This window comes from Caloenas nicobarica, chromosome 1 (genome assembly GCF_036013445.1).
Source record: "Caloenas nicobarica isolate bCalNic1 chromosome 1, bCalNic1.hap1, whole genome shotgun sequence".
Classification (NCBI taxonomy): Eukaryota; Metazoa; Chordata; class Aves; order Columbiformes; family Columbidae; genus Caloenas; species Caloenas nicobarica.
This window is the reverse complement of record NC_088245.1, coordinates 63,881,513-63,994,422: the sequence shown is the minus strand read 5'-3', so window position 1 is coordinate 63,994,422 and position 112,910 is coordinate 63,881,513. Positions and strand designations below refer to the sequence as shown.

The window sequence follows — 112,910 nt, the reverse complement described above, 5'->3', positions numbered from 1 at the left end:
TTGCCTATAGAAGCAGATCTAAGCAGCCAGAAATAAATTTCTTGGTAGTCTGTATTTTCTGCGCATAGACATAAATGTCCCCACAACTTCAAGGGGACAATTTTTGTTACTGCTCACCCACAATGCCTTTTTGTATGCCCTGTATAAACTCAGTATAACTAAGGGCTTCTCCCCCACATCCCCAGCTATTTTCCCACCTGGAAACCAGCAGGAAGAAGCGGGCGTTCTCACTTTCTCCGCAGACATATGAATAGCACATGCAGAAAGCCCTCGCTCCTGCCAGCAGCGTTAGCTGGTTTCTCTGAGATCGCGCCAAGCCTGCACAAGCATCTTCTCAATCAAACCAGCCAAGTTTAGTTATTAAAGCACTAATGAGTCCCGGAGGACTCCTCGAGGCTCAGATGGGTCACATCAGCCTCTTCTGGTCCCGCAGAGCCGCTTCTCGGAGTCCCAGAACCTCACAGGGCTGCTGGAGATGGAGGCTCTGGAGGAGCAGGGAAAAACCCCAGGAGCTTCCCAAGCCATCAGCTGCAGCTCCCTCAGACGCTAATTAATTAGCTCATGTGAATTACCAATATCATCTGGGATTCCTCAGCTGAAAGGGGAACTGCAGAGCATTCATTTGCAATGGTGAAACACAGAGGGCTCACCAAATCGAAACCGAACTGGAGAGAGATGTTTTGTGCACAGATATGTCTAAAATGCTATTGCAAGATAATTAAAAGGGCACTTATCTGTTTGGCTGGGTTTTAAACAAAGCACGTGCATTTATAATCCGTCAGACTTCCATTTCTTGCTGAGATCTTGAAGCAGCAAACGACAGTGTCTCTTCGCAGCCTCTGAAATTACACAAAGATTGGGGGAGGAACAAAAAAAGGAGAGATCAAATCAAATTTACAGACAAGGTTAACGGTCCAAAGTAAATACCAAACTCCACACTCCTGTCCACATGCGCTTTTTCTTTTTTTTTTATACTACTGCCATGCAAAAGTATTTTGAGATAAAACAGTCCAGTCCAGCAAATTTCAGAAACATGAAATCTATCAGGATCTGTTCCAGAAGCTGTTGGGGGGGAGGGGGGGGGAGAAGTGGGAGGGAAAGATAAGAAAGAGTAACAGAGAACTATTGAATAGCACTTCAAAGAGACACCTAGCAGAGCCCACCGCCTGGAGAGACCATTCCTGCCTGCTCCACTTTCCAGCTGCATTCCAGCACCAGGCACATTAAAATGCAAAGATGTTAATCCTTGTGGCAATGCTTAAGAATATTCACAATGTGCTTAGCACAAAGGAAACACACAAAGCTGCTTTTTGTTCACCCTTTTGACTTAAAGGACAGGCTCAAATCCTTTTCTATTCCAAAACGTGGTACCTTTGCACAAGATCATCAGCCAGCAGGACTGGAGCAAAACAAACCCATTTCACAACTTTTCACACCTGCTGGATCTTTACTCCCTCATTCTGCACCTTTACTGTTTCTTTTTTATTTATATTTTTAGCTGTAAATCTTACCTCACAGGCACTGGAGGATGGAGATGGAGATGAAGGAGTCAAGCGTAAAAAGAAAAATCATATTTGCTATTCACAGTGGTGTTTTAGAGGCCCCGGCTGAGAGCAGGACCCATCGCGATCAGCACACAGGCAGAGTAGCTGTCACTCTGCTGCAAAACCAGCAATAGGAACAAGCAAGTTGGGAAGAGCAGAGGAGGGAGAAAGCATCATTCTCAGCTGGGGAGCTGAGACCTCAAGCGGCCAGTGACCTTCCTCCTGCTATCACACAGGACACAGGTGGCATGCCTGAGAAACAGATCATACCTCCTGAGTCCCAGTTCAATGATTTACCACCTCCCCCCAAATAAAAAAGAGCTACTAGGGAGTACTCCTAACTATTTACAGATGTATTTTCTCTTTTCCTGGGCCTCAGTCAACGCCATACAGCCAAGAACAGGTTAATCCCTTCCTTTTCATGCTGCAAAAGACGTAGGCATCAAACGGTTTTCTGCAGTCCCACTATTATTTTGGGGGTTTTGATGCCAAAAAATGTCACTCTGCTTCAGTGTCCACCACAAGGCACAGGATCTCAATAAAATCAGCAGTGAATGGGAGCTTTTTTATTCATGCATGAAAGTAGCATAAATAAGCTTTAATGAGACTGGTGGTGGTCTGTTCTGGGAACTCAATCAGAAAAATCTATTTAGGAGACATGAGAGATGTTTGTTTATAGACCAAAATGAACACAAGAAACAGGCTGAAAAGACAAGACATGCAGCTCAACTTCTTTTCAGTTTTCTACAGCTGGTTTCCCACCCTGGATAAGAAACTGAAAGGGACAGTAGTTACTAAATCAGACTCGGGCTTGCAGCCTGAGATGTGGTAACAAATCTAGGGTGATTGCCTTAGGTGTAAATGTAAGAACAATTTCCATCAAGTCTTCTTTCTACAGGTTTTACAAATTCAGTCTCATGAGTTGTCTGTCAAAAGACTGCCATTTTCTAACATTTCTTTCTTAATTAAGATCTATTTTTTAAGCCTTGACAGCAAGATGGGGTTTGGCTCATGTCACACCACTTTTATCATCTCATTTAGGCATTTCCAGTTGTCCTTTGGAAAAGAGTGACTTTCTCTGGAAAATATACTAATGATGTGGTAAGTCTGGACCTCTTGAGTATGTGATGATAACCTTTTAATTGAGAACTTAGAGATTGGACTAAACTGAATCTGATTTTCAAGCAGCAAAATGCCAGTTGCTTTTAGAGTTCCTGCCTACCAGGATTTATATCCTCCACCAAGCTTGAAATGCTTTATTACAACCAGTCTGCCAAAGCAGTCATTACAAGTGGAGATGTTTTAATAATAGTAACATTGATTCATTTCACAAGATGTACAGATCATATGATGTCATCTCGTTTTTCTAAGCATCTGAATGTAACTCCATCCAGCTGCCACAAGAAACTCACACTTCTGTGCATCCAGAACTGATTTTGCATGAATATTGTGCAGGAACATTGGCTCTTTCATGAGTGTTTCTTCCTTTCACGTTCCATGTGACACGCAAAGCACAAATATGGGAGAGATGCACACCTGATTAAAGTAGACTCAACTCTTCTTCTGCAGCACCAGCTATTACAGACTATCAGAAAGGTGCACCAGCACCCCTGTGAAATGAACTGACATGATTCCCCTTAACTTACAAGCAGGAGAAGGGAATACCCCAGGCATTTGCCTCGCTGCCCATTGAACCCCAAGGAGCAGCACCCAGAGGATCAGGCACCGGGACACATTAATCTAGGAAAAAATGCCATTTAAAAAGGAGACTGTCTAACACAGCAGTACTTCCCAAGGCCAGCATCTTGGCTCTATAATATCTCTCGTGGGGCACAGTGTAGGGAGCCGTCCTCAGAGCTTTGTTCTTTTGTGGACGGCTCTCCAAGTAGCAAGCTGTTTTCACTCTCCTGATCAAATCTCCTCCCTGGAACAAGACAATTTGTCCTATTTGAAACTGTTTTCTTAGCTGCGTAAGACGGAACACAAACAAAAATAAATCTAAACATTTCTAGCAGAAGAGACCCAACAGAGAAGCCTAACGCTGTAGCAAAGTACAGCCAAAATTTCCCCAAATAAAATTTTCCCAAAAAACCCAAAAAAGTAATAATAATCCTGTAACAGAGCAACATCTTCCCTCCTCCCAGCTATTTGCCACGCTGCCTCAGTGCTGTGGTCGGAGGGTTCACCTGCCTTTGACGTGGAGCTGGGCAGCAGCAACGCCCGACAGCCCTTGCTCTTCGGAGAAGAAATTCCTCCGTGAACCAAGTCTTTGTTTTACCTCTCGCCCTGGCTGAGAGCTATAAAAATACTGCTTCTTAGCTGCTGCTTCCAGATTTATCAGAAACGAGTCCCACAGCTGCGAGCTGCTCCCTGGGGAACACGGGCGTCCATCATGGTGCAGCAGATGCTAAACTGCTACCCAACCCTGGGGCTGTTGGTCTGTGGAGCTGCTCTGATGAAGGGCTTTATCAAGGCCAGTATGCCCATCAGTGTTAGGCCAACAGCACCATCATCCAGAACCACCTGGTGCATTTGCTTTTGAGCAGCAGACGAATCCCAAAGCCTTCCCAGAAACGTTCTGCAAGAACAAAACGCGTTTTCCAAATAGAGGGAAATGCCAAAATGGGCATGGCTATCACCAGCTCTCCTCACAAAGAAGAAATTCCCTGCAAATGTAAGCTATTTTATCCTGCTATGGAGACAAGTCCCTCCAGGCGCAACCCTTTCTCAGCACAGAGGAAACCCCCTTCTGCTTCTGCTATTGTCAGATGGTGGGCACCATCTGATGGAGGTTCCCAATCTGGCCCCACTTTAACTACCTGGAACTGAACCCTTTCAGAGCTGACTATAGTAATAAAACTCTTCTTTCTATGTTACCTCATATACTACACTACTTTTCCCATTAATCTCACTGCAATGCTGCTGATTTATCACTCCAGGCCTCCACCTCCCCTAAGGCTCAACCACAGTGCCTGGCTTTGTTCCATCCCTTCCTGCCTTCAGGGAATTAAAAAGAAAATTTCAACATTAGAAAACAAAAACAAACTTATTCACACCTGCATTAGCCACTCACTCAGATTCCTACTCACCATCTACATAGCTGTGTAATTCTTAGTTAATCCTCAGTGTTTTGGGCTAAATACCCACTCCAGTAGCTGACTCACACACAGCTCAAACTCTGCCTTGAATGTACCTCAGGGTGGGGGGACTATCTCCTTTCGGCCTCTCTGCTCAGCTGTTACTCATTTATCAAAATATAAGCCAAATATACAATTATTCTGGAGGGAACATGCTTCCTTGTTAACCCTTTCTGGCTCTTTTCCAGAACTTCTCAGGCTCTAGGGATTTATGTTTCACCACGCAGACTTTCAGATTAATTGCTCACTATTCCCCACGCCTCTGACGGAGGGAAGGGACACAAGGAAGGCTTTCTCTGACCAGAACCGCTACCTCATCCCCTGTGAGACAATACAGGAATGCATGCCCAGAATTTCTGATGGCCCATCCCAGGCAGCGGGGAACAGTGCCTTGTAAAAAGACAGCAAACCCTCTGTCCAGAAGGAAAACGGGACTTATGCTCATCCCCGCCAGCACTTACGGGGCCGCTCCAGCCCAGCTGTAGGTATGGGGTGTGCTGGCAGCTACCAGACAAGGCTCTTGGTGGGGCACGGGAATGGGAGAATGTTTGGTTAAGGGGAAGGGAGCATGCTCCATGCTGGGAGCAGCTTGGGCAGAGCTTTAACCCCTGGTCTGCAAGGGGTATGTCCAGTCATGCACACAGATCCCTCAAAGGTCCTGTTTTGTGCCTGCAGTGAAGCAGAAACACATTATTACCTCTCGTGGTTTAGAAGAGGTGAGGGAAGGAACATCTGGCACTGGACTCCCCAAGCCCTCGCGAGCTGCAGCTCGTTTTACCTGCAGCAGAACCCGAAGTGCAAAGACATAGCAGAAATACACCCTGAAGGGCCATTAGGCTCCTGATCACGAGGAGCAGTTTTATCCCAGGAACTGCATCTGTAGAGCTTGCTACGGGGTGACTTTTGACACCATGTAATCACAGGGACGAGCGTACAGCCACTGCCAGCTTTCCCAGAGCCTGAAGGATGAAACTCACCAAAACCACAACTTGCATGTCTTTTCAGGCAACATACAGGTCAACCCGCATTTTCACTTGTATTTAGTGAGAATCCAATTCCAGGAACGAGCATGTCAACAAAACCAGGTCAACACTCTCACTGGGAAGGTTAAGTCAACACAAGGGCATGTTTATTCAATTTTAATGTAAGTACAGTCATAGAAGTATCTACTGGGCAGGACTTCTGAGTCCCTCTGGTCCCACCTCCCATAAGAAGCAGAACTGTTGCCAACACTAGCTCAGACCAGCCACGGCTTTTCTTGCTGAGTCTTAAAACCCCTCAAGGTCAGAGAGTCCCTGACCTCTCTGGGCAAACCTGTTCCAGAACTGCACCACCCTTCTGGGGAGAAGGAGGAATGTCCCAAGCCACCACTCTGAGAGACTGCAAATAATAAGATGTAGACATTAACACCTCATGAATACATTTAACTTTCCATTTAGCTATAACTTTATTCAGCATGATTGTAGATAAGGGTAGCAGCAAACAGTCATTGGAGCTTAAAGAACATTTTTAAAATAAGTACCAAGGCCTCATATTTGTTCTGAAACTATTTGTTTTATTTTCAGGGAATACTGTTTAATTTAATCGTCTTGTCCCTGAATGTCCCAAGCCACTACTTACGGCTGCCATCCACAGCCATATCATCTACCACTCCTGAGACCTGCAGGACCTCAGCCTCATGTCTCCCTGCACTGACAAGCTTGTACGTGCCTTTGGTGATGGTCCTTGCCACCTCCCCCTCTCCTGCAACCAGTGCTCCACCAGCCCCCAGACAGTCACTTCAGATTTCCCTGAAGTCAGCGGACTCAACAGAGCTGCGGGTTGTGATGGCTTGAGCACAGATAGCTACAGGCAAGCGAAAAGCAATGCAGATATTCTCCTCCAACCTGGAGTCTCCAGCATGTCTCTGATGTCCCTTGAGCCCCACACCTAAATGACCTCCAGCCTTGGAAAGTCTAGTTTGGGCTTTTCCCCTTCCCTCCTTCCTCCTTTTTGTTTTTCTTTTTCTCTCTCCTTTTTCCATCCTGGACTTTGAAGCACCCTATGATCTCTTTTTGTCCGCATGATTGCATCATTCATGGCAGGTAAGGTTAGCATGAATAGAAGGAAATACAAACAGCTCTTCACACAGCATGCCGGCAGCTGGGAGAACCTGCAGCCAGCAGAGGTTACAGACCCCAGTCAGGTCTAATAAAGACCTGCATCACTGGAGGGGCAGGAACTACAATTGCGATTATTCACGTTGAAATAGAGGTCACTGCGTCTTCTGCTTCAGAGGCAAATCGGAGCGCTGCAGGGCGTCTCAGAAGGATGTTTCCTTTGTGCACCGGGCCAGGGCAGCCCAGCAAGGCTCTACTGCTGGCTGCTCAAAGGAAGGAACACCACGTGCTTTTTTTCCTTCTTGTCGTGGCTCAGCAGTGACCCAGCATACGCATGGAGAGAGGAAGGGAGGACCTTCTGTTGCAGAATGAGGCCGTAGCCACGTGAGATGCTGGGATTTAGGGTTGCTATGGCCAACACTCAGGAGCTGCCAACCTGGACATGGAAGTCCTGAATTCAGCTCCTCTACTGGGTGCCTTAAAACAACACTGGCCATAATATCCCTGGCCCCATCCTCTCCACACAGCTCCATCTTGGGAGTACTTGCTGTGCAGGCAGTGGCAATTCAAACCTCTGCTTGTTTCTGTCACCAGCAGACTTGCCACGTAAGACAAGGTGAACAGGAGGACTGCGCAGGGCAACAGCTGCTCCCCTGGCAGAGGTGGGATGAGGAGGCTGCTTACCTGAGGAAGCTTGCAGCTGTGGCGGGTGCTGCAGCGCTGTCAGCAACGCTGGCTGGCTTGCAGGTTCCTCTCTGTTGAGCGAGTGGTTCGTGAGATGTGCCCCGTGCGAGTGAGAACATTGCAAAATTCAGGACATCTGTACAAATTCCAAACTGATGCAGCTGCTCAAATGTAATTATGAAAAATATTAGCAATTGAATTGGGAAGGTATTGCAAAACAGCTAAGTAGAGAGAAAATAAACTGGCATGCTGTGATTGATGTAAGCATGTAACAGCCTCCACATGTCAGCGGGAGCAGCATGATCCGCATCAGCTGAGGCGCTGCTTCCAGAGACAGAAAAACACTTCCAAGGGAAGGGACTGAGCAGCCAGGGCCAAGCCCTCATTCCCTATCATAGTGCTGGTGAAACCCGTGGGCCCCCCCTGCCATGTAGAGATAGGTTTTCAGGGACACAAGGCCTCCAGCCACAATTTGGGCCTCTGCGCTTGTCAAAGCTTAGGACTGAAGCATGGTCAGCTGGGATGAGTTAACTAAGTGTCAGGAATACCCCTCAGCCCTGTCCAGAATGGTACCTCTGGGCCACCAAGAGTGCTCACTTCCAACCAACCATGATGCTGAGCATCCCTGGACCTCACCGCACCCAGCACGAGCTGTGGGTCCCTGCCAGCCACCCTCCACCCAGACACGGCCCCTGCTTACAGCTGACCTGGCCCATTGGTGCTGAGCCCCGGAGAGGCACAGGGACAAAAGAAGAGGGAGGTGATGGTCGGTGTTGTTCGCTGGACTCACCTGCCACAGGCCAAGGTTGTCAAACAGTCATCCTCTCCTTTCCTGGTGTTGCTTTGGTCACCACCTGTCAGGCAACCTAACACAGGTTTGGTGCAAAAAGCTGGGAAGAAGTTTCCATTCCAGACCAAATGGTGTGTTTCATTCAGCCCCAGACCAATGTCCCATACACTGTGTGAGCACACGGACACGCAAAACGCACCTAGCCTCTTGCTGAGCTTCCATAAAGCACTTCTAGAAAGAAGACGCAACATATCCTGCATATAAAAAAAGATAAGACAGTAGGAACAGTACTAAGAGATATGCCAGAGGTCCTACTTAAGATGCTTTTGTGGCTACTCAGTGCAGGTACAGAGGATACCAAGCCACTGTGTTCAAGCAATCCCTGTAACCATCTCATCCCTCCCCAGCCAACTACTGCTGTTTTAGATGAAGGAAAAGGTTTATTGTGTTCTTTTTCCACTCCTCCCCCATATTATTTTTGTTTCATCCTAAGAAATCTAATTTTAAGAGGCACTAGCAGAACGCTACCGATGTGCGGCTGACAGAGAAGCGAGCATCGACTTCAGTCCTAAGACAGAGGAAAGACAACACGAGTCTTTCCACCGGTTTCAGTGGGCTTCCGATTACACCTTCAGGACAAAGAGAAGAAGGAAAGAGCAATACAAACCCCTGTGCTTTGTTCATGCCCTCAAGCAGCAAGGACCCCAGGATGCTTCGAGGTGAAGCCTTTGGGGTCTGCCCAGTCCCCAGGGGAGCCGCACACCGCACGGCAGACGGGGCGAGCTGGCAGGCACGTCCCGCACTGCATGTTCCCACCCAAGCAGGATGCCTGCAGATGTTTTTTCCAGGAGGGCTTGGAGGGATTTTGCTGCTGAATCAGGCATTCTGCGGCGCGGGCAGAGACCTCGCCGCTGGAGCCGAGCCTGGCAGCTGCACAGCGCCTGGCGCACGCCGCCAGGGCCGCCGAGCCAACGCAGACAAGCTTGGGGCGACGCGGGCTCGCCGCGGCCGCTCGCTTCCAGCCGATGGCATCACTGAAGGCTTGTGTCCCCTCGGCAGGAAAAGCTGAAAAATAGGCACCGGAGGACATACCACAGGAAACGCGTCCCAATCTAGGAGAGAAAGGACTTGTTGCACAGCACACGCCGAAGGCATCGGAGCGCAGAGGAGGGGTGTAGGTTTGGCACTCGAGTGCAAACAGCGTGTCCCTGCTTCACCACGTCGCTGGCCTTCTTAGGCGTAGCTATTTAGGTTATTGGTATAAGGGTACATGTCCCAAAATATGTAATTGTCAGGTTTTTCTGGGAGTTTTTTTTAAATGCAGTATGTCTCAGTCATTTCCCAGACTGCTTCTACCTGCAGGGAAGGATGGCCTTGTCACCAAAGGCTTCGTTTTCAGTGGTCACCAACTATTCATCTCTGCAAAGCAAGCAGCCAGGGCCATTTTTCTTCCTACTTTGCTGCAGGTTCTTCAGAGCAAGAACTTCTTGAGCACCAAGGTAGCACGGACCTTGGCCCAGCTCTGTCCGCACCACGGCAACGCAAATATGTACATTCTCTTTCCTTGTTTCGCTTTGGTGCGAGTTGTCTTACACAGACCTCAGGGCAAGCACAGGTATAACAGCCCCCAGAAGGTTATGATGTCTCCTGAAAACCCCAGGACCTGTGCCTGGCAGCTTGTGTTTTTAGCGCCCTGGCCACAGGAGCGCTGTGGAAAGGGCAGGACCTGTGCAGCCTTGTGGCAATATTTTCGTTTTTACAGGGCATCTCCTCTCTTTCGGCAGCCGGCAGTGGTGGGCAGTTCAAGGCACTTCTGCGTGCATCGCCGTGCCAGTGTCTCACTGCAGCTGGCAAGGGCAGGAGAGGCATAAGAGCAGCAGCTCTGGAAAGGGAAATGAGAGGGGCAACGACGGGGGAATGGGAGATTAAAACATCAGATTGAAAAGGAACAGTAAATCCCTGGTGAGGAACGTAACTGGCCGGACAGAGAAGGAACAGATTGCAGCTCACTAATGAGGCAGACGGCATTTTCCTTCTGATCTGCAAATTCGGTTGGGTTTTCTGACAGAAAAAAATACCCCGTACTACCCAGAAACCTGCTTGACACATGACCCGCCTCCCTCGGCCTTCAGCGGCAGGAGCTGCTGGAGCAGGCAGGTCCGGCAGAGCCCGCCCGGCCCGGCGCGCAGGCCGGGGTCAGCCCGCTCCCCCGCCGCAGCCTGGGCAGGAGGCAGGAGACACAGGCAGGGCCGTTCCTTCCCTGACTCCTGCTGAAGTGCAGTGCGCTGAGCTCCACGGGCCCGTCGAAACGGGCAGGGTGCTCTGCTTGGGCCACAAAGCCGAGGTGACAACCAGGCTCAGTGTCACAGGCACGAGATGCTGCCCAGGACCATTAGTGAACGGCTGAGGGCGTCTGGCAAAAACTTGCTGGAAAGGTCCTTGGAGTATTAAGACCGTGTCTCCTCTGTGCAGGCAGGAAGGCTCCAGCCGTGTGGTTTCAATCTGTAAGGGCCGCAGAGAGCAACGCGGAGCATTTCAGGATGGGACACCATCGGAGCGGGGACGTTGCTACCAGCCATCGGCACGAGTGTTCTGGCAAAACTCGTGCAGGGAAAGAGAGGGAGGAAAGACAGCAAGCCGCAGGTCCTCACATGTAGCTCCCAGCCCTCAGTTCACTGTATTTCATTAGGCAAACAAAAATCCCAGGGTCAATAGCACCAGCCTGCTTCCTAGAAATGAAATAACCACAAACAACGACCAGGTTGCCAAGCTGGGGACCCGGGGATGCAGGCAGAGGTCCCAGCTCTGCACTCAGCTGCTTTCGGTGTCTTCGGCACAGCATTACTTCGCTGACACTAGGCAATAGCATGTCTCTCCTTTGTTGTGGTTTGGGGAACATAAGTGTATGAAAGATGGGGCAAGAGCTCCCACGCACATGAGTGGTTTCCTCATTGGAGCCTTGGCAGAAGTACTCATGAATAAACGGGCAGAAGAGGCCCATTTGTTTTCTTTCCTATGGGATAAAGAGATTACTGTCATCAGAGTTATCAGACTGATACTTGCCTTTAGTATTAAAGTCTACAAAACAAAACAACAAAGAAATTCATCATAATCAATAGTTCCATGGGCACAGCGCACCTGATGGTCCACAGAGTTCAGCTCTTTGAAGATGCAAATCATCGCTAACGTTTGCTGGGAGAGGGGCGGAAGGGCACAGAGATGCAAAGTGCCCCTCACGATATTTGCTTACAACAAGGTACAGAGGCTTGGTTTGCTTGGACCAAGTGACATACCCACGTGCACCCCAGAAGCCGGGGATGCCGGGCCCCTGAGCCGTCTCTGCTTCACGCTAACGCATGCACTACCGCCCCTCGTGCCGTCGGCAGCAATCCCAGACCCGGGACCTCCACGAAGAAGACAAGCTGATGAGAGGACCCTGGCTAAGAAGGAATTAATCAAGTGATGGGTCAAGCCCTTCAAGACCCACCCTTCCCATCAGCTGACATGGGCTCTCCTCTACCTGTCCACAAACTTAGCTCAGCAGCAGAAACATCACCAGAGCTTACTTTTGCTCTGGAAACACAGAAAACAGGACAGTGCCAGCGCACAGACCAGATCACCCTGGCAGAGCAGCAGCTACCTGCAGGCAGATATCTGAAGACTAGGTACTCCAGCTCCTGTTTTATAAAATATACACTCTCTGATGTGGCACTACAATACACTGCTTTTTATTTGCACATCTGTTCCTTGAAATGTTCTCCTGCTATTGGAAGGACAAAGTTTCTGTAAAGAAGCTAACTAGGAAACATCCCTATTTTTGCCCCTCTTACTGTCTAATTACTCAAACGTGTCAAAATTGTCACTGTATCTTTTCCTACTTTACACAGAAAATCTCTGTAACCAGCTCCAGTTGCCTTTCCCTGTCTTAAGTATCTGTACTGGTAAGCACCTGTGCTTAGTCACAGCTACACAGACCCAGGCCTGTAGATCAAAACCCAACTCTTCACACCGGTGCCGAATCAGCAAGAGCAGTGGGCTGCCAGAAAGACAACCAACTGATATGGGACATCCTCAGCAGTAAACGACTTTGAATGAAGATGCCGCCTTAGGAGATGTGCTCTAGGCTCACATGATACATAGGAGGACGGTTATGGGGCCTATTTAACAGCATTTTACAGTGTGTTACTCAAAACACCAGGCTAGGCAGTTTTCTTTCTGACAAAAAAAAGTCAAGCTTTTGCCACGTGGAACAATTGCAGACTGGTTTTGTGTTACCACCATGCTTGCAAAAGGTAAGAATACACTTACATCCTTCTTGCTTGCATAGCCATTTAGGTATTATCACCAGCTTTTCAGGGACCATCATATTTAGTTGTTCTATTTTCCTCTGCTATGAAAGTTTTCATCATGCTTTGGACTGAAGTTCACTGACTCTTCACGAGCCACCTCTGACCTTTTATTTCAGGACATCTGCTCATAGAGAGCAATGTGTTTCTGGCTGGTGCTGGCATTGCACATATTGTTAAGAAAAGCCTGTCTGTAAGTCTGCAAGGTCAGGATATTTCTGAAGAGTAACAACAAAAAGGAAGACATTGTTCAAAGTTAATCTCAGATCATCAGTCACTAACATATTCTGCTTTATCAGTCTTGCATACAAAGGACCAAGTGTCAGCACTCATGCTTTGTTGAAGCAACGTTCCTGTCTTGTATGAAGAGACACTTCAAAAGGCATCTCTGTCCCTATTTACTTAAAAAACCACCAAAAACCCCAAAAATCCAACATCAAAAAAGAAAAAACAAAAAAACCCAACAAACAAACAAACAAAGTGATCCGCCTGTAGAAATGCCATGCAAATCCCCATGAGCTGATTTTCTCTGCCACTGCTGACAGAGTCAATATTTAACAGAATAGATGCCACAGAGATACACTTCTGTTTCTGGAAATAAACACGAAGGCCATATTGAACATTCCCACACATTCCCAACATGACGCAAACTTATTGCACAGCCCTGAGGGCAGCCGTGAGCTGGATCTCAGAAAGATGGCCAGATTTATCTGCAGACCACCGAGGAGAGATCAGGTAGAATAATGCAATTAGCTGCAGTTCTGAAAAGCTGTATTCATTTCAGATTCTACACAAACCTTCTCCCAAAAAGACACTGCAAACTCCCAGGGACAAGTGCAACATCAACTTCCTCGAATTACTCTCTGTTAGGAAAAGTTGGTTGTAGAGCAGAGGTTTTTCCTAATTTAAAGTAGGCAACAAAGTGCCTTCAGTGGTAACAATTCCTCAGCCAAGCTGAACAACACATGGCTTTCCAGAGCAGTCAAGGCATGATCTATGTGGATTTTGTTGGGATACATCTTTCTTCTTCTTTTCACTTTCCTTCAATCTCTTCATTTTAGTGGCAGACAGGTCACAAGATAGATCCCAATAAAAAGACATTTGAAGTTTTTCTTTGCTGTGACACTGAAGTAAAGCCTTCAACCAACAAGCACATAATCACACAAGATCACATTGGATTCTCACCTGTCCTCCCTGAATGAGTGAATGCCCAAAAACTGATGAACTGGCTTCTGAATGTTTTATTGCATGCACAAACACTTACGGAGACAAGCTTACTCTTAGCAGTTCGGCAACTTACGTGAAAGCAGGGATGATCGAAGCAACAAGAAATAATAAAAAGGTGACAAGATATTACACAAGGAAACCCAGCAGCAAGGTGCATTTGCTGCACTTTCCATCCCCATGATTTCTCATGAGGATCTTCAACCACTTATAGCAAGAGCCAGGACTACAATGTTGTGTTTCTGATGGACAGGACTACTAAAAATTTCCACGTCTACCATTGTGGCACAAAAACCCCACAAACCCAAACCACGAAAACTCACAAGTTGGTATTTCCACTTCCTTCCTCTCTCCTCCAACCTTCTCCCAAAAAAAGTTATTGAGTCAGTCAAAAACCCTTTTGGTTTTATTTTAAGGCATTGGCTGTTTTGCTATTTAGGTCCAAGATACTTTGAAATAACGACAGTATTGTTTGCATTTTTTCCCCTGAAGAAAATCAGTACTCAAGCCTAATCTCCTTTCACACAGAAGGTAGGTGCAACGAATCTGCATCTTCCCTGCAGAACAACACTCTGTGAAAGACATCCCATACACCTCTCCTGGATTCATGGGAACTGGAGGTAAACTCGAGGAACAGCTGAGAGACGCAATAAAAAGATTGGCTTTATTCTGTTGTAGGAATATCCCTTTGACTGTGACCCTGCCATTTTAGTCGTGGTTACTCTGGGGTACATCATGACTAACATCTCCCACTGTACATCCCTGACAGCAGAGGAAGTGCTGGCCTCCAAAGCGGTAACTGTGGTGAGTGCAGCCCTTTGTTTTTTGCCGGATATTTTCAGGGTAGCACAGAAAAAGCAATCACATCTGGGACCCTCTCAAGGGGGCATTGGCAAAAATCCAGAGGCTCCATAGAAGAAGCAGCAGATTGAGGATTTCGACGCCTTGGGCAGGATGTCTGTTTCCACAATGGCTGGGGAAGGAAGCAATATAAAGGGAGATGGTCTGATAAGAACATGGTGGTGATAAAAAGACTCTGTTCAGTATTAATTTATTTTAGCAAGAAGAAAGGTGCCCACAGTCGCTGGGTTACAGACGTTAGTCTCTTGCCTTGGTGAAATGGGAACTGGTTAGTCTTGAGGCAGTGTTAAATACTGGGTTTTAAAACAAGTACAAAAATAGTCAGAGAGCAGAACAGATGTCACAGACAGTTGGTTCTTCTCATTCATCCTGGAATTTTGCAGAAAGTTGTTAAAATCATTTCCTCAGCAATTTCAATGCTGGTGGCTCTGTCCTGCCTTGTCCTGGACAGAGGAAACTTAGCAGCTGCAGGGTGAGGATCTGTGCTTTCTGAAATCAAGCATCTCTCCCACAGTAAAAACTACAAGCTTTTTACTTACTAATTTGTTCTGCTGCTCTTGGATAGCTGGGAACACTCATATTAGCAGAGTTACTGACCCACCTATAAAGAGGTTTACTGAAACTTTAAAAAGCAGAGTATCATGTGAACACTCCCTCCTTCTGATTGCCAGCTGGTCTTTATGTCATCTCAGCTTTTTTACCAAGAGAAAAACAAGAGATTTCGGAAGCAAAAGGTTGAGGCTGGGATCCACTGCATGAACGAGGCTTTTTGCAGCACGATAGATCATCGTGTTCTCTGACCTCCCAGCATCTGCCCATGGCAAGTTATCCCACCTGTCCTCTGGTTTGGGTCACTTTTTCTTTTCCAGATGTAGTTCTATTTCGTGCATTCCTATGTCAAATGCCAGCACTGACAGCTTGAAGGGGATGGCTGCTCGCACTGTGCTTTGAGTTAAATTTCCTTTTTTGCTGAAATTCTGACAAGTTTAGGAGCAGGGAGCTAAGGCTGCAGGCTGTACCGTGAGCTCCTCCTTGTGGTCATCAGGATTGTATTAACGTCCCTTGTGTTGGAGCTCAAAAATAAAAACACAGCTTTTGGACATTTTTCTCTTCTTCTGTAGTCAAGAAACACATTTTAAAATACAAACAGAGGAAAAAAAAAAAAAAGAATTCTGAGAGTGATCTAAAGGCTTTCATTCCTCACCGTTTGCAGATGTGGCTAAAGGGAATGAACACAACCTTACCCCTCGCGTTGATTTTTTTTTCAATAAAAATCAAGAGCTTCCCATTTTCTTCCTAGCAGAAGAAATAACTTTGCTGCAGATTCTACTCTTTTGTATGAGAAACACATCCTTCCTAGCTATTTATGTCTGTTCAAGGCAGCCTTCTCCATGCTGAGTCTGCAGGGCAGGAAGAGGGAACGAGGAAGGAGAGTTACCCGTATCATTTTCTGAGATTGGAATGGAATGGATAGAATGGGAAATTCTATTCTACTTAAATAGCATGGTTAAAAATATTATAGAAAACTAAATTATAAATAATCCTGGCTCAAGGCATTAACCAAATTGGGTTTTAGGCACTGCACAAGCATCTAGCATCTGACAGCTTCAGTCCCAGAAAGGTTACATTACAAAGAACAAGCCGGAACCCCCAAGTGAAACTGAAGGTGGAAAACAGTGCAGCACTTTTTGCAAACGTTGTCACTAGCAATGGTCTGCACTCCCCTTTTATCTGACTGTTAGTATATGATACCATGGCATCCAGAGTATCTTCTGATCTCTTTGTAACTGAAAGTTATATAAATATATGAATAGGTGAATCAATTAATAAGTGAATTCATGCGAATCCTTTATACACAGTCTGCTAGCCAGGTAGCAGAAACAAAATCTTGGTACCAGATCTGCCTCTGCTCAGAGCCTTGTGTTAAAAAACTTGACTGACTTTGAAATTTTCAGAACAAGGCATCAGACACTTGCTTCAGGGTGGTCTAGAAGCCTTTGTTAATGCTGCCTGCTTTCAGCACATTGCGAAAATGCCTCATCAGAACTACTAGACCCAGCATTTTGCATTAGGAAGGCTGATTTTAGAAACGTTTTGTCCAGGATATCCTTCTGATGACTTGGATGGAATTGTGCAATTGTGCAATAGCTGATCTACATAACATCAGAGGATCAATTTTTCTCAGTATCTTCAGCATCCCTTCCTTTTATTCCTTTGCTGCTTCTACACAATCACTGTTTCTTATTACAGAATCACAGAATGGTTGGGGTTGGAAGGGACCTCTGGAGATCATCCAGTCCAACCCACCTGCCAAAGCAGGTTCACCCAGAGCAGATCACACAGGAATGTGTCCAGGTGGGTTTGAATGTCTCCAGAGAAGGAGACTCCACAACCTCTCTGGGCAGCCTGTTCCAGTGCTCTGGCACCCTCAGAGTAAAGAAGTTTCTCCTCATATTCAGATGGAACCTCCTGTGCTTCAGTCTGTGCCTGTTGCCCCTCATCCTTTCGTCAGGCACCACTGGAAGGAGTCTGGTCCCTTCCTCTTGACATCCACCCTTGAGATATTTATAAACATTGATGAGATCCTTGCTCACCCTTCTCTTCTCCAGGCTGAACAGACCCAGCTCTCTCAGTCTCTCTTCATAAAAAAGGTGCTCTAGTCCCCTAATCATCTTTGTAGCCTGCTGTTGGACTCCCTCCAGTAGTTCCTTGTCTTTCTTAAACTGGGGAGCCCAGAATTGGACACAGTACTCCAGATGTGGCCTCACCAGGGCAGAGTAGAGGGGTAGGAGAACCTCGTGCAGACCGTGGGCTTCCAAAATGTCGTTTGCCCAGGTACTGTCACAGAGAGAGAAGGGCATTACACCCGAGGTCAGAGGCACAGACCGGCCCTGTGTCAGGCTGCCTTCTTGTGTAGATGGGATTTGCCTCAGCAAGCCATCCTCAATCCCCACTTCTGGGAAAAGCACGGATGCGAAGAGCTGCATAGACATACACACAAACGTGTCTTTTCTTCTGCATGCCTCTAAGAAACCTTACGAACTAATAGCGATGCAGGTCCTATGTTCAAAAGTGACCTGCAAGTCCCTTGCCAAGAGAAAAAAAGCTTAGTTTTCTGAATTTTACTGTTACACCTTTTAAATTTCCCAGCTATTGATGTTATTAATGATGATCTTCATGGCATTGATTTGAAAGCCCTTTGTGGGCATGGTAACCTTTGGGCTTGCACTGCATCGTTAATTAGCACCTTAAGATATCAATACTGTTTGAGGAGACAAGAAAATCAGCTAGCAACAGTTGCACACAGAAATGCCCTCAAAGATTCAGAGAATTTGAAAAATGTAGAACTGGAAGGCCAGAGATGTCTTAGCTTACATATGAGAATCACATCACTGAAAAGGACTAAACACTTCAATGCAGAAATGCTGCAAAGCAGGGCCAAAAAATTAAGTGGATTAAAAAAAACCCCAATCAATATAGCTCCCTAAAATGCCCAATAAGATACTGTCATCTTCAACTATTAAAAAAAAAAAATCCACTTAAAATTTTTCAGACCTGTGATTTTTAACTTGCATCAAACTTGGTTGCAGCAGAATAGAAGTCTAAACATAAGAAAGTAGTGAAAGGTACAAAACAAACAAACAAAAAATTAAAAAGTCACTAAATATCCTCCAGTTCAGATCCTTTGCAAAACCACCCAGAACCTGGATCCATTGTAGTCAAATCTTCCTGGCAGCTGATAAAGAAATTCAAGCAGAGAAATCCAGACATCTTAAGTAATTCTCAAAGAGGTCACACTGTTCAGATGTTCAGTTTAGATATTTTTATAGAAAAGGAAATGTGTCTGTTCAACCTCTTTCCATCCTGCTGCTACAGCGACTGACACACTGATGATTCAGTGGTGCAATGATAACACGGCTTTCCAGGCTAAGCTGCTACATTGTTAGGTGACTAAAACATTGGACAAAACTACGTTCTGGTCAATTTCATTCAAACTAACAGCTGAGGAATGAAACATAGCAAAATGACAATGGTTTAGAAAAAGCTTTTCCAGAATTACAAAATTGAGAGGTTCACTTCATATTATGCCAGTAGTATAAGCGGAAGACTGATTTGGAAAAGATTTAAATAATACCTCAACAAACTCAAGCTGAACTCAGGGGTTGCATTGATAAGAAAGTTCACACGATGCCAGGTATCAGCTTTGATACCTCCATATTATTTTCAGTCCTGTTTATCACAGAAGTGTGCTTAACCTCTCCAAATCCAACATCCGTGCAAAGGACAAGGGGGCCACAAATCCAGGGAAGCACAGAAGAGCCCTTCCCCATCAGGAATCAGTCCCCAGTAGGCAGTGGCTGGAAATGGGAACCTTCCTCTAAGAAGACCCTAGTGAGACCGGTCAGATCTTAGCCTGGCTACAGGGGAAAGCAATGATGTCCACCTTCTGGGGTGCCGCCACTTCCATACTCTTCACCACACAGGCTGGCAGGGTTTGAATACATGAGGAAAGAGGTGAAAAGAACAGGCCCACAGGAGCTGGCATGGTGACCAGTCGAAATGGGAGAAATCCCTCCTGCCTTCTGCAGGTGCCTTGGTCATTGTCTGCAGACGGCTGCTCCAGTCTCCAAAAGGGCACACGTTCTGCTGCTGACTGGACAATTACTCTGACACTTTCCTCCCTTCCCTCATCAGTACACCCCAGAGGCTCTCACCACATTAGCAGAACAAAGGTTAAGATACAGTAGCACAATATCCAAAGCCTTCCTCTTAAATGAAATCCTACATGGAAGAAAGCACCTCCCAGGCAAGAGAGCATCACCTCCTTCCCACTGTAGGCTGGACTGGGAAGTACCCCAGACAACTGGTTCTTTTTCTAGCAGAGCACTGGGAGCTCTGAATCACCAGAAGTCTTGACCAGGGATACAAAAAAAGTGAACAGCAGCACCACACAAAAACCCTTAGAAGCACAGGTTGTCCAAAGAGGTGGTAGATGCCCCGTCCCTGGAGACACTCAAGGCTGGGCTGGACGGGGCTCTGGGCAACCTGATCTAGTTGAAGATGTCCCTGCTCATTGCAGGGGGTTGGACTGGATGACCTTTGAAGGTCCCTTCCAACCCAAACTATTGTATGATGAAAAGATATGTCACTTTGTGAGCTGAGGCACTTAGATCTCATTAAATCAGAATATGCAGGTTCAGTAGCTGAACTGGTTAGAAATTAAGGATAGGATTGTAGCCAAGGTATGAAAAGAAAACCTTGGTGCATCTAGCCAGAAATCAACCATATTTTGGCCCTATTACTTGCAGCTATTTCTATCACCTGATGGTCAAAGTATTTCAGGTACTAAGCCTATGCAGTGTAATTCCTCCATGCAAGTGAAAACAGCTACTGCAAGAGTGTTGACTGCTTAATGTATACCATGATAAAACTCTAGCATTCCTGCAGTTAATTAAGAAAAAATTACCTCATTTTATACATATGGTTTCCCTTCTATTTTCTACCACTAAGTATGTTTTGATCTGATTAGTCAACATAGTATCTTCAAGATCTCAAGTTCTACTATAACCTGTGCTTTAGTGCTTCAGATAATGACTGGAGGTACAAAGCTCTGCAGAACATTCAAAAGATCAGAGATTTCTTTTTGTGCTGTTCCAAGTCTTTTTGGGGTCTTTTTCAGTGAACCACAGTAGTCTGGCACAGAACGCTATTCAGTTTTTTCTTCAAGTTGTCAACTGTAAAATACAGTGAGAGTTAGCATCAGTGCAGAAAACAATTTAGAAATCTCTGAATGTCCCAACGAAGTGGAAAAGAATTTAAATGTAGTATTTGAAGAGTATTGACAGCACTATTGTGTTGTCAATTAAAACATGTAATCAAAGGATTAGCAAAGACATTCCTTTTTCACAGTTATGGTAAAAATGCTATTATTGGAGCTTGGTAGCTGACATTCTATATTGTTTAAAATTCCTTGAAATCAGAGGCAACAGAAAACATGGGACAGAAGAAATAAAGATACATATATATTTTTGTATGTGTGTCTCTCTATATATATACACACACAATATTGTAGCTGTCATGGCTGAAGATAGTTAAGAGTACAGTAAAAAAATAAATATATATCCTGTGGCTTGCTAAAGCATTTCTGACCCTCTCAGTTTTGTAATCTTGTGAATGGTCCTATTCTTGAAGTCATTGGGGTTTTTTACTTTACTGAACACACTAACCTCAGGAAATTCTGCCTTATACCTCTATCACCTCCTAGACTGTACATATATTATGCATTCAAGCCATCCAAATGACATCATTTTTCTCCTGAATTACTATAGTAAGTGGTATTTAAAACGTACTTCAAAATAAGAAAGCTACTAATGGCAATATGATTGAAAACAGTCTATAAGCTACCAGTTCACAGCAGTGGCCCCATATTGAGAGCACATAAGCAAGGCAAGGTTTGTGTGGAGAGAAAATGTCTTAAATCTGAACTATGAGCGTTAAACATTACATTAATTTCCCACTCTCCAAATATGTCAGTTGGTCTAATACATATCACTTCCCCTTACAAACCTCACTCACAGAGTAACTGTGGGATGTGAAACATGAAATATCTTTGCTTTCTGTACAAACTGCACTTCTCTAGTGAAATTCTCTTGATATTGAAGAAAATAAATTCCATGTAGCCACAGAAGAGGTATGTTATACAATGTTGGCATGTTCCCAAAGCATCTCGCACTAATACCTCTAAGCTGCTGGAAAAGCCCAAGGAAAAAAGAGATCACTCAGATGCCATGTCCCATTTAATGCTTGGTCTCCCTCCTAAGACTACAGCAATTCAGCATCACTTGCGGTGCTTACTTTCATGACAGGCACAGCTGTCTGCCAGTCTTTGGAACATCATCAACTCATTTTGCAGTAGCACATGGCACAGCTCACAGATCTTTTCTTCTCACCCCTCCCAGTGGACTTGGGCTGAATATAGACAGAAGCAAAAAGGGTTCCTCTCAATGATGACCTCATCTGAGCCACTCAATTCTGACATCACTTTTAGGAGAGCTGGCATAGTAAACACCCTCTCTGATTGCACTCCTTCCTCAATAGGTCTATAACGTGGTGGGAACATAGAGGTAGCTGCCTCTTGAGGAGAAGTACATCAACCACATGGGAAGAGGTCTGTTCAGGAACTGTCACATGGTGAAGTTCAAAACAATCTCTACGAGTGCTGGATGAGCGCAAGAAAATCCTTACTGGGCCAGACCTGTAATGGATCTATGCAAAGAGCTTTTGCAAAAAAGCAAAACATCTGTGATTAGAAACCAACACCTTAAGAATGAAGCACATAAGATTGAGTACGTTTTTCAAATTAATACTAGCCTGAAGAAGGTGCCAAGTTAAACCACTTTTCCACAGCCCAGATCCTGTTTTGGGAGACCACAGTAGCAGTTTCTAGAGTTTTGTTGGCTTTTAGTTTTACCACAACAAAAAGACAACTTGAATTTTCATGACAAACCACCAAGGTGTATGATTCAAGGGCAAATGTTTCTTCCAGATAAATACCACATTCTCCAAGTATGGGTAGAAACTTAGTACTCACACTCATTGCAGCAAATAAAACATTTCTTATGAGAAATAAACTTTGGGGCAAAACATCACAAACAAGAAGACTCTTTGTATACTGTTCTTTTAGTTGACTTATATGTTCCAAAGCAGAGTATTTTTTCCAAGACCAAAGCAAATACAGCAGGAACAGTACAGATAAATAGATCTATTAAGCCAAACACAATTCTTCAAAAATTTGCAGTACTTTAATTCTAAAGACTGGATATAATTGGCTTCAAGGAAGTCAGACCTTGGTCTGGACAAAACAAACTGTCCAATTAGTCAAATGTTAGGTGGAATACTATGAGCTCTGGCAATGACAGACTTTATTCACTGTCCTCATCACCAGCTATATCTTCTCCAGGTAAAAACTTCAGTCATTGACCACTGTAAAAACAAAGGCATTTACAATTCCTGGTTGCATCAGAATGAGTAACAATAACATCCTGGTTTTACACTTTCAGTCCTCGTTAACTTTTGGCTTGAGGCAGTTGACAATACTTACCAGCAGTTAAAGTGTAATTTCAAAGGCTCCCAAGGGAAATGCTTGCATACAAAGGAAAAAAAAGTTTCTATAGAAATCAACACTCAGCATGATTGACTTCACCATATTTGTTCTACTACTCGGGTTTCCTTCATCAATTCAAAGTTATATCTAAACAAAACAAAGAAGAAAAGGTTTGGCTGAATGTGTTAACTAATGAGCCACCACCACAACAGCTTCACAACTTAAGCTGGTCATGACCAACCCTCGAGAGAAAAGAGCTGAACTTCACTAAATGTACACAAAACCAAGCCTGTAGGCACTTTACAAGGGGGTACTCTACCTCAAATACAGTAGAATACTGTTGGTTAAAAAAAATAAACAAACATTTTAGTCTTCAGATACCAAGAACATAATCTTGACTATTCCCTGACTTCAGACAATCTTTTGACATATTTGGTAGACTTGAAATCTTTAAAATTCATCTGCCCTTTAGGAAAGAACAATCCAGGTAAGGATTCACCCATCCTCCCCAAAACAGAAAAGCAGAAAACCAGAAACTCTCACTTTTAATGGAACTACGGCTCCAGGTGCTGAAGGCTATCCAGCAGCATTAAAAGTAGCACTTTGAGATATTTCTCTTATTTTCCAGTGTATTATCCTACCTATTATCCACCAAACAGCAGTCACAGAGAAAAGCTCTGGAGTGTAGCTGGCAAAGACAAAAGGACAAATAGTAAAGGTGCTTATAGGGTTTTTATGTGGGTAAGAAACTTGTAATTTGGCCACTGAGGCTCTCTCTTAAGTCCACCACTTCAATACCAAAACATTAGTATGAGCAGCGAGTTCAAGTGTGACAAATCCAGATGAGTCTGTCAGATGGAAATGCACAGGTTGGACCATTGTTCTTCAGTGACAGTGATCAAGACTTTTCTAAAATATGTGGTTGCTCCGATACACAAATGGCTCTTTCAGATCTTTGGCAAAACTTTGGCTAACCAAATTTAAAATCAGTTTTAACACATTAATTCAAGAGAGGCATGTCAAAATACAGCAGGAGCTGATTTCTGGACATATAAGTATTTAATCTTCATCTCTTGTACTTAAATCACTATTGTTCCTCATTATTTCTTACTCCACTCAAATGAAATTTATTTTTGAAACAGCTCAGAAGTTTCTGCCCCCAAAATCTATACCACCACCAAATTTTAAACCTTAGGCCACAGAACTTACTAGTTTGGTGGGGTTTTTTTAACTATTTCCATCTTATACTTAAGCAGCACATGGTCTGATGAGGTCAGCATTCTTGTTCTTTGTAAAGCACCTGGCACAATGAAGTCCTTGGCCATGAACGGATCTCCTAGTCATTACAGCCAGTCGTAAATCCTCTGTAAACAAAAAGCCAGGCTAAGAGGCAAGCTTGAGCAGCTGCAAAGGATGCTCAAATCAAACACCTTTTGCCATCTGGTTCTTCCAGCGCCATTGCTGCATCATTTATCTAAGGCTCTCATAAAATGATCACCCCTGGAATCTGAGCATCTGCCCATCACAGCACTGAAGCAATTCAGTAGGACAGAGCACTATTTGCAGGAGAAAATGCACTATGTGAAGTCGGTGTGCAACGCAGTAAGGCTTCAATTACCCGCAGGTAGAGTACCCACATGCAAACACTGTATTGCCATATGGAATCAAAATAGGGAGCACTGACAACTGTAAAGCAGAAAATAGCACGTGGGAGAAATCAGCTGAGAAGTCATCCAGGATAAAAGCAAGTATGACAAAGGAAACGGAAGTGTGAAAGAGAAAGCTTTTCTCCCAGAAACTGCACACGCTTAAAGGAGGAGGGGAAAAAAAAAAAAAGAAATCAAGATGTGTCAATCATCAGTAGCATGAGGCAAACCTGAACACAAACCATGAGCAAGAACATGAAAATACCATTTGACACCCTTCTTACAGTCGTAGATCTGCTAATGTGACGGACCACAAACACTTCCACCTCCCTTTTATATTGGGATTCAAAAAGTATATACGTATCTTCACAAAATGCATTTAGTTGCCATATAATATCCTTAGATTGAAATGAGATTTGCACTTTGAAAACTAATAATGAAAAAAAAAATGTACGAGAATACTCCCTTTCACATTTCTCCACAAACTTTCTTCTTAAAAATGTGACAAGGGTACAGCGATTGGACCTAGAAAAGTATTTTTCTCCTCATGAAATTCTGTACAGTTTTCCGTATTTACACTGAAACAAGTGAACAGATGTCTGAAGAAATTAAACACTTTAGAGTGCTAAAATCAAAACATAAGCAATACAATTTTTTAATTTCAGTATTTTAAGGTACAGAAAGTGGAAACTATGAATATCAAATACAAATTTAAACAAAGCCACTTGTCCTCCCCTAGAATAATCAATGTGAACTACTTATAGAAACTTACAAATTTAAAGTAAAATTGAAACAAAATAAATACTGTACACACACTTTCCCTGCCTGCAGGCAAAAGAGGATGGGAAATACTGTTATGAATTGAAAAAAATGCTCTTAAAGCTGCAGCATCCCATTTCCCAGCCAAGTACTTAACACAGTAGTGCGTTTCTGTAAAAAGGAAGACACACATACACCGACCCCTACTGAGCAGACAAGCTAATATTTTCAGAGATATTAGAAGGAAAGATAGAAATTAGACTATGAGAGTAGAAAAAGGAGAGGAAAAGACACATGGGCCAGCAAAACATTACTACAAAACTAGCAAATATAGCCAAGAACTAGCCCCCCCCCCCTTTTTTTTTTTTTTCAAATTCCATGTGTTTTTTTTTTAAAAAAAGTCACCAAAGCATTGGCAGCAATAGACATTTCCCAGCAGATGTGACAATACATATCAATATAATCTCTTCAAACGATCCCTTTCATTCCCTTCCCACAGCATGAAACTCTTATGGCTTAATTTATATTAAAAGTAGAAAAAGGTTTTGTTTTGTTTTCCAAATAGAAATGCAGCTTATGAAGAGCGCGCATTTCCTTATCAGTGCTACTTATGTTTCCCATCCACTGCATGATTTATCACACATACGCTCCCACAAAGTGGGTAAACGAGGCTGTTTTATGTTGGTGGTTTGTTTTGGTTTTTTTTATTTTTGGGAAAAATGGATGTTGCAGCTTTTAATCTTGTTTAACCACAAATAGTAAGGCCCTTGGTTCCATTTATATTTCTTCTGTGAAAGAGTAGCTCTGGGCTCACTCAATCCCAGAGCTACAAACAGCTTTTAATGGTCTGGAAGTATTATGTGAATGAAACTCTGGAAAGACACTAGATTTGGGGGTCATAGTGGGAGTGTGAAGGGAAAGGTGGGAGTGTGGGGTCTGAACAGAGCACTAGTAGTTTCAGGCTTGTAGTACCAGTCATTCTAGCTTCGGTTCTGCTTAGTCTCCACAATTACCAGAAATGGGGTAGGCAAGTTTCACATCAGCTCTGACTCGAAAACCCTGCAAAAATTTTCAACATTTACAACTTCATGGCATTGTGAACAAAGGTAGCTCATGCCATATATTATAGCAAAGCCTAGGGAAAGTTGAAGTTTCTAAAATGTGATCATGACACTGTGCTCTCTTACGTCTCTACTAAAGGTAACACAAGCACTTCAACCACCAAAAAAACAAAAACCTCCCAAAATCCCCCATGTGATCAGAAAGCAATAATTTTAACTCTCAACATCTACCCCTTTCAAAATTGTCTTTAAGAATGGATTCATGTAGAGTATTATAGGTTGCATAGGTAATCTACCTTAGAGGTCGACAAAGGCTACCTTGTAGCCAGGGTTTATTAGCAAGTATAGTAGGAGAAGAAAAGGGAAAGTTGCTGGAAGAGTCTTTGATATGGTTTCTAGGTGGTCTTTCCATTTTCATGTTTGTTTCTTTTTTTTTTTTTTTTTTTTTTTCAGTTGCAGGAATGTGAGAACTTAGAGAATGGGAAATCCCCTATTGTTCTGTCTACAATTAAAAAAAGTCTTACGCCAAATCCAACTTATCTGACTTTTCAAAAAAGATCATCCTTGAAAACAAGTTAGCACAGTAGGCAAAAATTCTCTTTGCCGTCCAGTCAGCGTTCCCCCCTCCTTCCCCTCTTCTACCCCAAGTGAGACAGCAAGGAAAAAAATAGGGGTTTTTTTCTCCACTACAACAACACAAGGTTCAGTCCATCTACTGAAAGATTGGTGCAATAGTGTTTTCATCTAGAACACAATAAAAATATCCCTACATACAAGTACACAAAACAAGTGAGGTCACCACATCCTCTTCATGAGCTACCAGAAGACTTTTTTCCCTTTTTTTCTTTTTTCTTTTTTTTTTTTTGCTTTTGTTTTTAAATACTGCTTATTATGGTAACTTCTTTCAAATTACTTGTTCTGAGGTGGAACATCAGAATTAACTTCTGCTGGAAGCATGGATATCTGAAGAAAATGGGAACGAACCTCTGCCTGTTGACGGCCTATGAAGAGACTATTACATAAATTCATGACAGTGGAGAGCCACTTTGAAAATAAAGGTAGAAAGCAGAGTAAAGAAAGAATAAAACCAAGAAGAAATAATACATATATGGGTCCAGCCACATCTGTGTTCCAATAGTAAAATATGGATAAATAATATGGATGGTCAGAAAAGAGACATTGTACAAGCCAGTCACATGTACAAGAAAGCATTCTCCATCTTTTAAAATTCCTTACTCCAGATTCTATTCTGGCATACTTCTATTTTGGATAAGTGTTCTCAAAAATCTGCCTTCAAGGAGAGAGTTCATTCTTCATTCTGCTCTGAATCCAACTGCTGCCTTAAAACTGTAATTTTCTATTCTTAAAAATTATACAGCCAGCAAGAAGGAAACTGTTTGGTTCAATATGCTAAAGCTAAAATAGTTTCCAAAACCTGGGAGGCATTAATCCATTTGCTCAAGCTTAAGCACAGAGAGTATTCAAGTGGGTATATAATTTTAACTAATATTGACAACATAGTTTATTTCTTTGACTTACTTTGGTGAGAATATATTAAAAGATACTTAAAATATTCTCTTTTAACTATTTCCATCTGGAAAACATAACACCTGAGAACAGCAAGTACTTATAGTCACTTTCAGCACCTGTAGAGTACCTCTTAGCTTATCTTCTGCTTTTTAGAAATCCTTTGTTACCTCGATTCCCAATAGTCTGAATGAGGTTGATAGCTTACATTAAATTAAAAAAAATAAAATAAAAATACTGAAAAAATGCTTTTGTGAAACTGTAATTAGCAAACAAGAAAAGGTTAAAAATATTCTCCCATATACACACAAAACAATGAAGTCAATATAAAGTAAAAGTAGGGCTGCAAAAGCCACTCGTAAGTTATAATTTTCAAGCTCCAGAGGAAGCCATGAAAGCTACCTGACTGATCTGCAGTTGTACTATGTTTTGATGTTTCTCAATTTAGAAACAGGATAACAGTGCTAAATAGTTTTGACCCTGCAGCAATCAAAGACACCTGAAATTCAGAACTATTTCCATAAATTTGTAAAGGCATTGATAACCCAGCCTAGATAAAAATAAGTCTGCAAAAATATTCTGGAAAGTCCAACTGAATTTGTTTTTAAACCACAAGAAGATAAAACTATTCCAGTATAGAATATGGAGGAAGGAAAAACTGGTATGGAAAGTTAAATCAATTCAATGATTTGGATAGCTATGCCTGAGTATTTTTACTCTTAGCAACCAAAAAAAAAAAACCTAACAACCAACAATTGTTGTCACTAGCATATTAATGTTTTCATTTTGGCTGGACCCTTCAAAATGCCCTTTTTCCAGAATCAAGTAAAAGTATTCCCCTTTTTGCCTTCAACCTCATCCCCCAGAAGTTAAATATTTAGTTTTATATTACAGAAAAATACAAATTTTAAATCAAAATTATTTACAATAATTCAGAATCGGCATTTGCTATCAGCTCTGTATGAAGCCTGACACAAATGATCATTCTGATACCAGTAAGCTACTTAATGCTTATATACGCACCAGTTAAGACTTTTAATTGGCTCTCTCCCAGATTTGAAAGCAACACACATTCTCCTGCCTTCCTGACTCTTCGGTAAAACGTGTCTGAAGTACAATAATAATATTTCAATGCTTCTTCCATGCTACATTAAGTAATATGCCAAATCTTAAGATGGCAATGTGTATCTTATGACTTATTTCAGAGTAACTGTTCTGAAGAAACATTTATCTTAACTGATGACCCCATTCCTCCAAAATATATATTAGGTTTCCCTCCTTGGTGTACCAACTTTTAAATAACTTGTACATATACAATTTCAGGAAGCCTTTTTACACAAGAAAATCATCACAGAAAGATCACCAGGAGGAAAAGTATGCACTCCAATTTGGAGGAAAGGGGTGCAGTTTGTAACAAGTTAGCTACTGGACTGACAAAAGACAATTCTTCTGTTTTTAGGAGTCTCTTCCAGTCCATCAAATAAATAAATCTGTATAAAAGAGGACAGATCGAAAAATAATCAAGCTGGCAGAGAATATGCAACTTGCAAGTCAACAGAAGCCCAGCCAATAGCTTACAAAAAGCAGGAAAAAAAATAAGATTCCATATGCCTTAATTTAAAAAATAATTAATAATGCATCTCACCCCTATTTAAGACTATAACCTGAATATCAAATTTAGGAGTCCAGACTAATCACAATTAATGTGGCTCTCCACTGCACCAAACATACATTATCAAAACAATTAAAAACTTTCACATTCTTAAATCTAAATTAATAACCCCCGCAAAAAAAATCTTCCAAATAAATAGTTTTTTAAAATGAATTTAAAAGTTGTCAAAATCTATCAGAAATAAATTATTGATAAACCACCTTCATCATCTTCCCCTCATTAATTAGGTCAGAATCTACCAGCAACAAATGATATTCAAGCCCTGATGAGAGACTATTTCTCACAGTCCATGTCTCTCTGAAGATTTCCCTATTCCCATATGGTTATTGCTGAGCAGGTGTGGCACAGTGAAAATGCAGCATTGGGTTGGGTTTTTTTTTTGTAATTTTTTTTTCTTTTTTCTTTTTTTTTTTTCCTTTCTCGTTTTTGTTCATCAGGCAGTGTTTTATATGGTACATGCAAGTCTGCTTCAAGCAGAGGAACAACAGCAGCTCCAGGCTCTGTTGCCCTCAATACTGGTCTGTGTAGGAAAGACAGCAGTAGTAGAAGTAGCAGCTACGTTAAACAAAGAAGCGTGCATGGCCATTCCGGTTCAGCTTCAAGATCTTCCCGAGGCGCTGTTTAGCTGTTGCCATTCCTTTCTTTGGACGTTTGCCTGAAAAATGAAATCAAGTACTTCAATCAGGAATTTCAGAATACATTTTTATCATTGTAGAACTAAGATGAAACCCGGCTTTCAATATGAAGCAGGCAAGGGACATGGTTTAGTGCTAGAGGTAGGTTATGGTTGGACTTGATGATCCTGAGGGTCTCTTCCAACTGAAATGATTCTATGATTCTAAAATTTTCATCTGAATCTGTTTAAAACAAACAAACAAACAAAAAAACCACACAACAACCAAACAAAAAACCAAAACCACACCAAACACTCCTCATTTTTCTGTTTGGGAGCAAACAAACAGGGAATCAGAATTGTAAAAAAATCCAGGAATTGTTTTCCCTAAACTCTTGTTAGTATTATCAGAAATAAAGTGATTATATTATTTACAAACATTTCCAGTCCAGGGAAGACCAGTGGGTGTGGTGGGGAAGAACCTAACCAGAGCTTCCTGAATTTTGCTCAAGTAAGTTATTCCAGTGAGTAAAGTTTAGAAAACAAACTAGAAACTAAAAACTAAACAGTACGATCATCAGACTGTTTTTTGAAATGTTGCAGCTTTTCAACCTTCACTTCAATAACAAATATGATTCATGCTAGTGTTTCAGAGTAGCGTTGTGGTTCCGTTCCCTGTAACAAATGCACAACAACACGTGCAGAGGTGCAGTGTTAACTATGAAAGTTTAATCTGGCCATGGACCCAGTTAGATCTCTCTTAATTGTGCCTCCACACATTCTGTGCCATAATTGGAGTGTCCACAGGATGCCTATTTTGTATTTTTTCCTCAAGGTCTAAGTCTGCCCTTCTTTCAGTTTCTGCATTTGAAAGTGCTTTTTGATGCTTACAAGCTCCTTTTTCTAGGTTTTTTTTTTCCCCCACTCTGGCAAGAGGACCAGAGAGATAAACATTACCTTTTGTCGCCTGGTTGCTGATAGGAGGTGGATTTGATGCTGGCCTCTTTGTTGGATGAAGCGGTACAGACAAGGATGTTTCACCATACGGCGTGTCAGGGCTAAGGCTGCCATCACTCAGCCGACACTCTCCTTGAGTTAGACTGGAGTCCCGTGTATACTTGCTATGCTGAAAACTCAGGCCGTTGTTGTGGACTATACTTCTGTTCTCCTGAACCTTATGATTGGCTTCTGATGCAGCCTCTTTCTTGATATATTTGTGAGTTTTACTTGTATCCTAGAATGGAAATAAGAAAAAAAGTAGAAGTTAACACCTTCTAGCCACAAGTTCACTCCATTTTTTCACATTATACTACTGGATCTTTGAAAAAGATAGTTCCACCAGTGTCTGACCATTTCATGACACCATCACTTCTTTTAGTATAGATACCTCTTAAAAATAAGATAAAATATAGTATCCCTGTGCAAGCTTTTCCAAATGCACTTAAAGGCAGTGCTATACATTACACATACCAGTGTACTCAATTTCTCTACTTTTTGGTTTTAGTGTGCATTGATCAAAACAAATGCAATTGTTCTTGATTAAACTGGCCACTATCGCAAGCCATACCACAACTACTGCCTAGTTAAACAGGCAATTTGTTTTCAATATTCAGCTGATGACAGAAGAAATGCTAAACTGAGAATTACAAACTGTAAGGAGTATCACGTAGTTAAGATACTCTTACAAAAAAACCCCCACACACCTACAAAGCATGAAGTTAAAAAACAGCTATTAAATCACGCTGTTATTTTGTAACTTTAATTGTTCAATTTCATTGTTTAACTGTTTTAATACTTCTAACAGAGACAAGTTTAGAAAGACCAAAAAAGTTCAGAGTGTAAGAGACACAACCTTTCATTTATATATCGCTTGCTGGATTCCACCTGGGCATCAGAAAACAAAAATATTCCTACCTGCTGGCTTTTGAAAGGCTGTACCAGTTTGGCAGTACCAATTTCTTAAGCAAGTATCTTTACTATAAGTTCTACCACCAGGTTCCACTTATTCTGATGCTCTGAGAATAACGATGACTAAAAAATACAGTGCTTCTCCAGTTACGCTGAATGTAAAATCACACTTTTTAATGAAGTATTTTTTATTTTTAAAGGTACTGCCCTCAGCATTTTAATACTAGCCACTATGACAAAAGAGAGTTTGAAAGGAAAACAAACAAACAAGCAAACAACAGTGGGGAAAAAAATAATTACAAAAATATAATATTCAGTTACCAGCACCAGAAGTACCTATTATCAGATATGCAGTATGGAAAGACCTGTCCACCATGCTTTTTGTATTTACAACTTCATGATCTCTTTTTTTCATAAAAATGTTCTCAAAATGTTTTAAGTTTTGCTTCACCTGAGGGGTAATCCTGGAAGCTTCATTCAGGTGTCTAGCCCATGCTGAAGTCCCCAAGTCTCTTTCCTCTTCCTTCACTGACCTACCTAAAGAGAAGTTCAATAAGCTTCAATTTTAAAATCAATTACTAGGAATACAAAGTTAATTTTACATTTTAATGACTTTAAAATTAAAACAACAAAAAATGAAAATACAATGGAAAATATTTCCTACGAACAAAATTAAAAGTTGTCAGAGCTGCTTGGCACTACACTCTAAATTAGGAAAACAACCTCACAGTATAAATACACCTAATTAAAGATCCATATAAGGATGGGTCATATAAGGTCCATATAAGATCCATATAAGGAAGGTCAGAAAAATATTAATATAACCATTCAAATTTGAAGGTACTGATGTTGAAGACAGGTTACTCTCTTTGTTATGCTACAGTTTTCTACCATGGCTTTGTATCATGAGGAGTTCATACAAAGATGGCCATTTAATTTTCAAATATTATTAACTGTCTTGTTTCTAAGCACTGATGTGCTATTCAGGTACAACATATGGAAGATCTATGCTGATAGGCCTACAGAATAAGTGTCGTCATTGAAAACATACTTACAATACAGTTAACTTGTAAAATTGAGGGTATCCTAAGACACCAATTCAATTTGAATTTGGAGAGACTGAAAAATTTTGCAAAACCTGCTAGGTAAGAAGGACAGTTTCATCTTTACCCGTGGAGTCTGACAGGTATACTGGGTCTGTCTGGACCAGAATTTTTTCCTAACAGTCCATGTGGTGCTACACTTTAGATTTGTGGCTAAAACTGTTATAACTCAAAGTTCTGGCTGGTGCTGAGAAGTGCTTTCACAGTGTCACAGCCTTCTCCTTTCCCACTCTGCCCCCTGCAGTAAGTAGGCTAGGGGTAAGCAGAGAGCTGACCTGCATTGGCCAAAGGGATATTCCATGGCATATAACATCATGCTTGGCAATAAAAATGGGCATAGGGGAAGAGGCTGAGGGGAAAGGTGGTCTTCCAAGGCAGAGTCATTGCTCAGAGACTGGCTGAGCGTCAGTCTGCTTGCAGAAGGTGGTGATTGCCTTTGCACTACTTGTTTCTTTTCCTCTTTCCTTCACTTACTAAATCATCTTTTTGTCAACCCATGAATCTTCTCACTTTTGCTCTTTCTATTCTCTCTCCCTTCCTAAAGGGTGAGGGGAGAGAATAACTGGCTGTGGTGTAGGTGCTTATCTGTTGCCCTGAGTCAACCCACCACAATTTAGAAACCTGGGTATTATGTTTTTCATAAAGTTACAAAAACGGAAAGGCACTCTATGTGTCTGTGTGGTTTGCTGGTTAGGGTTTTTTGGTGGTGATGGTGGTGTTATTTATTTATTTGGTTGGTTGTTGGGTTTTAAGGACATACAGCTTCAATTACCAGAACACAGCCAATGACATATTAGGCTTTCCTGTTATCAATGTAAACAAAAATCAACATACTAGTAGTTCTTTGAATTAGCACCCTATTTGTTGGTGGGCTTCTATTTGTTTCACATCAGCAAAGCTATAATCCTCTTCCATTTCCATCTCAAGCAAAGAATTTTCAAACATAATGACTCTCTTTCTCTCTGTTCCAAGAAGCGATTTTGATTCCTTTGAGGGGATTAGTGTTAATGTTCTGCTGTCTGTCATTCCCAAAATGCATTTAACACATCTGTTTTCCACACACATCAAAATGTCACTGACAAAACAAATTATCTCTGAATTCTCCTCTTCAAGATTAGAATCTCCTTTAATGCACTGCATTCACAGCAGAATTTCAGGAGTAAAGCCAAATATGCCTTCTAAAGACACATGAAAAAATCACCAAGCAGATTCTATGGATATCTAAGTAACACACATGTCATGCATACTGCAACCATGAAGCTTCTGTTGATCTTTTCTGGAGGAGATTACACTCTCAATAAGGAGAATATACTTTCAATCTAGCCATGACTTCGCCAGTCCTGGAAAGATGACACAAAACTTTTAGATGGCAATATTTAGAAGACGTATTCTGATGACCTCTCAATCTAAGTTTGTCCTAGTTTTCAGAAGTAACATTTACTTTTTTACGGGTGAGGAAAAAAAAAAAAAAGGAAAAAACCCCCACACTTTTAAAAATGTCAGTCTGATTTACTTAAAAACTTGACTACAAATCTAAAAATGTAATTTATTCTGAGTTATTCTGAGTGTTTATTTGGAGCAGATTGTCCAGAAGCAGAGAGCAGCAGCGTCATGAGTTCAGATACCTACCTTCTATTGTTTTGTGGCTCTGAGATGGCTGTCTGTCTTTATGCCTACTCCTGGGGTAGCTTCTGTGTTCCTGAAGAGAGGTTCTTTTATCTGTGCAGTCTGTGCTTTGAGTATGACCTGGTAAACATGTAGTATAGTGCAATCCTGCCATAGAAAGCATGCCCTGAATAGCTTCTTCTTCTGTACTTGTCGAGGTAGGACATTCCCTAGAAAAATAAAAGAGTATTAAGCAGTTCGAAATAGAAACCTAAATTTCTCTGAAGGAATGATTTTTACATTGGTATGAAGCAGAACCATAAATACATGCAAAAATGTCTAACAGTTTATAAAAAAATGCCCACAATATGCTTACTTTTTACCGGGAGTTTCATTTCTGGATGGCTTCTGGGTATTTTGACAAAGGCCTCTCCTGACCTTAGATTCCTCCTTGAAATTTGATGTTACTTCCTGCTTCTCTTCATCACCTGAGCTTTCTGACTCCTCTGTGGAGGAATCCTTCTGCTGAAACAAGAGAAAAACAGTACACAGAAAGGTCACCTTGCCTCCTAAATAAGAGACACTGCCTTAATTTACTCTAAGTAAAAACATTCAAAGGCTTCCAGGTCCAACTTTTTAATATAAACCATGCACAAATTATCACACTGTATTTAAAGACAGCATTGATAATTCTTATCTTCAATACTCAAAGTAGAGGAAAAGATATGGAAGTATGGTTCCCAGCAGAAGTCAGAATTGATGCCTATTACATATAACAAAACATATCCTGCCCCGAGTAATTGTTTATGGTTCCTGCTCTCACAAAAGCTAACTTTCAGCAGCTGCATCTTTCTAATGAGTGACAGAAGTTTTCAGGTGGATCCAGAACACAGCAGGAACAGAAACACAGCAGCTGTTGCCTCTCTCACAGTGGCATGGCCTCATTTCTTGAATGAAAGGGCTTTTCAGCTCCTGCTGGGATTACAGCTTGTATGGGTAGGAGCTTCTCAAAGGTGAAGCAACCATATGTGAGTCAATATGCCTTTACATGAAGCAAGGGCTACAACAGGTATTTTCCATCGTGGTAATTCAGACTCATCTATTTTCAACAAGTACAGAGAATGTCACGATTTTTTTTTCAAGCCAAGGAATATACATGACATTCAACAGAAGTGTTGAAGTAGAAGATCAGAACATGGAGGAATCATAATACTTCAAGACTGACTCCACTATCACTATCATAAAAAATGGAACTGGAGTGAATGCAGTGCATTGTATCACCAAGGGATGTTTTCATACAATGGCTTAATTCACAAGAGCAGCTCATTAATCTTTGACACTTGTGACACAAATAGGCAGTTAAATTATAAATACAACTCAATGTTAGTAATAAAGCTATTATCTTGTTTTGTTAAGATCTTTGGTGCAATGCAAAAACAATTTACAGGAGCTACTGATACAATTCATTTTGGATATATCAGTACAAAAGACAAATTTAAACATGCAGAAAAATTATTCCATTAGACGCTATTAGAAATTAAGAAGCAGAAGAATACAGAAGGAACTAAGAGAGTAAATGGCAGCAATAGAAAACATTTCACTCAATGACAAAGTCATCCAAAACTGCCTACATTCTCCTGCAAAGAAGAAATACACCCCTTTTGAATAACCATTGATTCTACGTCTTAAAAAAGGAAACCTGCTGAGCCAAAGTTGTTGGCAGTGCAGTTGAAGAAACCAGAACAAGCCACATCATGAAGGTTCCTACCACTTATTCCAACATCTAGACCAAAACACTAGCTTTCCAGAAACACAAAACAAAAATGTGAGGTAATTACTCCACCATTTTACTGCTCTCCAATTAAAATTGAAATTAATAAGTCAGAATACAATTTTGCAAGGGCAAAAATCATAAAAATATTTGTATATACATACGCACACTTCTAAATACTAAAAGTTGTATTAAAATACATGCATGTAAATATACGTACCTGTACACATGTATGTGTGTGTACACTTTGTTTAGTTGTAAGGAAATCAATACAGTCTAGACCCTCAAATGGAGGATTCCCATTTATTTCAAATAGTCTATTTCCTCAACAGTCTATGTCCTCAATAGTCTATTTCCTCAACAGGATTTAGCCACTTCAGTTTTTTTATAAAACAGAAGGCCTATAAGATTCAATATATTCATCAATGACTTGGATGATGACACCAACCTGGGAGGAGTGGCTGACACACCAGAGGCTGTGCTGCCATCCAGCAAGACCTGGACAGGCTGGAGAGTTGGGCGGGGAACAATTTAATGAAACATAACGAGGGCAAGTGTAGAGTCTTGCATCTGGGCAGGACTGACCCCAGGTTCCAGTATAAGTTGGGGAATGACCTGTTAGAAAGCAGTGTAGGGGAGAGGGACCTGGGGGTCCTGGTGGGCAGCAGGATGACCATGAGCCAGCACTGTGCCCTTGTGGCCAAGAAGGCCAATGGCATCCTGGGGTGGATTAGAAGCGGGGTGGTTAGTAGGTCGAGAGAGTTTCTCCTCCCCCTCTACTCTGCCCTGGTGAGACCTCATCTGGAATATTGTGTCCAGTTCTGGGCCCCTCAGTTCAAGAAGGACAGGGAACTGCTGGAGAGAGTCCAGTGCAGAGCCACAAAGATGATGAAGGGAGTGGAGCATCTCCCTTATGAGGAAAGGCTGAGGGAGCTGGGTCTCTTTAGCTTGGAGGAGACTGAGGGGTGACCCCATTAATGTTTATAAATATGTAAAGGGTGAGTGTCACGAGGATGGAGCCAGGCTCCTCTCGGTGACAACCAATGGTAAGACAAGGGCTAATGGGTGCAAACTGGAACACAAGAGGTTCCACTTAAATATGAGAAGAAACTTCTTCACGGTGAGGGTGCCAGAGCACTGGAACAGGCTGCCCAGGGAGGCTGTGGAGTCTCCTTCTCTGGAGATATTCAAAGCCCGCCTGGACGCCTCCCTGTGTAACCTCATCTGGGTGTTCCTGCTCTGGCAGGGGGATTGGACTAGATGATCTTTAGAGGTCCCTTCCAATCCCTAATATCATGTGATTCTGTGAAGATTGTTTCCATTTAACGATGCTCTAAAATGAAACTCTGTGGTAGATATTCATAATTCTAATGATAAAATTTAGACTTGTTATGGAAGAAATGAACAAAGCAACTAGGATATAACTTTTCTTAGACTTTGCATGTTCAAGAGCAGGGCTGCCAGCCCAACTTTAATGACAAAGAAGATCATAAAATTTGGGTCAAGATAGCATATCTTGTAATTTTTCTCAGTGCTAGAATAAAAGAAGAATGAGGAAGAACCATAACTTTGAGATATTAACTTGAACAATAAGTTAATACTTTGTTCTTGTTCTTTTAACACAAACTTCGACCAGATAAATTTGAAGTGAGTGAACAAAATTCTATTTAATTCCTTCGTTAACTTTTGTGACGTTTTCTCACTATACCTGTGTAGTGCAATCAGGCTCAGATTCTTCTGAATCAGAAATATCAGAGTATTCTGAGGATCCATTCCTGAGTTCTGCTTTCACACTTTCAAAGAACACTGAGGAGAGAAAAATTAAAATATAAGACCCAACATTTATCACATATAATATTTAACAATTATTTTGGAAGTAAAGATCAAGAAACACATATTTAGTTTTAAACAGTCTGTAAACAAAAGCACATCCACATATTGATCTGGTCCACAAGTCAAGTTTGCTTAAAACTCTAGCGAGTTGCCCTACTGTTGACCAATAGACCCCTCAAGCAACTGACTAGATGAAGCCAGAGGAGGAGAAATCAGGTGCAGCAGGAGCAAATATTTTTTCTCTTCCCATACAGCACATACTCCGGAGATGGCACCTTGGGCAATTTCTGCTTTTGTATAAAGGCTAGAGTCAGAGACGTGGTTCTCAGAAAATGTTAATTAGAAGTAATTTTCAATATTACTTTGTCTTAGACTCTTTAAACCTGGAATTTCCTTGTTTAAAAACAAAGACAGTTATACAGAAACACTAAACATGGAAGTCGGGATATTAAGCAATTTAAAGGTAAAAAAAAAAAAAATCATTGTGTTACTTGGAATTTTACATTTACATCACAATTTACTGGCAAATTCTGCCTGTTTTGTGCTAATACAGAGTCGCCAATCAGGGGTGAAATGTACACCTGTTAAAGATTAAAATATTACTGTAATGTTATACAATACACTTGCATTGGTTTTCATCACAGAAAGACCTGAAAAGGAAGAGGAGGAGAGGAAATACCAACCTTAGACATGCTTTTTCCTAGTAGTAACAAAGTACTAATCAGAAAATGAGGTGTCAAAATAGACATCAAAACCACTGACATATGACAAAGCAATCAATCAAATCAGCCACTTAGTCCACATGGTTTACTTTTTGAAGTGCCGAAAGAACTCAAACATGAAGTAGCTAAGCAGCTCTCGGCAGCTCATACTCCTAAAAGGCAGCATATGTCCTAAACAGCCACGAGTGGGAAACACATTTTCAAGCGTTGGAATCCAAGGCTTGGGGTCAGTGGGCTGTATGTATACGTGTCAAGGCTGCTGGCAGAAATCTTGACTAAGTACAAATTTGTGACAGACTACAATATGCAGTTCAACTAGCGAAAGTTTTTTTGAGAAAAGCCAAATAGAATAAAAACTTATGAATGTGTGTCAAGAAGGTAGAGCATAAAGGAAGCAACATAACTTTTTCAAGTTTTCAAATACTCACAATTTCATATAAAACTACGCTGAAAGCAAACCAACATTTTAATTTTACTTGTCTTCATTCCAGACCTAATTTTGATCTGCGTTGGTTTGCTTTCAGCGTAGTTTTATATGAAACTACATCAACAGAACATAATTCTTCATACTCATAAATTATGCAAGCATAAAAGATGTATTTGTAACCCTATATACACTGCAATTCTAGTAGGATTTTGTTCCTTTTATAGACTGTGGCAAAGCTCATAAATAGGTGTCAAATATATTTCAGGAGATATCACTAATTTCTAAACACTGTATAAGCGGAATTTAGTTTTAGAGTCAGAAGAAAGCAAAGAATGAGACAGGTTATCAGAAGGTGAATACAAAGAACAGCTGGGACCAAAATCCAGAGAAGACTAATTAAACTTAAAATAGTAGAACTGTGAGGAATATCTGAACACACTAAATGAGCAACAACACTGTATATGAAGTTAAGCTAAATAAAGTAATGGTCAACATATGAAAATAAATGAATATTCTAAATTACTTTAGCTCAAAAAACCCCAAGGGATTTCTGATGATAACTCAAGCCTTCAGCTCATTTCAAAACGGGAAACAAGATTCTAGGATAAGCAACAGCATGCATGATGCAGAAAATAATACCATTATGTAGCGCAAATGAATTTTCCTTTGGGTTACTACCTTTTTCAAAGGAAATATTGCTCCAGACTTAGAGACAATTTAAAGGAAGGAGCAAGAACAAATAAGGATATCTAAATATGGTCACTGCTTTTCCCACCACCCACTTTCTACATACCCCTGCAAAAGACTACTGTAATTTTCCCACCCTTCTCTTTCAGATACAGATTTCAGATATATTTACTGATCTTCACACCACATCACATGTTATTAGGACCCCTCATCTCTTCATCCATGAATGTGATGTGTAACTAAGCTTAAAAAAAATGTTTAAAAATCGGTCTAAATATACTAGTTGGGTCTTGCTTTTTGTTTGTTGTTTTTGTGAGTTACCTTGGTAAATACTGTTGTTACTTTAAAATGAACCGGTTTACCCCCAGATAAAGTTATGGCCCTGCACCCTTCCAGAGACTGCGTGGAATACTCCAGAAATCAGATGAATGAAAGCAGTCATTATCTGCAAGATCAGGCTAAGCTAACATGAATTCAAAAAAATATCTCAAAACACCTTCCCTTCCTCCACACAAAGTGTCTTGCTCCATTAAGCACAGCACTTGATCGTTGTCTCTCTGATAACACTGGGTCACCATTTAGAACCAGGATCTTAGCATGACACATAAAGCTATATAGAGCTTGATCCCTTTAAAGGCACCTCTCTGTGGACATTGCGCCTTGGCCTAAATCCCAGTAAGAACAATGGAAGGTAGCAGCTGTTATAGAAACAGGTAGTTCCTTTTATGGAATTTTCCGCTAAAAACAGCTTATCTCTCTCTGTAGACCTTCAGTTAAGGCAAAGTAATCAAATGTAGGTGATCTCTAATAGGGAAATCTGACGACTCTCACTAATCAATTAAAAATATTAGTGATAGTCCTGAGTACTCAAATTCTGGAAGAACAATCTGAGCATTCACTTATTGTTCTAAGCATCTTTCTTACAATTAGATACACACTGCCACATTTATTCTGTATCAAATAAGATGAAAAATTTTGAAGTAAACCTGCCATTTTTCTGTATGATTTAATCTTTGATTCAAGTGTAAAAATCAGTTTAATTTACTCAGTTTAACTTTTAAGTGGAAAACGACCACATATACCTGAGCCTTCACTCAACAAGCTGTTTGCCTTGTTGGTTCATGACTATCCAAGAGGGATCTCTTCCTTGTCCAAATTTTTTAATACTGTTCTCTGTGACCTCTGGAAGCACAATTTCAAATTGCCTTGTTAAAAAAAAAATTATATATCTATATATCTATCTCCAGGCTGATAATGGACTCAGATGTTGTTACAGATTGTTGTGCAGGAAATTAAAGGAACTGTAAGTCTCTAGAGGAGTCTTGTTATCTTTTAGGTGTTGACCTCAGTTTCCTAATACATACCCTCCACTGTGAAAGGATGGGACTTTTACAATTAAACAGAGCTGAACAGCTACATCAAGGACCAATTTCTTATTGCACATGGATAGTGTTATTAAAAACAGGCAATGAAAACAGGCATTCAGTATTGATACTTTACTAATGCACTGCTGAACACTTGGCAGGAAGGCCTGAGGCTACAGAAAGACCAAAACAGATTAATGCCTAGTGAAGGATGGTTTTAAGTATTGGAAAGTGGAATTAAAGTGCTTTACAGATAACCTAAATTCTTCCCGAGCCTTGCAGATTACCACAAAGGTTGAAAATATAAGATTTTATTAAAGCTAAATTATGTTTGATCACTTGTATGGAATAAATCTATTCATTAGCAAAACTGTCTTGGTTTTGGCTGAGACAGAGTTAATTTTGTTCCTAGTAGCTGGTACAGTGCTGTGCTTTGGATTTAGAATGAGAATAATAATAGTTGAATAATAGTTGGTAACACACTGATGCTTTAGTTGTTGCTAAACAATGTGTAACACCAAGTCAAGGACTTTTCAGCTTCTCATACTGCCCTGCCAGCACAGAGGCTGCGGTGCCCAAGACGCTGGGAGGGGGCATGGCCAGGACAGCTGACCCAAACTGGCCAAAGGGATATTCCCTACCATATGACATCTTGCTTAGTATAGAAACTTGGTGAGAGTTTGCCAAGGGGTGAACGCTGCTCACGAACTGTCTCAGTATTGGTTGACGGGTGGTGAGCACTTGCATTGTGCATCACTCGTTTATTATTATCATGATTATCCACTTCTCTCCTGTTAAGACTGTCTTTATTGTAACCCATGAGGTTTACCATTTTTTTTCTGATTCTCTCCCCTATCCCACTGGAAGGGGGGAAGCAAGCCAAAGCTGTCTGTAGTGTTTAGCTGCCTGCCAGGTTAAACCACAACAAAAACATACAAAATTTTATTATCAAGTATGTAATCACCAAATGGAACAGAAAAGTGAAATATAAGATAGGTTTAAAATCAGCTACATGATATGATCTTTTATTCTCTACAGTGAATGATGTAATTAACTTTTCACACTGAAGTATATTTTGATCAAGAAGAATCAGCATTCTTGCAGTGTGAAACAGACCAAAAGGAACAAACAGTCATCTAGAATGCCAATTAAACCTCCACTCTGAAAAATGCTGTACACAGTATCCGAGATAGCAGTAACAAAAAAGGTGAGTTTTACTTTTCAATTTTACCCTGTTAGCTTCTTCAGTAGACAGACAGTATTTGACATATTTTAACTTCTAATATTACTTCTCTGATCCATTAGCTCATCTTCTTCATACTTTGGTAAAATTTCAGTCAGACTTCACAATAGTTAGACCCTCTTCAAGATCATCAAAATGTTCAACTGACAAGACTTAGAGACAAGCTTACTGTTCAGTGGTTTCTGGGCATCTGCATTTTCTTCTCCTTCAAATCCTGAGGGCTGGTCTTCTACCTTAACAGTTGTCTTTTTTGACCTTGTCCTGTCATCTTCATCTTCACTGTCTGCTGTGTACAGACTTCGATCTGTAAATGGGCGTCTCTCATCTCTGTCTCACAAGAAAAAAAAAATCATGTTATTCTTAGAAAACCTGAAGCAATTGTTTTCTTTTCATTATCTACAATACACTCTTGAGATGCAACTGTAACTTATATTCGTCTCTTCATTCCAGATTGTGTGTATTCCCATTTTACTGCCTGTACAGCTATCATTTTGATAAAGATGCAAAGTTTTACACCAGAATTTTTTTAATGAGAATCACTCTAATAGGTAGATACAAAGTAACCGTTTCTACTTTGAAGCATTCCCTTCAGTACAAACCCAAACGAGCAACTGATTGAAATCCTGTAACAAAGGAACATGCAAAGAATCTCCTCCTCTTCACTCCTAACCATGGCTCCACTAGGGGACAGCAGACACAACAGACAACACACACCTTCTATATTCCTAACACGAATATTACTGGTAAAAGGGAATTTAGAGCTCCACAAACAGAAATGTTATTAACAATTAGCATGCTCCAGACCATAATGACTAAGAAAAGGTGATCCACAATTAACCCTTTGTACCTAATTATTCTTCCATTTGACAGCAGAAGGCGAAGATCATTGTCTTTTGTTCGCCATTCAGGTACTGTAGAAGATGGCTGAAAGGGCTTGTTAAATCTCCCATTCAGTTTAGAGCTTGTGGTATCCTAAAAAAATAAAAGCAATATTGCTTATTATTTATTTCTATAAATGCAATTTTTTTTTCTGCACTACATAAAGCTTAAAATCAGCACTAGGATCATTGCCTTCCTGATAACCAGCTGAAGAAAGCTCAGACAAAACCTGTTTGGATGTAAAAAAAAAAGTACACTGCATCTTCTTCCTTGAATCATCTATACTCTCCTGAAGCATATGAAACAACTACAACTTTACTATAATATTCCTTTATGTTTCCTTTGGAGAATTATCACTGTATTCAAAACAAAGAAATCCAAGATACATAAGCCAAAAGCTGAGCTTGGAACTGATAAGACAACTCCTGGATTGGGTATCTGGTCCCTGGAACTAGTATCCCAGAACTGATTTATAGTGGAAAGTAACCTGCCAGAAGCAGCTCAAAACAATTTACATTTAACATATACTCTGAAGCAATCAGTGACACACTTTTGGGCCAAACCAGGAACACGTAAAATAATATATATATTTTTTACAAGCCAATACTGATAGTGAACAATGTATTTCTACATTAAATGGCAATGACTAATACTCCTAAACATTTGTTTTGTAGCAATGAACTGCAAAGGGTTAATTATTTGTGGTAAATTTTAAGTTCAGCTTCCTGTCTTTGAGGGTTGAGTGTCTCTTGTTCATGCCTCATGAAGATCAATATAAAGACCCAAATCAGTATTCTTCGACTATGACAATCCATCCTGTCCCAACTAAATTTGTCAGCATTTCTTATTCTCAGAAAGCTACATATTTCCTTTTATAAAGCTACTTATTTCCATTCTCTCACTCCTTCTCAAATATCTGTTGCTGGTTTTTGAAATAAGGTCAAAAAACATAAAAAAAAATTTCAAGAGAGAACATTTCACTCATTCACTCCATGATAGTTTTGTAATACGACTACAAAGCCCATAGCTCCACAATGGAGACCAAAGACAGCCCTAGGTTTACTGGTAGGGTGGCACAGCCATATAGGAAATAGGAACATGATTGAAAAACATGGCTAATCAAATTACAGTAACTGAACTATAAGAAACAACTATCTAAAAAAGACATAGAGAAGCAGGCTGGCTCAGAGCCTCACCAAGTCAAGGCTTTGCAAGCTCCCTTTTCTTCACAGAACTGATTCAAAGTAGTACTTGATAGCTACAGCAGTCCTAATTCAAAAACTATACTTGAAGAAGGTAGTTCAAGGCTTCAAGGCATTTTCCAAACCAAAAGGTTGAAAGAATCTCCACAAAAAAAATATCAAGGAAGAGAGAAATTCCTATCAGGAAAACTCAAAGAAACTGAAAACAAATCTATCCATGTCTCGTAAGACAAAGAGCAATAGCTTGTATTCTTATGCACATTAAAAGCTTTTCCCTTTCAACAGAGATTAGAAATCTACTCCGGTTTTGTTTTTCTTGCACACAACTCAAAACTTGCCTCTTCCCACGGTGACATCTCCAGCCTTTTCAGTACTGCCCTGGTGTGGAGTTCCAGGATGTCCAGGTTAGAAGGAGTTTTGGTAGCATGGTCCCGCAGTTTCCTCACCCTTCTTCTGGAGTGGTGAGGGGAAGTTGTTTCATGCGAAGACCGTGAAGATGGACACACACCAAGAATTCCCTGAGTTTTAACTAGTTTGCTGTTTTCCTCCTTTAATTAAAACCACATATTTCAGAATAGTCTCAGAGGAGTAAATCCACATATTTAAGTGTTGCTTCTTACTCATCTAATTAAATGTAAGTTATATAAATAAAATTGTTAGACCTTTTAGAGAAGTACTACGTATTTCCTATGGATTTGATGTACAAACTTTAGTTCTACTGCACCCCTTTCCCATTTGGGTCTTTTATAATCTCCCATCATAGTGGTGCTTAACACCAAAAGTTACCACCAAAACATAAGGTTTAATTCATGAAGGCAGCATAGGATAGACGTGTTGTACCCAACATATCACGTTTCTCTTCAGTTCTCAGAACTGTTCTCTCCACATGCAAACGTGAGAATTTTTCAAGAATCAATATTTATTAAGGAATAAAGGAGCAAAACATTGGTAAAGGAGGGGAAAAGAGGAAACAAAACAGACTATACAGCAAATAGCAACAAATAGTAAGGAAAAGAGCAAAAGAGATGACAAGTGGACCAGATCTAACAAACAAGCATAGGAGAATGTAATATGCACAGAATTTCAAATTAAACTAACAACATATTCACAGTAACTATTGTAAGTAGTAATAAGTGTGAATATTTTAGAAATACTGACCTACAACTAATTTCACCATTAAAAATACACATTAAAAAAAAAAAGGCAAAACCAACAAAAAACACCCTCACTATACATTTTCTTTATCTGAAATACCCATAGCTTCATAGCTTAGTACTCCCAGCAGTGTTCCTCTTGATTTTCTATTATTAATGAATGTTAAATAAATTAAAAGGTGAATATGGTCAATCAGAGGCATAACTACTATAGAATTCCCTGATTCAAAGATATTTTTTCTGCAGGCTTTTGTAGGGTTGCCTCTGTTCTTACCTCTACAGAACGAATCACTTTTGAGAGCTCTTTTATGAGATTCCCAGGCCTAATGTTGTCTGGAATTTCAAAGGCATGTTCTGTTACAAGCTGTATGCAAAAAAGGAAGAAAAGATGCTTAATTCATTTTTTTCACATAAACCCAGAATAAATAGGAAATAAAACTACATGGGAAAAAATTAAAAGGAAAAAAACAGATTAATTTATGCAATAATGACTGCAAACTGCCAGCACAGACACACACACACACTGAAGCTTCCAGTCCAAACTTTAGAAGGCAGCAGATACACCTCAGTGTCTCTAAGAATCCAAAGAAAGAGCAATACAAAGCCATACTCACAACTGCTTCAATTTTTTTACCCTCAGTACACCAATCAGCTTCTTTTTTTCTCTTTAGAATCAGTATAGAGCCACACTTCAGAAACTTACTAGAGTCATGACCTTTGAAACAGTTAAATACTACGGGAATTTCACTATGGCAAAAATTTAATCTAAAGAGCAAATCAGGAATAATAATCCGTAACCAACATGCAGATTTTTAGACATCTGCCTCACATTTTGCTTTAAAAAAATACCTTAACTTATTTAGAATCTTGTAGGTTGGAGAAAGGAATTTAAAAAAATCATTCCCTATAAAAAAATTTAGGAAACTGTTACAGTTTATGTTCCCTTCAATCCTCTGAAATAGTATCTGAGATAGATTTCATATATATATATATATATATATATATATATATATATAACCAATCTGAGTAAGTCCAAACACTCTACAGTTAGATCTAGTAAAAAAGAGGTTTAATATTTTGTATGTACAGTTTAAATGTGCTTCAAAACATTTTTAGTTAGAACTAAATAGACGAAACAGCACTCACGCATAGACCAGAATGACTAACATGAACTCCGGTATCCCCTTAATTGACTGTTTAAGTGGAAAACTATCCCACAAACACTTTCAGCTACCCACATTCAAAACTGAGATTCAGCAGCAAAATTATTGCTAGAAGCAATCTGATATTTTATGTGCATTTCATTGAACCTGGCTTCCTCTCAGTCATTAAAACAAACACTCTCTCCCGCACTCCCCCCCCCACAAAAAACCCAAGATGGATGTATAACCATGGTATAATGATTCATTTCAGTACCATTATTTATACAGGAAAGATTAAATCAGCTGCTATTATTTACCGTTGTTCATTCTTTGCATGCATCACCTCTACACATTCACACTTGGGAACACGGCACCTCTGTCACTAAACTATGTAATTTTTCCAGCAAGTTTACTTGTCATTTTAGACTATTCAGTCCTTTCTACTTAAGGATTTGACTCTCCCAAAAGCCTTCCTGTCCATGAAGACTTCAAGAAGAAGGTGACTGTTGTAATCCTCCAAAACACTGACTGACTGCAAAGTTCTTCTGGTTTAAAAATACCAAAAAGCCTTCCTAATGCAAATTTAGTTTATATCAGATATAAAATTATAGTTTATATCAGATATTTGTTTATATCAGATTTAAAATTTAAAATATAATTTAATATTTCATTATTGTAATATTATATAATTTTTTTAAAAGTGCATCCAAAGAACTTAAATATGTGAATAAATTCAAATGGATATATAACCTAACAGTCTGACAGAAGGAAAGGATGGGCAGGAAATATGAATACCTACAGAACATGAATGTGAAAAATCAAGACAATTAAATTAAACAGTATTCCCCGAAAATAAACAGTTTCAGAACAAATATGAGGCCTTGGTACTTATTTTAAAAATGTTCTTTAAGCTCCAATGATTGTTTGCTGCTACCCTTATCTACAATCATGCTGAATAAAGCTATAGCTAAATGGAAAGTTAAATGTATTCATGAGGTGTTAATGTCTACATCTTATTATTTGCAGTCTCTCAGAGAAAGCAAAAGTAACTACAAATAGCGCTATGCCAGAAACTGATTTCTTGACCAACAATGTTGCTTCAGCATGCAATGAACTGGTTCATTCTAAAGTGGTCACAGTTGTTGACAAGAGGCTTTGTATTTGAATATGGCACATCTTTTGGTCCATGTGAAAACAAGTTTGAATGTTAAATATTTTCTGACACTTTGGAGTTACTGTTGCTCTTCCCATTTTCTTTAGGTCAACATATGGTTCGTGGCAATACTGTACAGGTCTAAAATCTCTTTACAGGAAGTAGGCTGAGGTGCAACGAGTAACATGCGGTTCACCTCAATGCGGTGCTGGTATTCATATTCAGAAGCCATAACTGAAAAGTTATTATCGTTATTGAATAACTTGGTTTTAAGTTTTCTCTGCATCTTGCCTCCTGGAAAAGAACAAGTAGCCTTTGGGACTAAGGAATTCTCCTGTACTAAGGAGAAGAGTAGCAGCAAAATAGCCTAAGCATGTCAGATGTAAATTGCAGGTAAATAAAATAATGAAAAAAAAGCTATGGTTCAAGAAAGGGGTTTGTAAATGTTTGAAATATACAGAGGAAAAAGAAACATCTTAAATCAAGAGATACAGATTAAAAAAGAAGTCTTGGTAGGCAAACGAATCCACCCATCTTTGGAAATTAGCATCACAATGAAGTATATCAATACTTTAAAATGTACACAAAAAATGAACATAAAATCAAAATAATAAATGCGACATCCCAGGCTTACTTTTTTGGGGTTTTTTTGGTGGTGGTTTTTTTTTTTCTTCTAAAACAGCTATTAATACTTTTTTTAAAAGCACAGAACAGTTGCCCAAAATAATTTTACTAGTATATGAATCAAACATCTGAAAAATTGAATCTGAGACCTGTTGCTTATGCAAGCTGGAAGGAAGCCAGAGCTAAAAACCTGGAGTTCAGGCAACATTGTCACTGTGTGTATCAACTAACCTGCAGACTGATGATCTGCATCAAAGTAATCGGAGCATACACGTAGTGATAAAAGCCTTGCACAAACTGAACTCAAATCAAGACATGAAAACTAAAATAATTTTAGTAGCACTCAATCTCTAGCCTCAGCATCTTGTAATTTTTGGCAGTTTTAAAGTATTGCAGAAATTAAGACAATGCTGCCCTGCTGAAGATGAGTTTGAAATTCTCCAGCAAATGGTCTAAAGCAATTCACTAAGATAATTCACGTCTTGAAAAGACATATTCCCCGGTACAAATGTGTAACCTCACGAGTAGACTTCTCATTTGTGGAGTATTCAGTCGTCATCCTTTTTTTGGAATCTGCCTGAAAACCCCAGCATGAGCAGATCATACAGCAATGTACAAAGCTCCTTCTGTCTTCAGCTGCGTACAGCAACAACCCTATCACGCACATGGCCTGCTGCAAAGGAAAGATTAGCTCACTTATGAAGCAGCAGCGAGAAAAGATGAACGCAAGGTACAAAGTATGATAGCTGGAGGACAGCAGACAACATTGTGACTAGATCACTGATGCTGTGCGGTTTCCTCACAATCAAAGTGTCTGTTCAGCCAGTGGTTTGGGAATGCCCACAGGTCTCACTAATATGCATTCAGAAGGCAGCACGTACAATTCATTTTTTTTACCATGGAAAAGTAGGAAACTTATCACATTCTAGATGAAGTATTAATCAAACTATTTAATGAGCTACTAGACAGTACACAAATGCTACAATACTATGCTACAGCAATCCAGAAAAGAGGAGTTCCAACCCAATATCAAATTAAAATAAGGATTCATATAAGCTATGTTTGATCTCGGTTATCGGCAGTCTGATTGCTGGCTTATTATCCATGCCACGGATGCAGAGACAGCTTGGATTCACACATGGCTTAGCAGCTTAGGCACAACATTCTGTAAATACTGCTACACTGCTTACTAGCTAGCTTTGATCCAGCATGGCATAGACAAGGAGACACTGGAGAACCAACTCAGAGAAGTTACGGAGGGCCAGCAAAGGTCCATCTGGAACCACTAATGCTACAGAGGCTGGACCCCAGATGATTCCACACAGAGTAACCACTCTGCATTTGCACCTCTTGTTCAGTTCCATAAAGCTTATTACATTGGGTGCAGCGCTGCGTAAAATATCACACCTGTTGTATAGTAAATTCTCTTACAAGAATTTGTGGGCAGAAAGACCAAACAGATCTCCAAAAGCCAGTTCAAGTCAGCATGGCCAGCAACAAACTAGAATTAATAAGCTCAGTCAGAACTAAACTGTCTGTCAGTGAACAGCACTTCCCAGAAGCAGATTCCAAGAGGGCTTATTAGCTCAGGCACATGAGAAAACACATGGAGTTAGGCCAGATCCAGGGCTGTGCCAAAACAAATACGCTTTCCTGGAGAGCAGAGCACCAGCAAAGCCAGCACAGACAACACAATGATTTTACAAGAGTCAGCCAATGTTCAGCAGTGACAGTATTCAACTGAAGTTAATACCCTCATCTGAAGTTAAACCGACTCTTCAGTCATACATGCTTACCTGAAATGTGTTCTCCAGAGCACTGACATTAATGAAAAATGCTAAATATCAAGGCATTCCATCCCTCCATTGCCTCAGACTAGGATGAATCAACTATATAAACAGATTTGTTAGAAAAAAGCTGCACCTTATCAGCTTATCCTCTAGCACTCTTATCCCATCCTGAGGAGAAACAAGATTCTACTTCTATCAGCTACAAGATCTTATTAATTGGTCTAAAAAGACTTTATTAGCATCATGGAATACAAAGTTGTCATGATGATTCTTCCACAGATCAACAGTACATACTCTCCATAGAGTCTTTCAGTACTCATTAACAGCTAAAAATAATCTTAAACTTTAAAAGGGCATAGACCTTCACTTCTATATCAAAACAGAGCTCACCAAAATAGGAAAAAAAAAAAAAAAAAATCACTTATACTTACTTCTTTTTTCATCCATAATTTTAAAGCAGTAAGTAAAGCCTTCACTCCTTGCACTAAATAGCTTGGAGGCTGGAAACCATCTTCCCTCAGTTCTAAAAAGGATACAGATACCAATTTAGAAACACGCTAACAGTGAAAACAATAGAATGATACCTACCCTTCAGCCAATGAAGTTGTCATTGTGCAACAGCACAAAAAAGGAAAAATCATGCAAGCAAATGAAACATGACATCCTGTATTTGTGTGTAAACTGCAACAAAACAAAACAAAAACAAAACAAAAAAAACGGCAGGCTAAAGTTATTCTACATAATTTTTTTTTACTAATTTCTGGGTGAATTAGGGGTAGTTTACAACATACTAAAGTTCAACCGGAATAAAACAGACCTAAAATACAGAACGAGAGAAAACCTATTTGAAAAAAGAAATCACTTCTATTTCATTCAGAAATATTTTAGTCAAAGCAGACCAGAAGGATGTGGGATGTATCTCTAGATTAAAATTCCTATTGCTTATTCCCATACATAGAGCAAATGGTTCACGCCAGCACACTTCCACTTCCCAAACATTTTCTGTCACCCTTCCAAATATCACAGTTCTCCCCCAGTTTACATCATTTTTCCTCCCAAAATCAAAGGGGACAGGAAGTGAAATCACTCTGCTACAGAAGCTGCTCTTCTTAAGAAAGCTGGTGCTCCCAAGTGATTGCAACTCCTTTTATATTTTCTCTTTTCCTTCGTGGGGGAAAAAAAGAAGGAAAAAGACAAACTTCCTGGAAAGAGTCAAAAGTAGATTGCAACTTCTCCCAGTGTTCCTGACAAATATTTCCACTTCTCAATAGCAAATGGACCAACACTAGAACTATTTGGCTCATTTTATTTCCTTAAAAGAGTACAATAACAAACCACTGTTCTTATGGATAATGGATTAGTCTGCTGGCAGAAAAAGCAAAGTTCTGTTACTTAACAGCTGTTCTACCCTCCAAGATGCCTCCTATTTGTTAAAGGGTACTAGCTGCCCACTAGCTGACTCAGTTACTAAAATTTTGGGAATACAATGCAGCACCATAGGCTGGATTTTTCAGCTGCAATAGAAAAGACTGCATGACATAAGAGTAATCAAAATTAATGAGTATCAGATAGATAAACAAGTTACCTATTCTGCAGCTCCAAGAACTATGAAGAAAAATAGTTTAGGTGAATGCCACAACACTTATATCATAAAACACTTCTTGCTAATGAAGAGACAAAATCAGAGTGTTTATGACCCTCTTATCACTAAAACCAAACAACAACAACAAAAAAACCCCACAACAACAAAAACCAACAAACCCAACATGACGCACAAAAAGATACATTGTGCTGATTTTGCTTATTGACCTGAATTTCACACCAAGTGCTGCTAACAACCATGTACTCAACATTTTACAAGCTGGTCACCACGGTTACCTTTCACAACTGAACTGGTATCATCCCTTATTTCTAAAACAAATGATTTTGACTGTTAAACGTCTAAGTTGCATGAGTCTTGATGCCAAAGCCCAACACAACCTTCACTCTAGCCACCGGAAACCTCAATTTTTATTTTTTATGATGGCTTTAAATGATCATAGCATTGTTCTGCAACAAAATATCTTCTAACCTATAGATGAAAAATAATATGAGAGTAAGGTTCATACCCCTGCCCGAAGACACAAGAGGCTCGTAGTCTATGTACTCAAGGAATCACAGGATAAAAAGAGGAGGCGGAAGAGGAGGGGAATGGACACAGAACACAACTCATAGTTAGCTAGATGATACAGAAACATATATTCCACTGCTTTTCCAGCAGGAATACAGCTCCTATGTCTTCTGACAAGTTCGTAAAATTTAAATACACAGGAGTGAGACCAAGCAAGGCAAGCTTTCAAGAAGAAAATACTCTTTTTTGGAAGGAAAAGTTTTCTGCAAGTTTGTTCTATTTGGTAAGATTTCTGAGTTGCTTTAGGTTCATCCAGAAAGTTTAAATGCTCATTTAAGAAACAAGGGTTGTTCAACACCTTCACTTGCTGAAAAAAATAGAATAACTGTGACTATTTTCGTATTAGAAAAAAGGTTACGTGAGATTCTGATCTCTTCCAAAGCAGAATCTGAATTCAGCAGCCTCCTCTGAAGGTTTGTCTCCTTTGAAATCCATCATTTGGAATATGACATTTATTATTAATAATAAGATTAAATAGAGCAGGCAGAGGGAAAGATATTTGAGAAGAAGGCGAAGCCAGACAGGCACTCTCTCAAGATCAGTTATATGTGGGCACAGATTTAGAAATTACAGGACTAGATGAGGAAGTTTGGAAAGGATCAGCACCTGTCACGAGCAGGAGGTTTTTGAGATGTCTATTGATAAGCATGTATATAAATGATTTGACACAGCTCATAAGAACTGATGCATCTTTCCTACAACAGCCCTCACAGACACCTTTCCCTTCACAAGAAAGAGCAGAAGAAAACAGGTAGTTTGACTGACTGAAAAGGTCAAAGAAAATTGTAGAAGTGCAACAAAACGTCTTCATTCAGCTGCAAAGGCACCGAGAAGAAACTCACACATGAAAGTTAGTGGGATCATTTAGAGTCATTTGCTGAAAGAAGAAGAGAAAGGCTACCAAAGGGTACTCATACATCTGAAGTGATATGGAAGAAGCCCAAGTGAAAAACTGATGCCATTGAAATAAGTTTCCTATCTTCCTTAACAATGTCTTTTCAGATAATGGCAAATTAATCCTATTTGGCTGATTGCATAACTGCACTGTGTCAGGATTTCAGATACTCTGTCTTGACAATCTGGAATATTTTAACTGACCACACACATCGTCAGCATTGGATGAAAACCACTAATAAAATAGTTCAAAGGTTGCAGCAGCATGCTACAAAGCGTTAAGGTACATGCATCACCAATTGCTCTAACCTTTCTGCACTGTGCGAGTTATCCTAGAAACCTTAAATCACTAAAGTAATTTTCAGAAAGTTCATTTACTAAGACCAAGAACTGCTGGATCTAGAACTGTCACAGTGCAGCATTCACTAAAATCTAGTTAAAAAATACTATGACTTAAAAAAAATAAAATTAAAATAAATAAAATTTAAAAAAATTTAAAAAATTTAAAAATGAAAGTCTTGTTTCCCATCTTAAAAAGTTTCCTCTGTTCACACAACAGCAGTATAATTTTCTCCATTATCAATGAAAAGAAAAAAATAGAAGTGGATACATGTATATCTCTTAAAACAAAACAAGGATTACCTTTCAATGTTTCCAGTAAGTTTTTGGCCACAAACCAACAGATGGCTTCAAAAAAAGGAAATTTAAAAAGATCCGGGGTTTTTAGCCTCTTCTCCATTTCATAACACCTGAATAAATTGAAATATTACAAAACATGAATGTTTTAGTTATCGAATTAATTATTCAAATATGTAATCAAATAGACACAAAGTCCAAAATAAAATAAAATAACCATAGCCATGATAAATAAAAGAAGTCAAGTATCACATAGTTAAATCCCAACAAGACCACAGACAAGATTGAACTCTGGTCTCATCCAGGCTCTGACCTTATCAAGTTTGACTGCGGCACTTCTAAGAATAAAGTTGGACTTCATAAAACTAGGATACAAACCCAATGTGTGATCTTTTAACAGATGGAATTTTATCAGGATTCCACTGTAATAAATAAAAACAATATGTTTAGAAGACAGCTTCACATCTTGGACAAAAACTAAATACAGCTGCCCTTAGAGCAATGCTGACTTGAGGACACTCATTTCAACTCAGTGTCACACACCTGGGCTTGCTCAGTTTTGTTTTACTTACTTAGACTAATCTCCAAAGTAGAGTTTTTCTTTTTTTCTTTTTTTTCTTTTATTCACTTAAATTTTTGCATACTCTTCATTTTTCTTTTGAAACAAACTTTGAAGAAGTGAAATAAGAGTATGTGCTTGCTACAGTCTAACTGAAAATGTCACTATTGTCTGTTTGAGAGCCTGTACCTATTTGATTCTGGTTAAGAGCATGAAGAAAAGTATCTATTAAAAGAATACCCTACTTAACAAGGAAAAGGTACAGGAAGGGCTGAGACTAACCTGAGCTGCATGCCAATATTGAGGTTGTGCAAAAAGTTTCCTCCAAAAGCCATACAATCCTGAGATGTGAGCACAGCATGAATCCAGCCTGAAATGACAGATTATGAAACTTAATATATACATATAAATTATTCTAAAAGTGGTTTGAAATACATATAGAAGTAAAAATTCTGTACTTGGAAAGAGAAAACCAAACAAATTTGTATTCTGTGCCATGAATAAGTAATCTAAAGTTTAGCAACATGTAAGTTACAGTGGTTTAGGTATCTAGTGGAACTATAGATTTCTGAAGGAGTTAAGATTAAAATATTTTTTACTAGGAGTGAGGAAGGGAATGTGAGACTGCCAGTGATTTTTCGCGTAAAAATCCCCAGAGGTTTTCCCTCCAATCAACAAAAATAAGCAAGTCAGGAGGGAAAAAACATAATGAACGAAAGATAAAGTCATAAAAATAAAATAGAAATTATATTACTTTCAATATTTACATGTTGCTTAAAGTTACTGTACTGTTTCCTCAACATAAAAATGTCATTTAGCAATACTGAAGTTTCTCAAATAGGAATTCAGAAGTAGTTCCACTAATTATAAATACAGTCATCGTAATTCCAGTGAAATTATGATCAGTTTTAAAATCCAGTCTAGGCACTCTGACTGTGCAGATTTGTCACATAATTGAAATATTGTCTTTGTGAATTCCACTATTCAACATGGCAAAGCATGGCCAACATTATGCTATCAATCTAGCTGATTACTACTGGATAATTTCAAGTAAATACACAAAAGAACACATTATATTAGCTTCCTGATTAAAAATAATTACTTTAAAATTTATACAGTACAGCCTCAGTGTAAATAAACTACAAATAGAGTTTCCTCTTTCAGGATTTTTCTTCTGATTTTACATGAATACACATAATCTTCTGACAGAAGATGAGTTGGCCACACATTTACAGATTACTTCATGGCTTCACTAAAGGTAGGCAAGATGTACAAACACAGGAAACTCCTCAATTTGAGGCAAGATCAGATTAGATCACAAGGAACTATATATTGCAAACTAGTATTAAATCCATGCCCTAATTCAGCTAAGAATAACTAGTTCTAGTTGTGGTAGCACACATAAAAAGACCTGAAACCTAGCAACACGCCTGCTATGTAGCCTGGGAAGGAAGCAAGTTACAGAACAGTGTATGAGAGAACACAGAACACAGTGGCACATGCAACCTAAGGTGTTTTTTCAATTAATATTAAACATTGATCAGTTTTACTTCTTTTCTTTGAGAAGTGCAGTGCAACAAAAATCGCCTTGTATTACCAGTCTCATTTTGCATTTGTTAATATGTTTTCAGTTTTTCACTCTTATCATCACAGTAGATGAGTACCTCCAACTCTACAAGGAATATGTGTATTTCAGTCCTTTAAACACACATCTCCCCAGACGCTGACAAAACTAATGACAAAGCCTGCTCACTGTTGCATCAGCACCAGGATTTTTATGGCACACCTGTATCAACTAAAGGATTTCATTTTTTTATATTCCTACTTGCTATTTTTATGCTGTAGTTTTGATCAAGGTCTATGCAACAAGGCAAGAAAATTTGGTGTAGGCCACATAGAATATTTTGAATAATATTTAAATAACTCTCAAGAGGCTCCCAGTAGGTGCTATTCATCTGCATGCAAGATCAATTTAAAATCAGAAGTCTACTCTGAACATATTTCAGAGATAATAAAATAATTATGGCATCCACTAGCATCAGTGCAAGGAGAAACAGCAAAAGTGGTTTTCAGTAGAGATCAGGGGGTTTTTAAAGCCTTCAATCAGTCTAACAGAATTTCCCATTTTTTAAACACCTGTCTTGAAACTTGGTTTAATTAATTAGTTCTTATACTATACTCTATCATATGTATATGAATGCATATGCGTATACACATATTAACATTAAAAAATACCATTTTATGTGCATATACACACAAATACATGTATACATTAGAAACTATCATTTTATGATACTATTCTTTTTGGGCAGAGTATAGCAAGAGCCCAGATTCAGCTGATTACTTGGAAAGCAATAACTCTTTTCAAAGATCTGTGGGTCACAATAAAGTTCTTCATTCTGTAATTCTGCATTCTTTGTTCATAGACGTATAACCTTGCACTTAGATAAATGGAAAATTAATGTCATCTCTTGCCAAAAATATATGGATTTTAAAAGCTCTGGGTGTTCAGGAAAGTTAAATGCATTTATAGCTCCTCACCATGTAGTATTTATTCTGCACAAGCCATGAACTAGAACAGTAAGCGCTAAACCTCACAGGTAGAGAACTGGGCTATGAGAAAAACGTAGTTGTCTGTCTAGGAAGTCCATGACAAAATAAGGTACTGAATTCAGGGCTTATTCTAGAAGTAGAATTGTGCACTCTTTTCCTTCTCCATGTATTTAAAGCTTCCTCCCCCCAAAAAGGGAAGATAGTACCCAGCATAGACTTTTAAAAATAAAATACTAAAAAGTATTTATATGGATGGGCTGGATAAGTGAAAATACAAAAATTAACTTGCACTCGCTTTACTGGTAAAATGTGGGTTGATTTATTAAAGACTTCTAAGTTTGCGGTATTTGGGAGTTTGGGGGAGTGGTGTTTGGAGGATTTTTCTGTGTTTTTTAAAATAGATAAATAAATTTGATTGTCTTGATGTTTCTCCTTTCTTAAAAATGTACTGTAATTTATCAGATGCTATTAGGTGACAGCTACATGAAATGCTGTTAATCAGAAAAAACTATGCCTTTGCACCATTCTTCAAAGGAAGCTGTTGAAATAAATTTATGAATTCTACTGTTTCATAAGCTGTATCTACAAACATCCTTTCACTTTGTGTATTCTTCAATTTTATTTAGGGACACTTATTCACTGAATAATTGTCACGAGTGTGCTTCATTTATGAAGACACTTCTGTTTTGATTCAGATAATCTCCACAAGCTCCACCACAGGTTAGATTTCCTGCTGACACACATAACCCCACCCACCCAACATTTATTTTCAATCCTCTAGCCTACGGCATAAGAATTTTATGCAATGTTTTTGCAATAATTTTGTCTAGTAGGTCTTGAAATATTTAAAAGCTGTAAAAAAACCCTGTATGATAAAATTAAGAATTCAGTCTGGATATCTATCAAATGCTGAACAATGTGTCTTCTATGAATTTGAACTATTTCTTTGCTACCCAAATCAAGCTTTAATTTGTTGACTTATTGTGTAATAAACGCCCTTTATTTTCCTGATAACTGTTACTACTATCGGGTAACCTAAAAAGCTAATAACTCGTTTTGAAAATTTAAATTTCTAGATTTTGTATTATTCTCTCTTATCCAAAATTTTATGTGAAACTAAATGTTGATAACACAATCTCAGGTGATCAAATGTGCTAAGTCCTAGTAATTAGGGTAAAATCTTACCTGTTGGAACAAATAAAGTGTGTCCTTGCTTCACAACACACTTGTAACATTTGTCGACCTTGTCCCCAAAATATACTTCACTCTGGGTGACAGATGAACTCCAAGACTCATACAGAGCCAAATTTTCATCAGTTGGCTTGATCAAATAGAATATCTTCTCACCCTATTAAACAAAACAAAATAAACAAACATAATCAAATAAATAAATTAATGTCTTCCTGAAGGCACACTACAACCTCTGACTCATTCCTAAAAAAGTAACAGATTGATCTAAATGCTAAGTATTCCATATTTCCACTGTGGAACACTGGGGCTTCCTAGACCCAGTGTTTCACAACTGTAAGCAAACAGAAGACTAGTCAATAGTACACTAACCAGTCGGTCTCTTGTGATGTAAAAGAAACAAACAAGCCAACCAAAACTTTTAATTGGAGCATAAAAAATTTCCAGCTTTTATAAACAATTTATGGATATGCGCACACAAGCCAAATGCGAAAACACTTTGCCTTTTCCATAATGTATACAAGGTCAAAGTTTGCAAGAAGAATAAAAAGTTGAGTATGCCAATGACTTTCATTCAATTCATTTTTCAAACTAAAACCTCACTACATCACCTACCAGTCTACCAAAATGATCGGTTATCCAATCACAGTCTGGAAGTCATCAACAGCATGCTAAAATAAAAGCATATAAATGCAACACCAATAATCAGTAATTTACCTTCAAGGTGGCTTTTTAAGCACAAAATTTCATGTAGGTGATAATTCTAAAAAGGCGATAATGCCATAGAAGAAAGCTGCACACTGAATAAATTGTTTCACATAAATCGTCATAAATCAAGAAGCCTTCATACCCAGAGAACGTGGTACCAAACTGATGTTCCTCCAAAATCAATATGAAAATCAGTATAGCTGTCCTGGACGCCCATCAAGCAATACTTCTGAACAAAAGGCTTAGGGAAGACAGAATCATCTGGCCAATAATTTTCCACCCATGAAAGCTTTCTGGCAATGTCTGGTACTTCCACTAATTCAGACATCCTTTTAAAACAAACAAACAAAAAAGAACCATAAATATAATCAATAGTAAGCACATATCTTTTTAAGTGACAGCTTTAAATTTTTGTTTCCTACAAATTTATTACTGCATTACATCACTGTCTACAGAAAATACACAGCTTCCTCTCTTTCCCACTACAGACATTATACTCCTACATATACTGTTCAACTTAGTGAAAACCACTTCCTACATTCAAGGAATTGAAGTAAATACTCACTTTGTGTCCGAGAATTCCAGGCTGATGACATTCAATACTTTTGGTCGGTCAGGATTTGTGAAATATTTAATATAATTATGGAGCTTCATTTTACTGTCTGCTTGTCTTGCTACATCTATTACATCTATCACTTTGTCGCCACCTGTGAAAAATAGGATGATTTTCTTAAACCTATTGCAGAAGAAAACAGCTAGTCAAAGTGTTTAAGAGAAATTCAACCTTTTTCCAGGCTTTATCAAAACATTTCTGCACAAAAACTCCACTACTATCAGTATTCTTTTGGAACAGAGACAGATCAGTATAAACCTACTTTTTATTAGATCTAACTTTAATTGCTACAATCAGCTATGGACAGAACTGAATACACTCTGAAAATAAATCCTCTTTCCTGTGGCTAACCAAAATGAAAAAGAGCAGTATAGAATGACTGCAACTGGTTTTTGTTTTTGGTGGTTTTTTGGCTGTGTTTTTTGTTGTTGTGTTTTTTGGCTTTTTCAAAGGGTTTGTGGTTGCAATTGGAAAGACTAGCATAGAGAAAGTTATCAAAGAAGATCTATTCCTCACTTTTCCTATTAATCATCACCACAGCACTTGAGTATTTAACACAACGACCACTGAGAAGTCTTTACAAATAATAAACACTACTGCTTACAGCTTGTATTTCTTAGCAAACTGCACTAAGCTTGTGCCATAACCGGTGAGTTTTAACTTTAAAAACTACGTAGGCACCGTTTCACAAATATTCTACAAGCCCGCCCCCACCCTCTTTATATACATGCATAACTTTTAAGCACACCGTAATTTCACTGAATAATTGTCATGAGTGTGCTTCATTTATGAAGACAACAAGGACTGGTTTACATATCGCCTGTTTTAAAGTGACACATCTGTAGAGCCAGACAAGCAAGAAGCAATCTTTAGCCAACATTGTAACAGTAATTGGTTTATGTCCATTTAGTTATACAAGCGTCAAATCTGCCAATTAATTTTGGAATTCTGGAATGTATTTAGATGTACATTATAACCATAATGACTTGTATCAAAATAATTACACTTTCAAGCAGAACATATTACTCTTTCTAATCGTAACAGTAACAACATTCCATATACTACATATTTCCTCTATTCTCGTGCCACTGTAAGATGCTGATGGACAGAAAACCCACTTTCAGCACAGATCGTTATATTAGGTCATCACAAGAACACAGACAAGGCCATATACAGACTTCTCAACTGTACTATATGTTACAGGAAATGTCACACACTGATGCGCTGAGTCTCCATTTCTCTGTACCGATCACTTACATGAGGTTGAAACAATTACAGACTGCCAACAGACCTGATAAGAAATAAATAAATGGTCTTTGGGAAGCTCTAGTTTTCCTGCCAAAGGAAGCCAAGGTGGGAAAATTTCCAGGAAGAAACATTTAATTCAGGAATGCCAATTTACTGAGCCCAAACCAGTAAGTTTTGCAGTATCCTAACCAATACTTAAACTTTATTGATCGTAAGAGTGATTCATTCAGTTCTGAAAGAGAACAATCTTTCAAGTCTTTACTGGTTTAAAATCCAGCATTCCATGTCTAGCTTGCACCAAAATTAATGTGTTTAAAAGTCAAAAAGTAAGGCTGTACTCCTACCACATATCTACCACACACTAAAAAACAACAAAACAACACAACCACACCAAACCATAGCTTTAATTTTACTCTCTGCTAGTCTTCTGGCTAGAAGTCACTTAATTTAGAATATATATTTAGCACCCTGGAAGCTCTTACAATCATGTAAATATTTGTTTTACTTTACAGACAGGATCATTTGTAAGTACTTCAGAGTGACTCTTACCTACATAGCGTTCCACATCTAAAACGGAGAAAGTTGGTGGAGGAAGCCTGAGCCCCAGACCATCTAATTTAGGAACCATAATGGGAACATCGAACCCATGTTTCTCCAAGTATCTTTGTGTCAGTTGGCTTCCATGCATTTTCAAAATGACTTCATCAGCACTGGCAGAAAGCAATAACAGAACATTAGCAGAAAAGCATCCTTCAAGTACTACTGAAAAAAAAAAAAGTCACAGTTTGGGAGGGGAAAGATGGGAATAGCTACATTTGAATGCAAAAGACGTGGACACAGTACCATTAAGCATTTAACTAAAAAACGAAAAATATGACCTAAACCAGCAAGGAAACGTTTACTGTCATGCATAATCTGGGAACTCATAGTCTTTCTATAAGACTGAAGACAGTAACTTAAGAGGATGGGGAAAAGGAATTCTCAGAGAAGGCATTAAAGCACATTTTGGTAACAAACTCCTTTAAAGAATTTTAAGTCATTATGTTTCAGTGAGATACCCAATCACAGACAGCTCAGGATGACAGTACACCATGTTTCTCCACTTTCTCTAAAGCATGTGAGAATGGAAAGACTACCAGCTCATATAAATGTTCTATGTTATATGGAATGCAACTGAGGACTATACCTGGACTAGAGGAATAGACAGACAATATTCTGAGAGTTCAGGCACAAAGAAGAAAAACAAAAACCAACCGTTCATGCTATTGCCCCCACTCCCCAAAAAAACAAACAAAGCCCCAAAAACTCAAAACCCCCACACCATCCTGTAGCAGTCCTGACAGACAACATATCCCAGTGCAAAACTGAGCAGGGGAAGTTACTGCATTAAAAGGCAATGTAACCAACTGAAACAGGGATGGGATGAAGGGGGGACTCTAAAGGGGGCGGAAGTCATTGTTGAGCTTCATTTTCTGAAACAGAGAAATGTCAGTCGCTTCCTCTAAGACACTCAGCCAACAACGTTTCTCTATTTTTTTTCACTGAAATGTGTGAGTAAGCTTCTGTACCTTGGGAAAGAGCGAGCCCGCAGCTGTTTAACAAAGGTCCGTGTTCCAGCCTGCACCGGTTTGGAACCATCATCCAACTCTGTGTAGTCATGTCTGTGCCAGTTCCTCCTCTTCTTCACTACAAGTTTCAGAAGGATTAAACTTTGAATTGGTTAAATCAGATAGCTCAGATTAGCAGTTGCCCCATCAGTGAGCTAGACGTGCCTCAATTACATTACTACAATTTACAAACCTTATTGTTTATGCAGGTGACACTCTACCTATCTGCAACAAACAAAATCTTCAGGACACCTGACAGTAATTCTATATACTTCTATAGCTCCCTCTACATGAGAATCTCATTAAACACAATGATTTAAGACTCCATATCCAGTGCAGCACAAGTAAACTGCAGCAGCCTGAAAGCTGTCCAAATTCTAAAAGTCAGCAACAAAACTAGAAATAAAACTTTAATTTCCTAAAGTTCAAACTATTTTTTTTAATAAACAGAGAATCATACCTCTTCAAGATCCAGAGACTTCATTTTATTTATTAACACAGAATTAACATGATCTAATCTCATTGTCCTATCTCACCACATGAGCATAACTCATATCCAGTCTGATAATACTACTACTATTCACTACCACATGCTTTTCAAAACCAAACCACCTTTATTTTATCTACTGCTTATGTCTCCATAACAGTTTTGGGCATAAACTGTTTTGGACAGGTGTGATCTTTACTATGCAAGCACAGTACATATGACATAAGCATTGCAGACCAAAAAAATCAACTTCTGAGTTGTTTGAAACTCTAATGCACTGTTACAGTTTCTTAATAAAGCACAAAGGATAAATTAATGTTCTAATACAATTTGGGGAATTGGAAACTGATAGTTCAATGGCAACTAAATTGCATTTTTAACCGTTTCCTATACTTCAAGGGGTGAGGAAAATTATAAACTAGACATTCAACACAAAACTGTTGTGTTGGTCTCCACATGACAAATGACAGATTAATAAATGAGAAAAAAAATCATAGCATCATAGAATGGTTTGGATTGGAAGGAACCTTTAAAGACCACCTGGTTCAACTTCCCCTGCCATGGGCAGAGACACCTCCCACAAAGCTGCATCCAACCTGACCTGGGAACACTTCCAGTGATGGGGCATCCACGGCTTCTCTGGGCAGCCTGTTCCAGTGTCTCACCACCCTCATAGCAGAGAATTTCTTCCTTATATCCAATCTAAACCTGCCCTCTTTCAGTTTAAAACTGTTCTCTCTTCTTCTGTCACTACAGGCCTTGGTAAAAAGTCGCCTTGTTTCTTATTAGCCCCCTTTATATATTGAAAGGCTGTATTTTAGAACATTTTAAGCTGTATGCAGCCTCCCTATTTGAATTTTTTTGCCTCAAGTGACGGAGAGGACAAGTTGACTTATAATATCACGGTGAACTTACTGCCTGCCTTCAAATTTTCACTATTTCATGACAGATTATTTCATAATGGATATTCCATTAATTCATCTTAATCAACCACTTATTTCTTATCTTCGTTTACAAAGAATACAAGCTTACTGCTTTGAAATGAAGCCCTTGGTCGTATCACCTATCTGTTAGCAAAATGCATTTTGGAGCATTTTCCGTCTATACAAATAAACGTGCATCTCTTGCCCCCAAACATTTAATAGGCTGAGAAGCCCCATTAACTTCCCAACAGGTGCCTGAGCAAGAAGGATGGCCATCTCCTCATCTGGGAAAGAAAGTCCAACAGTGCTCGACTTGCTACCTTTCTATTGACTTACCAGCAGATCATGTGCCACAATAAGAAACATACTATGCTTACAGTAATTTTTAGGTTGCATTTCAGTTTTTCAAAAAAGAGCCAAACTCTGCTCCACAGCTTTGGATAGTTGCTACCAGAAGATTGCCTCAAGAAGACTTACTGAGACCAGATCTATAATTTAACAACTAATATTAAGCAGAAATTTAGTTATATCTGCTGAGGAAACACAGAAGAGGGAATAAGCTACTGTGAACACAAGTGTTATTTTACAGGTGTATACAAAACAGCCTGCAATGCAAATATGATACCCAGCTAAACAACTGTCTTAATACAAATTTGAACTTTATGGAAGAGCTCATCCTTAAGTCTACTAAAGTCATGATGCACTCAAAATCTAAGAAAAAGTGCTAGCAATACAGAAAACACAGCTAACAGTAACAGGAAGATAAGGATTTAAGAGGGAAAACAAAGGAAAAAAAAATAAAGTAGCTCCGAAAAAAAAAGAACAAGCCACAAACCTGCTTCTCCAGAAAAAAGCTACATATATAGGAATAACTGAGATCTTCTAGTCATTACACATAAGAGGTAATTATTCCTATTGATGAGCTGTTTCCTACAGAAGTGACAAAATGTACTCTTCAGAAGACATTTAAGAGAAGACATTGGTATTTATAGCTCTTTGCTAACCTGAAAACCAGTGCTGAAGAGCTTGCTTAATGAGCCAACTATCCAAACACAGTAAAACTTCATAAATAATGAAGCCAGGTTTATTAGGTTTTCAAAGCTATTTTCTCAGTCATAAATAATAATACAAGAAATTAGTGGCTAATACTAATTTGCAAGAGTAGTTTCTCATAAATTCACTGCTGTTACAACAGCTCATTAAAATTTTAAGATGATACAGCTGCTTAAGAGATTTTATAGCACAACACCAACTTTTAAAAATCTGTCCTTCCAGCACTTAAAAACTAGAAATTTAAGTTCTTCTTTTGCTTTACTTAGTACTTGGCAACGTACATTATCATTCCATAAGTACGAGAACACTGAAGAACAGAGAACAGGAATGAAAACTTTTTCTGCTTACATATCTCCTAATTCTAGAGCTTTTATACCCCCTTAGGACATCACAATAACAGTTGCAGGAAAAATAATTTAACTGTATGGTCCTCACACTAAAATTCAAATAAATAAACCCCAAAACGACTACATTAGTTGAAATGCGCATATAACACCTCCCTCTCCCAATCACCCCAAACTAGTGGAAGGATCTAGTGTTCACCCTTGCAGTTTCTGAAAACTGAGGCACAACCCACTGTGACAATACTAAAAATTTTGAGGAGCATACAGTAAATCATAGAATACCACTTCTAAGGTCTCATATTGTCAGCTCAGATCAAACATTGGCATTACTACAGTTAAAAAGAAAAAAAAAAAGAGCACACAGATGGGAAGGTATTTACAGAATTTGAAAAAGGTAAAACCAAGAAAGCAATGTCCTGACAACCACAGTCCTGTTAACATTTACTGTACCTTCTGCTCTCTTAAAGCTCTGGATTCTAGAGTCTGGTGACAGACCTGACTCCCAGAATTCATGCAAATAAAGCACGTTCAGACTCAAGGATCACTGAGAAAACTTTGAAAATAACAAAATATAATATGAAGACTCTAACCCAAATAAGCTAAGAAAACTCCATAGTGTATTACTGTTTGTTAAAACTGCTCTCTTTTTTTAATTATTTAGGATTTTAGGATAAATTATTTAGCATTTTACACACATGGCTGCTTACCAAAGGTCTTTCTTTTTGTTTCAAATACAAGAAGAAATTGATTGGTTAATTTCATCTTTACATCCAAATATACAGTAGCTTTCTTTTCATTATTGCAACTTTTACGTAATTAATTGTGTAGGATACTGACAGTAACTCTTTGGTAGTATGAAGTATGTGTTTATTGTATATTTTCAGTAAATGTTTTGCACTATGTTATTTGATTAGTTGGGATTATATAAGCAAGTGCCTGCTAAAATCAGATATACTTGCCCTCTTAAATCAAATAGCTGAATTTTTGTCTCTTTCAAAACTCTCTTAGACAAAGGGATTTTAGAATATGAAGCTGTAAATAAAAATGCTTTTTTTTACTTCAATACATCATTTCTTATGATTGAAGCACTCTGGAGCATTGCTGCAACACTTGAAGCCACACAACATTATCAGTCTCTCTAAACACTCAAGTAAAAAGAGCCCAAACCACAAACTATCATAGATTGTATTCTGACAGCTTAGTGGAGAACAATTAATGAAATTCCACGTGAAGACATATTTCAGCATACCACCTCTGCTTGGGTTGATATGCAGTGTGTCTGAAGCTTCTACTAAATCTAGACGATCTACTTACTTGAGGCAATATGAATCAATAAGGATAATTTTTACCACAGATTCTTGTCTTTTTGAAAAGGCTTCCAACACAAAAATCAGTCTTATCTCACTCTCAAATTGCTTCAGGTGAGACAGAGCTCACACTAGAGCTAGCAGCCTCTGCATTACAAGAAAGGTTATTCGCAGGCATCACGGTCAAGCATACTAGTTCTCCCAAATCAAGAAGAGAAAAGAAGTTTCAAATTTACTAGTTTCTTATTTTGAAAGTCTGATATGATCCTCCTTCTACTCCTCCTCCTAGTCTCTCTATTCCACAGAAACAACAGGCAGAAAGGTTACTTTTTTGTTTGTTTGGGGTTTTGGTTTGTTTGTTTGCTTTAAAATGATGATTCCTTCATTTTCATTTTCTCACTCTCTGTCAAGTCCAAATTGTTTTCTTCTAGTTCTAAGCACTTTGATTTCTCTAATTTACAGCGGTGGTTTATATTTTACCCTATCTGCATCTCCAGATCAAAGAACCTTTCAGCATGGTTTGGTTTGGTTTGGGTTTGTTTGTTTGTTTGTATCAGCTCAGAGTTAGTAATGTAGAACCAATACCTTCTAAATAATCAAGCTCATCTTAAATGGTCTTCTGAACAGTCTTTTTCAATTGTACATAGAGAGAAAACATACTGAAAGTGTAAAATAAAAGTCTGAATAACCCGTACTTACTTAGAGAAGGTCCATGGAGAATTGCACAGTTGGGACAATGGTATAGATCAATGTCAACAGCATGGTGCTCCTCTACCCCAACGCAGCTGGAATAATATTTTTTAAATGTTCGTGAGAAAACATGTCAGTTGTATTTTTCAAGCTAAAAAATAATTGAATTTTAACTTTTTACTAGAACATGCTTAGTCTACAAAATTGTAATGAAATATCAAATTATCTCAACTACTGGGTTGCCACGTACATTTTTGAGTTGTAATTTATTACTGAACAGAGAATGCCATTAAAAAAAAAATCATAAAAAGGAAACAAGAATCAAATTTCTGTAAAAATGAGTCCACAATATATACCATTACCCCTCATTCCCCAAAAAAGTTTTGATCCTAATTACAGGAAACAGTTTATGCAAAACCATTCAAGCAATTTTCCTTATAAAAGTTGCTACTTAAAAAAAAAAAAAAAAACAACACCCTGAAGTCTACGTGCTGCCAATTTACAGAAGATATCATGGTGGGTTTTGTTTGTTTTTTGGGCTTTTTTTTTTGGTCACTCTTCCTTGTTGTTGGTTGGTTGGTTGGTTCCCTCCCCGCCCCCCACAAAAAGTACATAACTGACTCCTACCCCCCAAGACAAACCAATGAAGAATAGTTCAATTTTCTTCCTGAAATCTTTACAAGAGCTAGCTATGCAAGTTACACAAGTGACCACACAAATAATTTCATAGAAGTGTTCTTGTTTTAAAATAGCTAGAAGTATTTCAAAGAGCACTTGAGAGATGTGATGTTTCCCCAGTGCACATTTTTTGCCAGATAAGTCAAAGTGGGATTAAAGCTGATCTTTGTAACAGCCATGACAAAGCATCTATGCTGCTGTATATCTAAAGAACACAATTTTAAAGTCAAAATGAGGTATATTTTCTTAGAAGTTGAAACACTAGTGATTAATTGAAGAAGATGTGCCTTTGCACAAACTTCAAGAAGTTTTGCTGGTAGAATCTGAATCCTAGCAGAGTTCTTTCTCTCAGAACTTCATAGACACTTACAAAATTGCTGACTTCGTAATACAGAAGCAAGACTACAACACTGAACGTTTACACCAAAATTAGCTATTTATATTCAATGCATTCTAGTAACATGAGAACTTGAACACTACTGCATTCAGATAACCCGTTTCATTACAAAAGTGTAATGACAGCTTAAACACTGATGCTTTGAAATGACCCAGCTATAAGTCGTCTTTTCCCTAGCAGCCTAGTGCCAAAGCTGCTGGCACACTCCAGCGAGCGTCAGTACATGCTGCCAAAACAATATTCTAAATAGCTGAGCATTCAAAGCACACCAATGAGCAAATCAAATCTGAAACTGAGGAGCACCTCCCATGTAACTATCACTGACAAGCATGCCATTCTGAATTCTCTGTTAACAGATTCAGCTGGTTCTTCTGCTGCTCCATTCACTACATACCACATGAAATTTAAAAATTATAGAGCTTTTTATATACATACTATTTTAAAATCTAAATACAAAAACCCAGCTGCCACAGTTCATCCCAATTCTTGCAATATTTAGTATCTGCTTTAAGAACACAACTCCATGAATTGTTATCACATGAAAATTCAGCTGACATATAAACAAAAAAGCAGGCAGAAGTAGTCTTTAAAAATGCATGTCCCATTTCCTTCTGCTTGTGCTCTCTTTTTATAGAATAGATGAGTGACTCATAATCCTATGTATTGTAAGAAAAATGTTTTAAAATGTACACTCTAAAAGCCCCAAATGAGAAGGCTGGTTTTATACGTCCTTAGGAATCCCATTCTGATTTTTGAACAGCTGAAGATATTTATGTTGGACTGTATCTTGATCAAGTCTGCACATTTATTCAATGAAGCACAGTGCTCCATGGGAAGACTTCACTTAGTCCCTTTCCTTTTTCTTGGTGTTTATTTGATACATTCATCATCACCGCAATCAAATTATTTTGCTAATGGTAAGAATTTTGCATCAAAGTATAGTAAAAATACCTTCAAGCTTTGACAACTGTTTGTCATATTCTGTTTAAGAATGCTGCTTTTATTGTCTCATAGAATGTACAAATAGCCTGAAAATAAGGCAGAAATTCTGTTAAATACTGAACACTTTCTCTGATTTGATTAATTCCATAACCTTTCATGAAGGCGCATAGGGCTTTGCGTACAGAGACAGCAGGCAACACAAGAATGGTATTAGAATCTTATAGCTGGAACAGCCATTCAACAAAGAAGGTAAACATTTTTGGGCTACTATTTATGCTCTAAACTCAGAACTAACTGGAAAGACAAAACACTAACTGGGAGATACTGGAAGTGAATCTAGTAGCAGATACCTGACTGACACAAAGGGCAAATGAAGCATCAGCCCCTGCAAGAACAAGCATTGCCAAGGATGCCACAGAGCATATCAATCTCATTCAGCACCATTACAAGTCACTTTCCTCAGTCCCTTTCTCCCAAGTACACAGACAAATCTGACATTAATCATCCTGGCTACCAGCAATCAATCAATTACTGTGCTAAGTGCAACTTCAGACCTCAAGCATCAAAGCAAGGTCACCAAGATGTAGCAGAGAGCCTGGAAAGCATTAACATACTCAAACACAGTAACACTCCCAATCCACTGATGTTTTCCTGAATGAAATATCATTATTATCCTTCACCTCGCCACCCATTTGGGTTGAAATTTCTTTAGTATATATTACCTAGTTTCTGAATTGCTCACCTCCTGCAGGCAGGTTGTACATTAATCCTCAGGAATGGTTAAATGTTTACAGGATTACAAAATATAAAATATGACTCATAACAATCGTCATCGTCATCTGTAGGAGGCTACACAAAAGCACATTTCTAATTATCTTTATGAAGGTGGAAGGCGTCAACAGGCCCAATTTTACTTGAAATGGTTCTAGAAGCAGTAGCACGGTAGACAAATTTAGTAAAAAATAGACTCCACTATATCAGTCTCTGAGTGGTGCGACTTTCATAACTTCCCCGAGGTGTCTAGTATCAAGGCAAGGTCAGCAACAGGTAGAAGAAGAACTGGGCAGCGTTAGGTATTTTCACATGCAAGAACATGCCCATCTCTGGCAACTGAAGAAATCCCTTGCTACTCAAAGTTCCAGGAACCAATTCTCCAGACTTAAGTCTAACCAGAAGGGGAACGTTTTTGACTTAGTCTCAACTTTCCATTTCATTATTATATTTGTAACTATGTAAAAGGAGCAAGTGTAAATCAAAAACTATCAGAAGAGGACTATCTAATATATCTGGTAGATACCAATGGACCTCTACTTTTCTCTAAAGGAAAAATAAGGCTTCTTTCACAGGGGAAAAAAGAATTCTTGCAGAGGCTGTTCTCTACTGTAGTATTGCTATTAATTTAGAATTTAAGAGATGAGTAGAGATAATTCAGCATGACAGATTCAAAAACCATTTCACAGTTATGCTGGAATGCCTAGTCTAAGGAGTTCGCAAAAGTCGAAAACATTTACAGGGGGCGTTATCTCTGAAGACTGCACGGCTGTACATTGTAAGCCGCACAAGCCACCTGGCACCTCTTCTTTCCTACAGCAGCACAATGTTCTGAACAAGTATTGGATCCACGTCAGTCACCACACAGGCTGCTGTACCTTCCACATCTAATACCTGCTTGCTCTCAATCCGGTCTGGCTTTTCCCTACTTCTAATGTTATCAAGCATGACCACAACGTTTAGAGATTGCTTAACTGCCTCTGTTGGTACAACTGAAAGAATCTTGGTTTAAGAAAAAATCCAAAACACTCTTGATTCAAGGCCTTATTTCCAGTGTACTTAAAGGGACATGACTACTTGAAAAGCTATTTCATCTTATTAAAACAAGTAGTGCATATACTCTACCATTACATAAAATTCCAAGTATAAAATGAAATGATTACACACATAGCGCTACAAAAGTCAAGACATGACTAAAGTTTGGATGCCCATTTTCCCAATTTAATTGTCACAGCTGAGAAGACTAACAGGCCAGATTATCAACTGTCAGAAAGATATTCCTAAATAGGAGATTTCTGAGTTTTCAGCATACAAGGCACACTGAAAATAAATCTCGAAAATTGAGAGATGTAAGCGATTATCAATGATCTAATAAAAGACTGCAGAAAACAGATGGAACACCCTCAATATGGAAAAAATGAGTGAAATTTTTGAGAAGCTGGGTTGTACACAGGACACCATCCTCTCAGATTCTGTCTTCTGTTCCTTTCCCCCATCACTTCAATTCTGTAAGCACCTTCTGCCCCCTCTTCCAGCAGGAAGTGGAAAACAACCTGACAGACTCTCCTTTCTAGATTGTAATTCATAACAAGTTTTCCACAGTAGCTTCCATTTCACTCTCAATGCAAGCGTGACACTTTGTGCCTATAAGCTTCACCTAGCAGATGAGGAAACATGACACATGAACATCTACTACTTCTTCAACAGATATTGTCAGACAGATATTATTTTACAATTAGATATTGATTTATAGCTCAAAATTGAGCCAAAGGCGGGTTTTTTTAAGTCTCTTACTTTCTTCTTGGGAGACACGAAGTTCAGGCCCAAAGACCTCTTGGTTTTCCAGTCTGACGTGAACAGCCTGATTTTTTTGCTGTCATTGTACAGCAAAAATGCATGTTCAGCATTCTTGCTAGCATGTTTAATTAGGCATCATTTCCAAGCTACATAATTACTGAAAATTACATTTTCTAAGATTCCCCTGTATTCTCCCTGAATAAACACTATGGCTAATGTTCTCTTTCTTTCTCTACTATTCTATTTCTGAATAAGAACTCCACACATCCTCTTCTTCAATCCACCCCTGCATCAGCACCCACAATCTTTCCCTGCTATGCCTCAGACAGCACTGCAGGTTTTATCCAGTAAAAGGAGAAAAAAAAATAAAAAAAAAAGCAGATGTCTTGACATCCAGTAGGAAGAGGTTAATAAAAATCCTAGAATGGCAAAAAATACAACAGATATTAGAGCACGTTCCCTGTTATTAGGAATACTGGGCTACAGACAATTTCTAGGGGAATAGGCATGCTCCCTATTAACTCATGCCCATTAGCTGACAGAGCACATCCCCAAAAATACTTTTTCAATTTCCAGTTATCCACAGAACAGCTGAGAAGATACACAGACAGTGAGTCCCCCTACTGAATGAGGAAAGGAATAAGTACATTCCAGAGGCAGCAAAAATTCATTAGTAACAGGAGAGCCTTAATTGTCTGAAAACAGAAGTCACTACTGCAGGGTACAGTTTCACATCATACTAAACCAAGTGTAGTTGTTCCTGCTGAAAAAAGGTCCAACCTTCCTTCTTGCAGATGTCTGACCATGGATTTCCACTGGTCTCTCACCAGATCTAAACCATCAGGCAGCTACATGACAAGTCAGTTCAACAAGCTGATCCAAAGGAAAAAAATTAATCACCACTCAACTCACTTTTTTTAGATAGGCTTTAGAAACCCTAGCAATAAGATTCCTATACATAGAAAATAAATAAAATGTTACATGTTACAGTTCTATACAGTGATTTACCAAATATATAACATGTTATTTCCAAGACATGATAATTGAAAACATTCTGTTATTTCATTTCTACACTATTTTGTCTTTCTAAAAATGATTGCTGAACAATAGCAAAGAGATGTCTGTTCAGCAATGTTATACCAACGATATATACATATACAGAAAAAGGCTGACGCTTGCCTTTCTAGTATCGGGCCTTATTACTGAATTTCAAATCATCACAGATGAGAGATATTTCTATTAATATACTGAGCAAATAACGCTGTAAGGATTAGGCAAGTATTAAACTTTTCAGTTTACCTGTAACAAGGTCTGCAGTTACTACTTTCAGTCCTAATCTCTTTGAGTGTAACAAACCCCAAAATACTATTGCATTTATTGTCAAAATTAATTAGCAAGCTTGCAAGTTATGCAAAGAACAGCTTGTTCTACTCCATCCCAAGAATGCAAAGAAAAGCATGGGGTACGCAGTCAATTCGGCAAATTTTAAGGAATTCTGCTTAGTCATTTAATTCAAGCCTATTCTTTCCAAGTAGGAAGAGGAAGCCAAGTAGGCAATATTTACAGGTTAAAACAGTGGAAGTACTAAAGACGTCACTGCCACAACCAAACAGCCACATATGTCACTCATTCAGGGACAATATTAAGCTACTTAATTAGGAATAGAAATACCAAGTCATAGCGTGACAATACCGTTGACAGACCACATACCATCCCGTAGCATAAAAACAGCTAAAAAAAGAGAAATTTATTGGAAGGAGTCTAAAACTTATAACAAATGTAGTAAGATTTAAAAACCTGAACCTCAAGCAGCAGTTAGGGTTTTTTTTCCTCTCTTCAAAATGCATGGAGTTACACCAAAGTAATAAAATTGATCAAAAAATGGAAAGTGCAAGGAATGACCGGTTATGTCTTAATCTAACCACGATAAGCCTGGTAACAATTCTGGAATCATACTACTAGTACTTTTAGGCATACGATGATTTACTTTGGCAACTAAATTATTTTAAAGAAGTTACAAACTTTTATACACTAGATATAGAATCATAGTGCCTTAAAATAAACAACAGAAGAAAAAAAAATCCAAACTGAAGTCAAACAACCTTTCACTACAATCTAAGACTGTCAGGAACCTGAGATACACACGAAAAAGGAGTACATCAATGCGACCCGAAGAACATTTTTTTAGCAGTTTACAACCAGTAATCTTTGCAACCTTTCACACATGAAGCAAAGCACTTGGCTCAGAAATTCAGAAAGATTCTCTGTAGCAGTTCAGACTCTCATCTTTCTCCATTCATTTTCCCAATCAGGCCAGACTGATATGCCAAAGAAAATGAGAAAAAAACAGCCCAACCTTACTTTAGGCACTGTTTCTTGGAGAAGATGCAACTGCACAATTGATGCAAGAAAAAAGATTAACACTGGATTTCAAGTATTTCTAGGAATACTGGAGTCCAAATTTAATTGACCATAGCCAACAAGAATTTTAGTTCTGGTTATAACGCAAAGTCTATAACAGCTTTGTTTTCCTACTAGGTAGCATGGGCCTTCCATACACAGAATACACATTAATTATTTGCTTTAAAGAGAGAGGACATTGGAAGGGGAAGAAAGAACACAAAAATTAACTGTCTCCCTATACACTGATCACAAAGGTTTTCTAGGTCTTTAAGAAAGTTTTTCCATGACGTATTTTTGTCTCCTCTTCAAGACTCAAGGCCAACCTAAGTTTAATTCTTCATCCCTAAGATATTCCAGAAGCTAGTAAAAGCCCCTGACAGATAACTGCATCCTATTTACATTATTTGCCTTATGTCAATTCTCAGATACGGTTATTCTGTTATAGATGTGCTTGCAACTGGGAGCGGGGGGAAGGAGATGGGAAACACACACCACACCAACTTAAAAACAAGCAAGAAACAAAGAAGTACTTAAAAATACTGGCTTCAAACCACAGAGGTTTTAAAAGCAGAATCAACATTATATCTTAATTCTATGAAATGAAAAAAAAAAAATACACACAAACCACACAATCTTCAACCCATTTAAAACAGCTGCCACTGCTCTCTTGAAAGAGACATCTTAACTGAATCCCTGTGTGTGGTTCTGTTCTACTTCAGAACATACTACCACCCAAAACGGCTACCATTATTTCCCTAACAGAGCAAGGAAGAAATAGGCTAAGCTCTACTGCTATAGAGCTGACAAGGGGGTTGAAAAAGGAAGCCAGTAGGAGAGTTCATCAAATCTTCACTCATTCAGGAATAAAGCAACTATGACAACTGTAATATAGCAAGTAAAGGCCACCTCTTTTCCTGAACGAAGATATAAAAATGAAATTTAAATAAACTTTTTTTTGTTGTTCTATATTGCCTACACAAGTTTGCTTGCCTCAACGTTTAATTTCTTAGTTTTTTTCTTAATCTTCCTCAGCACCAACGTGCATGCAGACTCCTGTTAATTATCAGTCTGTCTCTAGTCATCTTAATGAAAGATTGCGTACGATGTGATTTTAAGAACTACTGGCATCCCAAGTCCTCTGATGACAATCACCACAAATTTCAGTTCCAGTTCCAAGTTTATAATAGGTTTCTTTTTCCTCTTAGGTAGCAAGGGCCTTTTGTACAAAGAATAGACATATTAATTACTTGTTTCCCAGAGAGAGGGGACTGAAAGGGAAGAAGAGAAAAATTAACTGAATCACAAACAGCCTATGAAGAGAAACCGAGGTTCAACCCAACATGACAAACAAATCTTAGGAAGCAATGGCATGATGTAGCTTGCAGCCACAGGAAGAGGAAGGTTACTCATTCCTTTCCAAGCAAGCACTCCCATTCCTCTTCCATGCAATGGCCCTGGTACTTGCCTGGTTACACAGCAACTTGTTTTCACTCGCTTATCTGACAGAAACTAACCTAGCCAGTTTTCTGCCTGTTTATCTGGTTAGCTTACAGCACAGCCAGACAACCATCAGAGCCAATCCATGGGAGGGAGCAGGACTATGTAACCTGGAGAAGAAGGGTATGAGAATTAGGACTGCCCCTTTTGGCAATGCATGTCACTAGACCCAGTCAGGTCTACTGCGTTAACTCTGTCCTCATTAATTCACTAATACTCAGAACTATTCAAATCTAATGGATAAGTTGCCAATAGCTTACCAATTTGATAGCAGGGAACATCTCTCCTTGCATCTGAAAAACTTCCTAGAACTTCTTATAATCATATACCCTGCACATCAAAAAAGATGTTACTAAGTCCAAGAGAGGTTACGTTGGCACTAGATGCTGTAAGTGAACCAAGCTTTTTTTAGACAGCACAGCATTTAAGATGGTCTTAGTCTGCCTGCCTTTAGGTATCCCAATTTTTCTTTGATGAAGTGTTTAGTTTTACAAGTTTCTTGAGACCAGTTATCTAGCTCCAACAACAAGAGCAGCTGAGGCAAGTACCAGGCAGATGTATGACTTTATGCCACTAGCAATGTTATCTGCCTACAAAACACACTTTCCAGTAATTCAATGAAGTATGACAGTAACTGTAACAGACCGGAAAAGAAAAAAAGTAACCGAAACAGTTTAAAAGCCACATTTCTAAATCAGGTCAAACATGGTTTTCCATAAAGCTGGACAAGATCAGAAGGACAAATTTTCAGCTATATTTCCACCTCCTAATTTGAAAGAAAAGCAATGACCAACCTGAAGCCAGAAGACATCTACCTGCTCTTAATAAAGAAATAACACTTTATGCCAGCTTTTAGGGAAATAAGACTTAATGTGTGTGGTTTATTTCTCAGATACCAAGTAGAAAAAACTCATCAATGGTTCTTGCACACTCACAGCAGTTCTTGAATTCCAGAATTACCTACATCCAAGTTTTGCAAAAAAGGCCATCTTATAATATTCTTATGCAACAAGTATCTCTTCGATATTAGATATTAGGCCAGCCACCTCTTTTAGGCAATCTGCACTGTATATTAAAGGCTGTTTTAATTAATTTGGGAATTTGTTGCTATGTCTTCAGCAGTTCCATTTCTTCCTCACCAGCTAGAAGTGGGGACTGTTCCTCATCAACGAAGGGCACACACTGCAGCCTCCTACAGAGAGTACTAGCTGGTTACTCCAGTTGCCTAAAAATATGAGCCATTTAGAAAGAACTGGTTGCCTAATAAAGATGAGCGGTTTGAAGAGATCATGAAGCACAACAAGTACTATCAGTACTGCGTGATTTTATGCAATGGACGTTCTGTAAAGCTTTCGACATCCTGAGTAATACTGCCAGGAGACACCACCAGATCTGACTTGTTCTCAAGCACAGTGATAAAAAAAGATTTGGAGGTAAGCAGTAACAAAACCACAATGGCCTCCTAGCCTGAGGGGGTTGATTAGGAAGCTAATGATTGGTTTTAAACTGTGCCCCTTCATTGGAAAATTACATTGGGCATGATTTAAAAATATAACTTTCTGCTAACAACATTAGCCAATATCATTTTCTATCTCCCGCGTTCTAGCACCAGTAAACCAGTATTAGCGCAACTTTAAGACACCATTTCTGCAAATGCCTTATTCCTGGGTTACTAGAGGGCTGTTTGGCTGCTTTTACAGACTGCAGCAACAGCAAACTTGACTTCACCCTGCTTTATGCACCTTTAAACTGACTCCTTACACCAAAACAGTATATCACCTAACCGGTTTAAAAATTTCTGAACCAGATTGGTTTTAAAGACCTCCTGGAGCCTCCTATTAAGTAGCCTTAACACTCACAGTAGCATCCAGAGCCTCTGCAGCTGTACCTGAAAATAATCTTTTATTGCCTTCAAAATTCAACTCATTAAATAGTTCTCCTCCTTTAAGGAAAACAAAACAAAACAAAAACCCACACACAACAACAACCAACACATCCACACTCAAAGGACTTTTTTAAACTCCTCTGCTTCTCAACTGTGTAATTCCCCCTTCAGCCCTTAGTATTTTTCAGACATTGCTAAGAACTTTTTAGTAAGCAGAATAATTTCTGCATCTTCTAACCACAACATAAAATAATACATGGCTGCTATAGCTTTGAAATACCTTACTTTTATAAGGCAAATAGACTTGCAGTCAATAGCAAGTAGAGACAGATGCTTCGTTTTTGAAGAAATCTGAAAGCAAACTGGCTCACCATCTCTGGCTCACCATCCTCATTTCAAATGCAGATGGAGTAGCTGATTACATTAACTTCTATTTAAGCTATGATACAAGCAAACTGTTTCATATACACAGATAATGAGTTTAAATATTAGATGTTACATTGGCTGGCTGGCAGAGCAGTAAGTAGAATAAACTCCTTCAATCAACTAGATAATGCCCATAATTTAGAGATTTTTATTGGATTCTCAGATGCTTATAGAGGTCCAGAAGGGCATACCAGTCACAACTGCATCCATGCAGTCCGTAACATATCAAGAAGTTACTTTTACACATTATTCCATCTACAGAAATCTAACTTTTATCCTCTTCAGATGGAATTAATGAAGCACAGTAATTTTCAGACCACGTGGAAACTTCAAATAGTACGGAAAAAAGCTAAATAGAGTTTGAGGGTTGAGTTACATCAGCACCAAGATTAAATTTAATCTGCATCAATTATTTTTTATTATGGATATAATTTGACATACTGATTTTAATCTAAAACTCTAAAAAGTTCAGATTCAGGTTGATGAAACCAGTTTTGCTCTATCATAAGCTATAGAGTCACCTAAACTATTTGCAAAAGCACAAATCTACATTTTTTTTATTCTAGATTTTACACACAAACACTTCTAGAGGTAATCTTTACTTCACAGTCTGTGCTACTCAGCTCCACAGCTTTTAGATGAAGAAAAAAAACATATTTTATCTATTTATCACTCTAGGGTATACAGATATAGCTCTTACAACGCCTCCTTGACAGCGAGTAAAACACCAATAACATTTGAAAAAGAATGCTCAAGAAATGCATAAGAAAAGTATGAAGCAGAGGACCTACTGCAAAAGGTCCCCTGAAAACAAGTCCAGACATTTACTATTCCTGTAAAAATTACAGGAGACATTATTGTTCATTTATTGTGAAAAACACAAAACTAATTCTTCAGGAGAAGATTTCTGACTCAAATTTTGTTTAATTGTTTCTATGAGAGAAGACAGGAAGTTTGCCAAAGAGCAACACATGCAAGTGTTTTATTTTAGGTGTCAATACTGCAAGAAGTGTATATATGAAAATATTTTGATATAAACCAAGTAAATTATGTCTTTGCAATTCAAGAGTGAAAACACACATTATTACAGGTTTTAGACTTTGTCTACAAGGGTAATCTGCACCATGACATGCTGAAGGCCAACCAGCTGGAATGCAGATCTGCAAGAAAACGACCTTGTAGCTCTGGTAGATAACAAGCTGATCATGACCCAGCACTGCAATCTTGTGGCAAAGGTGGCCAACACCATGCTGGGAAGCATTAGGAGTTGCAAAAAGGTCAAAGCAGGTGATATTTCCCCTCTACTCAGCACTGGTGAAGCTACATCTGGAGTGCTGGGTCCAGTTCTGGGACATCCCATGGAAGAGACATGGACATACTGGAGCAAGTTCAGCTAAGTGCCATTAAAGTGATTAAGGGACTAAAGCATCTTTCAGATGAGGAAAGGCTGAGAGAGCTGCAGCCCTTCAACCTAGAGAAGAGAAAGCACAGGGGCATCTTATCAGTGCATGTAAATATTAATGTTTATAAACTCCCTTGATGGGAGGGGAAAGGTGATAGACTTTTCTCAGTAGTGGCCAGTGACAGGACAAAAGGCAATGGCCACAGATTAAGTCATATGAAATCCATCTGAACACGAGGAAAAAAAAAAAAAAAATCTATTTTTTAGCTGCTAGAGCAGTCAAACAGTGGAAGAGGTGATGCAGAGAAGTTGCAGAGTCTTCATTTGTGAAGATACTCAGAACTCAACTGGACACGGTTCTGAGCAGCCTGTTCCAGCTGACTCTGCTTGAGCGGGGGGGGGTGGACTAGATGATCTTAAGAGATCCCTCCCAACCTCAGTAGTTCTGTGAAAGTTACTTAATAAATCAAAATTTTCTAGATTAATTTGGGCCTATCAATACACTGTTATAAATCTGGTTTAAGTCAAAAGTAAGACTACCAGAGGACTCCATTCCACACCAGTTGATACTAAGTTCATTAGTTAAAATAGCAAGTACAACAAGATGTAGCCTTGGAATGAACAGTTGTAAAGAACAACTACTTTCAAATCCAGAGTAAAGAAGAATGAACGAGAAATTGCGATAACACAGAAAAAAATTAGGATACATCTCTATTAGGGCGATATCCAAATAAGGATGCTGGCCTCTAAAGCCTATGTAAATTCAGAAGACAGCACACAGGTACTTACACTCACTTGGCACCTCATCACTTGACCTGAGAATTCCAAAAGCACCATCTACTCTGCTTGCCCTATGCACCCAGTCGGCATGAGCCACGTTCCCCTGCATCCAAGCCAAAAGACAAGCACAGCTGCCGTACTTTCAAAGTACCGGACGCTAAGTTATGAAGGAGAAGCTATTTTGTTTTTCCAAGCAAGATGGCAGCAGTGCTTATTCGGGTTGTGGGATTTCAAGCCCACACATCTCAAGCGAATTTTCACCTGCAAGTTACTTCTTATGTGAAGATACTGTTTATCTCCCCCACTTATGGCCCCTTATTCTGCAGAAAAGAATCCAAGAATTATGGGCCCAGAACAGAATGTAACATGACCCAAACATAATCTTCTGGTTAGGGCACTGAGACACTGACAAGATTATCTGGAGTTCTGGTCCCTGCTCCTGACATCGGGGAATAAATACAGTGAGAATGCGTTACAGCACAACCTTTTACAGGTCTTAAGACATACTAAAACTTTTTCTTAGTCGTCTGATTTAACAGTGCTTCCTAAAGGAATGTGGTCTACCCCGACTATGAATGCATCTTTTTTTTTAAAAAAGGTAGAACTCTAAATATTTCAGGAACTGTTCGGAGCTTTTTATTTGCCTAAAACCTGACTCGTACATGCCAGACTTTACATGTAGAGTACAAGTAACACATAACAGTTGTTGCTTTTCTGTTTCGAAAGTGATAGTAATGTCTTGCTTTTGTTTACGACCTCTACTAAGGTAATTTGAGAGTGTCAAAAAGGTTTTTCTTTAATAAATTAGCAAAATGTAGTAAATACTTAACATGAAAACAATCCTTTACCATGAGTGTTTCCTAAGATTTAAAGGTCAATGATCTCTAAGGAGCCTTTAATGAGTTCAATAATTCACTGAAAGTAGGAAGTATTAAGTCATTTTCTTACAATTCAATTACAGAAGAAAAATTATCAGTTTGTTCGTATTTCATGGCACTGGCTATGAAATTAAGTAATACTAAAAATACTAAGAAAAAAATTTAAAAAAAAAAAAAATCAAGCTACTTGAGGAGTGACGATTGTCTTTGTAGTACAACAATTTAAAAACACCCAGAGTCAGCTTTTTTAAAAAATGACAGTTTTTATTCTTAGTAATTCAAACCACAGAGTTACATAAGACAATCTCAAACTGTGTATTTATTTTCAGAAAATGCAAGAATTAAGATTGGACTTGATACCGCTGATTCAGGTTAGATTCCATCCAGAGAAACTTACAGAAAACTACAGCTTAAATTAATGTTGATCATCACTTCTTTTCCGCACACTATAAAGTAGTTTCCATCAAATCAAAAACTCAACCATGCATCTGTATCGGCATCAGCAAGCCAACTGGATGCATTAGAACAAGGATCTTCCACACTTCAGAGTGGCCATTGCAGAGGATATTTTAATACAGAGGGGTGTTTTTTATTCATAAACGAATGTTCAAATTTAAAACTCCAGACTCTTGCAGTACAATATAATATTCTCCAAGTATTCTCTGTTCTGTTATCTGTTTCCTTCTGCATTGTCTTCACTTTCCTGTCCTCTCTCCATCCAGCTTTTCACCTAGAAGAACATCTCTTCTTCACTATGCTGCTTACTCCCTTTGTAGACACCCCATGAGAACAGAATAATCTCGTAATCTCAGTTCAGATTTTTCAGACACTTGACAACCAGAAGTCCCATTCAGTTATGCATTTCTTTGCATAAGGAAATATCTACTTTACTCCCAGCCTCTTAGCATGTAGTCAGTAAGTTAACAATATAGTCAATAAGTTTCCAATAATGACCTATTTAGAGATTTGCAGCTTTTCTTCCAAACATGTATGAGGGTATACATGATGCTGGCAAGCGTATTAAAGGATAGAGACCATTTCCTAACAAAAACCTCGTTCCAAAATATCATGGTGCACAAACTTCACAGAAAGTTGATGCTCAGAGCAAGGCATACATTCACACTGGAAAGAGCCTCATCCAACTTCCCCAGGTTGGCATTATAAGAAAAAGAATTTTACTATGCTGTGTTAACCAACAATCCAGTACATAAAACACATTTACCTGCTACTTCTGTCTCCAAATTCCCCATTAGCCGTACACAAAAATACAACCGAAAAAGCAGACTATTCAAAACATATCCTTTTTATAACACAATAGTAAATTATATTTTACTAATGTCGCCCTGGGACAGCACACAAAACTGCAGATAAAGGCTTTCCTGCCTCAAGCTGCTACATGGTCCACAAGCAACTCCCTGGGAATTTTCCATGTAGTTTTGCATTGGGAACTAACATACCATATCGCAGGGATGCATTCACTTCCATTCTCAGCACACATGCATCAAGAGCAGTAATGAGTACATTGCAATTCACTCTTAATTACATGATATAAATGTACCAAATGCCTATTTGATGTAAGTTTAGTCCAGACAAACAAGATGTTTCCTCAAAATCATTTCACTGATCATCCAACCATACTTAAAGGCTAAAGCTTTATTCTCCCATGTTTTACTACTTTTTCCATGATTTTGTCTCATTTCCCTGTCCCCTTCCCCACATAACATCACTGTTTACAGCTGTGTGTAGCATCAAAGAAAGAAGAGAATGAAGTGCAGCGCTACCCTATGAAAAACAAAGGCTCAGCCCATTAAGTTGGAGACATGCATTGACATTCACAAGCTGGGGGAAAAGAAAAAAGGCACAAGAGCACTAATGCGCAGTAAACAGGATTGTAGAGATACCTTCGACCTATTCCTTAATGTAAGGAAAACACTTCTGGGAAGACCACTTGTGTATGACACATCTTTGTAAGAGGCAGGTTAGGGCACCTCACATTAACAGGTCAAGCACTGGCACCAACAAGGATATCTTCCTTTCACAAATACCCAAGATTTTGATCTCTCTTACAGTAATAAGTCTATTCAGTATCTAGTACCAGAACTAACTAGGAGGAAAAAGTTTTATTCTTCTGTAAAGTGGAGGGTTTGTGGTTTTTTTCATTAGCCAATGAAGTTCTTTACATACTCAAATAAGGATCAGGAAATAGAACGCACATTATGTTCTCATTTGGCAAAGCTAGCCAAGATATCAATTCTATTTATTTATTTAGAATTGAATTATTTATTTATTTAAATAAAATTAGAATTTGACCTTATTGGTAAAATACAAAAGCCAAAAGTTCACATTTGCAGAAGCACTTAAGAGTTACATCTTTGCTTCAGAGAATTCTGATCTACTCAAGTGATACTCCTAACTCTAGTTCATACCTAAATCCTTCTTACTGGAGTTTCATGATGAGTCAAGGACAAGTCAGCTGACCGTGCTGGAAGAAAAGGGTACAGCCAAGGCATTTGCTTTCACTCAGGTTAAGACACTTTCCAGCAAGGATGCTCATCCAATCACCCAATACTACAGCTGCCCCATTTGTTCTCTGCAAGAACAGCAGCATTCTAAACTACTTGCTCCATATTCATTACATCAAAGCAGCACATTTTACCGCAGCATTAAGAGATTCAAAATTATGTCCCCAGAGGTCCTAGCAATTCACACAGGAGGGCACAGCACGAGAGGCAACAAGTTGCTGCTCACCTTTGCATCACATTGATGTATCCTCCATGGAGACATGTACTGTAGTCAGAACTTAATGTGTGATTTAACAGACTACATGTGTACACCGTTTTTGTTAACGTGGTTTTTGGTCCTACCTTACATAAGCAATAGAGCACAGAGAAATGCCTAGGACAGTGTGTTTGGGCTTGAGGCTGTGGCATGTCAACACAGCACGCCATCATGAAATAAAAAGGGAAAACACTACCCTGAGAGATAGACTGGCAACATTTGCCTGGGCACAATGTCACATTAGCATGGCTATCTCGCTTTTGGTACTGTTCCTAGACCGCTCCATACTTCACTTTGCAGCTCACAGATCTGCCCATCAGTACCCCTGACAGACACATGTTAGGTTCTGCAGTGTCTCATTTTACTTCCTCTAGTTCTTGACGCTGAGTTTTGGAAGTCAATAGCATGACTAATCCTTCAGTGAAAAGACACACATATTTTTGTTATTGAAACAACACTAAAAATTTGTACCTTGGGCAAGCCAATCCACGAGTACCCAACAAGTACTATCAGGTAACAAGACATAGCAATTCCTTTGGTTGCTCTTCATTTACCCAATTCGGCCTTTGTTTATTGGCCGTCAAACATCAGTACCCCAAAAGGAAAAATCTAAGTCTGTTCAGACAATGATGCCCGATAACTGGTAAGAATGACAGATCAGATCAATCCTATATCCTCAGTATCAAAGGCTTCATTTCTCAGAAAGTCACCTTTCCTTGCACTTATTTTCATGAATAGTGCTTTAAGAGCCTTTAAGTGAATAAAGCATTAATGTAAATGGAACAAACACAATTAAATTTATGAAATGAATTCTCCAGGCTAGATGCAATGTCAGCTGACGGTTTCAAATGAAAATAAATAGACTTCATACCACAATATATTAAAAATTTAGAACAGTCATCCTCACTCCAGTTGGCTTTTAAGACAGGATAATGTGAGACGGTTTTTTAAAAAAAAAAAAAGCTTTCCTGCTTTTGTGGCAAACATGAACATTTATGCCTGCCTGAGCAACCATGAACTCAATATTTTCAAAACGAAAGCCCAGTTTTAAAGTCTACTTTAGTTAATGCTGAAGTAATGGAGAAAACAGTATTAAATATTAATTCCATTCAAAAGCAGAATTGACCTGAGGAGATGTAACTAGCCACATAAATCCACATTACCACCATATAGCAGACATCTCAGGACTATTCATACTCCATAGATTGTTAGCTCCGTGTATTCATGAGCTAATGTTACAACACATTAGAAGGGACTGACAAATGAAAAATAGCGTAGCTATTTTAAAAGCTGTATATTTCACTAAAATATCTCTCCTTTGTTGCCAATAAAGCAATAGCAATGTTGTTAATTGAATTTTCATACTTCAGCAATGAGACAAATGTAAAACATGAGCATTTTTCTGGTTTTTAGGCATGCACACTATACTGAAATCTTTACTGATTACTCACGAGTTGTTTTGAGACAAAGGTATTTTATTTTAAAATTATGTAGGGAAAATACTCTTCATGTAAATATTTGTAGGAGTTCATCTTCAACTTGTACAAACAGTCATGTAAACAGAATGGAGACACTGTATCCCATGGTCTTTCAAAAGACTATATAGAAAGTGCACAGAAAACTGCACTTAATGTTAGAAATCGGCTAATGAATATGAAAACTGTCCACAAAAAGCTAGAAACCACAAATGAAGAATGAAAACAAAATGAATGTGATTTTTCCCACTGGCAGTTAACAGTGATACTCCACTGTAAGGCTTAATCCATTTTATTGCCATTGTGTTGCTGTAAGAAAACTTATAAACAGATAATGTTTAAAAAAAAAAATAATTAAAAGGAATATTCACAATCAGCACTGTAGCACCTAGCAGATACATACAGGAATTAAGTGTACCAAGCAGTAGCCCCCTACTCAGGCTTCTCTTACCTCTGTTGTTTATAGATACAGAAGTCACAAATCAGAGCCTTCTGAAAACGATATAACTCTTCAGTCAAATAAAGCACGTATTAAATATAACAAAAGGAAAGGAAGACACTGAAGTGCTACAGAAGCATCAACAAAAGACATTCTGAAATATAAAATCATCATAAATTAACTAGTTAATAAAAAATGCACTATTAGCCAGTTAAATTACACATGAAGACTTATAGTGCCTTCATTTACATGGTCAAGAACGGCCAAAGAAAAACACAATGATACTAAAAATATTTATATGGATCAATTGTAACATTACAAAGAAATTAAAGGTAGTGTTTAAATCATTAATTCTGAACCTATATGTCTCTTAAGTAACATTGATTATGCGATAATTAATTTGCACTTTAGAAATTAGAACTACTAGCATTTAACAACTGTTGCAATTCTAACAAAAAAAAACACAACAGAATTAGGTAATCTCAGTTCTCTTACAGATCTTTATTGGGCATTTTTTTGTCGTAGATATTATGTCAGAATGCATATTCTAAAACATCTATTATGTTTTATTCCAGAACATCAAATGAAAAAATTTACTGAATTAGAGATCTAAAGGAAAGAAGTGTTAACTTTCAAAGTATACATACTTCAAATAAAGCCAGTTTTTCCACAAAACCGTAAAGAAAACTTGTACGTGTAATTCTACATGTTATTATACAGTTTCAAAAATGGAAGAAATCTGAATACTTACTACTCTACAGTGCTTATAATGTTAGAAGACATCTACTTTAATATATATTAATAAGTCTTCCCACTTCACAGCTGGGAACTGAGAGGAAAAAAAAATGGCTTGCTCAAATGAAGAACATAAAAGGATTGGAAACAGACATCCAATTACACAAGTGCTAGTCTGGCATCCTTATTATTCTTAGTTTCTTTTCAGTTTAACCAAAATTGTTTCAGCTTTTGGATTTAGTAGAGCTGAAGTCACTTGAAGTCACTTAATTCTTTGGCAGGACACATAGCTCATTGTACTTGAGCTGAGGCTCCCATCTTACCTTTGAGGAAACAAGGCTAAACCAGAGAAAAGTAAGGTTAACACACACAGTAACTTTCCCTTGAGGTCTAAAACATACACCCGGTTGCCATAGGAAGAATTTAAGGCTTATACATTCTAAAAGCCCACAAGTCAGCTCAAGAGCCTCTGGCGCCAGATCAAAGCTCTAGGGATAGGACAATAATTTGTTGATTCAGTTCAGGCCCCTGAAGGTTAGTAATTACAAAGCCTTAATTTTCTGTAAACAGAAGGTCTGCAGAACGCATTTGTAACAATCCCTCTTTGCAGTCTCCATGTTTCTTAACAGGAGCATCACCACACCTCATCCTTGAAGTCCCTTTAAGACAGATGCAGGAGCTTCACCTGTCTCTGCAAACAGAGGATGCTCTGAGGTTGCAACACTGCAGCTACACTGAGAATGCCTTGCTTGCTGCAGACCTCACTAGATGAGCAGATGGGTCTGGGCTGAGGCCATGAGATTCAAAGCAGAATCGCATATGGAGACTGAGACACAAAAACAAGGTTCCACGAAACTGGGTGAGCCATTGATCCCAAAGTGGGCAGTGTGGAAGAAAAACGGGCAACTCTCCTGTCTTTTCCCATGCACTATGACCTCTTCCAGTAACAGTGTCCTGATCAGTGTTTTCCAACAGTCTGGGACTTATCCTAGCCCTTGATGAGCCTCACTCAGCTCAGTAACCCAACAAAAAGCCAACCCAGCAAAGAATAGGCTTTGTCAGTTTTCTGAGCAGAGTTGACTTACCAAACAATCAGACAAGCACTCAATCAGCAAAAGAGAAGTTATAGTAGCACGTAGCCAAGAGTGGGACAGCCTCTTTCAGCAGCAAAAAGTTGGTGAAGCCCATCATGCAGAACAACATGTATAAAGTTCCAAAACAAAGAACCAATTCAGGAAAAGTAGTCACTATAGCATGTACGTTTCTGTCTTTTCTTGCCTTCAGAGTACAGACCAGTGTGTTAACAGGAACCTGTACCATGTAACCAAACAGCTGCAAGAGGGAACCTTGGTTTTGAAACTGAGACCGGTTTTAAGGAGTGGTTCAGCAATTTTCTATTTCTTCAGAGACCAAATTAAGACATGCTCGCATCTATATAATATCAGAAAAACTATGTTCTACATGAACCCAGCTCAGATGCTATTTTGGCATTTAACTTTTCTTTTGAGAAAAAAGCCTCAAGGCATCTGCAATTCAAATAATCATCCTCAAAAGGTACATGAATCACCTTTCTTTTCAAATGATGCTATTAAATGTTTTTTGATAATGACAAAGCTGTAAAAAACATCAAACGCTTAACAGCAAAGTTCTATATACCATCAATGAACTGTTCCAGGAAAGGGAAAAAAAAGTTAATTATTTCAAAAAGGCTACAGAGAATACAGAATTACTCCTTCAGAGCAAGAGCTATCGACTTAAAAACAATCCTGTATAAGTTTAATGAATTTGATTTTTCTTTGCAACAGAAATACATACACATGTACAATACATACAGATTAGTGCTGTATCTCCTTTATTGCCCTCTAACCTGCTTAAATGAAATGCTGGTTTCCGTAAACATAAGAAAATATGAAAGAAAAAGGATTTTTGGCTTGTAAATTTAAGTTTCATTTAAACAAAACACCAATGATGTGGGTTGAGCAAAGCTGGATGGGCTGTTTCTTTCTTCTCCTTGAAGGGCAGACCCCAAAGTTGACATTATCATCAAGTTTTAGGGAAAATTACTAATTTTGGAAAAAAAAAAAAAAAAAGCTTTCTGTTCCTACTCCCCACTGCTCTGGTTTTGAAGAATAAAACATTTCCTTTGTTTCTAAAAAAATCTGGTTTAAATGTTAAAAAAAATACATTTAAAAGGTTACAGGCATTTCAAAAGACAGAGACCATTACTGTAACTGACATCCACACATCTGATAACTTCTTACCCTGTTTGTCACTGAGAAGTTCACTGTATGGATGTTGACAAAACATCCCTTGGAAAAGGGCTACATAGAAAATTTCAATTGGGGCACCTGCATTTTTAGTTCTTAGTTTGACTGACTTTCCATGCTCCTTTACAAACAGTGCAGTATCAGTGCGGCTTTACAAAGCAAGCAGCCTTAAAAAGCGAACTCTACAATCATTTACTCCTGAAGTATTACAGACATTACATTGTGCAAACAAAAAAACAAATTATATACTTAAACTTCAGTTTGTTCCAACCTGTCTTATTCTTGTAGACTAGATTTCAGTGACATCCATGCAATGCACATAAATCTAGCCGAGTATAGGTACCATGGACAGAAAAAAGGACAAAAATTTGAAAGCTGACAATAGGATTTCTGCAAACTCTACAAACATATTCCAAGAATGGAGCTGACTGCAGGACTGGTTAAAAAAAATAAAAAAATCTGTGCATAAGGTTACATGTATCACAGTCAAAGAACACAAACAAAAGAGGACAGTATGCAGTTAACCTAATAACCAAGGCAGAGCATCAAAAAATGAAGGGAGCCAGAGACAGAATGAGAAATACCATGTTATGATACATATCATTTGAAGATGAAGCCAAGAACTTCAATAGGTGTCAAGAGCTACTGAACAGATTTCAAGAAAAAGTTGAACACGTAGAGAAGCATAAAGGTGTTTTTCTGTTGCATTCTATCTGGAGTATATTCTAGACAAGCCAGAAAGGGGCAAGCAACTTACTGTGACGTTTTCCTTTAAAGAAGATAGAAAGACTGGGAAAATACAGAAATTCTCTAAAATATAAATGGATTTGCCTATCTGAAAGATTTGACAGTTTGTCAGCATCTCAGTCTCAGTATTCTCCCCACTCTTGCAAGCCATTCAAGAAAGTGATGAAGCCTAGAACACCACACAGACACACACACTATGCTCTTTTGTTCAGCAAGAGGTAATTACACAAGACTGTGGCAGGATGCTAGGCCCACTTGTCGAGTAACTAAAACCCAGAACGTAGGTTTGCAATCTTGTAAGGCATTACAAAATATTTGCTTTTACACAAATACTTGCCAGAAGTAATAAAAAGCATAGTTGACAATATCAATATATTGATGATATAGTGATAGTAAGCCAAAATACAGTCATTTGAAGATAGATAGTGCAAGAATACCAAAAAAAAAAAAAAAAAAATCACATAAAATTTTAAGGGACTAGTGCCAATCTGTCAGAACAGACTTTGTACTGCCTTCAGTATATTGCTAAGGCACTCTCTTGACTATACATAGGAAAGCAGTGAAGAGCCCATAATCCAATAATACATGCTACATATTAGGTTGGTGCAAAAGGAATTGCAGTTTTTGCATTGTTGAAATTTGCCATTTGCTATTGGAATACATTCTTAAATAAATGTGGTTATGTTATGCATGATTTTAATGCGCTTTTCTCACTTTTTTTTTGCTACCAACTTACTACTTGCTGTTTGGTTTTTATTTATTTTAGCTTATGGCAATGATGTTAGATAAAAAGAAAATTCAAGCGATTTTCTTATTCGAGTTCAAAAATGGGTCGTAAAGCAGCAGAGACAACTCGCAACATCAGCAACGGATTTGGCCCAGGAAATGGTAACAAACGTGCAGTGCTGTGGTGGTTCAAGGAGTTTCGCAAAGGAGACAAGAGCCTTGAAGATAAGGAGCGTAGCAGACAGCCACCCAAAGTTGATAACGACCAACTGAGAGCAATCATCAAAGCTGATCCTCTTACAACTACATGAAAGAACTCAATGTCAACCATTCTACAGTCATTCGGCATTGGAAGCAAATTGGAAAGGTGACAAAGCTCGATAAGTGGGTGCCTTGTGAGCTGACCAAAAATTTTTAAAAAGTCAGAGTTTTGAACTGTCATCTTCTCTTATTCTACACAACAATGACCCGTTTCTTGATCGGATTGTGACATGTGACGAAAAGTGGATTGTATAAGACAACTGGCAACGACCAGCTCAGTAGTTGGACTGAGAAGAACCTTCAAAGCACTTCCCAAATCCAAACTTGCACCAAAAAAGGGTCACGGTCACTGTTTGGTGGTCTGCTGTCGGTCTGATCCACTACAGCTTTCTGAATCCCAGCAAAACCATTACATCTGAGAAGACTGCTCAGCAAATCAATGGGATTCACCGAAAACTACAGTGCTTGCAGCCAGCATCAGTCAACAGAAAGGGTCCCATTCTTCTCCACAACACACGACCATACGTCACACAACCAACACTTCAAAAGCTGAATGAATTGGGCTATGAAGTTTTGCCTCACCTACCATATTCACCTGACCTCTCACCAACCAACTGCCACTTCCTGAAGCATCTCGATAACTTTTTGCAGGGAAAACACTTCCACAACCAACAGTATGCCGAAAATGCTTTCCAAGAGTTCATCAAATCCCAAAGCATGGATTTTAATGCTACAGGAATAAACAAACTTATTTCTCATTGGCAAAACTGTGTTGATTGTAATGATTCCTATTCTGATTAATAAAGATGTGTCTGAACCTAGTTGGAATTATTTAAAATTCAAGGTCCAAAACTGCAATTACTTTTGCACCAACCTAATATGATAGCACACCACAGCCTTAACTAATGGAGGTTTATATGTTTCTTAACATGAAGTCACATCAATCTCATTATTCCACAGGCTGGAGAGGAGAGGAAAAAAAAAAAAAAAAAAAATCAAGAAAGCATGAAAACAAGAAGTTCCCAAAAACTTCTAAGATTTGAGAAAGCGTATTCTCTTTCACAAGCTATGTAACAGTCTTCAGATGCTCTTAGACCAAGGAAAAGCGCACTCCCAGAGCAGACCACAGCTGGGAGAGGACAATGGTCTCCCATGATCTTGTCCCTTAGTCAAGAGACTGGGTGAGCATGCAACTAAATCCCAGAGCAAGATGGCTTTTGCCAGCTCCTGCTGGTTTGCTCACTTTCCACACTTAGGATTTCAGACTATCAAAGCAGTTCAGTGCTAGCACAGTTTCTCTACCAATTGCTTGACAGAGCTCAAGCACAAGAACCACTGTGAATCTTCATGCAGATCAAGATTGGAGAAAGTTACAGTGTAGTCTGTCCCACCTTTGTATCAGACGGTCAGTACTCCTCATAACAATTTCAGAAATTAGTTCACATGTACCCTAGTAATCCTAGTGCACAAGACTGGCATTAAATTAAGCCTGCATGTAAGCTGAGCAATTGCTAAGATCAGCTGAAAGAGCAACACACAAATGCAGAAAAATATTTGCAAGAGAGAGAACCTGTAACCGTACAAAGACCTTCAGATGATGCCTGCACCTCTACTATAGGCAGTGACCAAGTTCTGACAAACTTTTATTAAGCTACTTTAATCCAAAAAAGCTGTTGTGTGTCTAGCTTCAAACAACAGTGCTCGCAAGAGTAGTAGCAGTCTAGTTAAAAATATTAACGAGGGCTGTTTTTAAAGGTACAACAATTCTGTTTTGCCAGTTTTTTACAGTTTACAAAGCCCTTTTCATAGTTTCTATCATACTGTGGTTTGAGTCCAGGGAAACCCATGCACAAAGAACAAATCAACTCAACATATGTACGAGTCAACATCTGAAATACTGAAAGCCCTCCTTTCATCCTAAAACGTGGCAAGAAAACACCCGTGTGTAATAATTACTGTTAAGTAACACCTAGATACGCAACCTACTTTTGCCCAGCATTTTTCTTTTACACCATTGAGGGAAAGAAAAAGTAAATCGAAAAAATAAAATATAAAAAATAAACAAAACACAGACACACAATCATCGCTGATCTGCTGCAAGCGCCGAGGGCAGGAGATGAAAGGCAAGCGCGGCCGGACCGCCGGCGCGCTGCCGCACGACACCTCTCCCCGCCGGGCAGCCCTCCCGGCCGCACCGCTTTGTTCCGGCGCCCGGCCGCGCCAGCAAGGTGCAAAGCCCCGGTGCGGTCACGGCTTTCCGCACAACCCGGCGGGCCGGAGGCGGCCGGTGGCGGGGCCCTGGCGACGGCCGTCCCCGCTCCGCTCGGCCCGGCCGGGCTGTGCCGCCCCGCGCCAGCAGAGGGCGAGGCGCTGTCTCGCCGGCGACGCCGGGAGCCTGTTTTTGTTACACGGGGGGTATTTAAATGTCCTGCTGTCAATCACAACGCACTTCCTACACCGCCGCCAGCTCCCCGGCCCGCACGCCGGCGCCGGGGCTCCCCACATAATGGGGGCGGCAACTCGGAGCCCCCCGCAGCCCCAGCCCGGCCGAGCCACTTGAGCCGCGGGCCCCCAACTTGCTCCTTTGTTTAACTGCCCGTGAATCCCCACCGCCACCTCCGCCTCCCCCTGCTCGCAGCCGGAGCCTTTATTATTCGCACTCTCGGCTCACAAAAAAAACAAAAAAACACGCGAGTCGGCGGCGGCCGCTCGGGACCGGGCTGGAAATGTCAAAGCGGCGAGAGGAGCGGGGCGACCCTCCTCCGTCCCCGCAGCCCCTCCGCCAGCCGCCCGCCCCAAACAAAACGCACGGCGAAGCCAGAAGCCCTTTCCCCGCCGGGGGAAAGCCCCGGCACCCGGCGCGGTGCCCCCTCCGCGATGAGACCGGCCCGTCCCGGGAGAGACCCTCCGGGGGAGCGGGGCGAAGGGGGAACACGCCGCCTCCCCAAAGCCGGCTCAACTTTACGGTGGCGCCGCCCTGCCAGCGAAGCCGCCGGCCGGGGAGCCCCGCATCTGTTGCTCTTTCATAACCCGCCTCCCCCCTCCCGGCCGCCTCGCCCGGCCCGACCGCCCCCTCACAAGCAAAGCCCCATGTGCCCAAGGACGGCAGCCCTCGCCGGCACCGGACACTGCCACCGCCGCAGGGGGGAGCCGGAGCGGACAGGAGCCCGTTTCCCCCCCGTGCCGCCGCCGCGCAGCCATTGTGCCCCCGGCCGTTACCGGGGGGGGACACACACACTGCCACCGCCTGCGCCCGCTGACCCGGCGGCTCGTCCCCCCCCGCGCCGCCCGGCCCTGAGCGGCTCCCGGCGCCTACCTGCCGTGGAACCAGTCCTTGCAGATGTCGCACTCGATCATGAAGCGGCTCACATCGTAGGGCTCCCGGCACACGCAGTACACGGGGGTCGCGGCGGCCGCCGCCGCTCCGGCCATCTTTAAAGAACTCACTGACTGAGGCGCCCGCCCGCTCCTCCTCCCCCTTCCTCCCTCCGCCGCGGCCGGCGGCACCAATAACAACAGCGCGCGTGCCAGCCCCACACGCCGCGCGCGCCCCGCCGCCGGCAGGCAGGCACGGGCAGGCGGGCGCGGGAGCGAGCGAACAACAGCGCGCGGGGGCGCGCGCACGTGCGTCACCCGGCCCCCGCGGAGGCGGGAGAAGGAGGAGGAGGACGGGGGGGGGGGGGGGGAACCGCCCCCCCCCTTTCCCCTCCCCTCCCTCCCCTCCCCCCGCACGGCGCCCCTCCCGGCCGCGCCTGCGCCACGCGGAACGCCCGCACCACGCCCCTGCCCGGCCCGGCCGCCTCGCCCAGCGCCCGGGACTGCGCGTGCGCGGAGCGGAGAGGGCTCCCATTGGGCGCGGGGAGGGGAGCGCACGTGCCGCCGCCCGCCCCTCCCCGCGGGGGGCGGGGCGCGGGGAGGCACGCGCTGGCCCTGCCCTCCCTCCCCCGGGCGGTGTCATGCGGGGAGGGGGAGGGGCAGGGTGCCGCGAGGACACGGGCAGGGAGGAGGCGGGCCGCGGCGCGCGCCGGCTCGCCTTATGTAACCGCGGCGGCGGCGGAAGCGGCCGAGCAGCGCCGAAGCCTCCCGAAGGCCGCACTTTGTTGTCGGGCCGCGGCCACCCCCGCGCAGGCGCAGAGGCGGCCCCCCCTTCCCCCGGCCCGGGTGCGTGCCGGAGCGGGCAGGTGCGCGGCCCTGCGCGGCCTCCCCCCCCGCCCCCGCTTCCTCCTTCCCGCGGGGCCGCGGTTGGTTCGCCCCGGTCCCTGCCGAGCGGGGAGCTCCCGCAGGCAGGGCCAGTCTTAGCGAGGGGCTCGGCCTGCGGGGCGGGCAGCGCCCGAGACCCCAGTGCCGCTGTGAGCGCTGAGGAAGCGGCAGGGTTTGGCTAGAGCAGCTGTCACGGAGCGCCGGTGCTGCCGCCTGGCCTGCCCGGGCTGCCCGGCGCACCGAGGGCTTGGCGGCCGCGGGAGCAGCCGCGCCCGGCTGCGGGGCTGCCCAAGGAGGTCATCTCCTCCGGTTTTAAGTTATTTCTTCGCATGCGGATTCAGTGAAACCAGCTGAACGCCCAGCCGTGGGTCACAGCTGATGAAATTGGATTTGTTTACTGCGTGGCTTTTGAAGAACGTGTTACCCAGCTCATCATTTATGGGTATAAACTGGAACACAGGAGGTTCCACTTAAATATGAGAAGAAATTTCTTCTCGGTGACGGGGGGAACAGGCTGCCCAGGGAGGTTGTGGAGTCTCGTTCTCTGGAGACATTCAAAACCCCCTGGATGCCTCCCTGTGTAACCTCATCCAGGTGTTCCTGCCCTGGCAGGGGGATTGGACTGGATGATCTTTCGAGGTCCCTTCCAATCCCTGACATTCTGTGATTCATCCGCGCACAGTGCCGTATGTGACGCTTCTGCTCCTGGAGGGGCCTCAGGGCAGAGGCGCATCTGATGTGACGAAGGCTGGGCAGGCCGCGGTTCCCACGCTGTTGAGCTGGGGTTTGCAGTGGGTTCATTTCTTGTCAAGCTCTCTGTGTATATTGGCATCACTCTTCTGCTCCATGCAGTCACCCCTTTCTCGCAGGACACAAAAGTAACACTGATTGCATGCATTATATGCCATCAAGGACAAAAAAGTAGAGTTTTACATGGAGAAATTTTTTTCCTGCTGGCAGGCAGGCTCTCAAGGACCTACGTAGATTATGTTGTATAAGGGAATCGGGAGTCACGTCCTCCACACTGAATGTACCAATTTTAAAGGGAAACAATTAAAAAGTGCACGTTATGGTGATCATAACTGCAATAGACTAACTGTGCATACAGCATTATAATTTTACATGCCATTTTACATACCCTTAACCACCAGTAGCCACAAAAAATAACATACACTGTACGTTTGTTTGGCAGGGAGAAGCTCAGAAGTAAATGTTTCCTTTCCAGGCTGTTATTGTGAAGTTAGCTAATGTTAACATTTATATAAGACAGTAACACAAGATGATGATTTGGCAGCAAATTGGACAGCAAAGAAATGTAAAACAAATAAATCCAGCATGCAGGCTATATGACCGAATGGAGAATGAAACAGAGAAATACAAGAAATGTAAATGACAGCTTCAAGAAATGTCAGATTCTCAGACCAAATCCTGACCTATTTAGAAAGTGCATGCGGTTCTGGTCTGCAGGACGCTGTTAGTGGGTGTTTCAGCACTCTCTTGTTTTCCAGTACATCCCAGTATTTTAGCAACTCAGGATGTGGCCACAGACACATCAGTCGTGTAAAAAGCTGATGCTAAGCTTAAAAGAGGTAAAAAACACCAGTAAAGTAACAAACGCTGATTTCAGGGCTGCTGGAAATAATACAAACCAAGAGGCTTTCTCATGAAAAATGTCGGTTTCCTTTATTAATCTGATTCAAAAGCACACTCAGGAAGATGCATATTAATGGAAGGGCCTGCAAGCTTTTGCGCAAACAATTACAAGTGATGTAACAACTGCTAAGAGGCAACTGTTCAAGTTAAAGTCATTATTCTGTTTATTGCAAAGAAGCGTTGGTATATGTAGCCATGCTGGAGCCTGAAAATGAGCAATTCCTTGCTCCTTAGTTTGCTGTTTCTCAGGTTGTCACGTGGCGAGCTTTATCTTGAAGTTGCAGCTACCAGCTGCAGTGGTAACTTTATCCAAAGTGGCCATAAAAATACACATATGTTGTATTTCAGGAGGTGTCTGCAAGTGGCAAAACCCTGAATTACTGTGGTAAAGCACATGGTTGGGTATTCCCGTAAGAGATGGAGGTGAGGCCGCCTAACGTGCATTATGTGGGGAGGAGACTTTTTTCTCTTCAGGGCGAGACCAGGGTTACTGGAGTGGATGAGGAAGTTTTCAGTTGACATAGAAGAAAGTTGCCTGACAATGAGAGTGCAAAGAATGAGGAAGCAGGTTGGTCTCAGCCCTCCGTGAGGACCTTCCCTTCACCACCCTTGATTACTGCAACAGACTTAGGGTTTTTTGGAAAAGAAACAAGTTGCAACCTTAAGCATGCAAAGCAAAGCTCGACATTTAACAAGCATTTTCTATACTGCCACAAACAACATCCTTTTGCTGTTGTGATTTATTTCAGAACAAGGTACGTTAGTGATTCAGGCTGTTGTGGGCACTCCTTAAGCAGGTGGGCAATACCTGCTTCATCTGTTGCGAAAATCAGAAGCATAAACCAGCTCCATCTCAGTCTGATCTGCTGTCAGCTTTTCTCTTTCCAAGCTTTCTTTCCAACTGCATTAAACTGTACTTGAATGTAACACAACAAAAGTTCAGAAAAGCCAAAGACCACACACTGTAAGAGAATTACAAAACCACTTTCAATGAGTATTCTTCCCAGAAACTTGGAGAGCTTTTATATGACAGTCTTATTACATGCAATTTAGAAACGAAAATTGCAATGCCAGCCTTGAATGTAAACAACTAAATGAAGCCAGCTTAGAACGCAATCCCCCAAAAACTTCAGAAGCACATTTGTTATTCGCAGCAACACAGTGACACCTGAAGAGACCAGGGGCCGTAGTGCTCTCTGGCCTCTGCTCCCAACCAGCAAGACATGCCCACATGCAATGTGGGGTGCAGAGCGCCTTGTGATAAACAACAACAGGAGTCATATGCTGGGCCACTGGATGAGATCTGGCTGCCAAAAGCAGGCCAGGAAGCAGTGCCACAGGGCTGGGGCAGGCTGAAGAACCAGCTGTAGAGCAGCAAGGAGTTCTAGAGATCCAGAGACAAGAGGATAATGGGTGGGGATGGTGATGATGAGCCAGTGGAAGGGCAGTGAGAAGTAAGCAGGCAGGAGCAATGCAACTTGTTTAAAGAAAGGAACGGGGTGACTGAAACACATCAGCCGTTCTCAGGTTTTTCTAGTCATTCCTGACCCACTGCTTCTTCTCTGTGCAGCGTGCCTCCCTGCTCTCTCACCGATGTACACATGCTGTCACGTTCCCACTTGCCCTGTGCTCGAGGTTGCACCCAGCCTTCCAGCCCCTCAGCAGCTGGATGGAGCAAGCCAGCTGACCCTTCAAGCCATGGCCCCAAAAAACCTTTCCACCCTAAACTCCACCAAAACCTGCTCTGTGCCGTCAAGCACAGCCCGTGACAAATGCAACTTCCAGCAAACCCCACTGGCTGCCCCCAGCCCCGTGCCTGAACTCCAGCAAATACCTAGAAACACAATCGCAAGGCCTGGGGCAGGCAGGGATGACCGGCTCTGGCACTCTGAGGAACAGGCCTGTGTGGAAAGAGCATCAGGTTTGTAAAAGCTAAAGTCAGGGTTAGAGCTTGGGACACCAAGGATGAAAGAGCGCTGCCTCTTTCTGGGCACCTGAGGGCTGGTATGGAGGGAGGCAGAAGCCTTCGGGTTGTGTTTGGGGGAGCGTTGGTTGAAGAGTTTATCATTAAGGCTGGAATCAGGCTTTGGAATAAAAAGGGCTGAAAGTCTAGGATTATTCCTGAATAATGTGAGGACTGCAGAAATATGAATAAAGATCTGGTACTCAGTTCCTGCCATGCTGGGACAAGGCTGCAAAGTCACTTGAGCTAATCAAGTCAAGTGGCTTCCCATAAGGTCTGGAGGGATGATAAAGGCACTAAACCTTAAATTTAGGGTGAATTATTGCCATGGGTTCTCCAGTCTCTAAAGAAAATGTCAGAAATACAGAATAGAGCCTAGGACTGAGGAACTAGAATGATAGGAAGATGATAGAGTCTCCTAGCACTACAATACATGCTGGTGCATATGGCTTATAGTTAGCTATCAGTCAGGTATGGCTCACTGCTGTACAGGCCAGTATAGAGTCAGGATATAGTGGTGTTTGGGTCATGATGCTAAGTATAGGTTGCATTAGCCAAGGCCATTGCTAGGGGTCGAGTGTGGGATTTTTCTGTCGTTCAAGTTACTGTTTGGGATCAAAAAACCAGGATCTATGGAATTCATTTCACCCTGCACGTTCTGCAGAATGCACCTACAAGCACATCATCTTCTGATCTCCCAAAAGACAACCTTTTCCACATAACGTCCTTCACCCACAAGTCTCTTATTGTCTAGCTGTTCCCAGATCTTCAGTGATGTTCATGGTGGGCTGAGGTCTGGTATCAGTGGCAAAAAATGTTTTCTAGGTGGCTCTAGGATGCTGGGCTATGATTACAGGTAAGGGTCTTTAGCAAGCAAGCTATTCTTATCAAGGACATGACCACCAGCGCTCTGTTCAGCAGCAGAGAAGAGGGTATGGGAGAAGAGAGCACTTGTCATTGCACAATAAGAGCATCCACAGCCCATGCCTGCCCTCAAGCATCTCCCAAAGCTTATGCCAGACGATGTAGGTGGCATAGAGGGAGGATAAAGAAGGGGGAGCGGGGCAGGGAGGTTTGCCAGAAGGGAGAAGGGAGAAGGGAGAAAGGGAAATATTCTGTGACTTTTTGTCACTGCTGGGTACTGGCTAAATCACATACATGTACACACAAATATGCCTATTTGTGTCTTAGGAGTAGGGGGAAAACTCACACCCATCAGTCAGAGGATGGTGGCTCTCACCCAACAGGGCATGGCTGGTTAAACAAATACTGGAGGTGATACTCAGCAAACAAAGAGGCAGCCCAGAAGCAATGGAGACTAGGGCAAAATCAGAAAAATCAGACATTAGTGGACATTTCCAGACTAACATGAAAATAATCAGATAAATTGTTGAGAAAACATGGGGGTAGAGGTAGTTTCCACATGTTCAGTCATGTCTTCATTGTATTTTTCTACATTTTGGAAAAGCACTGATTTTAAAAATTATTTATTTATTTTCACATCAAAAGACTTAAGGCTGCCAAAAAGCAAAGCTCTGGACTAAAATAGTGCTCCAGTTCCCAGCATGAAACTGCCCGAAGTATACCCAGAATTGGCAATATGATCTTTGCATCTGCGGAGAAAATACTGAGTCATGTTGTCAGCCCACGCACATCTAACAAAAATAAAAGCAGCCCAACAATTCAAGATTCACCCACTCGTCATTTAAAGAAAATACAAGTCATTCAGTCATGCCTCATGCTTCAGAGACCTTTAGAAAACACCCAGCTCAGGGAACATTCGCCCACGTCATGCCCATGTGCCGTTTCGAACCAGCGATGTCATTTGCGGCTTGTTCCCTCGCGAGTCTGGACGGTGTTTGGTTCAGCGTCCTTGGAGGAAGTCGCTGAGACTTAAAGGTTTCTGCCAAAAACGTGACACAATAGCTGAAGCCTCAGCCTTTCCGTTAGCAAACGCTGAAATGGCATAACACAGTGTACCCGGCTTGAATCCCTGGAGGAGGCAGAAATGCGTCCTGTGCTTCATTGCATAAAATATCTGGCAAACTTAAGCTGTAGTTTTTATAAGATGCTACCTTGCTCTTCCTTGAAGGGTTAATCCTGTCCTGAAGTGTTATCTCTCCCTGCATTAGGCTCCCCAGTCACCTGGCACACATTAGACTGAGAGGTATTTGCACAAACATTGAAATTTGAGGAATTACCCAGGAAATCTTCCTCCTTTAACCCTGCCCCACATCATTGTCCTCTAGCAAGAAAAAGCAAGTTCCTGCATTTCACCCAGCTGCTGGCAATCTCTCTCTTCCTCCTTCGGTGCTAAAAGCTGCTCGAAGTATTAGCAGCTGAAGCTGGATATGGGGCAGCCAGCCCAGCTGATGACAGAGGGGGAGACGTCACGGCACAGGGGACATGGAGTTACACAATCTCAGTGGTGCTGAAAGCGGCGCTGGAAACTTGTCAGGAGCCCAAAGGCCAGAGCTAATTTGTATTTTCTTTTACACAGCGTGATTTTAATCAGAGCGAAAAGCGCCCGATTGTGTTTTATGTACAGAGTGTTATAAGTAGAGACAAGTTAACAGAGCAACTAGGGGCAGGATACAGTCCAAGGGCAGCACAGAGAGGAATATTAGACATGGCAAGGAAAGGCAGGCCAGTCTCCTACACCCAATTTATCAGCATTTCCTTGACTCTTCAGGAAGGCCAAGTGCTACAAAGCAAAAGGCTAAGCGTCAATGTCATAAAAAATCCTGTGATTGCACAATTCCCTTTGTAAGAAGGAAGAAGAAAAGAAAAAAAGCAAAAAAAGAAACCTGCAAAAAGCTTGAAGACAAGCTTATTTCAAAAAGCTCTTTCCAAAGGTTCTAGATGTGTCACCAAGAAAAACATGGCATTCAGGAAACCCATCTCACAGCCAATATTTGACAGCAGTCGAATCCAGGTGACCTCTAACATAATCTCCTCCAGCTTCAGCTGCAAACAGGTGTGTGCAAGTTCCCCTTTACAACCAGTTTTCTGCCTCGCTGAGCAGACAACACGAAGGGCTGACACAGGCTCCCCTCCAGCAGCCCCTTTCCACGCTGCGATGGCCGAGGAGCAGGAATTGGGAGCAGCTTCAGGGTGCACCCTCGCGTGCTGCCAGCGTGAGCCAGAGAGGGAGTGGGGCAGCAGGTTAACAGTAGAGTAAATATACCTTGACATTTCCTGATCTATTTGCTTTGTAGTCCTGGTAGGTTTACTGGAAGCTCAGATGCGGGGCTTGCCACCTATCGCTGGAGAAAATCCATAATTTTTGCCTTCCTCTCTTTACCCACTGGGGATAAATATTCCATTCCCCCTCCGTTCAGCTTCATTCCTTGAAAGCTGAGAAAAAGAAAAGGAGGAAAAAAATAATCAAACCTCGTACCTTTACTTTGCTCTGGAGCACGATTTAGACATGTTGTTCAATGTCTAGCTCATGACGGGATGAGCTGCATGTTAGGGATGTAAAAGAAAAGCTGTCAGACAAGCTCAGCTGGAGCTTCCTACATTCAGTCTGATAAACCCTACCCCTGGAGCTTTATCCCACCAACTAGCCCCTTTCCATTGTAGCCCCCAAAAGCAGCACTCTCTCTGCTCTCATCCCTCCTCCACATGCTCCTTCACCTCCCTCCCCCATGCACATTTGTCCCCCTGACTCAAACAGCTCCCCAAGGAGCTCAGGCACCATCGATGCCCGGAGATGGGGAAAAGGGAAGACAGAGTCGGGTGAATACGCAAACAATCCCATGTGCACCCCAGCATGTAAAATCCAGGTCTTTGTCAGCATGATGGAGTACGCTCTGTCCTGTTTGTTTTCCTTCCCTCGTATTACCATACACACTCTCTCCATATAAGCACTATCAAATGCTGAACCTGAGTCAGCCTTTTCAAGACAGAGGCTGATTTCTGCCCGGCTAATATCTGTCCACCAGCTGCTTATTTATTTTGTTCAAAAAATTATAGTCACTCATAAAATCTAGTGTAAAATCTACAGCTGACCTTAAGGAAAAAAAGTAAAAAATAAAACAAAGGCTTTTCCGTGTTTGATTTCTGATGCCACTAAGGCAGCGGGTGGAAGCGTTTTCACTTGCACGAGCAGCGCTGCTTGGAAGCAGCCCGTCGCGTCTGGAGCGCGATTGCTTTTGCGCTTCGAGGCAGCACGTTTGGGATGCTGCCTGCCTGCCTGTTTTCTCCCCTGCGTGGCTTCACGCCTCAGCTGGTCCCCCCTCGCATCGCCCTGGACAGACAGACACCCCGCGCAGGAAGGACGTCGGGGCAAAGGTGCAAAGCGCTTTTGGGGCTGAGTGGCAGTCGCTGTAGCGGCACCATCAGGCCCTCAGGCCTGGCAGACAATAGCTCTCTCCCCACTCTCTCCCTCCCAGCTGCATCAGTCGTCCCCAAGACTGAGGAGTCTCATGAATCAAGTCAAAACACCCAGCGACAGGCTGAAGAAATCTATTAATATGCACCCGCTGCCGCAGCTTGCCGGCAGCCCCCAGCCTCGCGCGCCGCTCACCTGCCTGTCTCACCCCTGGCAGGCAGCGCGGGGAACAAAGGAGCAGGGGGGGACAGCAGCGACTGCCCCCCAAACGAAACGCAGGGAGGCAGCGGCTGGAGACAAAGCTCATTCGCCGGCCGCCATGGGTGTGAGGAATGCTCCTGCTCGCCCTATTGTCTGGGGTCCTTTGTGCTCCTCCAACCAACCCCCCCCACCCCGGTACCCAACCGCACAGGCAGAAATATTGGGAGCAGGACAGAAATGGCTTTGTAGAAGGAAGCCCTCGTGTGCAAAAAGCCTCCTGCCCTCGGCCGGCTGTACGTGCCTGTCTGGCACACGGGCCTGCACTCCTTCTGCCCCAGAGGGCAGGTAGGGAGCAGGGGGCTGCAGAGCAACACGGATGGACAGATGGACTCAGGGGTTTTGTTTATCTGTGCCCACAGGGAACTGGCAGCCCTTCTCATGCTCCCTCCAGAGATTTGACCCTGCGATACTTTCGGGAGGTGAGGAATGGTCACCTGGTCCTGCAGAGGGGAGCGGGAGGGCTGCCCTCACCCCACACTGCTGATGCAGAGCCAGCAAGCCCTGCTAGGCTGCACTGGGGAGCAGATCTAGCAGCACAGACTTTGGCATGCCCTGAGCACCCCCCACATCCCTCCCAGCCTCAGAAACAGCACAGATACCTTTGCCAAACCTCTTCTGCTTTGTCAAGCTGTGGCCATGGCCCCCCTTGTGCAAGTCACGTCTGCGGCTGCAGCGTTACACCCCTCAAGTCCTGCAGGGCTAGTGGCCGGACCCAGTTTTTTTTCCCCTGTTTTCAGGCAGAGCCGTAATTGCCAAGCCCTCCCAAGGGGTCAGTCCCCAGCTGCAACACACTGCTCGGCTCTCCTCCCACCACGACTGCACGCTGGCATTGGAGGGACCAGGACGGAGAGAAGAAGGGGGAAGCCAAGTCCCTCTGGTGCGGGGAGCAGGGTGACCCCACAATGCCCCAAGGGACCACAGCACTGCCCAGCCCCACGATGGCCACTGCACATGGGCCAGCTCCAGTGAGCAACCCCTGGAGGGGCACTGCTCACCTGGACACGGCACGCCGGCTTGTGCAGTCCTTGTCCTGCCTGCCCTCGGCTGCCTCGCACCTCCCCACCGGCACTGCTCGCCATGCATGGAAACAGCCGCAAGGTGGGTCTCAGACAACGTGGCCAACACAACGTAAAGCAAAGAATTACAGGTAAGGTCAGAGAAATCACAGAATGTTAGGGATTGGAAGGGACCTCGAAAGATCATCTAGTCCAATCCCCCCGCCAGAGCAGGAGCACCCAGATGAGGTTACACAGGAAGGTGTCCAGGCGGGTTTTGAATGTCTCCAGAGAAGGAGACTCCGCAGCCTCCCCAGGCAGCCTGTTCCAGGCTCCGGCACCCTCACCGTGAAGAAGTTTCTTCTCAAATTTAAATGGAACCTCCTGTGTTCCAGTTTGTACCCATTGCCCCTTGTCCTATCATTGGTTGTCACCGAGAAGAGCCTGGCTCCATCCTCATGACACTCACTCTTTACATATTTATAAACATTAATGGGGTCACCCCTCAGTCTCCTCCAAGCTAAAGAGCCCCAGCTCCCTCAGCCTTTCCTCATAAGGGAGATGTTCCACTCCCTTCATCATCTTTGTGGCCCTGCGCTGGACTCTCTCCAGCAGTTCCCTGTCCTTCTTGAACTGAGGGGCCCAGAACTGGACACAATATTCCAGATGCGGTCTCACCAATCTGAGGGAAAAGATTAGTCCTGAGAGATGGTGCCTGGGTCCGTGAAGGAGCCCTGGCACACAAGTGCTCCACTGCCGAGATGGCAGCGCTGGGCGCCCTGGCCCAGAGGGCAACAGGGTCTGGGAACGAGCACCAGGAGATGTACTGTGTGGAGGCTGCTGAAGGAGCCTGAAGGGTGTCCATAATGGACAGGGATGGTAAGGAGGCAGCTGTATGCTTACAACTAAAGAGCCCACCTCCCAGTTTTGTGCTGGGAAAACCAGTTTCTGACATTTATCATACTAAGGAATGCATATTAAAGAGGAAGGCTCTATGCAAAGTTCAGTTTCTCTTCCTATTTTTCATTGTATTTGGTGTATTTTAAAAAAATTCTAAGTAGCTGTTGCAAAAAAATGCTTCTATTGCCGTCAACAAGCATGTCTCCAAACAAGTTTTGTTCAGAAATAAGTTTTTGCTAAGGAAAACTGTAAAATTCCTACTTTAAAAACAAAAAAGGAGTAGAAACGATATCTGAACAGCATCACTTATTTCTTTGAGTTTTGCACCTCACAGTGAAGCTTCAGCAGGTCTTGTAAAGTATGTTCGTGCTTTATAAGCAGGACTCGCGCTGAGCTCAGTGGACAGAAGATTCCCAGTAACGTCCAAGTTGCAGAAGCAAAGCAGTTGCACCCAAAGTAACCAACTAAGAGGAGACTTTGGGGCAGTAGTTAAAGCAAGAAGGCAGATAAAGCAAAAGGCCTTTATCTTGGACCGTAAAAAAGGCAGCAAAAGGGGAAAGAGTTCTTGGTGGGTCGGTGGCAAAGTTACTGACCTCTCTTCTCCATGCCCATCGCATGACACCTCCCTGCTTCCCCAGGAAAATGGGGACACAGCAGCTGTGCTCCCACAGACCCTGTGCCCGCACCGAGCTGGCGTTCCCACACAGCAGCATTTCGGCAGCTGGAGGGCCGGTTGCATCAGACCAGAGCTGAACTAATGTGACTACAAGAGGCGTTTTGGCATCCGAGCTGGAGGGGCTGCCTGAGTTAATGAAGCTGATGAGAACGGGATGGGTTGTAACGAGGTGCCCCTTCCTGAGAAGCAGGGAAGTTCCCCCAGGCTGCCTTCAGCTCCTGCAGAGCACTCGGGTCGGTTTGTAACTTATTAATGCCAACGCTCGCACGACCAAAGTTCAGCAGGTGTTTAGTTGTCCTTCTGGAACAGGGGACTTGAAAAGCACATCGCGCAGGTTTCCTAGGAATAAGAGAGATGTCCAGAGAAAACGCCCCCTGCCCCATCTGCCCCGAGACCTCCACTGCACCCCTGTGCATTTGGGTTGTGAGACTTCATTCACTCACTACCCGGTACCCAAGGAATCAGCTCCCCTCAGCTAACACACCCATCGCCATCAGGCCATGGTTCCTTCCTCCTCTCATGACAGAAAAGCTCCACACCCCAGCAAAGCCTGGAACGGTCCCCAGGTTTAGGAGGAAATTCTCCAGCGATAAGGCAGATTTACTCACTTTCTGGTGAGATGAGCGGGTTTGTTAGCACATGCGCTGCATGTTTTTAAGTGTCTCCCCTGCAGCTGGAACTTAACCCTAATCTAAATTACACCTCTGGCGCCCTTAATTTAAAGAAGCATTCAATAGACTATGTCCCTTGGAAAATTAATCACTTTGCCGCTGGAGAAGCAGGGATGGGTAAAAGTCAGCATTGCACCTCAGCATCAGATCATAGAATCATAGAATCATTTAGGCTGGAAGAGACCTTCAAGATTATCAAGTCCAACCATTAACCTACTCTGACACTAAACCATGTCCCTGAGAACCTCATCTATGCATCTTTAAACACCTCCAGGGATGGTGACGCAACCACCTCCCTGGCAGCTTCTTCCACTGCTTCACAAGCCTTTCCATGAAGAAATTTTTCCTAATATCTAATCTGAATCTTCCCTGGCACAACTTGAGGCCATTTCCTCTCATCCTATCACTTTCTCCTGGGAGTGGGGGACAGTCACATCCACAGGGACTGCTGTGGTTCCCGTGGATAGTCTCCTGTGAGACATTTAGCCCCCACAAGCCAGGCCACCTCCAAAAGAAATGCCAAGACCCCAGGGATGATTTATCTATCCATCACCTGCTGTGCTGACCATGGCTCCCAGGGCGCCGTTCCTTTGGAGGCAGAGGAAGGGAGAGTGGCCCTGGCAGACATGGAGTGCAGTCACCCCACTGATGTGCAGAAAGCCGACCTCACTGGAGGCAGTGATGTACACACAGAGGAGCTGCACAAAAGGCACAGAGAAAAGGAGGTTCTTACAAACCAAAGCAGAGAGAAAGATGAGAGCCCATCGCTGACCAAACCTGGGAGAAAAGCGCTAATGGAGGGAGCTGTGAGTGTAGTCTTTGAAAGGTATCAACTACACTTGTTGCAGCGATCAAGTCACCCAGCGAGACGGGGTTACACTGCAATTATAACTATGACCCACAAGCAGAGCAGCCAAACATCCTCTGCTACCCATAGCTTCCCTGCAGGCTCACAAGCCAAAGAGCCAAACAGGTTTCATTCATTTTGCAGCTGCTGCCCAAACCAGCGGAGGTAACAGCATTGGACCTGGTACTCAAGTGACAAGCCTACACCGACTTAAAGGATGATGCACAAGTGTCCTTGCTTGCTTATCCAAACGTGCAGATGTCCAGAGAGCATATAGCCTGTTGTTTAAAGTGTTTTTATTTACATGCTTATTATCATGAACAATGTCTGTGTATTATTCTTTGTATCTGCACTCCCTGAAGGTCAGAGTTAGGAACATCCAAGTAAAGTTACTGCAAGTGTTCCTCATTTTTGAGCATTTTATTCGAGTGATCAGTGATTTATCAACCACTTCTGGCACTGGTTATGAACATGCAGCTATTGCTTGCCCTGACCCACAAAGGACACTATTTTAGCCCTTTACAAGCAAGATGTTTATTGCTATTCAGATGGTACCAGTGCCTATTGCCAGACCTGCAAGGACACGTCACCTATAGGCTTTTAATCAAAGGCTGGGTCTGAGGGGAATGAAGTTCAGAGCTGATTTCTTTCAGTGTGTTATTAAAAGGTATCACTAAAAATTCACTATGCTGCCAAGTGTACTTTGTGTCTGATGGGACAAAGCACACCTTCTTCACGTTTGCAGAAGTAAATACAATTGGAGAAGGGAACAAAGTTCCACTTAGCAGAAGATATTGTGTGTTTTGGCCATCATGATCATTTGTGTTCCCTGCAAAGACGTACTAACAAGCCCCTTGCTTCTCAGTGGCTTGAGGAGGAGGGAAAGAAAAACCTTGACCGCAAAGAGGAGCCCAGTCTCTGGGAAACAGGCAAAGAGGATGCTGTTCAACATTTCAGGAAACACTGAGGGAAAGATGGGGGCAGCCAGAAGCTTTGCAAGTTTTGATTTCTCTGAGATAATGAACTTCTAACTAGAGGAAACGTAGCTTGTGAGCCCTCTCTCCTGGAGAGGTTTCTCCTATGATGTTCAATACTGTAAAGAGCTGGAGAGGAGGGAACACTTTTGGCTGGATTAATTTACAAGGTAAAAGTCATTTTTTTCCTGCAGAGAGTTAAACCAGACTCATGGCCTTGTTTCTCTGGGGTTCATAAAGAGTGCTTGAAACTCTCCTGCTTGCACGAGGAGGGCAGGAGCGTCTCCTGCCCCAAGAGCACAGGCGCTGCTGAGCCCACGACCACCCCGGCAACTGGGGAATTGCCCAAGCGGTGTTTTTTTTGGGAGAATTTAAATACTTCAGATTCCCTCTTCAATCAGGCTGCTTAAGCTTTGGATCTGTTTTTGTTAAAGCCTTCTTATTTGAATTGAGAAAGTCCTTGTTGAAACGCAGCACCCTGCCTCCCCCAGTTATGGTGAACATGTCTGTTGAGATTGCCAGCAGGCCTTTAGGACACAGCCAGGCTGAACTCAGTAGCTCTCAAGGAGTGACAAAAACCCTTTAAATGTAGCATGGGAATAAGATCATACCCTCAGCAAGCTGAAGATCCAAAACAACCATGAGAAACTCAAGTTTGGGGCCAACAGGATCCTCATGAAGCACAGGACAGGGAGTACAAAGCTTTGGCCTGGGGAGGAACAACACCAGGCACCAGCACCGGCTGGGAACAGACTGGCTGAGAAGTCACCAAGCTGAAAAGGACCTGGGGGTTTCAGGGATGCCAAGCTGAGTGGCAGGGAGCAGTTGCTCTCGTCGCAAACACCACGAATTGCATAGCGGGCAAGGTCAGGGGCAGCATGGCCAGCCGGCCAAGGGGAGGTAATAAATCAACACTGCTGAGGCTGCACCTGGAACAGAGCTGGAATAGTGGACTTCATGAATATTAGGAGTCCCAGAGCGGAATTAGGCCTTCCTGGAAAATCTGTTCATTTTGATTATTTGGAGGAGAGAAAAAACAAGAAAAAAACCCAAGCAAACCAACAAAACAAACAAACCAAAAAACAACAACAACACACAAACACACGCACACAAAACACCACCCAAAACCATAAGTGATCATTTCCTCCCAGTCCCATGTCTCTATAAACGGCCCTGCATCACCCCATTTAGGATGTGTATCTGAGAAAGCAAGGTTCTCTTTTAAAAATAAGCTTTTTGCAGGAAGAAGACTTGAAAAAGAGAACCAAGCTCTGTGTTGTTCAGGGCGCCAGCAGCCTCCCTACCCACGGGATGTAAGGAAAGGACAAAAGCGAAAAAAAAACCCAGTAAATTGCTGACAGCCTTCCTGCCCTCCTGCAACCCTAGATTGTCACAGCAAGATTAATTTGAGATGGCAGTAGACTAATAGGTGGATTTGACAGGGTAAAGTGGAGAAGATCAGATAGGAGAAAATATGGCTGCACTGAACTGGCTGTGAAATCCTCCATCTCCTTCGGAGAAATGCATTGCTTTTAGCTGCCAGGTGCCAGGCACTGGTGCAAGCCCAGTAGGTAAATAGGCACAGGCAGTGTTTGCAGCAGGAAGCTTAACCAGAAAGGAATTTTATCCACCCAGAGCAGGCCCCTGCTCGGGCCAGCCCTAGCAGTGAAACACAGACACCTCTTGAGGCTCATGAACTGCTAACAGACCCGCTGCTTCTCCCCTCTTACGCGTGTTGTGCTGGCTGAGGGCTGGTTTTCTCTGCTGGAAACACAGGGACCCATCCATACTGAACAAAAATTAGTGTTCAGCAACAATTATTAACGGCAACTGCTGCCCAAGCAGCACCAACAAGTGTTTGGCCTGGCCAGGCTGACAATATCACAGTTAAGGCAGGCGGGACCCTCAGCTTAGTCCTGGGGGAACAGCCCTCAGCTCAGCAATTTGGGCACTTCCACACAGCCTATACATCTCAGTTGTCTGACTGCTGCTCATGGATTTTTATCCTCCCCTCACTTCTCGCCTCCCAGCCCTCCGTGAGCCCACTGCCCCTCCAGCAAAGGACAGAGTGTTTTTTTTTTTTTTCTGGAGAACATCAGCACTTCTCCACACGACCTCCCAGACACTGGAGGTGATAGGCAGCAAGATAGCCAAGCATAATCCCCACATGCTATGTGGTCTTTTTTTCATCCCATTCCCTTTTATAGCCTAAGTGGGAGAGACTCAGGCCAGATCTCAGCCTCCATCTGCAGCCCGGGATTATGATCTGAAGCATAATATTTCTTTATGAGCAAATTATCACCAAGACTTCAATGCGCCGTTGGCCTTTTAAAAAAACCTAAGTGTTTAGTATTTTTATTTCTTTCTGCTTTGCAGTTTATGGCTCCCATAAATCAGGTGACAGGCTGTGGCACAGGAGGCTGATCCAATCTGCAGGAAGGAGGAGAGGGGCAGGAGAAGGGAGCACAGGCTAAGTCCTTAACCAGGGGACCTCTGCTCCCTGCTGTGAGCATCTCTTTGGGGCAGGCAGGATGCTGCCCACCTGAGGCGATGCTAACACCTGCCAAGGCTTTCTTCTCTGACACTGAGGAAAAAACCCCTTATTTCTATTACGCCACACCATCTACTTATAAAACACGAGAACCACTTCTCTCTCTCACAGGAGTGAGAGCAGTAATAAATCCATTAACATCCACAAACCATTCAATCAGTACAGAAATCAGAGCTATAGTGGGAACGGACACAAGCAAAGCACTAACCCGTTGCACTGGCTAACCAGCCCATGCATTTGAAACAACCAAATCTGACTCAACGTATTGCTGATCTAGAAGTCTTATCTTGTAGCAAAAGAAGGATGCTGCCGTGGCTATAAGACTGCTTCAGAGTCAGAGTTTTTGTGCTGAACTCCTGAGTCTTGCAAGTCGAAGACTAAATTTTCGAGGACATTTAATCATGTGGAGGTGCACCAAAGGCCGTGCTATGAAGCATCCCAGTGAGCGACCCATCAGGGAAACGTCATCCCTACATCTCCATGCTTCCTAGTACTATTAAAAAAGTCTGTCCTGTAATGACTCTACTCCATGTCAGGGAAACAGGACCCATAGCCCTTCCTTTCCCCTGCCCCTTGCCATCCATCTTGCGCACTTGGAGTCTAAATATTTCAGGCCAGACACTTTCCTACATGCACATGTGCACATGCTTAACACCTTGCCAAGCAGGCCACCATCTTCACAAAGACCTTAAGTCTCAAAAGAAAAATAATATATAATATTCCAAGGACTTTACGGATTCGGGTTTGCAGAGTTATTCCGTGATGGTGGTTTTATTGCTAGCTGTACTGCTTTGTTCATTGATAAGAACTGGTCTTTCTCCCTACACGTTCAATGCTGGTTTGCTTGGGGAGACATCGGTACAAGTACTTCATCTTCCCTGGCTAGAAGGACAGGAGTGCAGGTAGCTTGCTGCTGTTTCAAGGGAAAGTCTGTGCAGAACAGGGTAAGAGGACTTCTGCAAGGACAAGCCCTGATGTTCCTGCCACTGGTTCACAGAAGCCCAAGAGGTGACATAACTTCATGTAGCAACCTTCCCTTGAACGCTCCCACAGTCCCAATCCTTCCTTTGGCATTTCCAAAGCAGATGAAACCACCACCAGGCATTTGAAGTCCCGCAGACATTTTGCATACCCAGGCAAAAGGTGACACCAATCGTTGCCTTGCTTTTGGAAGGCTGCCTGCAGCCCAGCCTCCAGCACTGGTCCTCCACTCAGTGAGGAAGAATTTACCTGCTACAAAAGACTGTACAAGAGGAAGGCGTTGCTGCCATCCTCAGCAGGCACCCACCTTCTCGGTGGGCACCGGCAGCTCCGGGCTGTGCACCCAGACTGCTGCAAAAGCTACAAGAGCGCTACTGGCTGGGTAGCCGAGTGCCACAAGCACAAAGGCATGGGGGCACTTCATTTTATACATCTTTTACCGACATCTAAAAGCACATGAGAGTCCCAACCCATGCCATAACCTGCACACAAGGTTGTGTGAAAGGTAAAGGGAGGAAGTTAATTGAGCGTGGATAAATCCACCTAATAACAGAGGCAGAGCTGGCGAGAGTCTGCTGGTGGCCCTGGCCAGAGACTGCGGCACGTGCCTCAGGCTCAGCCCCTCGTTGGGCACCTGGCCCTGCCATCCAGTTTAGCCCCTTGCCTGCTGGGACCATTTGCCCCTGGAAGCTGCTCTGCGACTGGGGAAACGGTCCGATTGCCACCCAATGCTGAGGAAAAAGAGGAGCATGTGATCCAAAGCGCAGCCCTTGTGCGTGGCCTCAGAAAGTGCCTGGGAACCTCTAATCCATGTAAAAGAGCAGGCTGGATTTGGGGAGAATGGGGACAATGGCAATTTTGGTCCCTTCCAAGAGTTCACAGCGCAATCTACAGAAGGAAGGAGGGGAGGCAGACTCGGGGGGATCCCAAAGAGCATGACCCCTTCCTGGGGCTCTTGGCCAGT

General features: G+C 41.2%; 1 protein-coding gene across 2 annotated transcripts; it reads right to left on the bottom strand.

Annotated features, from left to right (window-relative positions):
* Positions 1 to 25,159: 25,159 nt before the first annotated feature.
* KDM7A (lysine demethylase 7A) lies at positions 25,160 to 94,458 on the bottom strand. 2 transcript variants are annotated; one of them, XM_065640698.1, is made up of 20 exons: positions 94,255 to 94,458; positions 67,664 to 67,749; positions 62,812 to 62,929; positions 61,793 to 61,953; positions 59,948 to 60,089; positions 59,525 to 59,711; positions 58,672 to 58,834; positions 55,216 to 55,303; positions 54,381 to 54,487; positions 51,106 to 51,197; positions 46,240 to 46,329; positions 45,150 to 45,359; positions 43,578 to 43,702; positions 42,900 to 43,057; positions 38,163 to 38,260; positions 35,060 to 35,208; positions 34,708 to 34,913; positions 32,427 to 32,512; positions 31,025 to 31,301; positions 25,160 to 30,109 (listed from the first exon to the last, which is right to left on the bottom strand). In XM_065640698.1, the coding sequence occupies exons 1-20, from the start codon at positions 94,368 to 94,370 to the stop codon at positions 30,015 to 30,017; spliced, it is 2,754 nt and encodes a 917-aa protein (XP_065496770.1). In that variant the 5' UTR covers positions 94,371 to 94,458; the 3' UTR covers positions 25,160 to 30,014. The 2 variants fall into 2 exon arrangements, with proteins under 2 accessions (XP_065496770.1, XP_065496774.1); XM_065640702.1 differs by having other exon boundaries at positions 35,060 to 35,205.
* Between the last annotated feature and the right edge of the window lie 18,452 nt (positions 94,459 to 112,910).

Bases quoted from the DNA above. Each gene is read 5' to 3' on its own strand.
- KDM7A (XM_065640698.1), bottom strand. From the start codon at position 94,370: ATGGCCGGAGCGGCGGCGGCCGCCGCGACCCCCGTGTACTGCGTGTGC. The intron at 62,930-67,663 runs GTAAGTACGGGT...TGAAACTTGTAG, and splicing joins TCTCCATGGACCTTCTCTAA to TGAAGAAGAGGAGGAACTGG. The intron at 38,261-42,899 runs GTAAGCTTGTCT...TTCTCTCCTCAG, and splicing joins TGCCCAGAAACCACTGAACA to TGTTCTTTGAAAGTGTGAAA.